This window comes from Takifugu rubripes, chromosome 17 (genome assembly GCF_901000725.2).
Source record: "Takifugu rubripes chromosome 17, fTakRub1.2, whole genome shotgun sequence".
Lineage (NCBI taxonomy): Eukaryota > Metazoa > Chordata > Actinopteri > Tetraodontiformes > Tetraodontidae > Takifugu > Takifugu rubripes.
The window spans coordinates 10962454-11094475 of NC_042301.1; the positions used below are offsets into that span (position 1 = coordinate 10962454).

Sequence of the window (132022 nt, forward strand, 5' to 3'; positions counted from 1 at the left end):
CTCTCTGTCTACCTCAGCCTCTCCTCCGCTGCCATTGAACCACCAAACCCTCCGACGCCTGGTTAGCATCGCTCCGTCCGAGCATTTATCGTGACTCGCCGTCCTATCTAATAACACATTTTCTTGCCATTTTCTTTCTTGTTCTCGGCCCTTTCATCGTAGTCTTTTGGCTCTTAATATAGGCCTCTCTTTGCCATCAAAGGCAGCACATCAATTGCCTTGACTCCCAAGTGTATGTGTGAGAGTGAATGAGAGAAAGAGAGAGAGCAGGAAAAAAAAAACAAGAACACCGTGTATCAAAGATCAAGGCACGCTTTCATGTCTGATTTTGGCCTCGCTTGGGTTTCGCTCTCCATCCTCCTTCCATCCTCCCTTTCCTGCCTGTTATGCGGATGCAGGCGCTCCTCGAGCGCCGTCGGCGCCTTCGCCCCAAACCCTCGGCGGTTCCGCGGAAAAAATGAAAAATCTTTTGTGGCCAAATGGAAGCAAAGATATATTTTTTCCCCCCTTCTAATTTAAGAAGGGTCTGCCGTGGCCGCAGGGCCGCAGCTCTGCCCCGATGATGACAATACGTGAAACAATATTTGAATAAGCAGCAGGAGGGCAGCCTGCTAATCCACTGTGGCTAATCCAGCATTGGTGCAGGCCATATTGGTAGCTGGAGTATTCAATCCCATCACAATGCACATCAGCGGGACGCCATGGCAAATATACTGACACTCGTACAGATACGGCTGGGAAAGGCCAGCAGATGGGTGGATGGATGATGGACAGATGACACCTGTATTGATAACTTGATATTTCATTTTGAGTATCTTAATTACCTCTGCAGTAACTGTGTGACAGAGCTGAGATTTATTTACACGTCAGCCCTGAAGAATGCCCGTCGCCGCACGTGCGCCAGAAAAAGCAGCGGAATCTTCCGTATCCTTAGTTTTATGGCGGCTAAATAAATAACTTGTCACCAATTATTTTAGTTAAAGAGCAGAGGACTGTTTTTGCTCTTTAGAAGGTATATAATGAAGATTTCACTCTTTTGGAGCATCTAAATGGGCCTTTGTGCTGGGAGGCCCCTAAGAGATAAGCCTGTTTCTGACAGGCCTCCGTACAGACGCCCAAATCTGCTGTGGCAGCCGGAACAAAAGGCACCCCTGAGCTGGACTAGCACGTGGACAAAAGACCCGTCACAGCGGCCCAGAAACCCGGCCTCCATTTAAGAATTAATAACTCACTGATACCTGAAAATTGTTCCTATCGTACCCGACAGCGCTCAGAGATTTAAAAGTTAAGACTTTGCGTCCTTTCCTGAGACGTTCGGCGTGGCTTAAAGTGTTTGGGAAGGATCTGCAGCTCATTGGTGGATTGTTCGAGTGTGGTTGACGTCATAATCAGTGATGACATCTGCCCTCCTGTACGTACAGCTTTCACATCTCATTACATCAGGTTGGCGGAGAATCCAGATGCTAAAATAAGCTAACGTTTACACCTTTTGTGGGAGCTGGATAGTTAATTTACTCATTTACTGCAAACCAGCAAAAAACAATCATCTGTCTTCTGCCTGCTGCCCCCTCCTCCCCCCTTCCCGACACACACACACACACACACCTCCTCCCTGAGGCAGACTGGGAGGCGGAAGTGGGCGGGGCTTCAGTTATAGATTTATAATTGCATCCTCACCATGTTTTATTTCTAATGAATATTTTTCAGTTAGTTATTGGAGCCCGACTTTTAGGTTTTTGTCTACATTGAGGGACGCATCATCAGTATGACCCAGCGACGTATTCAATGTTCAGCAGGTTTTTGCACGCATTTGAAATCTAATGTTGAATTTGCGGTGCTTGCACGCGCTGGAAGGCAGATTTTATTTGTCTCATTTGTGCCATTGTGCCAGCTTATGTGTTGTGGCCACCAGCAGCATAAATAAGCAGGTCCATGTATATTTCAACGTGTTGCTCTAATAGGCAGAAAGAGTGTGTTCAGGTGTGGTAGCCCAGCACCCCCATGTGATGACCTTTCTTAACTAAGAGCACGGACACACACACACACACACACACAGACAGACTCAGCCTAGAGACATTACAGATTCATAAGTACCAACATGCCCCCTACCCCTCCTCGCCAAGACATCATAAAGGTCAAGTTCATCTTCCTCAGTATGCCGTCTTTGTCTCTCTCTCCTCACTGTCTCTGGGGCCACTGCAGCAACCATAACAACATCAGCCTGTTGCAGCAGGAACCTGTGCGTGTGTGTGGGTGTGTGTGTATGTGTGTGTTTAGTGTTGAGGACATAAAGCAAAAGGAGAGGAATACATCTGCTTAATGAGGCACCTTTAGCCTGGCTTTAAGGTCTCCGAGCCAGGTTGAGGGCATCCTCCTGATCTGACACACACCCAGAGACCAAAACAGTTTCTTCAATTACTCATTTCTCTACTGTTTCTGTAGATTACCATGGAAGAACAGTTCATCCAGGACTGGACCGGGTCAAGAACGCCTGAACCGCCAGATCTCACATTGGTCAGCTAGCCTGAATAGCATGAGGCATGGTAAAGGAGACAATTATTATTATTGTGATATTATAATATTATTAGTAGTATTGTTATGATCTCTGTTGAGGAGGACACGTGACAGCCGACGATTGTTTTTGTCTTGCTTTTAGCAAAATAATTTAAAATATTCTGAATGGAATTAAATAGTGTTTTCAGGAAATGTTGATAATGGGCCAAGCTCATTAAATGTTGGCGATGTTCTGGATTCTGGACTTTGACCTTTGAGCTTCCATAAAACAACCTTCTATGTTGCATAACATCGTTTTAATACTGCCTTCATATTGTAGCATATAATGGTGTATGTGAGGAAATGAGCTGAAAAATTCTTCTTTTTCTTATTATCATTAGTAGCAGTAGTTATATTAGTAATATTGTTGCATTGTTTTAATTCCATTTCTCTCTCCCTCTCTCTCTCTTCTACGCACACACACGCGCAACCCCCCCCGCGCGCGCACGCACGCACGCACGCACGTACACACACACACACACACACACACACACACACACACACACACACACGCACACGCTCTCACACACGCGCTGACAGCCACTGGCTGCAGAGTGACAGGAGGCAGGATGTTCGGGTTGCGGCGCGGTGATTTCTCTCCATCCTGTCAGTCATTCCGCCGGCTGAGGTCTCCGTTGAACTCCTCACCTGTCCGCAGGTAAGTAATTCCTTCAAGTCTTCGCGACAGTTGCTCAGTGACATTGTGGTTTTGATTAACAATGATCTAACAGGCACAGAGGCTGAAGAGCAGCAAAGTAAAATCAGCCTGATGTGTATTCTGTAATGCTGATTCTGTGTCGGACTAGTTGCATTATTTAATTGTATTATATTCTGGATCCTAATCAAAATTCGGCAAGCTCTTACAAACCACTCTGTTTATTCATTCATTGTTGTAATGTATTTTATTGTTTATGACATTTTTTTCCCCTGTAGCACAAGCCTGTAATTACCGCATATTGCCGCTAGTGGCGCTGTTGGGCGTTTCGTTATCGTGACATAGAACTGGTACAAATAGAATCAGAAAATGACTTTGGTTTACGTTCTAAAATAAACAAAAAACAACGCAAACAAACCTCAAACAAAAAAAAATCCCCAAACTCAAACATTTGGGCAATATTCCATTCACAATACGTTTATTTACTGCAACCATGCGTTCAATGTGCTTCCGACTGTACATATAAATAAACATGCATTTTATTTTTCTATTAGCGTGCAAGTGTTTAAATATTCAAACGTATCTTTAAAGTTGGCAATGAATCTAAAAAAACCATTGCAACAGAAATGTGTGTAACTAATTATATAGCAGAGTTACTTGGCATTAAAAATAATGTATCTGAATGTTACGTTTGGATGTACAGTTGGGACACTTATTGCTCGTTAGTTATATAAGAATGCTAAAACTTAACGTGTTTTCATTGGGCAAACTTTAAAAAGTTGACTTGTTGCTTTATAAAACGAACGCGTTTGATTTATTGGCAAGGATTGAACACGTCGGACCGATTCTCTTTGTTTTGGTTCTACGCATCATACAGACGTCGGCGTGCGCGCACGTACTCTGTCTCTGTATTATTGCCCAGAAACCAGCCACCATGGGGAGTTAGGGGGCAGGCGACGGGTTATTTTCGCTCATTTTTCATATCAGAAAGATATCCATATGCTGCGTTTCGGATTGTATCGTTCTCGCCAGTATCCCCGATGCAGTGGATCACGGGGATCGGGCTTTCAGAGACGGTAGGACATTAACTTTGGTGCAAAACACGGGACGTTCTCGTACCTAGCTAGGCTAGCCAGCTAGCAGGCTAACTAAATCTAGCTAAGGCTAGCTGGCGCTGCGTCCACTAGAGTGGAAAACGTGCCCTCGCTTTCTTGTTGTGTTTGATCTTTAATCGCCTGATTCTTCGGGGTGAATAAGTGGCAAAGTTGGCAGCAGTTTGGCACGAGTTTTCTTTGCAAAGTGAAGCAGCCAAAGCGCGTTTGTGCTGAACTGTTTCTGCATACGGGCCCGTCTTGTGCGGTTGTGGAGTTTGTTTCTGTACCCATCCCCCCACCGTCTTTGCAGGCCAAGATGAATGAGATTCTCACTTCAAAGCATTGGCACCGGTGGTGGCATTGCTACAGGGCTTGCTAGCTGCCACAGCTTGTTATCATATGTTGCATTATATGGAATAATACGACTGTTGACGCGATGCGTAAGCTTTGTTTTGGCAACTGTTAGCTGTAGCATTTCAGCTAGTCGGTGATCTAACGATATAAAGTTAGTGATGAGGTTTAGCTTGGTTTAGCATTGAGCTGGTTGTTTTTGTTTTGACTACAGCACCAGAATTAATTTCATTTCAGAAACTGATGGGCTAAATGACAGAGATTCCTATGGTGTCTGTTAACAACTATAAGCAAAGTTCACTCTATTTTGCTTTGTCTCTTTTCTTCATTTTCAACATCTGGTTTATTTTATCCGTCTTCACACCATGCTTGTTTGCATCTGTAATAAAGCTAATAATCTGAACCAAGTGTCACTGCTGCGGCTAATACTTGTCTGTTTCTATTCTAGGGTGAATCGTTTGCCAGCAAAATCTTTGCTGGAGGCCAGAATCTGACCTCCGCATTGTACAATCAGAGACATGAGTGTTGTCAGAGAATTACATGGGATCGGGTACAGGGGTGGAGGTGGGGTTGTGGCCTCTTTAAACGGCCCTACCCACTTTACCGAGGATGCTCCACGGCCTCCAGTCCCCGGTGAGGAGGGATCTGATGTGGACCCACCGGTCCAATCATCCGGCACCCGTCCAGCCGCCCTTTCCCAGTCCCTCGGCTATCTTTCTTCATCCTCATCAAAAATGGGGGATGCATCAAGCCACACGCTTTCCTCATCGTCTGCGACTCCGCGTCGCCCCGACCTGGACTTGGGTTATGAACCCGAGGGCTCTGCCTCGCCGACTCCACCGTACCTGAAGTGGGCAGAGTCGCTCCACTCTCTGTTAGATGACCAGGAAGGCATCCATCTGTTTAAAAATTTCCTGCATCAGGAAGGGTGTGCGGACCTTCTCGACTTCTGGTTTGCTTGCTCGGGATTTAGGAAGACCAGTCAGGAGAAGAGGGCGAAGCTGGCCAAGGCCATCTACAGGAAGTACATTGTGGACGGAAGCGGGATTGTCTCCAGGCAGATCAAAGCGGCCACCAAGAGTTTCATCAGAGACTGCGTGGGAAGGCCGCATCCTGACCCTGCCATGTTCGAACAGGTAAAGAAGCCATGGCGTGTTCATAGATTTAGATTTGGGATCAATTTGAGCTCACAGGATACTGTCAGATGGACGAGGATGCTGCAACACAGGCTAATTTGTGCCCTGTGGGAGGACCGTTAATCAATATTGCTGCCAATCGAATGTGATCGGAGTTGGTTTGGGGCTGTACTTGACCATAATAACTATGCTCAATTCTCTGCCAGGTGTTTTGTGTCACTTTATATCGGCTTCAGATTTCCCTGCTCTCGTGGCTAAGTGAGAGTTGTTTGATTAAGAACCTGACAAATAGTTTTGTTGCTTAAAAAAAAATCCAACCAGAGCACTGCCTCCAAAATTTGCATTTGGACAAACCAAATTGTATCAATATGAAATAACCCGATAAAACCGTTGCTTGTATTTGTTCAAAACTGAACTCTTTGTCAAAGAGTGGACGTCTTAGCCGTGAGCGGGGTTGGAACCTTGTAGACCAGCCGCGTTTGCTTCAGCCTCGGATGAGTGTGTGTCATCAGTGTTGGTGGACTTGAGCTGAAAAAGAAGGAGAGAAATATAAATATAAGCTCCTCGAGGCCACAGTTTAGCACCAGTTTGCTGCTTCTTTGTTCCAGGCACAAATAGAGATCCAGAGCGTGATGGAGGAGAACACCTACCCGCTGTTCCTGAAGTCAGATCTGTACCTGGAGTACACTCGGACAGGCGGAGAGAGTCCCAAACCAAACCCCAGCGACCAGAGCCCGTCGTCGGGTCCGGTCAAGCCCGTACCCGGGTACCTGCCCACCCTGGCTGAGGACGAGGAGTGGAGGTAAGAAGAGGCTTCGCCGCTGCCACGTTTCACCATTTCAGGCCGTTTCTTGTGCACCTCAGAGATGTAACGTGCCTGATTTGCTTTCAGGTGTGGAGGGGGCGGAGAGAGGGATGTAGAGGACGAGAAAGAGGAGGACGAGTGCAGCGACACGCCAGCCGGAAGGCTGACTCACAACCTGCTGATGCAGACGGCGCCCCAGAGGGCCTCGACCTCCCGGAGGAGACTACCAGACAGCAGAGAGTACAGGTGTGCGCGTGTCTGTGTGTGAAGCGATGCTTCCGGTGATTGTTTATACCTTAATTCTCTAAAACACTTCCACTGGTCTGAGCTTTCCACTAACTTGAGTCTGCGCGTTAATGACCTCCCGATAATCTCTGCTGGTTCACAGGCCGTGGCGAGAGCCAGTAAACCCGTACTACGCTAACCTGGGCTATGCTCGCGCTCCAGCTACCAGTGCCAATGACAGCGAGCAGCAGAGCATGTCGAGTGACGCAGACACAATGTCATTGACCGACAGCAGTGTGTAAGCACACACCCATTTATCAAAGGCTTCTTTCATTCCATCCCTGGATTGATGGTGTCCTCGGAGAGACGGCCGAGCCGTTGACATCGGCGTCGGGTCATTGTTTGTTTGTTTTGTGTTTTCTGCAGAGATGGTATTCCTCCGTACAGATATCGGAAGCAGCATCGCAAGGAGATGCATGAAAGTGCCAAAGCCAACGGACGTGTGCCCCTACCTCATATACCCGTGAGTGTGAAGCAGTTATGGAGCCTTCTGGGGGCGCTAATGACAGCATTGATATATCGCCATGTGGCCACAGCTCATTAATGAGCGTTAGCGTAGCCGCCTCTGCCGCTGACCGCAGTAGCATATCGCATGTTTCTGTACACAGCGCACGTACCGCATGCCAAAGGACATCCATGTAGAGCCTCAGAGGTTTGCTGCAGAGCTCATCAGCAGGCTGGAGACGGTTCTCAGAGAGAGGGAGGCTCAGGAACGACTGGAAGAGCGACTCAAGAGAGTCCGACTGGTGAGTCGGCTAAGAGTGGCTGTCAGCCATCAAAGTGGGCAGAATATGACCAAGCCTGTTCCAATCTTTTCATACAACATCTCTCACCTTCTGCCCATAGGAAGAAGAGGGGGACGATGCTGACATCTCCATGACAACCTCCATGTCTTCTCATAGCATACCACTCCCCCTCCCCACCTCATTTCCACCTCTCTACGGAGCCCGTTATTCAGAGACCACTGCAAACTCGGCAACTGTCACCACTTACGGCGGCCTGGTCGCCATGGAAGATAGTCACGACGACGACCCGGAATCCATCTTGGACGAACATGTGCAGCGAGTGATGAAGACTCCCGGCTGCCAGTCGCCGGGGGCAACCAACAGCACCTTAGGGGGAGGGGGTCGGCACTCTCCTCCCAAATCGTCGCGGTCACCCGACGGAGGGACTGGACCACCTCACTACCCCCCACACCGAGGGGGAGGTCACAGTTTGCCTGCTGCTGGGGTCAAAGGTAAGACGCTGAGGAGGGGATGGAGAGGTGGAGCGGTGTGAATCCAGGGTGGGTGTGTCCCTAACGCGCCTCTTCTGCGTCAGGCACGCATCACCACAAGCAAATATACCACCACAGAGGACGAGAGGGGCAAGACGAGGCAGGGTCCAGGTCTCAGGCTAACTTCATGTGGAACGGAGACCCTGGAAGAAGTCGGAATTATGCCGACTGTGCTGGAGCCGGCGCAGTGGAGGGCGTGGGGTACAGGTAGGTCGAGCTGCCCGAATGCACGGCGTTCTCTCATTAAGAGCGCCTCTAACAACGCGTGCGTGCGTCACCCGTTTCACCCCGCAGCAGTAAAGGCAGCACGTTGTCACGGAGAGGCTGTAAGAAGGCGCCGGAGATATCGGGCAAAGGTGAGGAGAGTGCGCGTGGCCTGGATACCCAGGTACCGCTGGAGGATCTGGAGAGAAATCAGAAGATCCTGCAGTGGATGATGGATGGAGACAGACAGAGGAAGAGTTCACACGGGTGAGCAGCTTTAACCAGACCCCCTTTAATCGTGAGCATCTTGTAAATCTAAGAGATTCATCCGCTCATTCACTCTTGTCTTCCAGTGGCAGCACCAGCAGTTCCAGAAGGACGACGACCAGCAACGAATCGATGCGTCCCACCTCGGTGGAGCGGCCCGGGGCCGTGCACCCCTGGGTCTCCGCACAGCTGCGCAACAACCCCTCCTCGGTGTCGCCCGCCCTTCCCGGCTCATCGTCAGCCCAAGTCCAGCCCTCGCACCCTTTCATCCAGGATCCAGCGATGCCCCCCAATCCGGCTCCCAACCCCCTCACCCAGCTGGAGGAGGCTAGGAGGAGGCTGGAGGAGGAGAAGAGGAGGAACGCGCCGCAGCAGGCGAAGCAGAGGTGGGTCTCGGCGGGGAGGTCTGCGGCATCTCGGCACGCTTTCTCCGTTTTTCTTTGACCTTTGACCTTCGGATTTCTCCCAACAAGGCACAAGTCCGGGAAACGTCAGGCGTGTGAGAACATGACAGTCGCTTACTACTTCTGCGGAGAACCGATCCCCTACCGAACGTCGGTCAAGGGCCGAGTCGTGACTTTGGGCCAGTTCAAGGAGCTGCTTACCAAAAAGGGCCATTACAGGTGAGAAGAGCGCTCGTCGTCATGTCTGATTTGATTTTGCTTTCAGGAGACGTTGGCGGTCTCTTAAAATCTACTGACTGAGGCCGGCGGCGTTCGTGAAGCTCTGGGTTAATGGGGCCGATCCGTTTGTAATCCTCAGGTTCTACTTTAAGAAAGTGAGCGACGAGTTTGACTGCGGGGTCGTGTTCGAGGAGGTGCGCGACGACGACGCCACCTTGCCCATCTTTGAAGAGAAGATCATCGGGAAAGTGGAGAAGGTTGACTGAAATGTGGCGACGGGAGGATAACGGAAATGCAAATCGATCGTTTTGAGAGGGGAAGGACGAAGGCTGGGCTCGGAAGACAAGCGAAAAGTAGAAAAACAAACGGAGCAAGGTGAAGCTGAAGGGAAGAAGCTAGACTTATCTAGGGGGAAATATGATTCACGGAACATCGGGGCATCAGACCAGGCGACGCCGGAGCGGAGGAGATTTCACTCGTCCCCTCTGGATATTAAAAGAGCGCTCTCTAATGGAAACCTGATGTCTCGCAGTCTTCCACCGGTGCGTCTGGGAAAGGGTGAGACTGCTGGAGGGGGGAAATTTAGTCTTCCACGTCTTCTGGAGGAGACTGTCCTCTGACCATTACGATGCTGCTACATTACCATGAAAACTCTTCAACTGGTGCTCGGGACAGTAAGAAAGTTGTTTGTTTTTGTTGTTGTCGTTCAGGAGAGTTGCTGCCTTTTCCTTCCTCCCCTCGTCGGCGAGCGATGAGGGGAGACGACAGCGGATTTGTGGGCGACGTGAAAGCCGGACCTGCTTTTCCCATTGTTGACTACTTCACACCCTCAAACGTTCTCACCCTTGATTCCTAGATGTCACGTAGTGATCTCTCATGTGAACACGTTTAACAGTTCTCCACAAACCTTGTTTACCAAAGCTACGTATTTTTTTTTTTGACAAGACAAGCGTCCTCGCTACATGTTTCATTTTATTTGAACTGTGTATGTACAAGGCAGGTACTATTACTTATTAATGCAGCCTAATTTTCATTATATCTCAATGTCGTATTATTGCGTATGTTTTTAACGAACTATAGTTCATTAGTCATTTCAGAGCAGCCATCTTGTTTATTTCCTTCCCTTTAATGCGTCTCTGCACCCTCAGATCTGTACTGTTCCCCATCAGACGTGCAGTTCTGGTTTCCTGCATGAATATTGCTATATTGCCCCCTCCTCCTGAAGCATACACACTAGTTCTGTTCCATCCTGTCCACACGGTCTGTTTTGTTTTATTTCCTATCACACGCTAACCTCATCTGTCATATTTTCCTGCTGTGCCGAGGGTCCGTGTCGGGGTGTATCTGTCCTCCAGACCGTCACCATTACCATCGGGAACACTCGGAGTGTGTCTGAACTCGGCCAAAGAGCGGTTTCATATTACAGGAGCTTCTGCGATTTTCCCGAGTTTATCTTTTTGTCCCCCTAACAAATGACCTCTGCAGCCTGGAGTTTAATCTCTGCGCCTTTTAGAAAATTTGAAAAAATGTGCTGACTTTGCTGCGCGTGCATATAAAGCTGCATCTAAATGTTGTCGAGCGTAAATCATAAAAACTGGAAGAAACTGGCCGGGAATGCCTGTAGGGACAGATCTGGGGCTGCTGCTCCTGCAGTTTTATTATTGCATATCTGTCTCCCGTTAATTAGGCTGTAATCACATACTTTTCATAAACCCTCCAACAAATAATCAAGAACAACTTCAAATTAACATTATTAAGAAACTGGAATCATGATGTCCTCACTCACTGCAGCAGTTTCTGCTGCATGCATCCTCACACTGGCCCAGCAGTCATTTAGGGTGCGGAGTCAGCATCCGCTCCGATGTTTGACCTGATTTGTAAGTGATAAAATAAGCTGAGGATGAGAGAGGTGCAGTGGAGGAGGACGTGTCCGTGTTGGGCTGGCAGCATCGGCTGTTCTCCGCTGCCTTTTTCGCTCTCCGAGTTCACCGGTGCTCCCAGCTCTCCGGTCACGGCTCACGGAACTCGGAATATTCTTATTTTCCTCCATGTTTTCAGACCTCATGCATCAGTTCAGGACTGCAGTAGGGTGTTGAACGCCAAGTCCTTGCGCACGCCGGCCATGTAAGCAGAATGTAATTTGACCTTTGATCCGGAACCCCCCCCCCTCCGTCCTCCACGGAGGTCTGATGTCAGACTTTGGGCCTGATTGTAAAGCGATATCTATGAATGTGACCTATCAAAGAGGGGCTTCTGCACACCGCAGGAATGTCGAGTATAAATTTCTTTTTGTTTTAAGGGAAACATTTTCTTACTTCAACCTGCTATGCCTTCAATATGAAAATAAAATTTTAGATATGTAATTGTTTATAAAAAAAATATATATATAATTTAATAATCACCAAGCATGTTCTTTATATGGAATATTTTCTTTTTTTTATGGCCCTCTGATTATTTTATTAGATCACCCTAAGACAGTCGAATGCAATTAATTCAAGGAACTAAAACAGCTATCTTTTGTCAGTTTGTGTGAAACACAGTGCCTTTTATCGTGTTTATCTTTTGAAATATTTTCATTGAACCAATCTGTGCTTTTATTGTTTAAAGTTCTTTTCTATTTTTATTTTTCTCAGTAAATCGGTCCTGTTGTGTTTTTAGTTTTCACTCATGCTCACACACATCGTTCTGATGGATCTTCTGCTGTAAATATGTACATTATCATTTCATACACGTCAGACCTGCACCACATGTCTGGTGTTTCTGTTTTTCTAAGGTAAACGCCAAGATGTCACTGTGCTGGTTCCACTTGTACATTTCTTTTCAAAAGGTACTTCATAATAAAGATGTTGAATAAATCTTTTTCTCTCTTTTATTCTTGTATTCCTCGACACAGACACATGGATGGATGTAGCTGTTGTGAAGCAACTATTCTCAACATTTTGAAATGTTTCTTTCTTCTGTTATGTAATTAATTCCCTATTTCCCCATAAAAACAGATTTATTTTTATTTCTTCGTCATTATTTTGTAACTCGTCTCTCCAACTGTTGAAAGGCGACTCTGAGAACAACGACCCACAGGCCTACGTCCCTCAATCTTAAAGTGATCAAAGCCAAGGCGCATTTGATTTCCAAGCTCCCTACTTGCGATATATCAGACTATGTCTATAACTCGCCATGTACACGCCATAATATAAGCGACTACCAGCTGAGTTAATCTCTGTAACCCGTAACGCTGAAGTTTCTAACCAAGCTCAACCTGGAATAAAATATATAAAACCCAGCCATGTCCATCTGTACCTTCCTTCAGAAGCACCCTTGATTCTCTGACCTCTGGAATCGTAGTCCATAACCTGATTCCTCATCCAGCAACTCTCTGAAATTTGTGTCAGAAACAAAAACACATTTAGCAAATAAAAGCAAATATATTTTATTCCTTTAACTCTTTGTGAAGGAAGCTTCTATTCTATTCTATTAAAACTATAGAAGCGTAGCAGATTACAGATATGTCTTCGTTACTCTATAATCCAGGTCATTCAATACACACCAACTGCCGCTAGATGGCACCAATACGACTAAAGCTGAAAACAGCAACAAGATAAAATACACAAGTAAAAAAAGACAGGAAGTGCAGAGTAAACGGATTCCCTGTTTTACTCGGGGCTTTCGCGTGCGTAACTTTTTCGTTGAAAATATTCAGTAGGTAAATGTTCTGTTTCCATTAAAGTTTTGAGCACACGTAGATACAGCGACAGCTGCTAGCAGTTAGCTTTTGTGAAGCTAGCATGATCGTCGAGTGACCCTCGGCTCGTCATGGATGGTCTTAGTATAACTGCAAATGAAGTGGCTTTGGAGGGGCTGGATGGAATTACTCTCCCCTCATTGTGGTTAAGACTAGAAAACAGACAACCAAAGTTCCCCCTCAAGCTTGACGAACCAACCAAGGAGCTCCTATGGAGGTCACTTACCAGCGACCCCGACCTGAAATTTTATCAAAACCCAGAGGAGAGAGACGACATTGTATTGTTTGACAGGTGAGCGCTCTTTTGACTCGGTTCCCTCTGATTTAATCGATTTAATACTTGAATTGAGTTTTATTATTTTCCAAACAATTGCCCCAGTTACATTAGGGCTACTGTGATCTCATATGCCAACAAAATTTAGTGATTTTGCTGTTGTTTTTGGCAAAGGGGGAGAAATCCCTGTACTGACGTTTGTCTCATACTACTCAGATTCGGTGACATCGATCCAGAGACGGGCATTGAAATCAAGCAAAGCTTTAACGAACGGGTTAAAGACGTCTACCCTATCCATATCGTGGAAAACCGTGATGGAATACAGGGCTCATGTGCATTCTTCACACAGAGGACTGATGTCACAAAGCACGTCCGCTCCAAGTCCTTCACCCCTTTACTGAGCCTGCAGGAGGTCATGGAAAGGTTGGTACAGTTGGACTGTTTAGGTTTTTCTAACTAATACCTCACCTATAGAGACCAGAACCACTGCATGTGTTTAAAGATACCACTATCAAATTGCAGCATTTTATAAACTTGGGTTTGTGGACTGATGAAAAAATTCTTCCCTTTATTCTCACCGTTTTACCCGGTCAGATATGGCCGAAAGCTTGTTGTTGTGGCGTCCCCGAAGATGCGATTCAGGGCACTGATCGGGAGTGAAAGCGATCCCGATTTGAAGCTCACGGATGACTCTTACTGCGTGCTGGAACGAGTGGGCCGAGCGCGTTGGCAAGGGGAGCTGCAGAAGGATCTGCACGGGCACTCGTTCAAGTGAGACGCTCGATCACACGGATCCACCGCAGCTGTCAGGAAACCAATCTAATGGCTGTGTTTTTGTCAGAATTGATGCACGAAAGTTGCACTATTTGAGGATATCTCTGGTCAAACATGGACTCGTGACCATGCAGTCCCACTGTACCCGAGTGAAGACGGGACAACAGCAGCACTCCATTCTTCTTCTGCTCAAGCGCTTTCACATCAACAGGTCTGTTTAAGCTCAGGAATGTAGTCACATGTCCAAGAGGCGTGTTGTTTTATTTGATTGTGAAGGCAGCATATGGTGATGCACCAACTGGAATTCTCCCAAGTGCAAATCAGTTTCCTTTAAATTCTTTCCTTCTGTGTCTGCATGCGTCGCCCCCTGATTGACTTCTTTCCCAACTCTTCTTGGCTTTCAGGAGGTCCAAGTATGACATACTGATGGAGTATGTGTCCAACTTTCTCCAGCGGTCTCCTGGTCAGGTTGCCTCCATTATCACACTTAAGGCACAACTGGTGAGTCTGTCTGTAGATGTGTGATGCCTTGTGCGTTTCACTGCAAAGTTTCCGTAACGTTGTCCTCCTCTCTTTGCAGAATGTAACTGATAGTTCTTTAAAGCGGGTTATTCAATACATGAGATCTGCCAAGTTAATTGAGATTCAGCAGTATCCTCTGGAAGATTTGGATCCCAGCGCTGGACCCTGTGTCTACAAAAAAGGTGACTTGAGCAGTAACTTAAAGCTTTCACAGTCCAAAGCAGATTTCAAAGTTCATTTCAAATTGTCCAACTTTTTTTTATATGCATCATTTTCCAGGGCATAAAGTCCTTGTGCGCTGTTTAAAACTGTTGAAGCCATATTCGAAGAAGGGCGTCACCGAAGTTTACATTGAGGAGGACGAGGACGACGATGAAGATTACACTGAGATGGGCAGGGCTCTTCCTCCAGAGGGGCGAATCATGGAACAGGACCTGTTGTCACAAGCCTATCAAATTGGTAAGCAAAACAATCACAGCAAGCTCATGTATGGAGTCTGAGCAGAGTATCTGGATGCTTTTTATTATCTTTTTTTAATATCCAGAGAAAAAAAATTGTTTTAAGTGCTCATAACTTGTTTTCTTTGTCTTGTCTTCAGTTTTATCCTGTGGTTCAAAGGGAATCCCCCAGTCTAGCATTGGGTTCAGGATGAATATCGGTAAACTGGAGTCTCGTATGATCTGCCGAAGGCTGGAGAGGGATGGCATGATCAAGGTAAGGTCAACACAAGGTCAGGTTTATGTCCCTTGTGCACTACTCAAATTCAGTTTTAACACTTTGTTCTTGGAGGGTGAGCATTTCTAATTTGAATTATATAAACAGCTTTTGCATGGATTTTAATGAGAGAGACATTTGTTAGTATTGTATTATTTAACTTGTAGCTGTATCTGTTGTAAATCGGATCGGACTGACTTATTTTCTGTCCCTGCAGGGATTCATGGAAGATGAGGGCCGTCAGAGGACCACAAAGTTTATTAGCCACAAGTGTGTCTTCATGAACCTTTCTAAAGTCTTCATGAAGAGCTGCAGCTGTTAAATGAACCCTGTTGTCTCTCAGGTGTGCTGGTGTGAGTAATCAACTGCAGCTCTTCGTTAAGGAGCAGGAACGGAACAAGCTCCTCTGCTCGGCCGACCCCCAGGTATCCAGCACTCCGCCATCAACCCCTGCCGCTTCATCAACCTCAGAATCTGCCAACGCCAAAACCCCGGCATCACGGAGGAAACAAAAGGCGGGAAAAAGAGGACAAACCAAAGATCTGGAGGAGGAGCCCTTGATGGGGATGGTGGAAGCAGCGGATGAACATTTGGACGAGGGAGAAAAATCTGGAAGGAAATCTAGAGCCAAACAAAACACCACAGGAAGAGGAAATATTGAAGAGTCTCCAGCGGAGAACTCAGACGCACAACCTGCAGCAGGTGAACATCGGTACCATTTTCATATGCAAACTCTTATTTTCAACAATCTTCACCTTGTTTTTTTTCTCTCCACTCGGATGAAATCCCAGACTGCAGCAAATACGCCCCTCCTGCACCTCATCCAGCTGGTAATTATGTTATAAACACTTGTTGAACAGCTTTAGCTACATTTTAGCGACAGGCATACTTTATATTTCCAACGCTGGATAAATGCATGTCTTTGCTTTTTCTTTTATCAGAGCAACATCCTGTTAAAGAGGAGAAAGAGCGGTCCTCGTGTCCCACTGGGACGGCACCTCAGAGTGATCCCGGCAATAACAACATTGTTGAAGTGACATCTAAGGTGAGACTAAAGTAGTTTTATTTTATTTTATTCTTCTTTCTGGGTGCTTAAGATGAGCAGATCAGTGCTGATAAACTGGAATTTCGTCCCACCTCCTTCAGGCCACCAAAGCAGAAAAATCCTCTGAGAGGTCCCACGAGACGTATCGCTTGTTAAGGAGGAAGAACCTGATCGTTGAGGCTGTCCGCAACTTCAAAATCATAGAGGGCCTCTTCCAGTCAGTTGATGATGTTGCCCTGAAGCATTTTAATAAAGAGTTGACAGATTTGTCAACATGTACTCTCTTCCTGCAGGTTGCAGAAGATGATCAATGATGAGGAGAAGCAGGGAGGATTCAACTCAAAGTGCTGCAAGAAGACCATTTTACGCCTGGTTCACAGCCTGTCCAGAGAAGGCCTGCTGAAGTTCTACTGCACCACTGTCATACAGGATGGAATCACAAAGAAGGTAGATGCAAAACACCTCATGAGTGCTGTAACTGTACACAGAATCACATGATCATTTGTTGTTTGCTGCTGTGCAGGTTGAGTTGGTCGTTCATCCTTCAATCCAGCCCAACGATGAAATAGTGACCCGAGCCATTGAACAGATCCGATTCAAGATCTCCAGTTCCCACACAGCCGCACGGTGAGCACAAAGAAGTAGTCTTGTACTCTGTGAGTCTTCTGTTTGCTTCATCTACCATTCTCTTCTTTCATCCAGTCTGCAGATTGCTGAGGAGAATACCAGAGAACAGCTGTCTGGGAAAACATCTGCCTCGAAATTTAAGAGCAAAGTTGACAAAAGGAGACTGAGCGGCCAACAAGAGGAGGAATTCAAGCCTGTGCATGGTACCATTTAGCAGTACAGTAAAACAATCAGTGTGTAAGTAGAATCAAAATTAAGACAAGCTCATTCTTGTATTCCATGTCTGTGGTTCTAGTTCGAGGATTGGGAAAGAAAATGGGCTTTCTGCCCAAGATGCCTCGACTACGGGTCATCCATACCTTCATCTGGTACCTGCTGTATGGACATACACAAAAAGACAACACAGCTGCTCCACCAGTGGGCAACCAGAGCAGCCCAGGACCCACCGAAGAGCCCGTGGACAAGAATATAGAGTCTGCGTCCCCAGACCAGGACATGACCTCAGCACCCATGTATGACAACGCAGAGTCTGCGTCCCCAGGCCAGGACCTGCCCTCAACACCAGTGGACAACAACGCAGAGTCTGCGTCCCCAGGCCAGGACCTGCCCTCAACACCAGTGGACAACAACGCAGAGTCTGCGTCCCCAGGCCAGGACCTGCCCTCAACACCAGTGGACAACAACGCAGAGTCTGCGTCCCCAGGCCAGGACCTGCCCTCAACACCAGTGGACAACAGCGCAGAGTCTGCGTCCCCGGACCAGGACGTGTCCTCCTCTCCCGGTGCGGACGTAAAAGCGCTGAAGGAAGAATCCAAATCCAGTTCAGCTGAATCTGACTTAAAAGGTGAGAGTTTGGATCAAACATCTGATTTTAGAGTGTTTTATTATTGGCACCTTTAAAACTTTTCGCCTCCACCTGACAGTGTATGTGGACGAGGACTCGTGGAAGAGGTTCGTGCCCTTCGTCCGTGTGCTTAAAGATTATGGTAGCGGCTGGGCGATGGTTGGCGACCTGCTCCTCTGCTTGCCCCTCTCTATCTTTGTTCAGTTCACCCAGATCAATTATAAAGTGAGCACATATTTGTTTTCATTTAGATTTGATGCCTCAACAGATTTTAATGCTGTATTACAAGAGGCGATACAAAAATGTTTGACTGCCCACAGGTGGACGATCTGGAGGAATACCTCAACGACCCTGTGAAACAGCACTACCTGATCCGATCGCTGCCTGCCCGGATGAAAAGACAGCTGCTTTACAAAAGGTGACCCTTCTTCCCTCCATCTGCCTGTTATCACTGCTTTACCCTCTAACCTGGCAGTTGTGTCTTCTTTATTTAAGGAAATACATCTTTGCCTTTCACGAGAACCTCCAGAAATTGGTCTATATGGGTTTGCTGCACTTTGCTCCAACAGAGAAGTTCAAAGAGAAAGACCAGGTTTGCTGCACTGTAATGATTCATCATCACGACTGGAAATTGGAACTGGAAAGTCACGGGAAACGTCACCTAAACGGAGCCGTTTTTATTTCCGGATCTGCACAGGCAATCATTTATCTGAAGCGCAAAACCAGCATTGTTGACACCACCAGCTCTGAGCCGCACTACTGGCTGGTCACAGAATGTCCTGACAAACCGTTTGAGCACCGCCAGTACACGTTCAACAGCGCCGAAGATGTGGAGAACTACTGGTTCGATCTGATGTGCGTCTGCCTCAATACACCACTGGGTACGTGTGTGCACACTGTGACAGAGGATAACGCGCAGCATCGAACATCACGTCTGCGTCTCTTTAGGTGTCGTGCGCAATAGGAGGAACGTCACTGAAGAGGAAGTGGACCCTTCCTTCGTCCATGACCGCACTGTTTTTGTGGGACTAGCACACTTGCTAAAGTAGGTGCATCCGATTTCTAAAACAAATTATTCAGGGTGTTCCTTTAACAATGTGTTACACAAAAATAATGTATATGTGCACATGCCTTTGCACACCCAGGGGAAGTCGCGAAGTGTGTGATGACGGGTCGCTACCAGGAGACGGGAGAGGAGCAGGAGGCCTGGACTCTGAGTTCTTTGGCCACCTTAAACGCAACTGGTTTTGGACCAACCACCTTCTCGCCTCAAAAACAGTATGTGCATGAAACAGAAGAGAACCGGTGCGTTTAGCCAACAGACTGCTGACTGGATGTTTGCGGACATTTTCAGCGCCAAAGTGCTTTAGAGGCCAGGGAGAATAAGATCAGACTGAACAGCCTGCTGAGTAAAAATGCTCTCCGCTTCGCCCTAAGAGCTGGTGAGTCACAGTTGGACCAGAAACGTTGTATTTATTTAGTATTTGAGAGTTCTTAATCTTGATTGATTTCTCATGTTTACATGACTATCAGGAGGGAGTGCTGGTCCACGTTATGTGACGGCAAAGCGACCACTGTTAACAGAAAGAATAGAGGTGAGAGGTCTTGTTGATCAATGTTGTTGTCATTGGCATTGGTATGCTTAGATGCACCCTAATCTAGTACGCTATTCTATGTTTTGGGTGTGTTTAGTTTTACATCATGCGTTATAAACTTCCTGTGTCCTGCTGACAGCTGGACATTGAACCTGCATCCAGGAACCAGCAGGTGGTTGGAGGAAAGGGGCAGAAGAGGAAGAGGACCAAAAAGGAGGCTGTCAAGGCTCCTCGCAAGAAAAGGAAAGGTACACCATGGCAACAAACAAATAATGGCGGGGTGAAATCTGACAACTTACGCTTTGGTCTGTTTTTGGACTTCTGTGCCATCAAGAACCAAAGAAGCGAATGCCTGCACACGACGAGGCCGACCACAGAGCTCTGAAGATGATGACCAGACAGAGGGTGAACTGGTCCGTTCAGGAGGACTCGCTCATGATGCTCTGCAGGGTGGCCTCCCATCTGCTCAACAGCAAGGTGAACACACACAGATGCATGAAGCATCTTCGTCTGATGCTGAGCTCAATTCTCTGTCACCAATGTCCATCAATGTTACCACGGTGGGTGATTCTCTTTTATTCATGTGCTGCAGTTAAAGAGACCATTCATTCCCTACTGTGTGGTCAGAGACCTGCTCCATTCAGAGTTTGAAATGTCATTGGATAAAACATCTGTTGCGGCTGGACGCCGCACACGTTACATCCTCAAAAACCCGCAGACACTCCTCAACTACAGGTAAATACATTTTTTCCCCTCCCCTATTTGAGCCCTGTAGTTTTGAACATAAGCCGTGTGTTGCAGAATCAGTCTGGCTGAAGTATACCAGGACAAACCTCTGATGAAACTGCTGGAGGAGAAGAAACCTGCCAATCCAGAGAACGGCGAGGTGGGTTTTGAGCATCCCGCTGCTGTGGCTGCTATTTTCATCCCCTGAAGTGCTTGGTGGGCGAAATTCTCCACTCTTGTTTATAGGATTGTGCCGAAGTGTTCGCGGAGTACGTCAGACTGCTGCGACAGAAGTTCAGCACGGCTCCGAGCCTCAGCGACACGATCGTGCCCGACACCAAGCATCAACTGTGTGAATGGTAAGAAGTCAACTGAGTTTGACAGGAAACTGAATAAAACAATAATGCCGCGTGTCTGCCTTGCAGCTATACGGTTTTAGCCATTCAGAGTGGAGGTCAGATACCTTCCAGAGACATCATCACCTGGTGAGAACGTTTGATCTTCTCTCTTTAATTTTAATTGGGCAGCTAATTAACGGTGTCTCTGTGTGAACTCTGCAGCAGAGAAGACATCCACACTATAGTTTTAAATAACCTGATCCAGAGCACTCTGGCAATGAACAACAACCAGATGAAGTCCTCCAGATCTTTTCAGGTGAGCTGATTGTTATTTTTACTGTCGGCTCTGACAATCAGAACACTGTCAAATATCTGCCTGTGATCTTCAATTCTAGACCTTCCAGTTGTACAGCAAATATAACCAGGAATTGCTGTGCAAAGTGTTCCTGGAGTGCAGAAGGAGGGGTTTGGTCAACCGACGCCGCGTCAATCAGTCATTTGGACCGAAGAAGAACCGAGCCCTGCCGATCCTTCCAATGTCGTACCAGCTGTCCCAGTTCTACTACAGGTACTCCCAGAGAGGGTCGATGTGTGTTTGAAGTGGTTGCAGCAGTTGCTGAACATTGAGGCACTTGTAATGTGTTGACAGGTCTTTTTCGACCCGCTTTCCTCATTCCCTCTTCACCGATTCCTTCCGCTTCCTGAAGACTCTGAGAAACAGCAAGACGGACGACAGAAAGCTGACCATTGAGTTCTACAATGAAACTCTGAACAGGCTGGAGAATGTTGAGGAAACTACAGGAATGACTAAAGAATCTGGAAAAAGCAAAAAACAAAATGTCAGTAGTGAGGATGATGGAGCAAGAGATGGGCCGGAGATGAAGGAGTCCACTGTGGAAGAAGAGAAAGAAAAAGGAGAAGAGAAGAATCCAGAGGGACGTCTAACTTCAGACTCTGCTGAGGTTCTTCTCGCCACAGAGTCTGGAGATGATCGTCTGCCCAAAGCTGCCTCAGAAGAGGCTCCAGACGTGTCGGACATGATGGTTTTTTCTCTGGATTCTCCAGGGGGTGTGTGCATGACCTCTCTCACTCTGATTTCCCTGGGAATGCTGAATGTCCACATATCCATACCGAAACACATCGTGGTGGTGGACAGCAACCTGGTGGACAACGACACTGTGAAGAGGTGAGAAGAAATCATGTTCCATATAAACCAAATGCCTCTAGCTGTTTGACATGGTTCTAACACTGCCTTGTGCTTTATTACATTCAAGGAGATATTTACGCTTTGCAGCCCTTTCAAAACGTACAGACAGTAGTTAAATTACCTCTTAAGTCACCGCTTCTTCAAAGCGTCCGTATTTGGTTTTACCACAAGAGGGCGTAGTTTCGCGCAAAGCATTTATGAACGTGGAGACAAATACTCAGTAAAATGACAACTAGTTTAATTTATTTTAAAGTCTAAAGTTTTCTTATTTTTCAGTATGGCAGCACTGGATGATGACGAAGATGATGATGATGATGAAAATGAAGAGGGTGAAAGAAAACAAATGGTGGTGAAGGCACACCAAGCATCACACACCAAGTACCTGATGATACGTGGATACTGTAACCCTGGCATCGGTAGAGTGGCTTTTATTTAATAATACAACTGTGTAAAAAGTTGTTTTAAATCATGGATTTATTATTTATTAGGTGTATCTTATTATTCTCAGTGAAACGACGTGACCTCCACACCGTGGACAGCATCGTGGTCGAGTCTTGCATCATAAGGCTGCAACTGCGCAACACGCCTGCTCATCATCTGTTACCAAGAGAGGGTAAATATTAATCGGGTCATACTCCGATGCGGTGAATGCTGCAGAAACTCGTAGACTTTCTCCCCTTTTGTCTCCCCAGATGCTCTGCTGGATTTGAACAAATGCGGTCCTGACATGCTGCCGCCTAGCCTCACCTTCACTTACCCCTCCCCTCCGTCCAGCGCCTTGGAATGCGAGAGTCGCTTGATTCAAAGAGGATACACGCCGCAGGATGTAGAAGCATGTGCTCGGCTCCAGAGGAACTTGGACGCAGCTGGTGAGGCTGGCTTGGACCTGCGCGACCTCTGCAAGACCCACGCCCCGCTAGAGGACCCGCGGTCTGGGCGCACCAGAAACCTGCTGCAGTATATGAAGGTGTCACGTTTACTGCCTGCTAGAAATGGATCATTTCAGCATGAATTCAGTGCGGTGCCATAGCAGCACAACTTTAAACTAGTTAGTTGTTGATGTTTGGGGATTAATCAATCAATACCTCGTTTGTACTCCGTGTGTTTTGTAATTCCTGATCCAGGATTTGCGAGAAGAAGGACAGGTGGTTCAAGTTGGGTGTCTGGCCATGCGTTGGGTGCTCACGCATCACGCCGACCCGTGGTTACTCACTTTACAAACCAAATGGGCCACTGCCCTTCCCACCCGTGACGAACCGAAGACCCAGTCCAACGTGCGCAAGAGGAGCAGACGAGACGCCCTGCGGGAGACGGAATGTCCCGCAAAAAGATCAACGGTGGACGCAGGAGAGGCTGAGCATGCAACGAAGCCACCTGGAGAAGCCGCCGAAAAGAGGACGCATGAGGAAGAGCTGGGGGATGAAGAGGGCAAAGATGGAGGCAAACTGATGAACGTGGAGGCAGGACAGCAGGTGCAGCCTGAAGACATTGCAGGTGAAAAGAAGATAGAAGCTGAGGAAGAACAAGAAAAGAGTGAGCCTGCAGTCAGAGATGAAGAGGAACACTTGCTGACAGCAGCGTCGTCTGACGTCGATGATGAGTGAGCACACTGAGTCATCGTTTTCCAACTGTAATTTACTGTTGATCAACTCTTCACGCCTTCTCTTTCCTCCATCAACAGGAAGATCTGGAGCTTCGTCAGCCGTCCGTGGCGGATGGTGGACAGCAACTTGAACCGACCAGTGTGCAAGGGCATGCTGGAGGGCGTCCTCTGCCACATCATGTCCCGCCCCGGAATCACACACCACACGTTGGTGGAACATTACAAAACTGCGCTGCAGCCGATGGCACTGCTGGACCTGGTGGAGGTAAGTGCAGGCTCTCCCTCGGGCGAAGTCGAAGCCAGATTATTAGTTCGGCTCGTTTGAATGCCCTCGTCTCCCCCGCAGGCTCTCATAGACATGGACTGCGTGGTGAAGAAAACTCTGGTCAAATCAGCCAAACCTTCCCTGTTCTCCTGCCCCGCCAGCTCCGCTGAGGCGAGGCCGGGTATGGAGGAATTGGACGCCGTCTACTACGAACCCACGCTCACCTGCAGCCTGCGACTCGCCCAGGTGTTACCATACGAACGCCACTGGAACTACTGCCTCGGTTAAACTTTAGAGACCAGCTCAGCACTGTCAGACTGTTGTGGCAAACCCTTTTTGATTTATTTATTATTTTTCTTAAATGTATTTTTGTATGTAAAAATTCAAGATTGCAGATTAAAGTGCAACATAATAAATTCTCGTCCTGTTGTGTCGTGAGTGTAATGATTGTTGGTTTTATTAAGAGAACAATGGGCCAGATTCACCAATATGTTCTTAAGAATCTTCTTAGATTCTTTCTTAAGTTGTTATTAAGAAGTTTTTTAAGAAAACCCTACGTCGGATTCATCAACGCGTTCGTAAGCCTCAGAATTGTTCGCAGCTGTGTTCTTAGATTGATGAATGCCATCTGTTCGTAAGTTGAAGGGCGTGCCAGGTGAGTCTAATTAACAGACGATTAGCATAAGTCACCGCCCACTAATGCCCATAAAAGGAACTGCAGCAGGACCCTGTAGACAGAGCAAAAAGCAGCCAAATGCCCAAAGCGAAATGCCCAAAGCTTGCCTCTCCACGCCTGATTTCTGACGCCGTGTTGAACAATCAAGAAAGGATGGCTAACACGCTTGATAAAATTGCCTCAACCCTGATGACTATAGCCAACACGCTTAAAGAAATCAACGAGAATGTAAAAAAAATAAGAATGTAAAAAAAAAATAAACGTGTAAAAGCTGTGCTCGGATTGTGACAATAATGCATTTTATTCACAAACGGGCAATTAATCGCGCTCGAACGTGAACCGCGTGCCTGCAGTCTGGCCCCATCATTGCGTCAGGACGCACATCCTCACGGGGTTGTGGCTCTGTGTCCAAACACATCCAGCGCCCCTTTAACATGCCGATGGTGCGTTCAATGGTGGAGCGACTGCGCGCAGGCATCTGATTGAATAAAACTCCTGTGGAGTCTGAGGGTTGGTCAGTGGTGTCAACAACCAGGGAGCCAGGGCATATCCTCGATCCCCTAATAAAATAAATCAAGATAAAATCAAATAAAAAGACAGTTTTGGCATGGTTTCCAATTTGGTTGATTAATGTTAAGTCATTGGCACATTTACGTAATTTTAAAATTCTCCGTAAATAGGAAATAAACAAATAAATAAATAAATATGACAGAATTATCATTGTAATATTGAATTTTATTGAACTGCACAAGAGAAGAAAACACAACCATGCCAACATGTCGGCACTGAAATGTGCGCCATATACATCTAACACAGAGATCATATTTTTTTTTAAAAAGCTTCCAGGAAACAGATAAAGGAAGGCAGCTTCCGGACTCCTTTCACCAAGATTCAAAAAGGGCAACCGCTTAGCTCACTATAAAAGGAACACAAACCCGAGTGTGGGCTATTTTCTATAGATTGCGAATTTTCTATTGTACGTGCGCCGATTTAGCGTCACTCCAGGTCAAATACAAGTCAACCCAGTCGTGATAGCACCGGTATTTCTTGCCTCTTCCGTTACTTTCAGTGTCTTCAAGCTCACGTCCTGCCCGCATCTGAGAACATTTACACCCTCTATTCTGCTTTCGGACTTCAATTTTCGACCTTAAGTCGCTCGCTGAGCCTTTTACATTGGAAGTCATGTTTTTGTCCACTTTGCTGCTCGTTGCTTTGATGGACTTTTTGATCCACTTCTCGGGTAAGATCTACGACCTTTAATAATGTCAGGTTCAGTCATTCGTGTTACTGTCGCACGTGTTCAGATAGAGTCTCCTTGGCCTACGCATTCTATTTATTGTTTCTTTGTTTGAATCGTTGGTTTTAGAAAACTTTCCGATATTTTATATTTGAGTTGAGAACGGAGACCACGCGAATCGCGGTGCGTTCAAGGCTCTTTCGATTTTCATTTTAAACACGGGCAAAAATAGACCAATGAAGAGAAGCTTCCTTTCAGCATATTTGCTGTGGAAGAGTTGTAGAGTTTAATTTTACATTAATGTACCTGCATGACCTCTGCCTATTCTCTCTTCTACCTGTCCTCCACTTCTCCTGTCTCTCTAGTCGCCATCAGCAGGAGGGTCCCATGATCCTGGTCCTGCTCAAGGGTTCTTCCTGTTAAAGGGGAGTTTTTCCTTGCCACTGTTGCTTGTTGGGGGTCAGGCCCTGGGAGACAATTTTGATTGTAACAGAGGCTATATAAATAAAGATCGAGTGATTTGTTGATAGGACAGAGGCTCACCGATACAAAAATCATGAAAACTTAAATGATCATATTAGAAATATTATTAGAAACGTAAAGAACACAAATACACACAGGTACACACTTGATAACTTGGGGTGAAGTTCAGATAAGCAGCTTACAGTCTGTTTTCTGATGTTTTCCTGACGGGTACAGAACAGTGTGTGGATGCCCCTGTGTTCACGCCACCCTCGCTGGTAGTGAAGTTTGGCGCTTCAGCCACGGCCAACTGCTCCGTGTGTGAGAAGGATTGCCTTGGCACCGACTTTGGTTTGGAACATGCCACCGGCACCAAAGAAATAAATGGAACCAGTATCGTTTGGAAGGTCAACAGCCTGACTGAATGGGTCACGTCACTTTTATGTTACTATAACCGTAAGGATGGCCGTCAATGTTCTAAGACTTTAGGCATAACTCTCTACAGTAAGTCACCTTTCTGCAGAACAAATACTGCCACCGGCACATCTTCCAGCATTTGCAGTCAGCATGGTCGTTTTATTTCCGCAGAGCCTCCAGATAGAGTGTTGGTCCGCTTTGGCCATGGCAGTGAGCTGTTGTTGGAGGGTGAAAGTTATCTTCTGGAGTGTCTCGTCGAGAACATTGCTCCCCTCAAACACCTGATCGTGACCTTCTACAAAGGACCGGAGGCACTGGCTCAGATGTACTTTAACAGCAGCCTAGAGCCGAAACCAGTGACTACAACCTCCATCCTCCACATCACCGCCAGCAAAGAAGATGATGGAGCCCAATACTGGTGCGACGCCCGGCTGAATCTTGATGTGCAACAGGTTCCTCTAACGGTGTCTTCACAAAAACTCTACGCTACCGTATACTGTGAGTATTGCTGTTTTGGCTACTTTCCACCATTTCTATTTACAGTATTGATCACTAGACGTGTTATTTCCCCACCTCCTGATCCAGATGAGCCCCGGCTCTTATTGCCATTGGATCCAGTTGTGATTACCGTCACAGAGGGAGAACAATTGGAGCTGAACTGCTCGGCTGTGGGAAAGCCCACTCCTTCATACGTGTGGATGCATTCAGCCAGTGCAAATATCTTCTCTAACACCAGTGTTTACAGCATAAAATCTGTGACCTTTGGGAATGAGGGGCAGTACAAGTGCACTGCCAGCAACATCATGGGGACGGTCACCGTCAACTTTAGCGTGCACGTCAAAGGTGAGCTCTACCGAGTCTGCCATCTAGTGTTGAGTAGACGTTTGCTAATGAGGAGCAAACGCAGAAGCTGATTTGTCTAAAGTGATTTCTTCTTCTTTTTCCCACCCTGACCCTGTATAGGAAACAACATCGGATATATCATAGGCCTGGTGATAGCAGCCATTGTTCTCATCATCATTGTTGGCCTGGTCATCTACATCTACTGCAAACGCAAATGAAGAGGGAGTTTCAGCCCAGAGCAGTCTAACCATCTTCGCACAGAACACCCTCCTGTGCCCAAGTCTGCACAGCCTGCAAACACGCGCACACCTCACGTGCCTTCTTCTACGTGATGGTACAAATGCTAGAAAAGGACAATTCACTGAAAATTTTACCAACTATCCAATAATCTCTCAATACTGAAGAGAAATGGGAGAAGAAGGATGGATAGATGGATTACTGTATCTAGTGTCACTGCTGTCTTGTAACAACATGTATGTTTATATAAATGCTTTTGTGTAGTGGCTGAAAGGTTAAGCCGGAATTACATCGGCCGGTTAATTGTTATCATGTGTATTTGTTGGTCTGTTTTACAATTTTGTATTCCAGTGAAGAGTGTTGGATCGCAATACCTCCCGTATGTAACTGCTAATCTGCGTGTTCTTTGAATGAAGACTTCGAGAAGATCAAGAGTCCACTTCCACTGTTCTTCCACAGACCGAGGATAGGGAGAACATTCTCCCTGATCCCAACACACTTTGCCACATCCCAGTTCCATCTTTAACTATGCTCCCAAGTGAGATTGAATGTGAATGACTCCAACGGTCAACTCAATGCCTCAGTGAAACAAGCTTCTAGATGAAACGTCTTTGATCCGGTTCCACTCTGGGGGTTAATTCCCAAGGACAAAGAGCCTTTTAATTCACGTTCACTCTGGCACTTTTCCAACCCACACAAAAACACAAATCTCGGGGGTCGGGAGTGTCCGTCCCGTCAACTGCGCTCCGAGTCCCAACCCAAATCTTTTTCATATACAGTGCTGTGTATATGCAATACAGCACTGTACTAGTTCCGGTTTACTCTAACCGTACTTGCGGACTCTAACCGTTCTTATTTACGGACTCTAACCGTATTTACTAACGGACTCTAACCATTCTTATTTACGGACTCTAACCGTACTTACTAACGGACTCTAACCGTTCTTATTTACGGACTCTAACCGTAATTCCTGCAGTCGTTTCAATATTTTCTATATTTGTATCTGGAATTTATAACTAGGACACTTCAATTGACAGTGACGACAAACCTTTGGAAATTGCCAATATGCAGAGCTTTGATTAAACAGGCGTCTGCTTACCTTTTTATTAGGGATCCCTTTGTCGTCAGTTGTCCTCCGAAGTGACCGTTGTTTAATTCTTTGCCTCAGATGACTTCTCTGTCTTCATCACGTCGGGGTCACCAAATTGTTGGATCGCGATACCTCCCGTATGTAACTGCTAATCCGCGTGTTCTTTGAATGAAGACTTCGAGAAGAAAAGTACCAGTAGTAAGTTTGTTTTTGGTGCGTTCGGTTTGTTTCATTTACCCTCATCATGTATGTAAGACTCATGGAGTTTGCACTGGTGGCTCTACTCATTTTTTCCACTTTTCGCTTGTTTACAGCAGGGATCAGTTGTTCGCCCTGCGGAGCTCTGCGGCGCTGCCCAGGGAGCGACCCGATGTGCCCCCCGAGCTGAGGAGAAGGAAACGGGGATGCCGCGCCGGGGTCGAGCGCCGTGCCAGGAGGAGACGCTATCGGCCCGTCCTGTCCTCCATCATCATGGGGAACGTCAGATCTCTCCCCAACAAGATGGACGAGCTGGCGGCACTGACCCGGCATCAGCGGGAGTACCGGGAGAGCAGCCTGCTGCTGTTTACGGAGACCTGGCTAACCGCGCTAACTCCGGACACGGCCGCACAACTTGAAGGATTTACTCTTTTACGGGCAGACAGAAGCAGGGAGAGTGGTAAGAGGAAGGGAGGAGGACTGGCAGTGTTTGTGAACGATAGATGGTGTAACTCTGGGCACATCACTATCAAGGAGCAGCACTGCTGTAAGGACATCGAACTGTTAGCCGTTAGCATGAGGCCTCACTACCTGCCGAGGGAGTTCACACATGCCCTCGCGGTGGTTGTGTACATCCCCCCCTCTGCTAACGCTGATGCAGCCTGTGATGTCCTGCTCTCAGCAGTGAGCAGGCTGCACACACAGCACCCTGACGCCCTCCTCATCTCTGGAGACTTCAATCATGCCTCTCCATCATCTTCTCTGCCCAAATTCACCCAGTACGTCACATGCCACACCAGGGACTCCCAGAGAGGGTCGATGTGTGTTTGAAGTGGTTGCAGCAGTTGCTGAACATTGAGGCACTTGTCATGTGTTGACAGGTCTTTTTCGACCCGCTTTCCTCATTCCCTCTTCACCGATTCCTTCCGCTTCCTGAAGACTCTGAGAAACAGCAAGACGGACGACAGAAAGCTGACCATTGAGTTCTACAATGAAACTCTGAACAGGCTGGAGAATGTTGAGGAAACTACTGGAATGACTAAAGAATCTGGAAAAAGCAAAAAAACAAAATGTCAGTAGTGAGGATGATGGAGCAAGAGATGGGCCGGAGATGAAGGAGTCCACTGTGGAAGAAGAGAAAGAAAAAGGAGAAGAGAAGAATCCAGAGGGACGTCTAACTTCAGACTCTGCTGAGGTTCTTCTCGCCACAGAGTCTGGAGATGATCGTCTGCCCAAAGCTGCCTCAGAAGAGGCTCCAGACGTGTCGGACATGATGGTTTTTTCTCTGGATTCTCCAGGGGGTGTGTGCATGACCTCTCTCACTCTGATTTCCCTGGGAATGCTGAATGTCCACATATCCATACCGAAACACATCGTGGTGGTGGACAGCAACCTGGTGGACAACGACACTGTGAAGAGGTGAGAAGAAATCATGTTCCATATAAACCAAATGCCTCTAGCTGTTTGACATGGTTCTAACACTTATTACATTCAAGGAGATATTTACGCTTTGCAGCCCTTTTAAAACGTACAGACAGTAGTTAAATTACCTCTTAAGTCACCGCTTCTTCAAAGCGTCCGTATTTGGTTTTACCACAAGAGGGCGTAGTTTCGCGCAAAGCATTTGTGAACGTGGAGACAAATACTCAGTAAAATGACAACTAGTTTAATTTATTTTAAAGTCTAAAGTTTTCTTATTTTTCAGTATGGCAGCACTGGATGATGACGAAGATGATGATGATGATGATGAAAATGAAGAGGGTGAAAGAAAACAAATGGTGGTGAAGGCACACCAAGCATCACACACCAAGTACCTGATGATACGTGGATACTGTAACCCTGGCATCGGTAGAGTGGCTTTTATTTAATAATACAACTGTGTAAAAAGTTGTTTTAAATCATGGATTTATTATTTATTAGGTGTATCTTATTATTCTCAGTGAAACGACGTGACCTCCACACCGTGGACAGCATCGTGGTCGAGTCTTGCATCATAAGGCTGCAACTGCGCAACACGCCTGCTCATCATCTGTTACCAAGAGAGGGTAAATATTAATCGGGTCATACTCCGATGCGGTGAATGCTGCAGAAACTCGTAGACTTTCTCCCCTTTTGTCCCCCCAGATGCTCTGCTGGATTTGAACAAATGCGGTCCTGACATGCTGCCGCCTAGCCTCACCTTCACTTACCCCTCCCCTCCGTCCAGCGCCTTGGAATGCGAGAGTCGCTTGATTCAAAGAGGATACACGCCGCAGGATGTAGAAGCATGTGCTCGGCTCCAGAGGAACTTGGACGCAGCTGGTGAGGCTGGCTTGGACCTGCGCGACCTCTGCAAGACCCACGCCCCGCTAGAGGACCCGCGGTCTGGGCGCACCAGAAACCTGCTGCAGTATATGAAGGTGTCACGTTTACTGCCTGCTAGAAATGGATCATTTCAGCATGAATTCAGTGCAGTGCCATAGCAGCACAACTTTAAACTAGTTAGTTGTTGATGTTTGGGGATTAATCAATCAATACCTCGTTTGTACTCCGTGTGTTTTGTAATTCCTGATCCAGGATTTGCGAGAAGAAGGACAGGTGGTTCAAGTCGGGTGTCTGGCCATGCGTTGGGTGCTCACGCAGCACGCCGACCCGTGGTTACTCACTTTACAAACCAAATGGGCCACTGCCCTTCCCACCCGTGACGAACCGAAGACCCAGTCCAACGTGCGCAAGAGGGGCAGACGAGACGCCGTGCGGGAGACGGAATGTCCCGCAAAAAGATCAACGGTGGACGCAGGAGAGGCTGAGCATGCAACGGAGCCGCCTGGGGAAGCCGCCGAAAAGAGGACGCATGAGGAAGAGCTGGGGGATGAAGAGGGCAAAGATGGAGGCAAACTGATGAACGTGGAGGCAGGACAGCAGGTGCAGCCTGAAGACATTGCAGGTGAAAAGAAGATGGAAGCTGAGGAAGAACAAGAAAAGAGTGAGCCTGCAGTCAGAGATGAAGAGGAACACTTGCTGACAGCAGCGTCGTCTGACGTCGATGATGAGTGAGCACACTGAGTCATCGTTTTCCAACTGTAATTTACTGTTGATCAACTCTTCACGCCTTCTCTTTCCTCCATCAACAGGAAGATCTGGAGCTTCGTCAGCCGTCCGTGGCGGATGGTGGACAGCAACTTGAACCGACCAGTGTGCAAGGGCATGCTGGAGGGCGTCCTCTGCCACATCATGTCCCGCCCCGGAATCACACACCACACGTTGGTGGAACATTACAAAACTGCGCTGCAGCCGATGGCACTGCTGGACCTGGTGGAGGTAAGTGCAGGCTCTCCCTCGGGCGAAGTCGAAGCCAGATTATTAGTTCGGCTCGTTTGAATGCCCTCGTCTCCCCCGCAGGCTCTCATAGACATGGACTGCGTGGTGAAGAAAACTCTGGTCAAATCAGCCAAACCTTCCCTGTTCTCCTGCCCCGCCAGCTCCGCTGAGGCGAGGCCGGGTATGGAGGAATTGGACGCCGTCTACTACGAACCCACGCTCACCTGCAGCCTGCGACTCGCCCAGGTGTTACCATACGAACGCCACTGGAACTACTGCCTCGGTTAAACTTTAGAGACCAGCTCAGCACTGTCAGACTGTTGTGGCAAACCCTTTTTGATTTATTTATTATTTTTCTTAAATGTATTTTTGTATGTACATATTCAAGACTGCAGATTAAAGTGCAACATAATAAATTCTCGTCCTGTTGTGTCGTGAGTGTAATGATTGTTGGTTTTATTAAGAGAACAATGTTTTTGCCATTGAACCCTCCCGGGATTTTGGCCCTTGTTCCGGATCTTGATTGTGAAGCTTGACAAATGGATGTGGGGGTGTTGAATGGGGTGTGTGGCCTTCGCAGATGACATGGTTCCCTGGGCTCCGCCACCATATACATCTAACACAGAGATACTTAAAACTTGAGGAAATTCAAGCTGGAGGGGACACGGGGTCAACTTCCTCTTTGTGAACGTCATCATACAGAAACTTCGGTTTTACTTCTGTTATTTGGCAGGTTTGGAAAGTCTGTGTCAGACTGTTTCCTCATCAGTTTTTCCAGACTGAATTAAAACAGCTCTGAAAGTTGTTCGCAATAAATGAATGGTTAATGGGCCTAATACAGTATCTTGGATCTCCTCACAGCAATAAAAAGGCGTATCACCGGAAGCGGAACATGAAAAAGGGGACGACGCTTTTTAAAATCTGTTGGCATGAGAGGCACGGATGGAAAAATCAAACCACAGCCGATATATTTTTAAAAAAAAAGCTTTCAGGAAACAGATAAAGGAAGACAGCTTCCGGACTCCTTTCAAAGGGCAACCGCTTAGCTCACTATAAAAGGAACACAAACCCGAGTGTGGGCTATTTTCTATAGATTGCGAATTTTCCATTGTACGTGCGCCGATTTAGCGTCACTCCAGGTTAAATACAAGTCAACCCAGTCGTGATAGCACCGGTATTTCCAAAAGAAAAATCTGTCTTGCCCCTTCCGTTACTTTCAGTTTCTCACGTCCTGCCCCCATCTGAGAACATTTACACCCTCTATTCTGCTTTCGGACTTCAATTTTCGACCTTAAGTCGCTCGCTGAGCCTTTTACATTGGAAGTCATGTTTTTGTCCACTTTGCTGCTCGTTGCTTCGATGGACTTTTTGATCCACTTCTCGGGTAAGATCTACGACCTTTAAAAATGTCAGGTTCAGTCATTCGTCTTACTGTCGCACGTGTTCAGATAGAGTCTCCTTGGCCTACGCATTCTATTTATTGTTTCTTTGTTTGAATCGTTGGTTTTAGAAAACTTTCCGATATTTTATATTTGAGTTGAGAACGGAGACCACGCGAATCGCGGTGCGTTCAAGGCTCTTTCGATTTTCATTTTAAACACGGGCAAAAATAGACCAATGAAGAGAAGCTTCCTTTCAGCATATTTGCTGTGGAAGAGTTGTAGAGTTTAATTTTACATTAATGTACCTGCATGACCTCTGCCTATTCTCTCTTCTACCTGTCCTCCACTTCTCCCGTCTCTCTACCCAGTCGCCATCAGCAGGAGGGTCCCATGATCCTGGTCCTGCTCAAGGGTTCTTCCTGTTAAAGGGGAGGTTTTCCATGCCACTGTTGCTAGTTGGGGGTTAGGCCCTGGGAGACAATTTTGATTGTAACAGAGGCTATATAAATAAAGATCGAGTGATTTGTTGATAGGACAGAGGCTCACCGATACAAAAATCATGAAAACTTAAAACTGTTTTCTGATGTTTTCCTGACGGGTACAGAACAGTGTGTGGATTCCCCTGTGTTCACGCCACCCTCGCTGGTAGTGAAGTTCGGCGATTCAGCCACGGCCAACTGCTCCGTGTGTGAGAAGGATTGCCTTGGCACCGTCTTTGGTTTGGAACATGCCATCGGCACCAAAAAAATAAATGGAACCAGTATCGTTTGGAAGGTCAACAGCCTGACTGAATGGGTCACGTCACTTTTATGTTACTATAACCATAAGGATGGCCGTCAATGTTCTAAGACTTTAGGCATAACTCTCTACAGTAAGTCACCTTTCTGCAGAACAAATACTGCCCCCGGCACATCTTCCAGCATTTGCAGTCAGCATGGTCGTGTTATTTCCGCAGAGCCTCCAGATAGAGTGTTGGTCCGCTTTGGCCATGGCAGTGAGCTGTTGTTGGAGGGTGAAAGTTATCTTCTGGAGTGTCTCGTCGAGAACATTGCTCCCCTCAAACACCTGATCGTGACCTTCTACAAAGGACCGGAGGCACTGGCTCAGATGTACTTTAACAGCAGCCTAGAGCCGAAACCAGTGACTATAACCTCCATCCTCAACATCACCGCCAGCAAAGAAGATGATGGAGCCCAATACTGGTGCGACGCCCGGCTGAATCTTGATGTGCAAGAGGTTCCTCTAACGGTGTCTTCACAAAAACTCTACGCTACCGTATACTGTGAGTATTGCTGTTTTGGCTACTTTCCACCATTTCTATTTACAGTATTGATCACTAGACGTGTTATTTCCCCACCTCCTGATCCAGATGAGCCCCGGCTCTTATCGCCATTGGATCCAGTTGTGTTTACCGTCACAGAGGGAGAACAATTGGAGCTGAACTGCTCGGCTGTGGGAAAGCCCACTCCTTCATACGTGTGGACGCATCCAGCCAGTGCAAATATCTTCTCTAACACCAGTGTTTACAGCATAAAATCTGTGACCTTTGGGAATGAGGGGCAGTACAACTGCACTGCCAGCAACATCATGGGGACGGTCACCGTCAGCTTTAGCGTGCACGTCAAAGGTGAGCTCTACCGAGTCTGCCATCTAGTGTTGAGTAGACGTTTGCTAATGAGGAGCAAACGCAGAAGCTGATTTGTCTAAAGTGATTTCTTCTTCTTTTTCCCACCCTGACCCTGTATAGGAAACTACATCGGATATATCATAGGCGCGCTGATAGCAGCCATTGTTCTCCTCATCATTTTTGGCCTGGTCATCTACAACATCTACTACAAACACAATCGAACAGGGAGTTTCAGCCTAGTGAAGTTTAACCATCTTCGCACAGGACACCCTCCTGTGCCCAAGTCTGCATAGCCTGCAAACACGCGCACACCTCACGTGCCTTCTTCTACGTGATGGTACAAATGCTAGAAAAGGACAATTCACTGAAAATTTTACCAACTATCCAATAATCTCTCAATACTGAAGAGAAATGGGAGAAGAAGGATGGATGGATGGATTACTGTATCTAGTGTCACTGCTGTCTTGTAACAACATGTATGTTTATATAAATGCTTTTGTGTAGTGGCTGAAAGGTTAAGCCTGAATTACATCGGCTGGTTAATTGTCATCATGTGTATTTGTTGGTCTGTTTTACAATTTTGTATTCCAGCGAAGAGAGTTGGATCGCAATACCTCCCGTATGTAACTGCTAATCCGCGTGTTCTTTGAATGAAGACTTCGAGAAGAAAAGTACCAATTTCAAAATTTATTTAACAATAGAACCAATTCGAGATACAAATATTACAGAGCTCCGGGCCAGTTCATAACCCTAGCAACAACAGAGTCAATTGTCAGGGCATGAAGTCTGACAACCTAACTATCCCTTGGCCCAGTCTTTTATAGTAACACACATGTAAATTCACAATGTTCATGCAATCCAATCCAGATCCCCTGCTGGGATGACCTCGTCCTCTTCTTCCCGTCCCATTTGGTGTTGGTACAGTCCTTCTTTTCCATTATTTTCCCAGGTGGCCAGATCAAAGTTCCCATTCTTCATGCAAATAAGATCATCAACCCCAGCCTGATGTCCCATTTACAATGATGGTTTAACACCCCCTGCCTGACTGGTCCTGAGATTACAGTGGAACAAACAACAATCCTGTGAATGAAAAGTCTCTGTTCTTTATTACATTTGCTAATGAGTCTACCTTGCCTAACTTCTAAGAGAAGACAGGAACATATGGTGAAACACATAACAACAAGATAAAGACAATTCTCATCAAGAGTTAGGTCACAGAGTGATGAAACACAAGCATTTACCAAAGTATACTTTATGCTGTGAATGAGAAGAAGGACAGGTGGTTCAAGTTGGGTGTCTGGCCATGCGTTGGGTGCTCACGCAGCACGCCGACCCGTGGTTACTCACTTTACAAACCAAATGGGCCACTGCCCTTCCCACCCGTGACGAACCGAAGACCCAGTCCAACGTGCGCAAGAGGAGCAGACGAGACGCCGTGCGGGAGACGGAATGTCCCGCAAAAAGATCAACGGTCGACGCAGGAGAGGCTGAGCATGCAACGAAGCCGCCTGGGGAAGCCGCCGAAAAGAGGACGCATGAGGAAGAGCTGGGGGATGAAGAAGGCAAAGATGGAGGCAAACTGATGAATGTGGAGGCAGGACAGCAGGTGCAGCCTGAAGACATTGCAGGATGTACCTGGCGCCGCGCGAGTGGCAGCCTGTAACAACAGCTCCCGCTCACCCTCGAGCTTTTCTTTACTTTTTTCTTCTTTCTCCGCACCTACTACCTTTGTTTTTGGTGCGTTCGGTTTGTTTCATTTACCCTCATCATGTATGTAAGACTCATGGAGTTTGCACTGGTGGCTCTACTCATTTTTTCACTTTTCGCTTGGCCCAGTCTTTTATAGTAACACACATGTAAATTCACAATGTTCATGGAATCCAATCCAGATCCCCTGCTGGGATGACCTCGTCCTCTTCTTCCCGTCCCATTTGGCGGCGCTGACCCGGCATCAGCGGGAGTACCGGGAGAGCAGCCTGCTGCTGTTTACGGAGACCTGGCTAACCGCGCTAACTCCGGACACGGCCGCACAACTTTAAGGATTTACTCTTTTACGGGCAGACAGAAGCAGGGAGAGTGGTAAGAGGAAGGGAGGAGGACTGGCAGTGTTTGTGAATGATAGATGGTGTAACTCTGGGCACATCACTATCAAGGAGCAGCACTGCTGTAAGGACATCGAACTGTTAGCCGTTAGCATGAGGCCTCACTACCTGCCGAGGGAGTTCACACGTGCCCTCGCGGTGGTTGTGTACATCCCCCCCTCTGCTAACGCTGATGCAGGCTGCAGACACAGCACCCTGACGCCCTCCTCCTCATCTCTGGAGACTTCAATCATGCCTCTCCATCATCTTCTCTGCCCAAATTCACCCAGTACGTCACATGCCACACCAGGGACAATAAAACACTGGACCTCTTCTATGCCAACACCAAGGAGGCATACCACTCTCTCCCACTCCCTCCCCTGGGCCGTGCCGACCACAACCTTGTACACCTCCAGCCTGTGTACAAACCTCTTGTGCAGAGGCAGCCTGCTGTCACCCGCACAGTGAAGAAATGGTCCGAAGAAGCCGAGGAGGCCCTGAAAGACTGTTTCAACACGACCCTGTGGGATGTATTCAGCGACGCCCATGGGGAGGACATTGACAACCTCACCAACTGCATCACTGACTATATTAACTTTTGTGTGGAGAACACCGTACCCACCAGGACTGTACGGAGCTTCTCCAACAGCAAGCCCTGGATCACCCCACACATAAAGGCCCTCCTGAAGGAGAAGAAGAGGGCTTTTGTGTCTGGAGACAAGGAGGAGCTGAAGTCTGTGCAGAGGGAACTGAGGAGGAAGATCAGACAGGAGGACAACTACAGGAGGAAGATGGAAAACCAGCTGCAACAGAACAACATCTGTGGCGTATGGAAGGGACTGAAGACCATCTCGGGCTTCAAGGAGCAGAAGTCCCAACCTGTGGGTGACCGGGGATGGGCTAACGACCTGAACTTGTTTTTCAATAGATTTGATCAGGTACCCACCCCTCCCCCAGCCCAGTCTCCTCTGCTGCTACCCCCGCCACTGTCTGTGCCTGCAACCCATTGTTCCTCCTGTCCCCCCTCCCCCTCTCTCATGACCTTCAGCTCACACATACCTGACACTTCACACTCTGGCCTATACCCATCCCCCCCACCAACACCTCCCTGCTCCAGCCTTTCCCTCACACCACACCAGGTGAGGAAGGCCCTGAAGAAGAACAGGGCCAGGAAAGCAACGGGGCCGGATGGCATCAGCTCCAGGCTCCTGAAGTCCTGCGCAGACCAGCTGTGTGGGATCTTCAGTCACATGTTCAACCTGAGCCTGAAGCTGCAGAGAGTGCCACAGCTGTGGAAGACGTCCTGTATCGTCCCAGTGCCGAAGACACCGCACCCCAAGGAGCTCAACAGCTACAGGCCGGTAGCTCTGACGTCTCATCTGATGAAGACGCTGGAGAGACTCGTCCTCGATCACCTGCGCCCACTGGTGAGCTCCTTCATGGACCTGTTGCAGTTCGCCTACCAGCCGAGCATCAGGGTGGACGATGCCGTCATCTACCTCCTCCACACCTCCCACAGTGGAAGCACTGTGAGGATCATGTTTTTTGATTTCTCCAGTGCATTCAACACCATCCAGCCCAGGCTGCTGGGGGACAAGCTGCAGGTAGCTGGGATGGACCATCACCTCACAACATGGATTCTGGACTACCTCACACAAAGACCACAGTTTGTGAGGGTGAAGGGCTCCGAGTCAGATCGTCTTCTCTGCAGCACTGGTGTCCCGCAGGGAACAGTTCTGGCTCCTTTCCTGTTCACCCTCTACACCGCGGACTTCTCATACAGCACATCTTCATGTCACCTCCAGAAGTTCTCTGATGACTCTGCTGCTGTTGGCCTCATCACTGATGGGGACGATACGGAGTACAGGGAACTTCCTGACGGATCGGAGGCAGTATGTGCGGCTGGGGAAGACTGTCTCGGACTCCGTCACCATCAGCACTGGATCACCCCAGGGCTGTGTACTTTCCCCCCTCCTCTTCTCCCTGTATACAAACTGCTGCACCTCAAGCCACCAGTCTGTCAAACTGATCAAGTTTGCGGATGACACCACCCTCATCGGGCTCATCTCCAATGGCAATGAGACTGCCTACAGGAGGGAGGTGGCTCGTCTGGTGTCCTGGTGCGGACACAACAACCTGCAGCTGAACGCTCAGAAGACAGTGGAGATGATTGTGGACTTCAGGAAAGTCACAGCCCCTTTGTCCCCCCTTGCCCTCATGGACTCCCCCATCACCATCGCGGACTCCTTCCGCTTCCTGGGCACCACCATCACCCGGGACCTTAAGTGGGAGGCAACCATCAGCTCCCTCATCAAGAAGGCCCAGCAAAGGATGTTCTTCCTACGGAAGCTGAGGAAACTCAAACTGCCTCCCAGGATGTTGGCGCAGTTTTATACGGCCATCATCGAGTCCATCCTCACCTCCTCCATCACCGTGTGGTACGCTGGTGCCACCGCCAGGGACAGACTGAGGCTGCAGCACGTCCATTCGGACCAAAACCTCCCGCTACATGAACAGCTTCTTCCCCTCTGCCATCAGGCTGCTGAACACAAAGTGACTTATCACTTAAGCACCATGTACAGCAGCCAGTCGGACCCATGAACATCACATTACTCCTGCATTGACCTGCACTATTTCTTACCATTTATGTATATACTGTATATATGTCTTATTTTATTTTATTTATCTTATTCTAGTGTTTTGTTCTTTATGTTGAATGTCGCAGCGTCACACCAAGACAAATTCCTAGCTTGTGTAATACTGTGTATTACATGAACAATGGCAATAAACCTGATTCAATTCAATTCAACTTATTCAGGGCTTTGTGGACTGGAGCCTGCAGAACAACCTCCAGATCAATGCTGGCAAAACCAAGGAGCTGGTGGTGGATTTCCGCAGGCGTAACAACCTCCCGCCTGCACCGGTGAACATCCTGGGAACGGACGTTGACGTGGTGGAGTCGTACAAATACCTGGGTGTTCACCTAAACAATAACCTGGACTGGACACACAACACAGACGCCCTTGTCAAGAAGGGCAATAGCAGACTGTTCCTGCTCAGGAGGCTGAGGTCTTTTGGAGTGCAGGGACCCCTCCTGGGGACTTTCTATGACTCTGTGGTGGGATCAGCCATCTTCTACGGGATTGTCTGCTGGTCCAGCAGCATCACGGACAGGGACAGGAAGAGGATGGACAGACTGGTGAGGAGGGCCAGCTCTGTCCTGGGATGTCCCCTGGACTCGGTGGAGGTGGTGGGAAACGGGAGGATGATGGCTAAGCTGTCATCCATGTTGAACAACACCCCCTACAGGACACCCTGACTGCACTGGGCAGCTCCTTCAGTGAGCGGCTGCTCCACCCTCGCTGTGTGAAGGAGAGGTATCGCAGATCTTTCCTGCCAGCTGCTGTCAGACTGCACAATAAACATAACGCCCGCTAACACAATCTGAATATTATATATTCTGATATGTATATTGTATTCAGCCTCTGTACTATGTACAGGTATACAGAGGCCGAGTATCCATTTATCTGGATTATTGTAAATATACATCCTCTTTGTATATTCCAAATCCTATTCTATTCGATTGTATCTTATCTTTCACTGCGTGCTCTTGCTGTTGTTGCACTGTAAATTTCCCCGTGCGGGACAATAAAGGATCTGAATCTGAATCTGAAAAGAAGATGGAAGCTGAGGAAGAACAAGAAAAGAGTGAGCCTGCAGTCGGAGATGAAGAGGAACACTTGCCGACAGCAGCGTCGTCTGACGTCGATGATGAGTGAGCAGACTGAGTCATCGTTTTCCAACTGTAATTTACTGTTGATCAACTCTTCACGCCTTCTCTTTCCTCCATCAACAGGAAGATCTGGAGCTTCGTCAGCCGTCCGTGGCGGATGGTGGACAGCAACTTGAGCCGACCAGTGTGCAAGGGCATGCTGGAGGGCGTCCTCTGCCACATCATGTCCCGCCCCGGAATCACACACCACACGTTGGTGGAACATTACAAAACTGCGCTGCAGCCGATGGCACTGCTGGACCTGGTGGAGGTAAGTGCAGGCTCTCCCTCGGGCGAAGTCGAAGCCAGATTATTAGTTCGGCTCGTTTGAATGCCCTCGTCTCCCCCGCAGGCTCTCATAGACATGGACTGCGTGGTGAAGAAAACTCTGGTCAAATCAGCCAAACCTTCCCTGTTCTCCTGCCCCGCCAGCTCCGCTGAGGCGAGGCCGGGTATGGAGGAATTGGACGCCGTCTACTACGAACCCACGCTCACCTGCAGCCTGCGACTCGCCCAGGTGTTACCATACATTACCTCGGTTAAACTTTAGAGACCAGCTCAGCACTGTCAGACTGTTGTGGCAAACCCTTTTTGCTTTATTTATTATTTTTCTTAAAATAAATGTATTTTTGTATGTACATATTCAAGACTGCAGATTAAAGTGCAACATAATAAATTCTCGTCCTGTTGTGTCGTGAGTGTAATGATTGTTGGTTTTATTAAGAGAACAATGGGCCAGATTCACGAAGCGTTCTTACGAACAAATTTGTTCTTAAGTCCCACTTACGAAGAGTTGACGAAGATTGTGGCATTCACCAATTTCTTCTTATCCTGGATTTATTCGTAGGTAAGAACAAATCCTACGAACACTCAGGAGTACTCTTGCGCACATTTCAGTGCCGACATGTTGGCATGGTTGTGTTTTCTTCTCTTGTGCAGTTCAATAAAATTCAATATTGCAATGATAATTCTGTCATATTTATTTATTTATTTGTTTATTTCCTATTTTTGGTGATTTACGGAGAATTTTAAAATTACGTAAATGTGCCAATGACTTAACATTAATCAACCAAATTGGAAACCATGCCAAAACTGTCTTTTTATTTGATTTTATCTTGATTTATTTTATTAGGGGATCGAGGATATGCCCTGATTGTTGACACCACTGACCAACCCTCAGACTCCACAGGAGTTTTATTCAATCAGATGCATGCGCGCAGTCGCTCCACCATTGAACGCACCATCGGCATGTTAAAGGGGCGCTGGATGTGTTTGGACACAGAGCCACAACCTCGTGAGGATGTGCGTCCTGACGCAATGCTGGGGCCAGACTGCAGGCACGCGGTTCACGTTCGAGCGCGATTAATTGCCCGTTTGTGAATAAAATGCATTATTGTCACAATCCGAGCACAGCTTTTACACGTTTATTTTTTTTTTACATTCTTCTTTTTTTTACATTCTCGTTGATTTCTTTAAGCGTGTTGGCTATAGTCATCCGGGTTGAGGCAATTTTATCAAGCGTGTTAGCCATCCTTTCTTGATTGTTCAACACGGCGTCAGAAATCAGGCGTGGAGAGGCAAGCTTTGGGCATTTGGCTGCTTTTGGCTCTGTCTACAGGGGCCTGCTGCAGTTCCTTTTATGGGCATTGGTGGGCGGTGATTTATGCTAATCATATGTTAATTAGACTCACCTGGCACGCGCTTTCAATTTACGAACAGATGGCATTCATCAATCTAAGAACACAGCTGCGAACAATTCTGGGGCTTACGAACGCGTTGATGAATCCGACGTAGGGTTTTCTTAAAAAACTTCTTAAGGACAACTTAAGAAAGAATCTAAGAAGATTCGTAAGAACATATTGGTGAATCGGGCCCAATGTTTTTGCCGTTGAACTCTCCCGGGATTTTGGCCCTTGTTCCGGATCTTGATTGTGAAGCTTGACAAATGGATGTGGGGGTGTTTAATGGGGGTGTTTTAAGGTGGTGAGGGACAGGATGGTGTTGAAACTGCGGACAATCATGGACAGTCCCTCCCACCCCCTCCATAACACAGTGGACAAACTGAGGAGCAGCTTCAGCAACAGACTCCTGCAGCCTCGCTGCTCTAAGGAACGGTACAGGAAGTCATTCCTGCCGTCCGCTATCAGACTCTATAACTCATCCAAACCCAGCCAATAACAATAACTGTGTAATGTTCATGTTGTAATTTTATTTCTAATTTATTCTATATTTATGTATATATGCTTATAATGCTTATAATATGTATATATTATATTATGTATATATTTTTTATATATATATATATATGTGCTTATAATATATGCTTATAATATATATATATATGCTTATAATATATGCTGTATATATGCTTATAACATTCTAATCTTATCTGTATTTATTTTTTCTGTCTCTTTACTCTGCATACACTGCTACTATAATTCAATTTCCCCACGGGGATGAATAAAGTTCATCTTAATCTTAATCTTAATGGGGGTGTGGCCTTCGCAGATGACGTGGTTCCCTGGGCTCCGCCACCATATACATCTAACACAGAGATACTTAAAACTTGAGGAAATTCAAAATTTTCGACCTTAAGTCGCTCGCTGAGCCTTTTACATTGGAAGTCATGTTTTTGTCCACTTTGCTGCTCGTTGCTTTGATGGACTTTTTGATCCACTTCTCGGGTAAGATCTACGACCTTTAATAATGTCAGGTTCAGTCATTCGTGTTACTGTCGCACGTGTTCAGATAGTCTCCTTGGCCTACGCATTCTGTTGGTTTTAGAAAACTTTCCGATATTTTATATTTGAGTTGAGAACGGAGACCACACGAATCGCGGTGCGTTCAAGGACAACAACATTATGTTATCTGACTAAGAAGTTAAAGTATGACTAATACGCTTTCGATTTTCATTTTGAACACGGGCAAAAATAGACCAATGAAGAGAAGCTTCCTTTCAGCATATTTGCTGTGGAAGAGTTGTAGAGTTTGTTATAATTAATGTACCTGCAATTTTGATTGTAACAGAGGCTATATAAATAAAGATCGAGTGATTTGTTGATAGGACAGAGGCTCACCGATACAAAAATCATGAAAACTTAAATGATCATATTAGAAATATTATAAGAAACGTAAAGAACACAAATACACACAGGTACACACTTGATAACTTGGGGTGAAGTTCAGATAAGCAGCTTACAGTCTGTTTTCTGATGTTTTCCTGACGGGTACAGAACAGTGTGTGGATTCCCCTGTGTTCACGCCACCCTCGCTGGTAGTGAAGTTTGGTGATTCAGCCACGGCCAACTGCTTCGTGTGTGAGGATTGCCTTGGCACCGACTTTGGTTTGGAACATGCCATCGGCAACTCAGAAAAAAATGGAACCAGTATCGTTTGGAAGGTCAACAGCCTGACTGAATGGGTCACGTCACTTTTATGTTACTATATCCATAAGGATGGCCGTGAATGTTCTAAGACTTTAGGCATAACTCTCTACAGTAAGTCACCTTTCTGCGGAACAAATACTGCCACCGGCACATCTTCCAGCATTTGCAGTCAGCATGGTCGTTTTATTTCCGCAGAGCCTCCAGATAGAGTGTTGGTCAGCTTTGGCCATGGCAGTGAGCTGTTGTTGGAGGGGGAAAGTTATCTTCTGGAGTGTCTCGTCGAGAACATTGCTCCCCTCAAACACCTGATCGTGACCTTCTACAAAGGACCGGAGGCACTGGCTCAGATGTACTTTAACAGCAGCCGAGAGCCGAAACCAGTGACTAAAACCTCCATCCTCAACATCACCGCCAGCAAAGAAGATGATGGAGCCCAATACTGGTGCGACGCCCGGCTGAATCTTGATGTGCAACAGGTTCCTCTAACGGTGTCTTCACAAAAACTCTACGCTACCGTATACTGTGAGTATTGCTGTTTTGGCTACTTTCCACCATTTCTATTTACAGTATTGATCACTAGACGTGTTATTTCCCCACCTCCTGATCCAGATGAGCCCCGGCTCTTATCGCCATTGGATCCAGTTGTGATTACCGTCACAGAGGGAGAACAATTGGAGCTGAACTGTTTGGCTGTGGGAAAGCCCACTCCTTCATACGTGTGGACGCACCCAACCAGTGCAAATATCTTCTCTAGCACCAGTGTTTACAGCATAAAATCTGTGACCTTTGGGAATGAGGGGCAGTACAACTGCACTGCCAGCAACATCATGGGGACGGTCACCGTCAACTTTAGCGTGCACGTCAAAGGTGAGCTCTACCGAGTCTGCCATCTAGTGTTGAGTAGACGTTTGCTAATGAGGAGCAAACGCAGAAGCTGATTTGTCTAAAGTGATTTCTTCTTCTTTTTCCCACCCTGACCCTGTATAGGAAACTACATCGGATATATCATAGGCGTGCTGATAGCAGCCATTGTTCTCCTCATCATTTTTGGCCTGGTCATCTACAACATCTACTACAAACACAATCAAACAGGGAGTTTCAGCCTAGTGAAGTTTAACCATCTTCGCACAGGACACCCTCCTGTGCCCAAGTCTGCACAGCCTGCAAACACGCGCACACCTCACGTGCCTTCTTCTACGTGATGGTACAAATGCTAGAAAAGGACAATTCACTGAAAATTTTACCAACTATCCAATAATCTCTCAATACTGAAGAGAAATGGGAGAAGAAGGATTGTTATCATGTGTATTTGTTGGTCTGTTTTACAATTTTGTATTCCAGTGAAGAGTTAGGTCACAGAGCGATGAAACACAAGCATTTACCAAAGTATACTTTGTGCTGTGAATGAATTAAAACTATTTGTCAATACACTATGATGGAGCTATGTGTGTAATAGTTATGGGGCCAGTTTCCAACACAGAGTTTTAGGGATTAAGTGCAAATGAAAATGTAACCACGAAAACAGTATGGCGACCTCAGGTGAGATGTCTACATTACTGTCTGCATTCCACATTTATCATATTCATATTGCTGTGACATCACTCATGTTGAATGTTTTCTGTCTTTAGGCTCGGTGGAAGAACTTTAAACCGGCTTTAAACAAGAAAAATAATTCAATAATCCCAGACAGCAAGGCACTCAATTTATTAGTCTTGAGTTTTATTTGTGGTTTGCTGTCTGGAATTATTGAACACCAGCAACCTCAGGATGATGACCATTTTGATTGTTCAGATGAGGACCTGAGCGTAAATAGAAAATGTACCAAAGAAAGTAAACAGATTACTTCCTTTAGTAAAGACAGTACACTGACTGTGTCAATCTTTGACACATATCCTCCATAGGATGAAAATGACTTTATTTGTTGTTTTTTCCAGGGGAAATTAATCTGAACAGGGCAAAAGAGCCTGCAGTTCACAGTGAGCGTGGACTTCTGCTTTAACATCCCTGAGAGAAGATAGTATAGATAAGTGTTTTTCTCATTTTTGCCATATTTGAATGCATCTCGTCTAGCTGAAGTGTTCCAATGTGAAAAGCGGCTACACATCCTCTAGGGTCATTCCCTGCTTCGGCCACATCTGCTTGACCCCGAGCTTCCAGCAGTGCTGCTTCAGGTAGTTGTGGAGCACAGCTCTTGTTACCTTGCAGCACCTTCTTGGCTCCCATGCTAAGTGTATTACGTAAATACTGGAATCAATCTTTCACACAACACAATGCGGAGATACTGTATTTATCATTTGATTACGCAGAGAACTACAAATCGCGCTTGATGATGACGTGTTTACTTCCGGGTGCGTCTGATGACAGCTGGGGGATTTCTCTAAACGGCTTCATCCACTAAGGGGATTTTGAAAACTCTTAACTGTCTTGATTATTGGAACTGTGTTGTTTCAGCTCTTCTCAACAGAAGACGAGAAGATGAGCGGCGCAGCGGGCATCGATTACAGCGTCTGGGATCACATATACGTGTCGGACGATGAAGACGTGACCAGCCCGTTCGTCGACACGTCGAGTTTGTTCAGAATGAGACACCGGGTCAGCACTGAAACTTGTATCCGTGAAGTCTGGAGTCCTGTACCCGGTTAGTTTAACCTTCTAGAGGCGACCCTATAGAAGTTCCAATCCCAGAGTCGCTACAGGAAGGTAGCCTGTTGGTGTTAAACTTGTCGCCCTAAACCACCAGGAATCTCCTTCATTTGTTCTTAACAGATTATATGGATGATTTTTATGACAGTATTACGAAAAGTAAAGGAAAGGTGGATTCGAAATCAAAGAAAATGAGAGAAGCCATTTCAACTGTAAAAATGTACCAAAACAAGCAAACACTGGCCTTTGGGAATAAGAATATGGTAATAAAGGGAACCCCTTTTGTGATAAGATTTGTGTAGAACGCGTGAGCAGGTGTTTAACCAAATTAAACAAAAGGTTTCATCCATTATCCTGTAGCATGAACTGAAACATTTAATCGATTGGCTGCTTTGGTTTACCTCAGTTTGTGCGGCTCTGGTTCTGTGTAATGAGCTTAGTTGCTGATGTTTAGCTGTTACGTGACCAGTAAAGTGAAGGTCCCATCCTGACCTGTAGTGTCCTGGGCTTTCCTGCTATATTTTCATCAATATTTCATCATATATATAGACATGTAGATGAGTGTGCTAACGTACAGCTGTCTAAGTGGGTGTACTTTTGTCAAATGACATAATGTCAGCCTACTGCTAAGTGATCTTTCTTTGCTTTAACAGTTTTTCCTCTACATTGTCGTAGTTTTCTTCACCATATGCGGTGTCTGGCATTTAATTTTATGTTTAAACTATTGCGCTTGTCCTCGTTGACCCAAAATAACAGGCCCGGTTGGAGAGAATGGCTGAGTTTCAGCAGAGAGGAGACGACTTGGAGAACAACTTTGCAGAGTGCAAAAGGAGGCTGGAGGAGGCTGAGAGACACCTGAAGCAGCTGGAAGCAAGACGGAGTGATGGAAAGGAGGATGAGGAGCGAGATACTGAGCTGAAGAAGGTCCAGGCTGTGGTGGAGAAGCTGAAGGAAGATCAAAAGTCTTTTGGGAGATTGGTCAGAGAATACAGGCAAGAAGAGAAGACACTGCCCTGGAATGTTGATACGCTCAGCAAAGAAGGATTCAGCAAGGCAAGGCCGCGGTGGTGACCTGCATGTGAGGGTGGGGCAGGACTTCATACTGGTTATCTTTCATTCCAGAGTGTGCTCAACATCACGACTGTTGCAGATGAGGAAACCGAGGAGCAAAAGGTGGAGAAGCACAAGACCTTTGTGGAGAAACACACAAAAGAAATCAAACACTTTGGTAGGCTTTTACACTGTTGTGCCAGTTTATTCTAAAAATCACCAGTTAAATCAGACTGAAGACTGAAGATGCATCTCAGTTGCTAGTCTTTGAGTTACCAGAACTGGCTGATGTGCTTGTGCGTGCACCAGGTATGCTGCACCGCTGGGACGACAGTCAGAAGTATCTCTCAGACAACCCGCATCTGGTGTGTGAGGAGACGGCCAACTGTCTCGTTGTCGTTTGCATCGACTTTGAGATAGATGAGGTGAATGTCTAGGTGAACAAATCACGCGCCTTTCGTGATATACAGCTTTGAAAAAAGCACCATGCATTTGCAGAAACACGCGCTGATGGAGCAGGTTGCCCACCAGGCCATCGTCATGAAATTCATCCTGGATCTGGCTGAGACGCTGAAGGTGGACCCGAGAGGCTGCTTCAGACAGTTCTTCTCAAAGATCAAGGTCGGCGACAGCGTGATCCTCCCATTCTGATAAGCCTTTGGGTAGAGATCACAAGGTAACGCGGTTTTACTGTCCACCTCAGACTGCAGACCAGCCCTACCAGGACGCCTTCAACCGAGAGTTGGAGTCGCTGAAGGATCGGGTGCGTGGCTGTGCACGGATCCGAATGGAGAGCGCCATGAAAGAGCTAGAGGAAGAAGAGAGGCAGGAGAGACTGGGTCCAGGGGGTTTAGACCCTGTGGAGGTCTACCAATCTCTTCCAAAGGTGTGTGCACACGTGGGCTGGTTTTGGAGGTTTTAGAGAGAGCTTCAGTCCGCAGTTGCAGGTCTGTGACGACGTGAGGGGGTTGCGGCATGTTGTCAAGCGTTGTTTAGCAGCTTAATCAGGAAATTGTGGACTGTACAATCACAATCAAGTTACTGTACAAGCAGAGTCTGAGATCATCCACGTGAAAGAAACGGGAAAGGAAAGGAAGTGGTTTATATTTCCACCGTGTGGCGTGTGGGAGGCCACAGATGACTGTGACACTGTGGTGTTTATAGTCATGTCTGGTCACAATAGTGAGGATCAAGTCTAAGATATTGTGCAAAGACCTCAGTGTAACGAGGTAATGCAGCCTTCCACCGTGTCCTGTGATTAGAGACGGGCGTAGGAGCATCTCCTCTCTTCAAACATTAAATCAATAAACATTTTGTTATCATCAGTACTCCTCCTGTTCACGTGGGTTCAGCTTGGCTGCTTTAGTTGACCACTTATGTAAATTGTTTCACAGGAAATGCAGAAAAGCTTTGACGATAAGAACATTGAGATGCTGCAGGAGGTCATGAACAGACTGTCTCCTGAGGTGAGCTTGTATAGCTGTTGACAATGATCCTGGCACAAAGTGACATCTATTTATGTGTTCACAGGAAGCAAAGTACCACCTGAGGAGGTGCATCGACTCCGGACTATGGGTGCCTGAATCAGATGAAGAAACAAATGGAGAAGAAGATTATTAATGTGGGGAAGACCTTAACTAATATCAAAATAAGCATATGAATTTTTGTTAGTTTTACTTCAATTCTTGCAACAAATTAAATCATGTGTGACCTTTAAGTGTGTCTGTATCAGTTCGGCCAGTAGCAAACAACAAAAATGTTTCATTAAACCAACTGATCTTCCTCGTTTGGCTCGATTCGACAGCGAAACCCAGTGGTTGGAAATCTGAACTACACCGGCGAAACCTGCATCGGTCATCTGGTGAATCATTCTCAACTAGTCTCTCAATAATTAACATAAACCTTTTTATATTTGAACTTTCAGGCATTTTGAATATGGGGTGACAGGTATTAGAGGTACAAAAATAGGAACCGAGCTGACAGAATGTGCTCAATATAACCACAACACCACGGTTACCTACTATACATTTGACCTGAAATGCACGTATTCGAATTTTTCCATAAAAAAACCCCCCAAATAAACACAACCTTTCTTAAGAGTTGCTGGGACAGATCCAGAAATTATCTTTTTTTTTTTTTTTTAAGTTGACACATTTAAACTGTGACGGTCAATTTCAGACCCTTTGGGATTCCCGCTGATCCCTGACATGAATCATTAAGGTAAAATGTGGGTATATTAACGATTTCTGTTAAAAAAAAAAAAAGAAAAAAAAATCATTTCCAATTCATCTCAATGTGCTGAAATTTGACTCGCACATAATTAATCGGTCAGACTCTCATAATCAATCGGTGGGTTTGATTTAGTGGCCTGTTGAGGGTTTTTGAGGCGAAGCTCTTTTATTCAGTCAATTTTGTAAACAGGAAACAATCAGCGCGGCCCCAGGCAGGAATCAAACATTCCAACAGCTCTCCTCTTGATGTTGATGGAAATCCTGCGTCTAGTTTTTATAAATTATTTTTTAAACTGCTTATTCTAGTAGCAATAAAAAAGTCATTTTCCCCCGACACGTGTAGACATTTATCTTTCAAATGCAACATGAAGAGAATTTGGTTGGATGTAATAAATGTCCTTGAATGCCATGAAAAAGGGCAACAGAGGAAAGTGAGTAAAGGCTACCGTGAATCCATTGCCCCCTCTATTTATGAGTGTTGCAACAAAGCTGCTGCGTGTGTAGGTATGCACAAAAGAGAGAAACGACCCCTGACTTTGGAAGCAGGGAATCGGCGTGTGTCTGATGAGGGGTTGAGAGCTGGGATGCAGAGCTGGAGCCTATGCAGAGAGGAGGTGCGGAGGCTGCTGTAAGGGATTAATGGGCACGGCGTGTCTGCTCGGGAGGAGGGAGGGATAGGTGGGGAGATGGGTTTCTCCGTGGAGGATGTGGCGGTGCTGCTGGTGGGGGGTTGGCTGGGGGAGACCACTGTGGCGGGGGAGATGAGAGACCGGGAGGGAGAGAAGCTGCTGAAGCCGCGGATGTTCACGGAGATGCCAAGTGTGGTCGTTTCTTCCCCTCCTTTTCCTCAGGCTGCGGCGACACGCTGATCGTCTGCAGAGAGACAGAAGGAGAAAGGAAAGGAGCCGAGCGGAGGCAGGACCAGGCCCAGCCCATCTTCCCCCTGATCTTGAAGCGATCAAGGTGAGTGTTTTTATTCCTACCCGCAGCGGGCTGACAATGAGCGTCTGCGTAAGTGTCTGTCACTCACCTCCTGCTGGGAAGCATGATGGCAGGGCTGTCCCCATGCATGCTTTGCCCCACACTGTCTGTGCTTGCGCGCGCGTGTTTTTACGCATTTGGATGTTTTGTAACATAAGAGCAGGCTGGTGTTTGAGCTGCATGTTGATGCCTTGCTGCTGGGATTTTATACATGTGCGAGGCAGTGGCCATGATGTGCACGTGCCGAAACGCTCATACGTGTGGGTGCGTGTATATATGTCACTGTGTCACTGTGCATTTGTTTACCCCCCCCCCCCCTCGCCCCCCAGATGCTTTTGGACTCCCGTGCCTATGCAGAGTGTGTGCGTTCTGATGACTGGTGTGTTTATCGGTCCGGTCCCAAACACACTGATATGCAGAATCTGTCCTGTCCGATGGAATTAGGTCATCTCGGACCGCTCTGAGTAATTATATAACGCCGGAGAGCTTCGCTGCAGCTGGATCCACGCTGAAGGTTCTGCTCCTCCAATCCCGAATTATGTAGTTTGAGCAGAAGGAGGGACTATGTGTGTTTTCTTCGGCATGCATGAGGTTTTGCACTTTATAAACAGCAAATATCTCCCAGAATGGTCGTATTAGAGACACAGGTCACCTTTTCTGAGACTTATTGAATAAACGCAACGTTCTGGAACAGGGCGGAGGACATGGTTTTGTCCGCTCTAACTGTTTGCTCTGTTCTTTCACAGGGCTCCGTAGAGACCCCCACTGGGATGGATTTGAACATGGATTCTGTCAAGTCAGACGTGGAATTTTGATGTCTGGATTTATTGCCTCTCCCTATGCAGAATCCAGACAGGAAGAAGCTGAGAAGACATTTCTGGATTCCTGATTAATGGAACAATTCATTCATGTGGGACCAGGTTTCCAAGTTGGAAATGTCATGCGAACAATACTCCAAGCTGGATAAATACTTAAGACAGCTTGGGAAGAGGTTTTTCTCAAAGCTGACAACATGAACACCGGCCGATCTATCCCACTGGCTCTTTCAGGCCAAACAGGACGACATGTAGCCGCGTTCCTTTCTTTCCCCGCAATTTGTCGTTTACAGGAAAATGGAGTAATCGTTTAAAGGATTTCTATCACATTTCAGTTTGAGAACAACCAGCGATCAACGCAAAGGTGATCCGCGTCAGGCTGGACCTGGAGCCGTGGAAGGTCGCGCGGACGCACCTTCGGCGCTCGCTCGGGTTGGACACACACCTTCAGCCACCTGAAGACTGAGCTGGAGCGAGCTGGTTGGCTGGCTGAGTCAGCTCCGATGGGGGCCGGTTGTGACCCGGTCTGACCCCGGTTTGACCTTGTGGTGACCTTTGACCTCTCCTGTCCTGGCTCTCCACCTGCTCTGCTGCCTGGGTTCGGGAGCGCTCCGCCCTGGGGCCCAGAACGAGCCGATCAGAATGAAGAAGAGCCGCAGCGTGTTGTCTGTGACCGGAGAAGAGGTGAGAATGGGAGCGTCGACAAACGGGGCTACGTGCCCGGTTTGAGAAGAGGTTTACGCCTCAAAGTAAGAAACCAGAGCTGACCTTCACTGTCTGTGTTTGAGTTATGATGTCATACAAAGCCCGCCACTTCTATCCAAAGTTCCTTTTGTTCTTCTCAAACCCCCGGAGGTCAGACTGGACGTTCTGTCTCCTGCAGCCTCCACTCACAGTCACCATCCTCGATGCAAACGAGCCGCCGTTCATGTGAACGGGCTAATTTCACGTAACGGTAACATCGTGGTTGAAGGACACGACGGCGTGCATTATTCATGAACCCGTTCAGCAGGTGTCCACGCGCTCATGCAGGGACGCCGACAACCTTCCACATCTGGGTCTGGACAGCATCAAACACAGCATGGAAACAACATAGCACTGTTGCCTAGCAACTGCTACCATTCCCCTAGTGTTTTGTTGCTACGGTACTGCAGTGCAGATCAGCCTCTCAGAGCTGTCTACGGAGGCCTTCTCCCAGACACACACATGCACGTAACTGAGCAAATGCGCACTCACGTAAATTCTAACGTATATTTGCACAGTTTGATTCTTTTAGAAATCATATTAGATATGTGGCTAAATATTGCCTATTGTGGCTTTATATAACATGTGACATGTCTCCCTGTCCTCACTTGCTCCCCCCCGGATCTCACAGGGCAACGACACAGATCTAACAGGTGCCGGAGAGAAGGCGGAGTCATCTCGCTACAGCCGATCTTACACGTCTGGAGCCACGCTGGGGGCCGACCTTCGTCGAGGGAGGAGCCGCAGACTCTCGTCAAGTCTCCAGGTGATTAAAGAACTGGCTCGTTAAACGATTCCGCTCTCTAGGGTGGATCATAATCTTCCTAATGTGAATACAGTTTAGAGATGCACAAAGTGACTGGTCTGATTATGGGAGATTTGTAAGTTATAACTGGTAACCATTTGGAATGCACCTGTTTTTATTTGGTAGCTGTAGAAAAGAATTTCAAGTCTCTTTTTGAACATCTTTTTTTTGCCCTTTATCAGGATGTTTGTGACAGTGATAAAGGTCATTCAGCATCTTTTTCTGTGACCAACAAGGAAATAAAGGTCTCAAGGCACCCTGTCCTTAACTCCTCACAGAGGCTCCAGACACATGTGAATCAACATTAAATGCTGGGTGCAGCTAGCTGATTAGCATCCTAAATGCAAGTCTATTGTGTTCTCTATGTTGTAAATATCACCATATACCTTTGCCAATAACTAAATTGATTTCTTCCCTGACTGAACAGTATTTATACATGCTGAATTAGATACTAAAATGTTCCCTATTACATAAATATATTGAAAATGATGCAATTTAGTTCACCTAATGATAAAGAGGAATCTACCCTCCCTTTCTTATTATTCTACAGGTCCCCTGTTGGCTCCGCCCCCGTGACCGTACCCGTTCACCTGAGATTCTGAACAATGTGTCACGACCGACAACGCTTCCCCTCCGCATCCCGCCACGCATTTCCATCACACAAGCAGACACTGACAGGTTCACACAGTTTAACCTCACCAGTTGTCCCCCCTCAGCGTCCTCTCAGACCTTCTGTCCCTTCTGTCACGCTGCAGTTACGAAGCAGAAAATGGCGTCTCACCGGGTCACACCCCACTGGGGTCGCAGAGTCCCGGCCTCACCCTGCACACCTCCCTCCAGGGCCAGAGAAGAGAGTCCTTCCTGTACCGCTCCGACTCGGACTACGACATGTCCCCCAAGACTGTCTCGCGTAACTCCCTCGCCAGTGAAGGGTGAGGAAAAAAGGGAAAAAAATCAATGTCAAATGTCAGTGAATGGAAGGATTTTTTTTGAATGATTTCTCCTCCCGCCTGTCTCTCAGACACACAGCAGAGGACTTCATTGTCACACCTTTTGCTCAAGTAAGTTCAGTTTATTAATAAACTCTGTCCCTCATGTAGATTTTTCACTTTACTGACCTGTCGAGCAGGATTATTGGTTACTCCTCCTAAGGAGCAGGTTGTCCCTGCACCACAGCAGCTCCTTGAGTGGTCAGAGATTACTATAAAGCTGTGACAATGTCTTGATTTTAGGTGCTGGCCAGTCTGCGATCAGTGAGGAGCAACTTCACCATCCTGGCCAACGTGTCCACGCCAACTGTCAAGTTAGTGTCTCTCAAATGTCCTCAAGTATGTGCAAATCCTGACAGTGTTGTGACTTCTGTGAAAGAACCCCTGCACCATCTGCCACAGGATACCCGTTATCTGTTAGCAGGCTGCTAACAGATGGTATCTGACTGATTTCAGGAGGTCCCCCATGACCGGCGTGTGCGTCAGTCCCAGGGCGACGCTGTCAGACCAGCAATACCAGCAGCTCGCACTGGACACGCTGGAGGAGCTGGACTGGTGTTTAGACCAGCTGGAAACCATCCAGACGCACCGCTCCGTCAGCGAAATGGCCTCCAACAAGGTGCCTGTTTGCCTGTTTATTTTGGTTTTGGAGCATTTCTGCTTGAATTTTTGCTGTTTTTTGCTCCCAGTTTAAGAGAATGCTGAACAGAGAGCTGTCCCACCTGTCAGAGATGAGTCGCTCTGGCAACCAGGTGTCCGAATACATCTCCAGCACTTTCTTGGGTGAGGCAGACCAGAACGTAGAGTGTTTCCATATGTGACATTTGTCAACTTTGCTGCGAGAATAAATGTGTTTCTTCCATCTTGCAGACAAGCAGAACGAGGTAGAGATCCCGTCCCCCACCCTGAAAGATAAATCCATGAGCCACATCAGTGGGGTAAGGAAACTGTCCCACAGCTCCAGCCTCTCCAGCACCTCCATGCCACGCTTCGGTGTCAACACGGACCATGAGGACGAGCTCGCCAAGGTCTGCCCGCTCCTCTTTTTTTTCTCTAATGTAAGTTTCCTTATTGGTGCAGGAATATATATGTTTGTTATCTCTGACAAGGAATTGGAAGATCTGGACAAGTGGAGCTTTAATATCTTTAAAGTAGCAGAATTCTCCAACAACAGACCTCTCAGCTGCATCATGTACGCCATCTTCCAGGTAAAAAATATCAAAAAACGTCCATATTTTTTATCTCAAGTTCTCGTCTGAAGGGCTTTCCTGGGGGACTGTCTTTAAATTGTGGCTACTGCGCTGCGTTCTCAGGAGCGGGAGTTACTGAAGACGTTTCGCATCCCAGTCGACACCTTTGTCACTTATGTGATGACCCTGGAGGACCATTACCATAGCAACGTAGCGTACCACAACAGCCTCCATGCTGCAGATGTCACCCAGTCCACACACGTCCTCCTCTCCACACCTGCTCTTGATGTATGTCCTGTCTCTCTCTCTCTCTCTCTCTCTCTCTCTCTCTCTCTCTCTCTCACACACACACACACATACACACACCCCCCCACATTATAGGATGAATAAAACATAACTGCCGTTTTGAGCCCATTAAGGTTTATGTTCCTTGTTCTCCTTTCAGGCAGTTTTTACTGATCTGGAGGTCCTGGCTGCTCTGTTCGCTGCAGCCATCCATGATGTAGATCATCCCGGAGTTTCTAATCAGTTCCTCATCAATACCAGTAAGAGGAAACCCACCTACACATTCGTACTATTTTCGTGGACTCTCATTGGTCTAGCGCCTCCCCTGCTGCCTCTCTCTTCCGTCCACTCTCAGACTCAGAGCTGGCCCTCATGTACAACGATGAGTCCGTTCTGGAGAACCACCACCTCGCGGTTGGCTTCAAGCTCTTGCACCAGGAAAACTGTGACATCTTCCAGAACCTCACCAAGCGTCAGCGCCAAAGCCTTCGCAAGCTCGTCATCGACATAGTGAGCTAAACCTCCCCACGGCGAAAGCAGAATTTGTATTATTTTAGGAAGTAAAACTTGGTTTGAAACTACCTCAGTGATGCAGTAAGGCACATAAAAGGAGCTTTTGTGTGGTTTCTCAGGTTTTGGCCACAGATATGTCCAAACACATGACCCTGCTGGCGGATTTGAAGACCATGGTGGAGACCAAGAAGGTGACCAGCTCTGGCGTGCTGCTCTTGGATCACTACACAGAACGGATACAGGTGTCTCACTGCACTCATCCTGGGTTCACAGAAAGATTTGAGGACATTTACGTGTTTATTTTTACGCATTTCTACATTCCATGGACTTACGTTTGGTGTTTTAGGTGCTGAGGAACATGGTGCACTGTGCAGACCTGAGCAACCCCACCAAGACGCTACAGTTATACAGGCAGTGGACAGAGAGGATCATGGAGGAATTCTTTCGACAAGGGGACAAAGAGCGAGAGCGAGGGATGGAGATTAGCGCCATGTGTGACAAACACACTGCATCAGTGGAGAAGAGCCAGGTCACTATTTCCTCCACTTTTAAACCGACAGTTTTCATACTGATTCAATGACATCTGACCTCTTTTATGTTCTTTTTCCCAGGTGGGTTTCATCGACTACATTGTCCATCCACTGTGGGAAACATGGGCCGATTTGGTTCACCCAGATGCCCAAGAGCTACTGGACACACTAGAGGAGAACCGGAACTGGTATCTGAACATCATACCCCAGTCTCCTTCGCCTCCTCCAGACAGACACCTGCAGCATGACCGCTTCCAGTTTGAACTCACACTGGAGGACCTGGAACACAACAACCACAACCACATCCACATGAGCAGTGGTCGGAGGGCCATCTGCGCCAGCCAGGTGGAGCCCACAGCTGAGGAACAGAACCATGTTGAATCTGGGGAAGAGGATGAGGAGAACCACAACAGTGAGCAAAATGGGCTCCAAGAAGAACAGGAAGAAGAGAGAGAGGTGGAAGAGGAAGGGAAAGAGGAAGGGGAGGACCACGAAGAAGAACCGGGAGCAGAGGGGAATGAGGATGCCAAAGATGAGGAGGATGATGAAAAAACTGAGGAAGAGCAACAAGAGGAAGAGGGTGATCCCCATGAAGAGGATTTGGAAAAAGATGAAGAAAGTGAGGAACATTTGGAAAAGGTTGCTGGTGAAGAAGAAATGCAAAATGGGGAGTCAGAAGTCGAGGAAAATGTAGAACAAGGTGAAGAAGAGGAAGATTGTGAGAAAGAAGAGGGAGCAGAGATGGAGGAGAAAGAAGAAGGGGAAGAAGTGGAGGAGAAAGAGGAGGAGAACGATCATGATGAGGTGGAAGGTGATGAAGTAGAGGAGAACATTCAGGATGAGGAGCCTGAAACAGCAGATACTGTTGATGAAGGAGAACCAGAGGGTGCGGATGAGGAAAACAAACAGGAGGAAGAAGTGGAAGAGGCGCAACCTGAGGATGAAACAGAACAGGAAGAAGAGAAAGGGGAGGAAGAAGAGGAGGAGGAAGAGGAAAGCTAGTTGTGTTTGACGATTTGAGGAATCATTAAATAGACACAAAGACGAGGAGCCAGAAAAGCTCCAGCAGGTGGCAGCAGAAGGCAAAGAGCAGAAGCTCCACGATGTCTTAAATCCAACCTGCTCTGAGGACACGCAGGCCAGACCATCACCTGACCGCCGGCTGTCACTGTCTGTACGTCATCACTGCCGTAGGAAAACAAAACTGAGGCGTAAAAAACTTTTGCCGACCTTTTGTAGCTCCTCAACGTACCTACGAATAAATGCAACCCATCATCTTGTCTGTGTGGCGTTTATGGAGAAGGCGCCGCCGCATCGAACAGTAACTGTTAGAAGAATGTCAGATTCCTGTTTGTCAGTGATGAGAAAAAAAGCAAAAAAAAGTCTGGAAAGTGTATTCTGTTGTCTTATATTTCCTAAGGACAAAAACGTCCACTTGTGGTCAGGATGCAAGTGTAGCCTCCCTTACTAACCTTCCACATGCTGGAGCAAAAATCCGGAACGTTTCCATGGAAACATTTGCAGTCAGATCACTGACCTGGTGTTACGTGTCAATGTCAGTCTGTGTTGAAATGAAATAGACGAAAAAACGTAAAATGAAAAAAAACACCCAGTTTTTGTCCACCACCGCTCCCAGACTGTGATTCCCGGGTGAATTGTGCCAAAACTGTCCCACAAACCACTGAGCAATTCAGCCGTCCTGCAAAACCAGGAGGCCCCTCTTCTGTGAAGCAATGCTGTGGGACCAGTGTAACAGGTGTGATGGTCTTCCACAAACCCTTTTTTCTTTTTGTAAAAATGGTATTTGGCACTTTATCTAACACCCCTGTTACACAAATGTACATAGTTAACATGTATTTTAATCTGCTGATGTCATATAATAAATATGATCGACAAAGGTGCTGCTTTGTTCTGATAAATGTCACTTGATACCTGCAGGTTTGAAACCAAGACTTCTTTTAATTCCGTTGTGAGGTTTACCGACAGCTTTATTGATGGCAGTGGGGAGACCAACACAGACCAGACAGGAGCAGGTTGGGAGGATTTGTTCTACACAGAAACTCATTTTTGGCTTACAATACAAAACAAGAAATATCATATCTGAGTTTACCGGGCAAAGTTTAGGTTTATCGTGTAAAAAACAGGTAATGCGATGAAGCTAACACACAATTCTGCAGTTTTCTTTACAGTGTTCTGAGAAGGTATTCCTACAAAGAAAAACACATTAATAAATACATGGTAGATATTACAGGCACTTGGGGACAGAGGCAGCAACATCACATACCGGAACTACAGCAGAATACTGAGAACTATGAGGCGAGTACCAAACCAGATAGAAATATAAAAGCCTGTAAATGTTAATGTCTGTTCATGTATTGTTTTTGGTTGCACTTTGTGAGGAGCGAGCCGGAGGAAACCTTTCTTTCTCACTAGGGTGGAAATTTTAGATCAGTTCGTTCAGTGGCCAACCAGAGCCATCCAGTCTGGGAGGCTTTCGATCTCTCCGGTTTCGTTCAGCTGCTGGTCTCCGTGCGTCAGAGTCAACCTGTAGCGGAGGCGCACGCTTCGCTGCAGAGAGAGAAGGCAGATTTCAAAAGAGGCTCTCAAATGAGCCAAGCGCTCAGGTAGCTCCAGTGATGTTGGGGAGGCTGAAACGAGCACCGGTTCTTCACGAATCGGTTAGTCCCTCCCAAGTGGTCGAGGACTAAAAGTGATAAAGATCAGGGAAGACTCACCTCTTGTGGGTTAGCCAGCAGGAGAACCTGAGAGATGGCCGGAGGAGGCAGCAGAGGGTTGTAAGCGGTTAACTGTGTCCCTGAAGCAGGCTGGAGTTTGACAGACATGGTCTGCAGGCGAGGGAACAACATCACACATCAGCTCACGCCAACAAGCAGAGGTTCAGGGGTCAGGAGGTTAAACTGAAGAGGCGCCACCTTTGGAACAGCAGCTTGGAACAGGTAGTCTTTAACAGGGAGGGCGGATGTGTTCACCGTGGACACGACCAGCACGGCAACATCTGGATGACTCCGCGGACAGACTGTGAAGTGGAGCGAGACGCGAATCCCGCCGCGATCGAGCAGAGTGACGGGCTCGAGGTGACCTGAGGAGGAGGGCAGCCTCACATGAACACAAAGAGCCCGACTGGTTCACAAACCGGACCTTCAGTTGTGTCACATACTGGATTTGATGGACTCCAAAGGGACAAAGATGTTCTTCAGTTCACCTGAAGGACACGGTTTGTGCTCTGACCTCCGCGGGGATCCTGAGACCTGCCCAAGATCTTTCTGCAGCATAGACGGAGCTTCAAAGCCTGTAAACTGGTGATTCTGAGGGAGAGACCTGACAAAGGAAGCAACGATACGGATAAAAAAACAAATAAAGCTTATCATTTTAAAGAAATAGCAGGAACAGTGATATAGTAATTCAAACTGCTGCCTCCAAGTTAATTATTACTTTTTAACTTTTGCTACATTTGCGTGCTGTCAGCTGTACATTCTTCCTGGAAGCCTGATAAAATCTGATCTGGATCGTTATTCTTTTTAAATGTTAAAGACGTGAAACTCCTTTCATCAAATGCGCCACGCGGGCGGGTTCAGCGAACGCGGATGAGTCAAATTGAATTAAATCACCAGATTGCAATCACCACCCGTCGCACATTTGCCCCATCACGCGTCTCAGGCGTCCACTTCGATAAGCTATCTGTTCGCACATCTTCGTGCATCTTCCTCTGAAAGCGTCCCTGCACGTCCTTCCAGGTATTTGGCTAGATTTTCAGTCTAAAAGCACTACAGATTAGATCAAGACCTGATTGATTCCCCACCGATCGCTAGTGCCGTTTGAGGTTGTACAGTGCTCTCCACATCCACGGGACCTCAGCACCAACCCTCCATTCTGTTCAGAACTCTTCACCTGGAAGTCGGCGTTGAGCTGACAGAAAAACGATAAATTGTGTTAAACACACTCGGTTAAACTTTAACCGTCTGTCTCCACGCTTCAGCTCCACCTGTATTAATTCCTCGTAATATGATTTCGGCGTTCCTTCGGACGGCCTCGTGAGCCCGTTTTCAAAGTCTGTGTTTCAGAGCACAAAAATACTAGTTTAGGACAGACGAGCGGGGCTGTGAAGAGGAAAGAACAACAGTGCGTAAAGGTTGAACAACCTAATTCGTTAAAATCCAGGTCATTTTCCATTAGAGGAGGAAAGACGGGTGTTGGCGAGTCAGCTTTTCTGAGCGTCTCCGGCGAGTCCAGTCCTGAGAAGTCGATGAGGCGGTAGCTTTTAATCTCTCTGGTGCTCGTTGGAGCTGCAGAAAAAAGAGAAAAGAGGATCAGCTTAAGCAGAACAGGCTGGAATTCACCACGAGGTCAAGGTGTTCTGTCAGGGAAAACCATACCATTGGTTTTAGCCTCCGTTTCTTCCTCACTCCCACTTCTTTCTCTTCCAGCGTTTCTCCCCACCTGTTCTTTGAAGGCATTTACGACAAGCGTCAGCTCGTCGTTGGCCTCCAGGATCTGGTTGAGAGCCAAGTCGTCGTCCATGGTGTCGCTGGCGAGGCGGAACAGGGTGGGCCTCATCCGATCACAGCGCTCATACACAGTCTAGAGCAAAAGAGACTGTTAGGATCCAAAGTATGTAGCAATTTTAAGGTATTTGGGCATTTTATTCTACTTTTTCCCACTGTGTTTTATCTAAATTTTCCTTCTTCGTTGGAGTTTCATATATTCTGGCCATTTTACTCTGAAAATTGTGGCAGTATTTTAACTTAAAAATTGGAGAAACTGCTTAACACGACAGAGGGGGGCAACAGAGACAGCGTGTTCTTTTCCTCAGTGTTTTTTTTTTCCCTCGATGAAGCACAAACCTTCACATCGTCACTCAAATCTAACAAGGTTCCACTGATTTTCTGCTGGTCCAATAACCCTCTGAGTGCTTTGGTGTTGCTCTCCACCTCCTTCAAGGTAGACTCACGCTTTGAAGCTTTCTCAGCTTTCTCCTGCTCCTAAAACGTACAATCGCACAGAAATAAATAAATAAATAGCTTCGGGTGCAGGTTGGGCACGGGTGACGTGTCACCGCCGCAGCTTCTTACCTCCTTAAGGGTGCTCTTTATGAGTCTGTTGGCTGTTTCCAGGTCTTCAGGGCGGTTACTTTTTAATAACCTGGCTAAAAGCTAAAATACACAAACACATTTTAGGAGGGGTAAGCACACACACACACACACACACACACGTACGCACACACACGCGCGCACACACACACACACACCGTGGCCTTGTCTTCCTGGTCAAAGACAGACTGTGTGGTTCGTTGTGGCGGAGGTGCCATGATTATTGTGTCAGGCAGTTTGGGGTCTTTCTCCACAATGCCTGAAGGACAAAATCAGACATGAGTTGCTGCAGGATGTTGTCCCAGGCAGGCTTTAAACACCATTTTTTAATCTCTACTTCAAAAACAAAAATCACAAGAGATCCACACCTTGTCTCTTGAGCATGCCGTAGGCCTCCTTTATCTTGGGTTCATCTTTAAGCCACAGAGTCCAGCCGTAGAGGACCTCCGTCACCCTGTCTTTAACTGTCTGTGATGTCCACGCGCCAAAGTACTGTTGAGAAAGACCAACCGCGTGAGTGCTAACACTTAGATAACCACGTTTCAGAGTTAGAACCGCTCAGTATATCTCAATGCCCAACAATAAATGGCTGTCCTTTATAATGCCTGTTAAAAATCATCTTAAATTTGTCTTCTGATCATTAAAGAAGCCTCTGGGCTGTCCCCTACCTTGGGTGATAATACTTTAATAAGCTCGTTGAGAAATCGAAACTTGGCCACCTCTCCGTGGAACCTCTTCCCGCAGTTGTTCATACATGCTTCCAGAAGCTGGAAAGCACCAAAATCACAATCCATCAATGCTGATTCAAGTTTCGAGAAGTGAAAGTGAAAGCATCAGTTTGGGTTTCCTTGCAAAGTCAGAGGCAGACTTTCTTACTGCACGTTTCTGGTTAACCGTAGATGTCACACGATGGGGAACTCTGTACATCAGTTAACCGAGAAGGTACGGTGGCTTTAACAGACGGATGAATGTCAAATGTGTGGCGTCACAGCACATTTAAATGCTGACTCACTCAGGCCATGTGAGGAAAGTTAGTCACAGCTTTTCAAACAATGTCCCAACTCGGCCTTCAGACAATGCTGTCTCACTGCATCAATGAAGAAATAAACGATTATCGCGGCCATCAAAAGGAACCCTGATGACATGAGACCAGTTCAAGTGAATCACGCTGAGGCTGCACCTTAGGAAGTCATTTGTGCCCTTTGCGGCCGACATGACAAGCAAAACCCTGTTTTCTGCATAAAGAGGCAATATAAGCCGACATGGGGGGGAAATTGCATGTAATCATAACAAATGTGGCTCGTTAGAAGGTAGTGGGCAGTTATTTCCTCAAACCAGCACAGATTAACTTAATTAAAACAAATTTAAAAATGAGTAAATGAGGATCCCCATTACATACAGTAAGCGCCTGCAGAGCCTCCTTCTCCTGTGGTGATTGGATTTTATGGGAAAGCAGATGTATAGCAGCCTGAGGACTGGAAGCAGAAATAAGGGTTAAAACTGACAGACAGCAAGCGCAAAGAGAACCGATGCCAAAGCGGAACTGGTTTCACACTGCACTTACACACAGCTTCCTTTTAACTCTTGTGGGATGGTCTAAGAGCAGCTGTAACTATAATGTGGTTGTGCAGGTACTCTTTCTTAAATGTCAGAGTTGCATTAAAGTTAGTGTCACAGAAGGCGGCAGTCTTCAGCTCAGCTTCTAACCAGGCAAATAAGCCACAAACTGAAATTTACCCATCAGTCTCTTGGTTCACAAGCTGGTAGAAGCTCTGGATGCAGTCCCATCTGTCCTCTTGATTGGCTGGGTCCGTAATTTGGCCTGGAGCAGCAGCAACATCATAGAAACATTAAAAAAATTTTTTTTTAAAAAAAACAAAAAAAAAAACTAACTAAAATTACCCTAATTTGCCAAAGTGTGTCAAACATGTTATACAGAACACCTTAATGAGGAAGTGAAAATTAACACTCCATCATCAAAAACTATTTCCCTATAGTAAGTAAAGTACATCTTTAAGTTTTGAACCCTAAATAATAAAAAAAAACTTGTCTGTGAATCCGAAAAAGAAGAATTAATCAAGTTCTAAAACTGTTTCAAGCTGCTTCTGTCTTTGATGGAACACAAGTATTGTGTATAAGATTTGGAAGTTCTTGTATTATCAGTATCTCCATTTCCTTCTGCATTAAACGTGTACATCATGATTTAGGTGCTGAATACTACACTTTAACGTCATAACATTGTTAGAAAACCTCATCATAAGGCTTTAATGGTTATATAACTACGTATAATTCTGAAAATTTCTTCAGTTTGAAATGAATTACAAATGAGCTGCCGGCGCGCGCGCACATCCAGAACGCTAGAGCGCCTGATCGGGGGCGCGCGTGGTGCAACCAACTTCCTGTTGATAACTTTCTGCACCAAGGCAAAAACTTTTTTCTTGTAACTATATTAAATAAATCCAAAATATCTCTAAAATATTACATGAAGAAGGAAGATTAACGGAAAACGGCGTGATGGCGGGATAATGCGAAATAAACAAAGTTCGCGAACGTTATATCAGAGGAAAAACGCGAAAACGGGGAGAAAATGGGAGAAAGGCGCGTTTGACTTACAGAGCAACGACTCCAGAGTCTGCTGGCCGTCCGCAGCCGCCATGGAGCTCCTGATCTGGCCGCCGGTTCGGAGTTTATCTTCGGCCGAGGGCGCGCGTGCCTCCTCGGGAACGCGAAGGTGTCAAACTGCCGTCGGCGCGTGTCGACATGTGACACTCACGCCCCGCCAGTCACACTCCTGACCCACAAAGCCCCCCCCCCCCCCTTCCAGCGAATAAACGCGTCGGTTTAATGACAGTTGGAAAATTCTAACGTGAGTAACTTGTGTCAGTAGCGGAGCATAAATACAGGCAACCTAGTAATTTATGTAAGTTGCTTTATGATCAAAGCCCCTTGGCATCGAACCTGGGAAGAATATCCCGTTACTTTTTGAAAAATTCATTTTAAAAATCAGTTAATAACTTTTGGAGTCGTTTTGTTAAACAAACAAACAAACACCAGCTTGGGGGAGACGATAAGTGAGGTTCACAACTAGCATGTTGATGGTGGCGTTAAATTAGAAATGACCCATTATTAACTAAAAATTACATCAAAGTTAGGAATCTAATGATAAACTGATTGCAAAACAACCCCAAATCACACAAATAAGTCATCCCTTGCAGAAAATATGCAGGAAAAACAAATGTTCTATCAAAGTTTTGACTTTTTAATTCTTTAATCGGCTTCGCGCTCCTTTTGGCCCGATGCAAATCAATTTGTCACAGAGGTGAATTTCACTTTTAACCATCTTCATGCATCATGTGACTCTGCAGCCCAACTGTTGTGGTTTATTTAAAAAAAAAAAAAAAGGGTTCATGAAAAAAACTAAACATATTTGCATAAAACAGACTAAAGAGCTTTTCTGTGCTGATCCAGTGTCAGAGTCCAGAACCAGTTTTAGTCTCTTTAATAAAATAATTATGGGGTTCTTCACATGAAGCTTTTCCAGCTTGTGTCGGGTCTCCGTTGGCCTGCAATTCTCCAACTAACTGGACTCGCACACCCGCAGAAGATTCTGGAAGCGATGGTAGATCTCCGCAGGGCCCAAACACACCATCATCTCAGCTACACTCGGTCCTTGCTGCTGGTCAGAGAACCACTGATCAGTAGAGGAAGGGTGAAGTGATACTATCACACCATAGAAGGAAAAAACAATCATCAGTCACTTCCAGGAGGAAGTCATTTGGAGAATGACTAAGGAAGGTTCTGGTCATGCTTTTTCTGTTTTTAGCTTCGTCATTAAAGTTGCAGAAATGAAAATAAAAAACAGAGGAAGAACGTGATTAGTCCCCCAGAGAGTCAGAGTGGTTTTAAAATACTTTAAAAGTGCCATCACTTCAGGTCAGCATCAGTCCGTCTCATGGACATTTATGAGGGACTAAACTGGTTTGTGTCAACTGAAGGTGAAATTCCAGGTTAAACGGCAACATCACATTACTGCGACTGCGTCAACAGAAAGAGTACCTGCAGACCGCTGAGAGCCAGGCGTAACAGCTTCATCAGTTCCCTGTGCTTGGTGATTTTAGTCTGCTTCGCCAAAGTCTTCAAATCTTTACTGAGCTGATCCAAGGCCAGCTCCTCCCCCCTCTCAGATACTAATCTGTAATACAGAGGTGATCGTCATCCTGTTTAACATGTACTCTACAGAGGTACCAAAAAATTACACAATCCTTTTAAATAACATACTTTAACACTAATGAACCAATGTGTTGGGCCTCTGATGTGAGTGCTGCCACCTGCTGGCTGGAAAAGGAAGGACGCACCCACAGGTACGAGTAAACTGGAGTTAGAAGCTCCTTGAGGGAGGATATGTGACCCTGTGGGAAGAGGATTGTTGTGTTACTGGAGAGACGTGGAATATATGTCTGAAGTAGAGGGTAGTGGGCTAAAATTAAATAAAATATAAACAGACAAGCTTGAACTGTTGGATTAAAGGTGGTATGGGGGGAAAATTAAGTCACACTTTTATGTTTTATGATCTGGGTATTACTGGATGCAAAAAAGGTATCCAATTTTGTTAATTGAGAGTTACTCCTCATCACCAAGATTCAAAATATTGATGCTGTGATAACACATTTGATCGAAAGTGTTGTTATGGTTACCTTACGCAGCTGTAGCACCCGTTTGATGTAATGCTCCTGTATTACTCTGTCGTCCTGGATGTCTGTTGTAAAAGTCTGCTGGATCTGTCCCTGCAAATCTCTGATCAGCGACCGGCACTGCTCCTCATTTTCAATACGGTGCTGCAGGTGAATTCTGCCCCAGAAAGTATTCATTGTGACGCAACTCACATGCTGATGTTGACTCAAAGCTTGTCGCAGTCACATGTCATTCAGTATGTTTCACATGACAACACAGCACTGGGTCAGTAATTGTCACGCATATCTTCACAGTGACACTGAGCTTGCAGCTAAAATTGCTATTTCTAACAATGTCTACATGTGGGAGCAGAGACGTCCCCCTCCCTTTGTTGATCCAAAGGAATTTTGACCCACCTGTTAAATTCAGGCAGCTTCTCCAGATCTAACAGAGCAGAATGTGTTGTGATCTTTGACGGACTAAACTCAGAGATAAGTTCATTTATCCTCCGCCCCATTCGGTGGGCTGGAAAAGAGATGAAACAGAAAAATGAGCTGGTTTTAAAATATAGTCCAAATGAAACAACAGGCACATGCATTTTTTTGTGGTTTCTCTCTCTCCTTTAAGGTTCTCTTCACTCACTGCTGAATCCAGAGCCACAGTTGGTTGTAATGTCCAGCAGGGCCTCTGGAAGGACTCCGTCTCGCTGGAAGCTTTGGATGAAAATGTCCCCCTGTCGTTTGGAAAGTTTGCTGCCATCTTTGTTCATCAGAAGCGGGAGATGTCCAAAGGTGGGAGGCTCCCATCCAAGAGCACGGTACATCAGGAGGTGTTTGGAGGTGGAGATGAGCCACTCTGACCCCCGTAGCACATGACTAATCTTCATATAATGATCATCTACTATGTTAGCCAAGTGATAGGTGGGATATCCATCAGCTTTTATCACCACTGGGTCACCTTCCACCTAAGAAAATGGGATAAAGATGATTTAAAGTTACTAAACCCATATCATAACGTATGTATGACAGCGGTTCAGCTCTGACCTGAGCCACATCGTGATGATTCCAACCAAAGATCATGTCCTGGAATGGTTCAACACCCGTTTCCAGACGAAACCTGATCACGTGTGGGAGTCCCTGATCCAGTTTGTTTCGGACCTGTATGAGCTGGAGGTGACGGCACCTATTATCATACCTGAGAAACAAAAGTTGATGCTTTCAATCCAAATAATCTTTTCACAATATCTCTCTATGCACCATTAAAGTCTGAGTTTAGGGAGAAGTCTAAAATGTAAATGATGTGGAGTCACCTCGGTGTCTGGCCACTCCTCAAGGCCTCTTTTTTAAGCAGCTCGAGTCTCTGAGAGCTGCAGAAACAGTAGTATGCATTTCCACTTTCAACAAGCTGCTGGGCTGCCTGCGTGTAGATGTCTAACCTCCGAGACTGCAGATAAGGACCAAATAAACCGCCTCGACGAGGACTTTCGTCTGGAGGCACACCTGCAGATGAAGGAAAAGATATTCTGGGCTTTCTAAACACATATATCATCTTAAGATTTTTTACAGCCATTTTGCTTCTAGATAATATTTATACTCGTGAACTTAACAACATTTCTAAAGTGTAGTGTTTCTCACCTGCCCACTCCAGCATGTCCTCAATAGACTCTGCAGCACCAGGCACCAGCCTGCTCTGATCGGTGTCCTCCAGTCGCAGCACGAATGAGCCTCCATACTTCTTAGCAAAGATGTAGTTGTAGAGAGCAGTTCGGAGGCCTCCAAGATGTAAGAAACCTGCAACACAGAACAGAACCTGTCAGAGACCCAAAGAGTTAATGTCATGCAACAGTGAGGCAAAAACGCAAATATCTCACAACTAAATAACTTTGTGGGCTTAATTCTGAGGTGAGGAAATAAAACTGAGCTGTAAACGTGCATGGTAATTTCCAAATAGCGGCAATCTGAGGTAAATAAAGGACAATCATGACAGCAACATGAGATCCCTTTAAATAACCGTACAGGACAGGCTGTGTAGTGTTGAACTAACCTGTCGGACTGGGTGCAAACCTGACCCTCACCTCCCCCTGAATCGTGGAGCAGGATCTTTGAACAACAGCGTGTCTGTTTGTGACAGAGATCAGACACTGAGAACATCTCCGAGGAAACAGCATCTTCGGTAGTTTCCGGTGGTTAGCTTAACAGCAGTCACCCAATATACGCCGGTCATATAACTTCCATTTTCACACACAACAGCACAATATGATTATTAATCCCGATGTTTCGATGTCTCCTGCGCACCAGGTGAGAGTACGAACTTGGGAGACATTTGTTTCAAACTATTTTGTCACACAGTTCTTCGGCAAAATGTTCCCGGAAGTGGAGTTAAATGTCGGAACGCACACTGCCCCCATGTGGAGGAACTTGGCACCTTCACCAATATTTCAGCTCCGCTGAGTCCCCTTCTGAAAAGCAATCTAGTTTGAGGGCAAAAATATTGAAAGGTTACAATCAATCATCTTAGTATAATGCGAATTGTATAAGTTACTAAGTGTCTCTCGCACTGGTGATATTTTGGAATAATATGGGTTCTGTTTGCACTTGGAAAAATATGAGCAAACAGGAAAAAAATAACTAAGCTCCTATTAATACTCCACAAACCGGTTTCACATGATTCTGCATGTGGGTTTGAAGGGTTTGCGCATGCATTCCTTGTGTATGCGTGTGAGACATATAAACAGAAACACCGGTGCTTGAGTTCTCAGGAATGTTTACATGCATACACTCCATATTCCCTTTTGACATTTTCTTGAGTTAGTGCCCATTATTTGGTTGTTATTGATCTGTTCAGGAAACTAATTAAAGTGGCAGAGGTCAGCTACGCGACCTATCAGCTTTAAACTGTTCACACCTTTCTGTGGCGTTTAACAAATAAAAGTAATTAAATTCAAACGTTACAAATGTTCTGTAGGGTCTTTAACTGTACCTGTGGTCTTTCTTCTGCTGTGTCATTCACATGGAGATTTACACACTTAAAAGACAGAACTAAGTCCCACCCTCAGCAGGAGTCAGTCATCACCTGTATTTTTCCTGACACGGTGACACACCCTCTCTGATGCACCTGTGCCTCAGGTGTCAGGAAGCCGTGAGACAAACTGGGACTCTAACACAACTTACGGACCAAGAAACAATATTTGGTGAGTTCTGTAACTTTATTTTAGCATTTGTTTTTTAATCTGCCACAGTTGTTTTAAGTTTCAACAGCTTTCACGTCCTCTTGAAATTGACTGTGTAGCCTGAAATGAAGGTGATCAGTAGCAAAAAATTAGAAAATATCAGGGAGAGGATGACGTTGTTTCTGTTTTGCCACTGAGCACCTCAGGTAACAGCGTGCTGCTTAGAGATGAGACTTCTGGGAATTGTAACCGTGCCTTGTTAAACAGTGTTAGAGCTGGTTCAACCTTGAATTAGACTTTTCAAGGTACAAAGAATAAACTATTTTTCAAAAAAAAAGTGAACAGTCACATACAATGTGGGAATGTAAAAATCTGTGAAAATGAATAAACACATGAAAATGTATTTTTAGTAGTGAAGACAGTAGTGAAAAGACACCGATTTAACAGTCACGGGGTTAAGGGTTAATTCATTCATGTTAACTTACACTTTGAGGGGAAGTTTTTTTTTTTTTTAAACAAAGCAAAATGTATTTCTATATGAATTTCCCACACTAAAGCATCCTTGAATTGGGGAAGCTAGCTGCAAGAATTCCTAGACGATACTGTGCTCTTAAACTAACGAGATCACCAGTTATTTTCTTTTTAGCTCTAGTAGAGAAGCTGAGATTAAACTGGCCTTCAGGGCCGAGTGATCAATAAGAACACAATATTAGCCATAGGCTGGCACATAAAGGGCTGAAGAGCACAGCTGATCTATAAAATTCACTTTTCGTGCAGACTAGTAATAATGACTAGGCATCAGTTTAGGTAGTTTCCCCACTTTTCCTGGATCATTTTGAAGATAGGAGCTCTAGACTCTGGTCGCTTGGTTTGGTTCAAGCTTGATTGGTTTAGAATTAGTGTTGGAAAAAGAACTTGTCTTGTTCTTCCTGTTGTATTTTAGTTCCTGTAAAAGCATTTAAATCAGTTCTGAGAATGAACGAGGATCCCATTATGTGGTGGTGACTTAAAGGTTCTGGCATTAAATTACAATTATAAACATAAGGAGAAGCAGTCCAGAACAGACCAGCCGACCTTGGACGACTTTGAAATGACGTGATCGACGTGATCGAATGGGAGGGATTTATGAGCTATACCACCACTGACCATCGAGGGCGCCAGATGTGTTGTTTGCAATTAAACCAGAAAAAGATTAAAATGCCATCATTAAACATCTAATTGACCAGGGAAACCTCACGAGCTCATCACGCGGTACGGCTGAGCTTATTAACTGTTTGTTACCAAAAACCTCCCAAAATCTTCGAACACAGTTTAAAGATGTAGTTTAAAGGTAGGTGATCTTCTGACAAATAAAAGTGTTTTTAGCTGAAGCCTTCTAAGCAGAGACTCAGTTATTTATATCTTACATCATACAAAGCAGTGACGTCTGTCATTACCGCTGTAAATCAGGTGCATCGTCCTGCCAAGATTTTATTCTAAACAGTATTCTTCAGCTGGGTCATGTTGTTTGCATGATCTCTGTGTTCATTGTGAGCAGTTGAATAGTGTTGAATTTCAGCATTCTTTCCACGATGCAGCCATTGTTTCATTTTTGTATCAGTAAAGGTCACTTCATGTCAGACTTGAACCCCACCCTGATTTCTATCTGTGAGTCCACACCAGCCGCAATAATGGCATCAAAAGCTGGTATTAAAATGTGACTTTAACTAATGTCTTTGAAAAGCACTGATTTCAGACTGAATTCATGTTACATGCAAAGAAACACGCGAATCACGCCTGCTCTTACTGGTGCTGTGGTTTGTCTTCTTCCTCTCGTTTCCTCACCAGTGAATTTGACCACAGAGCTTCATCCCCTCGTCCCATGAGACCCGTCTCATCATGAGATCACGGAACCTGTTTCTGCTGGTTTACTTTGCATGGGGCTGCTTTGGTAAGTTACATTCACCCCAGTTACGAGGGAAACTCCGCACTCATGTCGAGAGGACCTGAAGTTCAACCACAGAAACAACTGTTAATGTGGAAATGAGAACAGCTATGTTGCAACTCTGGTCTCCAAACAAGAATCTAAAGGGCCGAAAAATGCAAATATTAGCCAAATCAAACAGGCTAATGTGAAGGTAAACAGCAGTGATGGACGATAATCGGACGCACAAACCTTAAACAAATTAACATCTAAAGCACTGCACTTCTTGTCAGCACTTCTTGTCGTGAATCACATCACTCTCACTTTTCTTTTAAGCTTGGACAGCTTGAACCTGCTGCACACTCAACACTGTTTGTGTTCAGTTCAATTCGGGACCATAGAGGGGGAAAGGAAAACACGAAACCATTTACAAATCACACATTTACATGCGGGCAGCGTTGCCACCTTGAGTCTCGGCATAGCACTCCTCCCTTAGTGTCACCATGAACGTCTGAGCCTTATAGAGATCAGCTCCTCAGAAGCTGCAGGAGGACCAGGTCGTGGGCGACCATCAGGTGGTTGACAACTATACCCCCTACCGTTTTTGTCAGCATCCCTGGATTACTCATATAGACTTGAGACCGAAGGGGTGACAGAATGCTTCCCTGGGTTGGATGAGCAGACCAGAGAAACAAAATTCTAATTCTGTGCCTGTTACATGAGCTTTGGTCTTTATCTCTGCTGTTAATTTTACCAGTTTGATCATTGATATTAGGGACCTACACCATAGAGAGAGTAGCTTCCTGTGAAATACCATGAACTAAAAACCGCATGAGCCACAAACCAGAAGCAAGTTTGAGATGCTCGGCAGATAAGGGATGTACTCCATGTGCCTTATTGGCTTTTAGCATCATTACTGCACATTGTTGCTGTCATCAGCAAGTTTAAAGTCCAAAAACCTAATAATGCCGAGAAAAATGCTATTAGAATTATTATTTGTGGTCCTAAAGTTTGGAAATGGGAGTTGAATTAATCAAATGAGAATTATCATTCACTCTGTTGTTTCCAGACTTTAAATCAACCTGTTTTTATGTCAAATAATGCTTTTATATGTACAAGGTGAACTACAACACAGCTAAAAACATTTAAAATCATCAAATGTTTCACTTTTTAAAAACAATTATTTATTATGTATTGTATTTGACTGATCTATCTTGTCCTTTTTCAGGTTCATCGGGGCCACAAATGTAAGTTTAATCAACAACAAGTCAGATTTATTGCAGATCCTGTTTTTCCCCTGATGCAGTGATTAACTATGTTCTCTATGCTGTCCTTTGTCCTTCAAACATTTACTGATGGAATGCATCAGATCTGCAACTTGCGCTCCTGCAGGCATGTGCGAGGTGAGGGACAAATGTGCCCGAATAAAACTCAAACTGGACCGCATCAGTATGCAGTCACAGTTCCAAAATGATATGATATTTGCTTATCTATCCTATCAAATAATCACAGAATTACCAAATTCTTTTATCTCCTCTCATTTTTGTTGTTGTTGTTCCAAGGTGCCGAACCCGACGTGGAGCTTCCTGCAATGTGTCGGCCTGCCGCCAACAGACGCGGGCAGAGATCACATTCACAGGCTGAAACAAATACTTGAAGCAGCAATGGATGTCTACACCTTCATGGTACTGGAATAGGGGTGTGAATGATAGACAATGCGAGGAATGCTGTGAAAATCTGCAGTTAAACCAGTCGGAGCAGTTCTATTGTTCTATTCTCAGCACCCTAAGATCCCATCAAATGAGCAGATCAGCAGACCGTCGTCTCTTCTGCTGCACCTTCATTCTTGCCTGATTTTATCACATTGCAGAAGTCCAGCATGAAGGGAGTTCCGGTTCTCAGCCTGCAGGGGGCGCTGCATCTCAACCCCAAAGTGGATCCTCATCAGAATGAAGCTGTGATCCAAATGTGGATGGAGGTGAAGCTTAAGCCACTGCTGCACTCCATCACCAAGCACTTCCTGTCCTGCCTCAGCACCAAGAACTTCAGCTGCTCCACCTACCAGAACGTGTACGTCCGAGCCCCAACACCCAAAGCCCCGTTAACGTCTCCAGTCGCCGCTCACCCTCATGTCTCCTCTCGCAGGGTGAAGGAGCTGAGCCACCATTTTTCTGAGATGAATCCCGTCAGACAGAAGTGGATCTACACGTTCTTCATGTACCCTTTTCTGTCTGGAGACAGAGTCGATGGTAAACCTCCAGCAAGGCTTCCCTCCCCACTGGAGGCAGCTGCTGCTGTTTTAAATGATTTCACATATTTCAACTATCATGTAGAAGGTGAAGGTTTCTGCACCGATGAAGAGATTTGATTCTTTTCTGAAAACATCAATGTCTGTTTGACGCAATGAAACACATAGCAAGACAAACACTGATCCATCAGCTTTTCAGATTATTAATATATTATATTATATTAGCTTGAGATTCTTCGGGTTTTATAAGAAAATCTAATTGTGTCCATATTTTTGTGATTTAAAGACAATCATTCTGACACTATCCTCGACCTACCATATTTATTTCAGGTTATTCTGGTAATTGAATCAAAGTAACTTGGCTGTTTGAGATTCATGATTCCACTACCAGAATTACCATGTTATATATTCTTACAGGTTGTGTGAGGCAGAATGAGACCGGCGAGGACTGGCTGGTGAAGAACTTTGGTGCTTTCAAGGCCATGGCCCGACTGCAAGACTTTTCAACGCTCAACATGGCTTTCAGCGGCGTGAGTTACTAAAGTTGTTTTTAGTTAATTTATTTGCTTTTTTCTCAGTTCTAAACTTTGTGTCTCTTTGCTTCTCCTGCTCACAGCTGGAGGTTCTACATCTGCTGTCTCCGGTTCAAAAGGCTGAGTTGCTGATGCGGCCTGAGGTGGCCAGTTTGGACAACGCCACCCTAACCCTCATTTTCCATAATCTGCTAACAGGGGGCTCCAACCCGAAACCCACCGCCTTTCCCGGAGGGGGCTACAACTGGACATCTCCAATGTACCCCCCAACGACACACAACCCGCAACTACCACTGTCGACACGCAATGGCCTCAGAGAGGTATTATTACTGATTTAAATTGAAATTTTACCAGGTAGTGAAGAGAAAAGTCTCAAGAAAGAACATAGGAGAGGGAATTGTGTCAACAAAAAGTCAGTTCTGACTTAAAAAAAAATGGAATAAGCACCAGAAATTCTTTCAAGCAGAAATACAGAACCATCTAATTTGATTTTTCTTCTTTTTGTCATTTATTTGTTCCTTCAACAGGTTGTGAATGGATTTATGACAGCTTTTAAACCCATCGGAAGCTTTGTTCATGAGTTTGTGACCTTCACACGTGTGGTACGACCCTCTCACACGTCTCATCCCGGCCTTTACCCAGAACTCTCGATTCAAAATTCCTCTCAACGTGTTGTCCTTTTTTTCCCAGAGGAATGTGTCTGAAATCAAGAGCACCACTTTCACCCAGTTTCTTCTCAACTGGACTCTGTCTGAACTGGCAGACATGTACCGGTCCAGGAACGCGTCTGTAGCCCCGCAGGGGCCCAAGTTCGATGTGACGGACGTGGAGGACTGGTACCGGCAGGTGGTCCTGCCTCTGCTGAGGAGGTTCTTACCAAACGCAGAAGCTTTGATGCATGAAAACATCAAACTGGCTTTCCATCAAGTGTTGTACGTACATCCATTTTAATAGAGCCAAATATCATTTCTGTTAGCTGTTATAAGCGATGCTAAGCTACCATTAGCTTTATCTAGCAGGTCAAACTGCTTTTTAAATGGAGGAATCTAGCCTAATGCATGTTTCATGATGACATATAAAACACGATGAGAACATGTTCTTGTTTGCACAGCTATCTTGAACATGGTCTGGGCCCTGATGAGGAAAACGAAACCTCTGAAATCCAGGACGTCTGCAGCATCACACTTGATAAGGCTCCTTGTGGAGTAAGCCTTTATTTATTTATTCATATCGATCAAGGTTGTTTTTTTGTTTTGTTTTTAGTATAACAGGGCGTTTTCTTTGCTGTCTCCAGCTGACTGACGCAGTGGTTAATGTGGCAAAAGTTCTGCACTGTGCTGCTCGCACCAACCTGACCATGACTGAGGCAAACCTCATGCAGCTGGTGTATGAGCTCACCGGACGTCTGAATTCCCTGGTCAGAGAGTTGGCCGCAGCGGTGAGCACTCTGAAGCTTCCATTTTATGATGTACTGGTATCCGGGAATCTTGAGTGTTTGTCCACCTGCTCGGTTTAAAGGTCAGAATCATTTTTCTCCTCCTGTAGAACTTCAGTGAGGTGGCGTCAGACTTTCGGAACATTTTTACAGAGGAGGAGCCTCCCACTCTGCCTCAGGAACACCTAAACGACCCCAGTTTTATCGCACTCTGGTTTAAAGTCAAACTGTTGCCTCTCCTGCCTGCCGTTCCCGTCCACATCCTGTCCTGCCTCAGCACCAAGAATTTTACCTGCCCGGTTTTTCACACCATGTGAGTCCACGTGCATGGGCAACATGGGCAAGTGCGCTCTGTAATTGTTGTTAAAAGATCTCTGCTTCATGCTTCTTGGTTTGTGCAGCGTGGGAGCCCTCGGCCATCACATGTCTGCTATGAAGGACGATCCGAAGTACAGCCACAACATCTACAAATACTTAATCTATCAGCATTTATGGCACCGCAACGGGTCCGGTGGGCAAACGGCAGAATTGAGCTGCAAGCTTGGATTTTTATTGTCTTGTACGTTGTCGATAAGTAATAGTAATCTTGCGTTCCAGACCCCCAGTGTGTGTCGTCGGCCAATCACAGCGCAGAATGGCTGTTGGACAACTTCGGTTTCTTCTCGAGCTTTGCTTCAATGGCTGACTTTTACAGGCTCAACCCAAACTTCTCAGGGGTAAATGTGGAACTTTTCAGAATGAGTCCACCATTTAAATCACAAATTCAGCCTCCTATGCACTGTAAATTCTTGTCTTTACTTGTGTGTCGTAGCTGGAGGTTCTGCCCCACCTGTCTCCAAATCAGACGGCAGAGTTACTGCTGCTGCCTCTTCCTGCTCCACCTGAGAAGGATGTCATCATCGACCGCGTGTTCGAATTCTTGTTGGAGTCCCCTGAAGACAGGAGGCTTTCAGAGGTCCTGTCCTCGCTGGTTCGGCTTGCCAGAGAGGTACCTGCATTAGAAACTTAGACTCCAGATGTTTTAAGGGTCTGACGTCAGTGGTTTCATATAAAATGTTCCACATTTTCAGGTGGAGCCACCCTGCAGCACCTACAGACACATGTAAGCCGAAACCAATTTGACGTTGTGTCTCTTTAGTTGGGCTGTAAATCAACATAGGAACTATATTTTTTCCTTTGCATATCTTTGACAGTTTTGAGAGGCTGTACAAAGCCATACCCTCTCTGCCACCACGCCTGGAACCTCTCGTCTGGGCTGGCATTGATGAGCTCATAACCATCACACCTGATGGTCAGTCTCTTTTTTATTTTGTTACATATTTCAAGTGTGTATTGAATATTTGACTCTTTGATTCTTCTTTTTCATGACAGAGTGTCTGCCAGCCAACATCACGGTGAGCTTTTTAGTCATGAACACCTTAGCTGACAATCATTAGCGATACAAAGTGTTTCATAAAATCCTGTTTTTTTTTTTCTCCTTGCAGTGCTTAATGACCCAGTACAATGGTGAGGTCTCTCTCAGATATGAGATTCTTCCTCAGAGTTATTTCTACTAAAGCAATTTCTTCATGTTCTCCACAGCTTCTAAAATCTGTAGGGGAATCCACAGGTGTCTATATGTTCCTCCCAGTTTGTATCAGTGAAAATCAAGAGGTTGAGCCCAGCTGATGTTTTTGAAATGTGCCCACAGCTCTGACCTGCAGGCTCACTTGAATACATCCGTGGATGTTCCCTGTAACTTCACCTTGGAGACGTATGCTTGTGCACAGGTGACTTTCAATGTTGTTTTCAGCACAGATCGGTGTCAGGACCGTTACAACCAAAGTTACGATCCAAAAGCCTCAAATGGTGTGATTCTCCCACCGACAGGAGAACTTCACAGCCCAACAGTTGGCGTCACTCCTGAAGTGTAATCTGCCTGGAAACAGCAGCCATTCCAGGATGATTTGGAAAATGTTACTGACCAAGTCCATCATGGTTTTGGACCCAGCCTTGGACATCTTAGCCAACATGGTCAGTCTCATTTCAGCCCTCTGAAAGGCCCAGATGAACTCCCTCCATAATGATACTTCCACCTGATTTCACCAACAGTCAATGAGCATCGTTGTTCCATCAGCGACAGAAGTTCTGGATGTGATCAGAGAGATTAGACTCAACCTGCTGACGGAGGAGCAGCTCAGGAACCAGAGTGTCATCACCAGGTGGTTCTCCAGGCGCCTGAGTAGACTCCTACCTTACGCGTCGGCTCAGTTCCTCACCTGCCTGAGCCTCAGAAACCTCAGCTGTCACTCATACCAGCAGATGTAAGTCAGCAGAGCGTCACTCAGGTTGGAGATTCAGTCACGTGTGGTGACGGGTTTTGTGTTTTCTTCACTTTCAGAATGCAGGTGTTTTCCCATCACTTTGACAAAATGACCACAAAACAACAGGAAGTTGTAATGAAGGACTTCATCGAGCCTTTCCTTTCACAATCAGGTGATTATTTTCAAATATATGAACATTTTTAGGATTAGACAGAGATTATAAATGTCTTCTTGCGGATGTCTCCTCTTCCAGGTCAGAGATGCTTATCCATATCCATCAACAGTTCAGACTGGCTGATGAAGAATCTGGGCCCATTTTCACGGTTTCTACCAGTTAAAACCATGTTGGAGCTCAACTCAGGTTTCAATCCAGTAAGACAGAACTTCCTCTCATGGTTTACCAACGCTGATTTCACCAGGTTCCCCTTCGCACCTGTAATGTGGATCTCCTGCCCTTTCTTCCATTCAGCTTGAGGTCCTCCAGCTACTGACCCCGACGCAGAACGCTGAGTTGCTGGTGCTGAGTCACCCCACGCTTGACGACAAAGACGCCATCATCAACATGATTTTTGATTACCTGCCTCAATCTGCCCCCAAATTCACACACTTCCTGTCCGAGCTGCTGAAGTTCCTCCCGATGGTAAAAACAGACACAGTCCACATAATCTCACACACTCTGCTTGAAGCTAAAGGTGCTGGTTGTGTGTTTGCAGGGAAACCTCTCCTGTTCTTCATACAAAACACTGTGAGTTCCAACATATTTCTGCTTCTTTAAATATGCTGCAAAGATGATCACTACTGAAAGAGTAAATCTCCCCGATCTGCTGCTATTTTAGGTTTAAGAGACTGGACCTGGCCCTGGATACAGTTGCTCTGGATGTAGGAAGAGAGATCATGAACACCAAGATGGCCCTGTCCACACACATCCCTCCAGGTGAGAATCTCAGTCTGTCAAATGCTGTAAACACTGGCTGCATATTTAGTGTTTCGCTATCTGTGTGTAGTTCAGCGTGAGCTGGACTATCAGAGGGTTTTCTGAGCTCTAACACAAATCTTTTCTAACTTAGGTTGTGTCATATACAGCGGACAGGTAATTACATATGATTTTGCTCTTGTTGGATGCTACAGTTCTCATTGTTGTGTTATTATATGATAACATTCTGTTAATCTTTGAACTGTTTCTTCCCCCAAGTGCAATGTTACCATCACAAATGGTAAGTGGTTTCACACTTTAGCACATTGGCTAAAAATCATTCAATTATTAAATATTAATTTGTGCTTATTTCACCCTTTTCCACAGAAACGGTCATTTGTGCTGGAGTGAACAGGTGGGATGGTTCAATCACAATCAGAACTTTGGCATCTGCCAACCTTTTTGTATTCTAGTGTGGTAAGCATGAGCGTTCTTTTTGAACTCCGACAGCACAACCGTGCAGCTGCTCCTGGACAGTGGCCTGATGAGTAGAGGTGTTTGTGGCTACCCTGTTGAGGAGCTGGCCTGTGCCTCGGTGAGACACCAGAACATCCTCACAAGTGTCCTGATAAAACTCCAGTGGCATCTTCCCCCAGTCACTCACCTGTTGTCCTTCTGCTTTTCCACCGTGAAGCTGTCAGCTCTAAAAGCCGAGGACCTGGCAGCATTGTTGGCCTGTAATCGCACCTGGAACTCCAGCAGCACAATGTCTGTGTGGAAGCTTCTGCTCTCCAAAGCCTCTATGGTTCTGGACCAAGCTCTGGATCTGTTGGCCAACAAGGTATGAAGCAGCGTTGCCCATCAGGTGTTTCCTGGTCAGATGTAGACGCTGACTCTTTTCCCTGACAGAATCTGGACCCCAGAAATCCTGCGCTGACGATGATTTTGGACTCGATAAGTCAAGTCCGACTGGACCGGCTCAACCCGTCCAGCTTCAATAATCTCTCCGTCATCAACTTGTGGTTCAATCAGCGGCTGCGTCCTTTCCTTCCTGGTGTTTCCCCCAACTTCCTGTCCTGTCTGACCAGGAAGGGTTTGGACTGCAGCACCTACCAGCACATGTGAGCTGGCTCAGTCCGCAGAGGTGATTTTGAATGTTCCCCTGTCATTAATCCCCTGACGCTGGCTTTCTTTTCTGAACCTAGTGTGCAGATTTTCAGTAGTCTGATGGAGAAGATGAGTGATGCCAGGCAGATGTCTGTCTACAACCACTTCATCAAGGTTTACCTGACCAGGATCAACACCACAGGTGAGTTTTAACCTTTACCAACTTTGTTTATTGTACATTATTGGCTTGCTGTTTTAAAATCTAATGAGATGATCTGAATTTAAATTTTAGCCTTCTGATGATAAAGATAGAGGGGTTGTAATGTTGTCCACCAGCAGGGGTCAATTGATCTTTAACTTTCCTGTTATGGAAGCCTATAAAGTATAAATATATACCGGCATATTCTGACTACACACAGAGGGATATAGATGTTGGTGCTCGGGGTGGAATGTTGCACATGTAATTCTTCCTCATATCCAGAGATTATTCAGTGTTTTTATATTTTTGATCCGACAGACCCTGGATGCACAACACACTCCAGCAACAGTTCAGACTGGCTGATGAAAAATCTGGGCCCATTTTCACGGTTTCTACCAGTTAAAACCATGTTGGAGCTCAACTCAGGTTTCAATCCAGTAAGACAGAACTTCCTCTCATGGTTTACCAACGCTGATTTCACCAGGTTCCCCTTCGCACCTGTAATGTGGATCTCCTGCCCTTTCTTCCATTCAGCTTGAGGTCCTCCAGCTACTGACCCCGACGCAGAACGCTGAGTTGCTGGTGCTGAGTCACCCCACGCTTGACGACAAAGACGCCATCATCAACATGATTTTTGATTACCTGCCTCAATCTGCCCCCAAATTCACACACTTCCTGTCCGAGCTGCTGAAGTTCCTCCCGATGGTAAAAACAGACACAGTCCACATAATCTCACACACTCTGCTTGAAGCTAAAGGTGCTGGTTGTGTGTTTGCAGGGAAACCTCTCCTGTTCTTCATACAAAACACTGTGAGTTCCAACATAATTCTGCTTCTTTAAATATGCTGCAAAGATGATCACTACTGAAAGAGTAAATCTCCCCGATCTGCTGCTATTTTAGGCTTAAGAGACTGGACCTGGCCCTGGATACAGTTGCTCTGGATGTAGGAAGAGAGATCATGAACACCAAGATGGCCCTGTCCACACACATCCCTCCAGGTGAGAATCTCAGTCTGTCAAATGCTGTAAACACTGGCTGCATATTTAGTGTTTCGCTATCTGTGTGTAGTTCAGCGTGAGCTGGACTATCAGAGGGTTTTCTGAGCTCTAACACAAATCTTTTCTAACTTAGGTTGTGTCATATACAGCGGACAGGTAATTACATATGATTTTGCTCTTGTTGGATGCTACAGTTCTCATTGTTGTGTTATTATATGATAACATTCTGTTAATCTTTGAACTGTTTCTTCCCCCAAGTGCAATGTTACCATCACAAATGGTAAGTGGTTTCACACTTTAGCACATTGGCTAAAAATCATTCAATTATTAAATATTAATTTGTGCTTATTTCACCCTTTTCCACAGAAACGGTCATTTGTGCTGGAGTGAACAGGTGGGATGGTTCAATCACAATCAGAACTTTGGCATCTGCCAACCTTTTTGTATTCTAGTGTGGTAAGCATGAGCGTTCTTTTTGAACTCCGACAGCACAACCGTGCAGCTGCTCCTGGACAGTGGCCTGATGAGTAGAGGTGTTTGTGGCTACCCTGTTGAGGAGCTGGCCTGTGCCTCGGTGAGACACCAGAACATCCTCACAAGTGTCCTGATAAAACTCCAGTGGCATCTTCCCCCAGTCACTCACCTGTTGTCCTTCTGCTTTTCCACCGTGAAGCTGTCAGCTCTAAAAGCCGAGGACCTGGCAGCATTGTTGGCCTGTAATCGCACCTGGAACTCCAGCAGCACAATGTCTGTGTGGAAGCTTCTGCTCTCCAAAGCCTCTATGGTTCTGGACCAAGCTCTGGATCTGTTGGCCAACAAGGTATGAAGCAGCGTTGCCCATCAGGTGTTTCCTGGTCAGATGTAGACGCTGACTCTTTTCCCTGACAGAATCTGGACCCCAGAAATCCTGCGCTGACGATGATTTTGGACTCGATAAGTCAAGTCCGACTGGACCGGCTCAACCCGTCCAGCTTCAATAATCTCTCCGTCATCAACTTGTGGTTCAATCAGCGGCTGCGTCCTTTCCTTCCTGGTGTTTCCCCCAACTTCCTGTCCTGTCTGACCAGGAAGGGTTTGAACTGCAGCACCTACCAGCACATGTGAGCTGGCTCAGTCCTCAGAGGTGATTTTTGAATGTTCCCCTGTCATTAATCCCCTGACGCTGGCTTTCTTTTCTGAACCTAGTGTGCAGATTTTCAGTAGTCTGATGGAGAAGATGAGTGATGCCAGGCAGATGTCTGTCTACAACCACTTCATCAAGGTTTACCTGACCAGGATCAACACCACAGGTGAGTTTTAACCTTTACCAACTTTGTTTATTGTACATTATTGGCTTGCTGTTTTAAAATCTAATGAGATGATCTGAATTTAAATTTTAGCCTTCTGATGATAAAGATAGAGGGGTTGTAATGTTGTCCACCAGCAGGGGTCAATTGATCTTTAACTTTCCTGTTATGGAAGCCTATAAAGTATAAATATATACCGGCATATTCTGACTACACACAGAGGGATATAGATGTTGGTGCTCGGGGTGGAATGTTGCACATGTAATTCTTCCTCATATCCAGAGATTATTCAGTGTTTTTATATTTTTGATCCGACAGACCCTGGATGCACAACACACTCCAGCAACAGTTCAGACTGGCTGATGAAAAATCTGGGCCCATTTTCACGGTTTCTACCAGTTAAAACCATGTTGGAGCTCAACTCAGGTTTCAATCCAGTAAGACAGAACTTCCTCTCATGGTTTACCAACGCTGATTTCACCAGGTTCCCCTTCGCACCTGTAATGTGGATCTCCTGCCCTTTCTTCCATTCAGCTTGAGGTCCTCCAGCTACTGACCCCGACGCAGAACGCTGAGTTGCTGGTGCTGAGTCACCCCACGCTTGACGACAAAGACGCCATCATCAACATGATTTTTGATTACCTGCCTCAATCTGCCCCCAAATTCACACACTTCCTGTCCGAGCTGCTGAAGTTCCTCCCGATGGTAAAAACAGACACAGTCCACATAATCTCACACACTCTGCTTGAAGCTAAAGGTGCTGGTTGTGTGTTTGCAGGGAAACCTCTCCTGTTCTTCATACAAAACACTGTGAGTTCCAACATAATTCTGCTTCTTTAAATATGCTGCAAAGATGATCACTACTGAAAGAGTAAATCTCCCCGATCTGCTGCTATTTTAGGCTTAAGAGACTGGACCTGGCCCTGGATACAGTTGCTCTGGATGTAGGAAGAGAGATCATGAACACCAAGATGGCCCTGTCCACACACATCCCTCCAGGTGAGAATCTCAGTCTGTCAAATGCTGTAAACACTGGCTGCATATTTAGTGTTTCGCTATCTGTGTGTAGTTCAGCGTGAGCTGGACTATCAGAGGGTTTTCTGAGCTCTAACACAAATCTTTTCTAACTTAGGTTGTGTCATATACAGCGGACAGGTAATTACATATGATTTTGCTCTTGTTGGATGCTACAGTTCTCATTGTTGTGTTATTATATGATAACATTCTGTTAATCTTTGAACTGTTTCTTCCCCCAAGTGCAATGTTACCATCACAAATGGTAAGTGGTTTCACACTTTAGCACATTGGCTAAAAATCATTCAATTATTAAATATTAATTTGTGCTTATTTCACCCTTTTCCACAGAAACGGTCATTTGTGCTGGAGTGAACAGGTGGGATGGTTCAATCACAATCAGAACTTTGGCATCTGCCAACCTTTTTGTATTCTAGTGTGGTAAGCATGAGCGTTCTTTTTGAACTCCGACAGCACAACCGTGCAGCTGCTCCTGGACAGTGGCCTGATGAGTAGAGGTGTTTGTGGCTACCCTGTTGAGGAGCTGGCCTGTGCCTCGGTGAGACACCAGAACATCCTCACAAGTGTCCTGATAAAACTCCAGTGGCATCTTCCCCCAGTCACTCACCTGTTGTCCTTCTGCTTTTCCACCGTGAAGCTGTCAGCTCTAAAAGCCGAGGACCTGGCAGCATTGTTGGCCTGTAATCGCACCTGGAACTCCAGCAGCACAATGTCTGTGTGGAAGCTTCTGCTCTCCAAAGCCTCTATGGTTCTGGACCAAGCTCTGGATCTGTTGGCCAACAAGGTATGAAGCAGCGTTGCCCATCAGGTGTTTCCTGGTCAGATGTAGACGCTGACTCTTTTCCCTGACAGAATCTGGACCCCAGAAATCCTGCGCTGACGATGATTTTGGACTCGATAAGTCAAGTCCGACTGGACCGGCTCAACCCGTCCAGCTTCAATAATCTCTCCGTCATCAACTTGTGGTTCAATCAGCGGCTGCGTCCTTTCCTTCCTGGTGTTTCCCCCAACTTCCTGTCCTGTCTGACCAGGAAGGGTTTGAACTGCAGCACCTACCAGCACATGTGAGCTGGCTCAGTCCTCAGAGGTGATTTTTGAATGTTCCCCTGTCATTAATCCCCTGACGCTGGCTTTCTTTTCTGAACCTAGTGTGCAGATTTTCAGTAGTCTGATGGAGAAGATGAGTGATGCCAGGCAGATGTCTGTCTACAACCACTTCATCAAGGTTTACCTGACCAGGATCAACACCACAGGTGAGTTTTAACCTTTACCAACTTTGTTTATTGTACATTATTGGCTTGCTGTTTTAAAATCTAATGAGATGATCTGAATTTAAATTTTAGCCTTCTGATGATAAAGATAGAGGGGTTGTAATGTTGTCCACCAGCAGGGGTCAATTGATCTTTAACTTTCCTGTTATGGAAGCCTATAAAGTATAAATATATACCGGCATATTCTGACTACACACAGAGGGATATAGATGTTGGTGCTCGGGGTGGAATGTTGCACATGTAATTCTTCCTCATATCCAGAGATTATTCAGTGTTTTTATATTTTTGATCCGACAGACCCTGGATGCACAACACACTCCAGCAACAGTTCAGACTGGCTGATGAAAAATCTGGGCCCATTTTCACGGTTTCTACCAGTTAAAACCATGTTGGAGCTCAACTCAGGTTTCAATCCAGTAAGACAGAACTTCCTCTCATGGTTTACCAACGCTGATTTCACCAGGTTCCCCTTCGCACCTGTAATGTGGATCTCCTGCCCTTTCTTCCATTCAGCTTGAGGTCCTCCAGCTACTGACCCCGACGCAGAACGCTGAGTTGCTGGTGCTGAGTCACCCCACGCTTGACGACAAAGACGCCATCATCAACATGATTTTTGATTACCTGCCTCAATCTGCCCCCAAATTCACACACTTCCTGTCCGAGCTGCTGAAGTTCCTCCCGATGGTAAAAACAGACACAGTCCACATAATCTCACACACTCTGCTTGAAGCTAAAGGTGCTGGTTGTGTGTTTGCAGGGAAACCTCTCCTGTTCTTCATACAAAACACTGTGAGTTCCAACATAATTCTGCTTCTTTAAATATGCTGCAAAGATGATCACTACTGAAAGAGTAAATCTCCCCGATCTGCTGCTATTTTAGGCTTAAGAGACTGGACCTGGCCCTGGATACAGTTGCTCTGGATGTAGGAAGAGAGATCATGAACACCAAGATGGCCCTGTCCACACACATCCCTCCAGGTGAGAATCTCAGTCTGTCAAATGCTGTAAACACTGGCTGCATATTTAGTGTTTCGCTATCTGTGTGTAGTTCAGCGTGAGCTGGACTATCAGAGGGTTTTCTGAGCTCTAACACAAATCTTTTCTAACTTAGGTTGTGTCATATACAGCGGACAGGTAATTACATATGATTTTGCTCTTGTTGGATGCTACAGTTCTCATTGTTGTGTTATTATATGATAACATTCTGTTAATCTTTGAACTGTTTCTTCCCCCAAGTGCAATGTTACCATCACAAATGGTAAGTGGTTTCACACTTTAGCACATTGGCTAAAAATCATTCAATTATTAAATATTAATTTGTGCTTATTTCACCCTTTTCCACAGAAACGGTCATTTGTGCTGGAGTGAACAGGTGGGATGGTTCAATCACAATCAGAACTTTGGCAGCTGCCAACCTTTTTGTATTCTAGTGTGGTAAGCATGAGCGTTCTTTTTGAACTCCGACAGCACAACCGTGCAGCTGCTCCTGGACAGTGGCCTGATGAGTAGAGGTGTTTGTGGCTACCCTGTTGAGGAGCTGGCCTGTGCCTCGGTGAGACACCAGAACATCCTCACAAGTGTCCTGATAAAACTCCAGTGGCATCTTCCCCCAGTCACTCACCTGTTGTCCTTCTGCTTTTCCACCGTGAAGCTGTCAGCTCTAAAAGCCGAGGACCTGGCAGCATTGTTGGCCTGTAATCGCACCTGGAACTCCAGCAGCACAATGTCTGTGTGGAAGCTTCTGCTCTCCAAAGCCTCTATGGTTCTGGACCAAGCTCTGGATCTGTTGGCCAACAAGGTATGAAGCAGCGTTGCCCATCAGGTGTTTCCTGGTCAGATGTAGACACTGACTCTTTTCCCTGACAGACTCTGGACCCCAGAAATCCTGCGCTGACGATGATTTTGGACTCGATAAGTCAAGTCCGACTGGACCGGCTCAACCCGTCCAGCTTCAATAATCTCTCCGTCATCAACTTGTGGTTCAATCAGCGGCTGCGTCCTTTCCTTCCTGGTGTTTCCCCCAACTTCCTGTCCTGTCTGACCAGGAAGGGTTTGAACTGCAGCACCTACCAGCACATGTGAGCTGGCTCAGTCCGCAGAGGTGATTTTGAATGTTCCCCTGTCATTAATCCCCTGACGCTGGCTTTCTTTTCTGAACCTAGTGTGCAGATTTTCAGTAGTCTGATGGAGAAGATGAGTGATGCCAGGCAGATGTCTGTCTACAACCACTTCATCAAGGTTTACCTGACCAGGATCAACACCACAGGTGAGTTTTAACCTTTACCTAACTTTGTTTATTGTACATTATTGGCTTGATTATGTGAAGCCAGTAGAGTTGACTCAGACAGACAACTGAGTCATTTTCCAAACCTGCAGACCATGGCTGTAGATCAAACGACAGTGGAGAATGGTTGCAGAAGAATCTGGGAGCCTTCTCTGCCCTCGTGCCCTTCAATGATATACAGATGCTCTTCGTCAACTTTTCAGTGGTATTTCCTGTTGCCTTTTCATCTTGTGGCTCCCTCTGCAATGATTTGCTTGATTCTGAGATGCGTCGTCGTTTGTATATTTTCAGATGGATGCTTTGCCACATCTGACAGTCAGACAGCTGGCAGAGGTGTCTTCCACTCCTGGCCAGCTCAGATCTGCCGCCGAGGTCAACATGGTGATGAGTCACGTCCAAAACCAACAACTGCCCACCTTTTTTGATTACTTCTCTCCTGCCATCATGGTGAGTTAAAACAATCTATAAGGTCAAATAAGTAACAACATTTTAATTCATTCTCTGATATTTTTCGTCCTCCAGCTTCATCAAAACAGTCTCCAACCTGCTGTGATTCCAGCTATGCTGCAAGTTGTTTTTGACAAAGCCAATCTCTCCGATCCCTCTGTGAGTGATTCCGTGGTGTGGCAGTGGCTCCACGTCCGGCTCCAGCCCCTGCTGTTCAACCTGTCTCCTGACCACGTTGCACCGTTCTTCAGCATAATAATGGGGAGGAACTGTAGTATTCAACTGCAGGGGTAAGTGTATGACAAAGGGGACAGGGATCCTGGAAAAGACCGTTTGATTTCAGACAGTCCTTCATGCCCTCTCTGATTCAATTACAGGGTTCAAGACTTGAACTCAACTATCTCCTCCCTCAGTGAAAATGCCCAGACAGAAATTCACAATCACATCATTCAGATGCTGAAAGGTAACCAGCTCAAACGAGGTCTATCATGTCTCTGCATTCATGTAAAATAACCCTTAAACGTAATCAAATGGTCTTAATGTGACAGCCATGATGACATATATACAGCATGTTAGACTGATGAGATAAGCGTATTTGGATCCATCTCCTTCAGGACCGAAACCTCTTCAGTGCTACGGTGACAACTACAATAACAGCTTCTACACATTCGTGGAAAACTCATTCATGGGATTCAAGTTTCCTAATGTGACCGCCTTCCTGTCGCTCATGCCCAACAACAGGCGGCATCAGGTATGTGTCAGGCGGACGAGTGGAGAGTCTGTCGAGCCATCGATTGTTGACATATTTGATGTCCGTTTCCCTTCCAGCTTATAAACTCGATGCCTCCGTCGCATCTGGGCGATTTCCTCCGTCGGCCCGATGTCGTCGACGACAACGCGGAGCTCTGCCTGATTTACGGCAGCTACACGAAGACGCCGCTCTTCCTGGAGACAGTACGTCTCAAACGCGTGGTGATATGCTGAAGGGAGCTCCCTTCACGTTTGCCGTCCTCACTCCTGTGCCTCCTCTCCACAGGAAGCCCTCCCAGCAGTGGTCAGGCGCCCCACACTGCCTTGCGTCTGGCCCATGGCCCTCAGTAGTTCCAAGAGGTCAGAGGTCAACAGGTGGTTTGACCAAAGCCTTAAGAACTACTTGGTCTTCCTGAGAAAGAGCCTGATCAGCCCTAGTGTAACATACAACTCCTCCTGTCTGGCATTCCAAAAGCTGTACGTAGTACAACAATGGTGCTGAAGGATATACTTGTTTATTTACGGTTCATGTGAGGTTTCCCTCAATTTTTCAGCGTTTCTGTTCTTGGTCAATTCAACTACACCACTGTAGACTTTATGAAGCCAGACATGTACAGCTCCATCAGGACTTACCTGACCTCAGGTAGCACGACCCTCACTTTTATTTGTATTTCTCCTTGAGAAGAGATAGGAATGGGTTTTTTTTTGTGGTTCCAGCAAACCTGCCCAGATGTTATGACGCCAGTGACCCGGAGCTCAACTCCACAGCCTGGTTTGCTGAATACATCGGCCCCTTTCTGCAGTTCCTGTCTCTGGAGGATTTCCAAGCATTTGGTTCAGCTCAGGTAAAACTGGGCTACTTGTTTTGTCCACGTACTCAACCTGCCCACAACCTTCAGCCTTTGTTCCTGCTGTTCTCTGCAGTTCATCCAGGTGTTTACAGTCAACCTGGTGAACATCGCTCTGCTCAACCAGACCACCTTACCGCTCAACCTTAGCAACTACTACACTCAGCTGGTCTACCAGCAGGACAGCAACTTCAACCCCATTTAGTGAGCTTTAACTTTCACATCCTTACAAATATGTATTTTAAACATGTGAAGGAAGGAAAAGCAATGACTTCTGTGGTTTTTCTCCGTCTGTTTCCCTACAGTCTGCCTCTGCAGTATCGATGTGTGGCTCCAGGTCCAGCATTCACTCAGCTGAATCCGCAGCAAACCGTGATGGTTCTTGACAACCTGACCACGGTCTGCATAGACTTGGACCCACAGGTACACACACTGCCTGGACTTGTTCCTTTTACCCATGCAGGGATTTGGGTACATTTTCATTCTCCTCTCTGTAGGTCTCAGCAGCTTTGGCGGGCAACCTCGGCCAGAACATCAATGCCAATGCCATTGTCACCCTTGGCAACCAGAGCAGCAGTCTGTCTACAGGGCAGATCATGACCATGAAGCCCGAGGATCTGGTGAAAGCCCTCAGCACACTTGGATCTGTGAGCACCTGGAATCAGGGTCAAGCCAACAGCATCATCCAGAAGCTGCTGTCGTCAGGGATGATGGAGGTAGCGATTCTCAGCCCTACTTCACCTTAGCTGTATTTAAACTACAAGGTGTGCTGAGCTTCTTTCCTGTCCTCCAGCTCAACAGCTCAAAGTCATTGGTGATGCTGGGCTCGCTTGTCATAGGAATACCATCAACAACGTTCAGCAGTATCAGTGGGATGGAGCTGCTCACCGCGTCCAAAAACCCGTCTGTTGTCAGTCACATAGTGTCCGCGCCACAAATTGTTCAACAGACTTTTGTTGCTCAGGTATGACAATTTCATTTCCAGTTTTATTGTGGACAAGTGGGGTTTAAACTGTAAAAAGCCAAACACAGGGACACAATGAGAGCCACCAGTAATAAATACTGATTTTGTCTGATTGTATCATAAATAACCCCACATCCAACGGAACCTTCAGATCACAGCAGTAAACAGCAACAGTGACGCCATCGCGGAAAACGTTCCCGACGAGCTGGCTTCGGAGATTTCTCGGGTTCTGCTGCTGGACTTCTCAAATAACGTCAACATCTTTAAAAAACTCAACAGGAAAAAGTGGAAAAGGCAGCAGGTACGGTGGACGCAAAAAGAAAAATATAAAAAGACCCACGAGCTTCGAACATGAGCACGCCTGACTCGGACATGTTGTTTTTTTTAGGTTGAGTTGTTCTTTAGTCTAATAGCAGCAGAAAGTTCAACCACAACACTGGGAGGTGCGAACAAGTGAGTGTTGAAGAAGCTAACCTTGCACATCCTCTGATTTTGCCTTTGCACAGAAGATAGAGTTTGTTGTATGTTTGCTCGCAGCCTGTCATCGTCCATGCTGCAAGGGTTCTCGTGCCTCAGCGTGAGCACGTTGAAAAGGGCGCAGGTCAAAAGGCTGATCGGAGCCTGCCGGAGGAAAGGCAGGGACAAGGTCCCACTGGTGGAAACGCAGGTGTGTGGAAAGGAATTCACCTGAGATAGAATATCGGATTAGACGGTTGAGTTGACTTTGGGTTTGTCCTTCACAGTTGACCTGCATGTACAACTACATCAGAGATGATTCAGACGTCACCAGCTTTGACCTTTATCCTCCAGACATGCTGCTCTATTATGAGTGAGTTGAGTAACGAGGTTTCTAGGACATATATGCTCTTTGTTACGTCCATGTCACCTGTCTATATTGTTTTTTTTGCATCTCTGTCTGTCTACAGTTACTCTCTGGTGCCACAGAACAGCTGCAGAGATTATTTCACACAGCTGGCCGAAGCAGATTTCTCCATCTTCTCCACCTCCCTCAGCTACAAAAAAAGTGCTCTGCTCACTAATGCCAGGAGCTGCCTGGTGAGTCCCACAGAGCCGTCGCAGGGATGTTTATCTTGTCCAGAAACTGACAGGATATCTGCTTCCTTCAGGGGATAACAAACACCATTCTGAACCGGGATACCGTGGCGGTGTTAGGAAACATGTGCTGCATCCTGGATGGATCCTACATCGAGAACTCTGACCCGTCCATCTTGGAAAATCTCAACAACTGTGCAAATCTCACCAGCGGTCAGGTGACTGCTGTGGAAGCTCTTCTGCAGAGCGGAAGGACGCAGCACGGGTACGTCTGTCCTGTCATCAGTGTATTAACCTCCTATCTAGACAGGACTGAATTTCAGCTTGACCCTCTGTGTGTTTTTCCCTCATTAGAGCTCCATCCACATGGAATGAGCAGACTCTGAAGGATCTTGGGATGTTGCCGCTCTATCTGACCTCAACCTTCTATGAAAACTTTGACAGAGTGGGTGAAACATAAGAAAGGCGACACCTTTCGCTGCAGGTTTCCTCTGATTTTACCTCTTTCTTAATGTATTTGTGATTCTAGAAAACCAAGCGGAATTTCAGGGCCTACTTCATGAAGGTTCTGAAGAATAACAAAGTGAGCAAACAGAAAAGAAAACAGTTCAAGAAAGAAATTAGAAGGTCCATAAAAAAGAAGACAAAGAGATCCACAAGTGAGTTTTTATAGTTGCTGCTTTGGTTTTTTCTGACCGAGTTCACAAATTACCGTTACTGTGTTTTTAGCAATCGAGTGCACAGCAGGAAATATCACCCAGGTGACCATCAGCGACAACGCGTTCCCGTTCGACTACGAAGACATAAACCAGTTTAACGCCTGCCTTAGTGCCCAAACCGTCAAAGACAACTTGGCCGCCATCATGGAGAAGGTGGATTTGGACGAGTACCTCAGCATCGTCCTGAGCAAGCTGAGGGAGGTACGAGACGTTGAGACATGAGAATAGTGTGACGCTGAATTGGTCAGAATCAAAGAAAAACATTACTTTTGTCCTGGTGACAACCTCTCCTCCTCTGGATTTCTTCTAGGCATACAGTTCCCACTCTACCATCGCTGAGAGCCAGGTTCAACTCTTAGGGGCTGCCTCACGTATGGCCTCTAGCATTGACATCAACATGTGGAACATCAGCGAGGTCGACACCCTCTCAGCTTTGATGGACTCTTCGGACGGGGAGTGGGAGCCCAGCCTGGCTAAAGCAATCATCTCAAAGTATTTGAGCGTGGGGGGCAACAAACTGGGCACAGCTGAGCTCAACAGCATCGGTGGACCCAACCTGTGCTCCCTGGACACCAACGTTCTCAGCACTATTTCCGCTCAGAGCATCAAGTAAGACTGCAGGGCTGCTCTCAGTGACGCAGATCCACCTTTTGTTTCTTGTTGCATTTGCTGAGAGGCCAGTTACGTTGCCTGATCCAGCAAGAACATCTAGATTTGACAGATGTACTGTTACATTTTATATTGCCATAAAGGCCCTGCTAATGTTGGAACTTTTTCCACAACGTCTCAGCATTATGCAGGAGAGACAGGCTCGTATAATGTGTTGCTGATGTTAGCAACGACGCGTCATCGTTTTCTATTTCTGAAACAATTTATCATCCAGCCATTTCGGTGAATGTTAGTGTACTATGAACAAACATGCATCAGGTTATTTAGTGAATCTGATGACACGAGAATATTCCGGGCTGAATAACAGGACAAAGAGATTACTGTCAGTGATATAAGTATTTGAAATTAACATGATTCCTTAATTAGTTAATAGTGTACTGCTATTCCTCCCCCTCCTGTAGAGATGCCAATGCCCTGGATATATCAAACTGCACCTCAGAGAAAAAGAGAGTACTTTTCACCATTGCGGAACAGGCATTTACCACGACGACACGCTCTACCACAATCTCTCCCACCAACTACCTACTCCTGAAGTCTTATCTACGTAGGCAAACACACCCCATAATTGCAACTACCAATGCTACCTTTGATCACAAAGTCTCATTGTGAGACCAATTTTGCTGTTCTTTTTCCGGTGTGCAGCTGGTGCAAACTTGAACTTCATCCGGAGTTTGTCCACATCCAACATCAACATGGACATGTCCACCTTCACCAGCCTGCAAGAGAACGTTGTTCTGGTCAGTGTTTGTGGGTCATACAGGAGGTTTTCTTTTATTTTAAGCCCATCCTGCCTGATGCTCATCTTTACTGTTCTCCCAGAACCTGACAGTCAGTGAAGTTCAAAATCTCCTGGGGTCCAACCTCAACGACCTGAAGTTGTATGAAAACGAGACACTGGTGCGGTCGTGGACCAGTTTGCAGCTCCAGTCAGAGCTCGACGGACTGGGATTAGGTCTTACGGGGGGCAGGTCCTCACCCACCACCCCCTCAGGAACAACTGCCACTGTTGACCCCAACGCGGTCACAAGTACAGCTGCCCCCACTGTCACCAACACAGCTTCATCGACGCCTACAACGACGACTACGGCTGCAACAACCACAGGTGAGAACTGCAAAAGTTGTAAGTACTTGTTTGTTCATACGATCTGTGGATCTCTGCAGTGAGCTTGTCTTTTCCTCTGTTTTAGGTAGCAATGGTAGCCGCATCCACTCTGACGTCGGCCTCTTCTCCCTTCTTCTCCTCTCTGTCTTCATCATTTCTCAGCACCTGCTTGTATAAGTACAAGATTCTAAACTGCTTGCTCTGACCAACAGTATGTCTTTTGAACTCTCACCTAAATAAATGTATGCTCTGAAATGTTTTCATTTACAACTTTTATACTACTTTACTTTAAATTTGGATCCTTCCTCAAGCAATGGAGCTGCTGAAATGAGGTTGTACAATCATAATGTTTCTAGCCTGAACCTTTGAGATTAATAATAAATGTACATTTTATGTCGATGCTGAGTTACAAGCAATAAATGACTTATTTACTCACAGTTTGTGATTGTAGCATTTAATATTATTACAGGGTCACAGTAATCCAGCTGCAAAGGAAACAACTGCGACAAATTGATTTATTTGATGCCGTGCAAAGACAAAGGGTCAAATCGGATTTACAGGCGTTTGTAGACGCCCAGCTTAGTCTTGCAGGTAGGGCAGGTGTGTTGTGCATTTCTGAGCCGGTCCACACAGAATGGGATGAGACAGCATCCTAAAACAAATCTGGAGAAGATGGGAGCAAACATCATGAGCCTCTATAATGCACTTATGTGGAAGAGCTGAGTTAGAGGCTCGCTTACCCACAGAAGAAGAGGCCGGTACACAAGAGGTACGTGAGTAAACCGGCAGAGTACTCCACCTTAGACAGAACTGTCTGGTGGCAGGTAGGACAGACTACCTGCACCGGCTGGTCCCCCAGACGGTCGACTGCGACGAGAAACGAGATTTTGAAAATGCGGTCGAAATTTTGGTTCTTTAAAGTGAGACACAGACTCACCGACAGGCACTTGGACATTTGACATGGTTCCTGTAATCAATCCACACTAAAGGATGTTGTACGAGAAGGACAAAACAACGATACCTTTGGGAAAATGTGAGCATCATTTCACTGGTTTAAACACTATTCAGCACCATTTTATAAGTTAACAGGTAGATTTATGAATTTATATGCTCAGTTATTAAATAAATTTAGGGCCAGAAGGCACTTATTTTACTTGAAACTACAGCCCTGAACAATTTTAGATATAAAAAAAGTGAGTACTTACATGCAGGAGAGTGTTGGACTGCAGGCAGGACAGTTTTGCCACAGTCCTCCACCTTCTCCGCCCACCTTGTTTATTTCTCCAGGAGTCATAAGATATCCGGAGTCACAACCTAATTACAACCAAACACTAAACAGGAAATATGTGATATCAATTACAAAAAGAAACCTTTTCAGGCCCAAGAGCCGACAAGCTGAAATGTATCCCAAAGCTGTTATTATCAATATAATTACTATAAATTCATTTATTATACCGGTAAATATGCTCATTTCTTCTGACAAATTTCATACTGAAGAAACACATTATTGCAGCTGTTGGTCTATTTAAAATGTAAATGTTTAAAAGCCTAATAGTTATTGTCTGTATTTTCTTTACTCATTGGGTTTTCTGTCATTAATTTTTGAAAAAAAACAAGCCTTGATGAATCTGTATAAAACATATTCCTGGTTGATATTTTCCGTGGTGGGGGAAAAAAAAAGATGAGATTAAGAGCACATGATTGTGCTGCTGCTCCAGATTAGATCTGGTATGTCGCTCTGAATACGGCTCTCAGTAAACATGCAGATCTTTTCTGAGCCCAAAAATGCATATTTGTATTGACACATTTTACTATAGACACTATGTTCCTGCTGATTCCTCCAAACTCTGACGTGTCTAACAAATGAAACTTTCAGACTAAATAGTAGGTACATGCAGATATTTTTTCTTCTTTATCTGTTGGTCACCATTATCCACCAGGCGTATAAATGAATCCATTGTTCGCGTCTGTAAAGCAGGTGTGGTTGGAACAATTAGTTTATTTATTACAAGTTTTAGATTCCTCAGCATTCCTGAATTGTCTTCACTGCAGACATGGATTCTGATTGGTGGGTAGTTTTTAAACACAGCCGACCAATCAGAGGAGAGCAACAATAAAATAAAGTTCCATTGGTTCTGACATGATCCACCAGGTCAATTTAGGGTCACATCTGAAGGAAAGCGTGAAAATTGCTTAATATGCACCAACCAAAATGAGACACGTAAAAAAATCTGATGAAAATGATTTAATTGTTAAAAAGAAGTGTAAGATTTCACATATAAACAACTGCAGCATCTTATTAATACCTGAATAATTAATAACAAATATCTTAGTGATTGAGTATTCCTGTGAAAGCAGATCAGTGTTAACAGAAAAGAACGTATTTCCTTTCAAAAAGCCAAAAGAACTGTCCCCCCTCCCCCCCAAAAAAAACAAAACCAAAAAGATTCAAGTGCTGTCAGGCCCGCCTGTGGATTGGTGAGCAGATTCTTCAGAACTGAACGGGTCTCCTCTTCATCAGGAGCCCTCTCTCTTGCAACCACTGATTCAAATCATCCTTTCACCTTCCTTTCATGCCTGACCTTTTTTGAGACTTGGTCAGGAAAGGAAAAGGTGAGAGGTGCTGATGCCACAGGCCCTCGGTATGGTCGAAAGCTTTTCCACAAACAGCATCGCATCCGAGGAGTTTGATTTGGACATTTGGCACTTTGGCACATCTCTGGACCAGTCTCTTCCTAAAAGTGGATAAATCCATTATTCCTCAATGCATCCTCATTTAGCAGCATCCTGACAGATCACCACTGCCAGTTTTATAATAAATGTATTCCTGGTGGGTTCAAGTGACCTTATCACAGCTTCTTCAGGTCCTGTTCCTAACCCTGATGTCAGGAAGCCATGTGACTTATTTGTTGTTCTTTCTCTTTCCTTTCCTCCTCCACCTGCTCTTTGGCCTCTGACCTGTCCTTCAGTGCCGCCAGCAGGACTCGGAGCAGGGCGTTCTCATTTAGCAGGCTTTCGGACGTGTCCGACAGCTCCTGCAGCCTCCTCACCGCCTCCACCAGCTGCCGGCTCTTCTCGCGGTGCTGTTCCTCCAGGCTCTCCCTTTCTTGTTTTAGCTTAGCATTCTGGGCCTCTAAGCTACGAGTATCAAATTTTAGGCGCCTGTTGTCGCGCCACAGCTGCGCCAGCTGTTGGGAGAGGCGTTCACGGGCGTGGCGAAGAGCCTGGACCTCACGATGGAGGGTGAGGAACTCCGCACGGAAGAGGGCGTCAGGTCCAGAAGCCCATGCTTCAACAGAAGCTGCCATCGGTTTGTCTGCGTACTGCACAGAGCCGGAGTGCTGCAGGATGAAGCGAAGGAGGTTGGGTAAAGTGATGAGAAGGTCGTCAGGATACTTCACGCTGAAATGTTTTCTGAAATAGGAGCCCGAACAAGGAGACGGTGAGAACAGAGCACTTATGAACAGGGCATTTCCTCTCAAAGGGGTGTGATGGCAGGTAATTGACACTAGAGGGTTTACTAGAACTTCCGATAAGTTGTGTTAGAATTCTATAGACTGACTCGGCCAGCTTCACTGATGCTGGTGTCATTACACTAATGTCGCACTCTGGGTGTTTCTCACCTGTATTTGGGAAACAGAAGAATAGAAGGAACGTGATCCACCATGAACTCCCAAGGAAGATCGTTCCGTGCAACATTCACCCTGTATTCAAAACACGTCCCACCATGTTTAGAACAGGGTCGGGGTTAAAAGACTTTAAAGCTTTATTTAAAACAAAAGAATTCTCAAAGGCAGCACCTGGCCACAGTGATGGTGCTGTTTCCCTGCAGTAGTCTGGCCAGTTGGATCACAATGTGGTTGAGGGCCGAGCAGAATCCACACCACTGGGTGTAGTAGAAGAGCAGAACATCCTAGAGAAGAACACGTTCAGATCGTTTTGCGCAACTCTGGCGACCTCTGCTGGCGGAATTCAATTTCACCTTTTTTACATCCATAACATGTGGCAGGAAGGAGGAGGTGGTGAGTTCAGTGATAAGAGGGCGTGACAGAGGTGGTGCGCGCTGAGGTTCTTCTGGAGGTCTACTGTCCCCAGCCCCACCTCTCCTGACTTCTTCCCCCACCAGATGCCTCTGCAGAAGCCTGTATGGAGCACTGAAGTTCCTGATGAAGGCCTCTAAGAGAGGAGGAGACAAACAGAATTCTAATTTTGGATCCAGCAAATGAGAGTTCAGAGGTTGTTATTCTTACCCAGAGACTCTGTGAGATTGGATGCTGGACTGCGGTGGAGGACATAATGGACCTCGTCCTTCAGGTCGACTATAGCTGCAAACGGGCTGTCTTCAGTCTCGCTGTTCTGCTGGCTTAGGGACACATTCCTTCTGCCCGTTGCTCCGAGCCTCACTGCCAGAGGCCAGTTCAGAGCAACATCCAGCACGTAAAACCTGAGCGTCCTGTTGGTTTGACATCGAAGGCCTGTGATGTCATCTCCAGTGGAAGTGCTGGGCGTACGGGCAGTTCTGTGCACGTCTGGCACTTCTTTGGCTTCAGATTCATTATGACGAGGATTTATTCTTCTGCAGCAGGCACTGTACTGGCCAAACGGACTGTAGCTGCTCCTGAAGTCGCTACATCCCAGCACGGGGGAGGACTCTCGCTGGAGACAGCAGTGTCTGAGATGAGACAGCACCACGTCTCCTCCCTGAGCCATGAAGGGGAGTGTGGGACATATGGAGGAACTGGTTGGGAGTGGTCGGGATGAGCTCAGGCACACCTCACACACGCTTCTAGCGGATTCTGCGAGCAGAACTGACTGGCAGCACGACGAGCTGGGGGTTACACTTCCATCTAGGTTGGAGCTATTGTTCTCACAAGAATGATAACGAACAGCAATGTCCCCAACCTGAAAGATAAAAACAAAACAAAAAAGATAGATAATCAAGAGTGATGTATCACAAGAACTTTCTTGGACGAGCAAATATCAGTATGTCCCACAGAAAATAAATGGAAAATATCAGAGGACCTCAGACTGAACCCTGGGGTGCACCAGAGCAGAGGATCACTATCAACCTGGGTGTGGATCCCTCCAGCCCTGCTCACCTGCTGCAGAACTGGATTGGAGCTGGACCCAAGAGGATTGTGTTCCAGGAAGAGCAACAATGCTGGGCCTTTATTCAGCTCCCGCTCCAGGAGGCGGGACTTTGTTCCAGGAGGCTGCAGCCACCGAAGGATGTCTTCGTGATGCTCAAACACCCAGTTGCAGATGGATTCTGAGGTAAAGTTGCGTTCGCTTCGAGGGAAAATCTGCAAGTACAAAACATCTGAGCTCTTTTGAATCATACAACATCGTACATACATGCAGAGACTTTAGTAAACTCAATAAAAAAGTTTCTCTTGAATTTGTAGGCCTTCTTTCATGAAGTGCTGACTCACCAAAGAGGAGTTTAATCTTCTGGAAAGGTAAACTGATTCATCGTCTCTCAGAGAAAGGACCTCGGCGACCTGTTTATTCGTGACAACGCCAAAGAGAGCGACACCACGGAAATCTGCTCCAGAGGACAAAAATAAAATAAATTAAAAGGTGAGAAGTTTTTGCCTTTTTAATCACCTCTTCACACCCTTCAACCTTCCCGAAATAAAAGCTATCTCATGATTAAAATCAGCAAACATCCCTAGGCACCTTCTTCCCACATTTTTATGTAAGTAATATTAAAACTGAAGACTGAACCCATCTGTCTGCTGTAGTGTCATCATCTTACCCCTTTTGAGGGCCTGAAGGGCAGACAGCAGATATGTGATGTACCCCGGTGGTTGAGGAGAGGAGTTAAACTGGAAGAAACCCACCACTCGAGGCTACAAGCACAGTAGAGACAGCGGGGAGACAATATCAAACACACACCAATTCCAAAGGCACGCCCTTTCAATACATAGAAATGTTGGGTGTACTTTTCAGAAATTATTAGCAACTTGCAGAGTCAGGACGTCATACCTCATGATTGGAGAGGAACTCTTTAAGCCTGGCTGTGGATGGGAGGTAAGTCAAAGGTGTGATGACCCTGAGGATGAAACTTTCCATGTACGGAGCCACAAATGGACCCCTGTACTCTATAGGCCCAAACCTGCAGAACACAGAACAACAATGTTATAAAATGTTGCCAGTCGTTTTCAAACCGCGGCTGAAGTTGCGTCATGATTGTGTTCAATAGAAAAACTCGATGAGAGTGAGGGTTCTCTGTATCACCTCCGGTAAAACAGATGGATGCTCGGGTACTGAAAAAAGTGATTCTGCTTCCTGCATTTCCCCTGACTCCACCAGCAGTTCACAGCCACAAACTGCACCTGTTTCAGAGGAGACGAACATGTCAGTGGTGGTCTGACAGGGCGCCGGCAACCGTTGCTAGGCTTGTTGTGGCTTCAGTTGCGTGTTACCTGTCTGGCCAGCTTCTTAGCAACCTGCTGCAACTCCTGCCGGGCTGCCATCGAGTGAGCGCACCACGGTGCATAGAAGAATATGAGCGACACCTCCGCCATGCTCCTAAGACGCTCCACCTGGTCTATCTGACCCAAGTAGAGGTCGACCACAGGGGCATCGTGAGCGAAGAACCGCACCGGTGGTCGAGGTGGTGCCACCACATTCTTAGCCCGGCTGCAAAGAGACGTGATCTCAGTGTGATTTGCAGTAAAATGGCACTCAAAGTCAAGAGGCAGGGAGTGCCTCACATCATTTGTTTGTAATTTGCTTCAAGTTTCAATCTTGCTGGCATCACTAAAATAAGAAATCCGTTTTCCTCCTTAGTGCAAGCTAGTTGTGGATGACATAAGATGTCATACTGGCTGTCAAAAAAAGTATCTTAAAGTGTCAGAACTTTGACTCAGCAAAGACAAAAAGAGTCTCCTGGTTACAGTCCAAACTTTTATTTGCTTTAATATTAAAGTTGCCAGTTCTACTGGCCACTCACGTAATCGTTAAACAACAGAGGAGAAGCAGGATGTGTCTAAGATATTGCTTCAGGATTCAGTCGTCACAGCTGGAGACTAGTTTGAAGTTGATCTAAAATTCTGACGTAAACATCCAGCAGCGTGGTTAATCCTCTTATCATACAGTCCACGTCAGTTTGTAATCAGGTGCACGACCTGAACAGAAGCTACAACTACACTGTAACAAGGAGCGGCTGATTTACCTTCAGCAATGTTACATCGTTGCCATTCAGAAAGTGACACATGTACTGTACTGTCATGATATCCAAAAGGTAAAGCTGTTTACGCTTCAGACTGTTACCTGCAAGTAAACTTGATGGCCAGGACGAGCAGGATGCCGAGCACGATGGTGCCGCAAAGCAGACCCGGTCTCCGGGCCATCAGAATCAGCAACTGCCGGAGAGACTGTCGCACCCGGCGCAGCATTACAGGCAGTCTTCGGCTCTCCGTCCCATTTATAGGCCCCGGCTCCTGCCCAACACGTCCATATGACAAACAGAGGCGGGAAGGAAGAGCCGTTTGACTGAGATCAAAGCGAACCTGGATTGGACATCGACGCTGTTAGTCTTCAAAGCATTCATACACAGTTAGACCAACCTATCTTCCCCACGTAGTCTTTTCACTTCCGCAACAATGACCCAAGAGACAGGGGCTAAAGTACCGCCAAATGGTTAAGAAGTAGAATCACCTCCAACATCAGCTTTAACCGTGCAAATAAAACACACTGCAGCTGCTTGTGTAGTTATTCTCTCTCTCTTAAATTACCCAAGCCAACTACTGATTTAAGTTGGGGTTCTTTTCGCGCCCTTTTCAATTTTTCGTTATTAAGTTGTACATGCTTTTTTGAGACAATCTCTAAATCGTTTAAACCGTGAACGCTTACCGTAACTCTCCACTGGAGGGCGCAAAATAGTTGCACTGTGTAAACGTAGTTATCGCACATTTATCTGGGCAATTAATATTTTAACAAATACGCCAACACATTTTTATGATCAAATAATTTTATTTTCAAACACACGATTGATTTGTTTTATTCATATTTTTTGTTAAACTTTGGATGGTTTATGGCTAGATGGTTAACATGAAATAATAAAGTTTCAAGCTCAGACAAGGCGTATCACTTTCTGATCTGCTGGCACCGACTGCCCACTGCACCACTTACCCACCCGCAGATGAATAAAGGGAATACCGGCTAATTTTTTTTTTTTACAAAGTTGTGTAAAAGCACAACACAGGCATCTAAAACATGGAGGAGTGCTAGTCTGCAGTAGCATAAAATGAAAATAGTGAAGACAAGAAGCCACAATATACATGCAAAAATATATATTTACAATTCATCACTTTACATCATATACAGTACATGATTCTGAAACATTAAAAGATTATCTAATTAGTTGAACAATGATGACATAATTATGATTAATAGATTTTAAGTGTTTACACAACAATCAAAGTTAATTGAATGTCTAGATAAATAATTGAAAGCTCATTGTTCAGCAAACAGCTTTGCTGAATATTATTTTTCTATTTTTCATTCATCAAATTTTCTGGTAACTATTAATTATTCTTTAAATGCTTATTTTGTTGGTACCGAAAGCTCAACAGCTCTTTCTGTTCGACCTCTGTCTTGGATGGCTGAGAGAAGAGTTGACCTGACAGAGTGATGCAGATGACCCAGCAGCAGCAGAGGGCAATGAGTTACTCCTCATCACAGCTGATTCCCACTTAAAGAACTCACATCCCTTCTGGACCCTTCCTACTCCTCCCGAACGCCGAACCGGACAACAGAAGAAGCCCCGCCCGTGGTTTGGTCCACCGTTGGATACAAGCTGCCGCTTTGCTCGACGTCCACAGGAACAGAGCGGAGATGTGACCCTCTGGCCCCCAGTTAATGAACAGTTGCTCCGTGCGCAGAGAATGTTGGCTGACACAGACGTAAGGACGCCTTTTGTGGTGCAAAAGGAGTCTCTGGAGGGTTTGACGGGGTCAGCATAGATGCTAAACGAAGACTTTGGCGTTTGATTGAAGTGAGAAACTGTCACTTTGGGCGTAGCAAACAAGGGATTAGGGCTGGAGGTCTTTTCAGACAAGAGGGTGTTTGTTTTTGAGTTCCTATGGGGTAATTGAGACTTTTCTTGTACCTTCGTGAAGATTTTTAGTCCTGTTTTCAGTTGGTTCAGGTTGGAGGCTTGAGTAACACTTTTAGGAGCAACTGGTTGTTTGAACTTTGATTGCTGCCTGATCTTATTCACATTATTACACCTGTTAACCTGGGATGTAAATGACTTTGTAGCCAGAGACATAAGTGCAGATTTACTGGTCATCCTTTGATGTTTAAGCTTATTTTTACTCACTGTTTCTCTCATAATATCCAATAACGAAGCCGAAGAAGCTGTATTATCAGATTCTTCCCATAAATATCCTTTAGCATCAAAATCAGATTCTCCGCTGTTGATGTCATCACTGTTTTCCAACAACACATCATCGTATGAACCACACCTTTCCTCTGTTTCCAAAGCAAACACGTCGGCATTCTCCTCTTCACCCACCACCCTCGGTGCTTCTCTTTTTTCTGAAGGTTGGTTTAAATGATCCGGACTGGAAAGGCAGCTCACGGTGGTGGAACACAGAACCGGGCTGTTGTTTTTGTGTGGCGCGGGACCATTTCTCACCATCACCGAGCTTCCCCCGGGCATCACAGAGGTGCCGCAGAGAAGCGTCTTTGGCGAGACCAAAGTCTGACAGGTGGAATTCAGTCCATGAGCGCAGTTGGTCTTTAAGTCCAAATCCCTGGAAAATGACAGCTTGTCAGTGTTAAGGGCTTCTTCCCTTTTACGTGGTTTTGGGTTTTCTTCCTTGTCGTCTCCAGCTGTGTTTCCACAAATGTGTTTGACCACTGATGGAGCCTACGGGAGGACAAAAGGAGATCTAGTTAAGATGCACAATTGCTTTTGGTTGAAATTTATTGGTGAAACAAATTGTCAACAGTTTGATGTCCACGTTAATGAATAAAAGTCAGTGCTCACAATGTTGTGTCAAATGAAGAGAAATATTTATTAACATCAGAAAGATTCACATATTTAAACCCATTATAGATTTCCAGGATATTTAATCCTAACTGCCACACAGGTCAGAGGTCAGGAGCAGGGCAGCACCATTGGATGACGGCCACTCACCCTCGTTAGGCTCCTGGTGACCTTCATCACACATCCGTCTCTCATCATCCTCGCTGCCAACTGAGCTGTGTTTCGGGCATCGTCCAAACCTGAGGAGATGAAAAACAAGATGAGTTTACAGTTCCACAAGCAAAGTAATTTGTAATGAGTCAGAACAACATTTACTAAACACCAGAGTGTTCTCTTCCTGCAAACTGGATTCCCAGATCCTGTAATGCGCCTTTCAGTCCTTTGGGTTTCCTGTCATAAAACACCTGAAAAATGCAAACAATTCAGTCCCAAAGTGTAAACACAAACAACCCAAAGGCAGCTACATACCCTGTAAGTGCCTCTCAGGTCTATCCAGCTGTTGAGCACATCGGGCTTATGGATCTGTTTGCGTCTGCACTCGTACTGCAGACAAACCCCCAGATCCCAGTCTGATATGAAACACAGACGGTTAATTTTTCCAGTCTTATAGTTTCATTCCTTAAAAAGTCAGCTGTAGAGCAGTTTGATCAAAATTCACCTGACCACGTGAGAAAGGTACACAGATTCCGAGAGGCTGCGGCTGCTGAAGCCATCTGGGGATTATTAGGGAAGACCAAACCCATATTCATTTGCAGGTTTTGCAGCCAACGGCTGAACCGCGACATACAGATCTGAAGGGGAATCCCTGCCTCGACTTGCATCTGTGAGGGAAAGTGTAGCACTGTCATTCCACAATGTGTTGCAAGAGGAAGTACATGGACTTGGGGACTACCTGCGTAATCCCAGTCAATTCTGTGCAGAACTCAGAGAGAGTTGGATGCTCTTGAGGTTGAACATAAGTATGAAATTCAGATTCGACCTCCCCTGTACAGGCGTTTAGCAGAACAGCAGGGAATTCAACTAGATAGAACCAAGAAAGAAATAAGACGTTATGGTATGGACACAAAAGTGCAACTAGCATTCTGAGAAAAGGACTACTTACTAATTTCCTGACTGTAGTTGTTTTTCTCTCTCCAGCAAGTAGATTCAAAATCAATCACAATTAGATGGGAAAAAATCTGATCTGTAAAGTGGGGTAAAAAACAGTCGTGGCTAAGCGATTTACGAACATTATTATTATACATTATGCAGATAATAAGCAATTTACGAACATTATTATTACATATTATGCAGATAATTTAGTTAACATACTTGAAACCATTATTTTCTTTAATCCGCTTGAGGAATGACTGCGCTTCCTCAACAGTCCCAGTTCCCTGCAGATATTAGTTTATAGAACAGAAGTAGAACACATTTACGAAAAAATGTTGGACATCAAAGCTAATTTAAATACGCGCATAAGATTACCAACATTACCTGAAAGAAAAACAACAAACCAAAAAGCGTTTTTAGATTGTTAGTGATAGCAGTTTTGTACAGCAGTCTATGCTTTATCAGAGGACACTTACTTGGCCAGTTTCTTCGTAGACATGGCGTTTTACTGCATGTTAATTATTGTTAAGAAATCATTAAAGCAGGCTGTGGTAATTTTTAAAACTACGGCGCGAATTTAAAAATTCGGCGATTAATTCATCCGACTGCGCTCCCAGCCCTTGTAATCAATCCCAGAGTTGAGAGAGTAAAGCGGAAATGAACGAAAAGCATTTCCTGTTTCCTAATGTTAGCAAAACAAATGTTTTAAAACTCTTTATATAAATAAAATTGTAAACGTTTGCACACAGACATGATCTGAGTCTGATTTGTAACGCAGGACAAAATAGTGGAAGTCATTTATGAAAGTGAAAGATGGCGTCAATTTTACAAACAGGAAATGCCAATCGGCCAGTTTTATTTTAAACTTTACTACAATGACGTGCACTGCGTTCCGGGTTCAACCATGTGTTTTTAGCATGTAGCCTCTGCGGCTGTAGAGAATCTTCAGTGTGGATTCTGCATGATCACTAACACCAGGTAGAATAAGGTTTTTAGGACACTTGAACCGTACAGTCTAATATCGCATAATATTTGTACACCCATTCATAAAGTTTGATTTAGCCGGCTGTGCATGTCATTCCATTGTATAAAACACTCCACTGGCCGCACATTGCTGACTAGTTTACAAGTTTACAAAGTTACTTGTGTCTACTTTTTTCTTATATAACATACCTTTAATATAAATAATTAGTACCAGTAATGTACCCATTCCCGAGAGTTCCCGAAGAATTTCAGCATGGAAATAAATCACTGACACTGTGACATGTTGCTATGATGAACCTGTGTATGTAGCATTGTATTTTAGATAGTAGATAAACGTTCACATGCATTGTATTGTATTGTAAAAAAAAAAAAAATCTATACATATGATTGATCATTGAATTGAATATTGATAAGTATTTTCGTTTTTAATCTTAAAGCAGAAACTGCGCATTGACTATGGATCCTGCAGCATCACAATCAATGACATACAGCGGCAATAAAAGAAAGAACATCACCCCCTCAGAACATGAGCAGGCCAAGAGAAGGAAAACTCTGCAGGAAAGTGAGGAGAAACTGGAGACTGGACGAGAGTCCCGCTCAGCAAGGATCTGTGCGATGCCTGATCTCTTTCCACAACCAATTACACTGAATGAGCTGGTGGAGCTGCTTCATTATGCTGCTCTGGGGAAAACAGGTGGCAATAAAAAGCCCAGGTAATGACTGTGATGGTAGGATCTTATTTCTCCCCATCACATGAGTCTCTTTAATGCACTTACAGTGCTCTAATAATAATAATAATCTAAAAGTGTGCTGCACATTACACCCCTGTGTCTCCTGTAGCTGGTGCCGACTCTTCCATCAGAGGAAGATTAAAGCTTTGAACGTGGTGATCGTGGAGGGTTTGAGCCAGAGTGACTTTTACAGACACTACCTCAGTCTGCGACACCTAAGGAGCAGATACACCACTGTACGTAACCCCCGGTGATGGAAAGTTACACATTCACATTGTTTGTGCTTGAAGATTCCAATCAGTGGCTTTCTCTTATTTGGCTGGATTAGAGGGTCACCTTTACGCCATCACCTACAGACATAGCATCGGCCATCTTCAGCAGTGAGCTCCCTAAGTCAGACTCCCTGTTCCGCCCACAGAGACATGGTGAAAACAGTCAGCTGGACAAAGGTGAGCATGTCAGTGTTTATCTCTACATTACAATAATTAATAGTTGCAGACTGTGTCAAGCATGTTCTTTTTTGTTCTTTTTTACCATTTTTTTAATAAACAGAATGTCAAGATGATGGTGACAGAATGTTTTATCTGTATTCTTGATCTTAAATTAAGATTGGATGCTTAATTTTTTAACGGTCTTTTGAAATGGAGTGCTCAGGAATTAGAGTGAAATCAACCAAAAGTTAGAACAAAACTGCTGAGGTTAATAATATTTACCCTTGTTCTCCTGTGTGTGTCTGTGTTTGTGTGTGTCTGTTATTCACTGCTGCAGCTCTGAGGATTCACCCTGTCATCACTGCGTACGGGACCCAGAGGAGAGGACTAACAGCATATGTTCTCACTCAGGAGGAGATGATCAAGAAACATTTCCCTGTTAAAGGTGAGTTACTGACACCCTCAGCACAATGCATGATGTGGTGCCCAGGTGTCTGTGATTATCGAACAGGTGTGTGTTTTCAGACTGATTTCCATAAACGTACTGAAACACTCTCTGCTTTGTCATCATGTGCCCTGACAGGAGTTCCTGGCTTCGAAGAGTTTGCGTGCACAGACAGTGTTGCCTGTGTGACAGACAGCAGCCCACTGTTTGGACTTGACTGTGAGATGGTAATTAACTATTAATAAAGTCAGGCAGTTACAGACTTCCTATATATCCACTGATTCAAACAACCAACACACTGATACAGAAATTCACGTGCACTGTTCTCACAATATGTTTTCACTGTTGTTGTTGCTGTTAGGAGTTAGCATATTACTATTGCACTCAGTCAGTCAGTCAGTCAGTCAGTCAGTCAGTCAGTCAGTCAGTCAGTCAGTCAGTCAGTCTGCTGATGTTTTCTTTAGTGTTTAACAGGACAGGGATATGAGTTGGCTCGTGTTTCCCTGGTGGACAGCGATGGGAAGTGTTTACTGGATCAGCTGGTGAAACCTCAGAACCATATTCTCAACTACCTCACCTGGTACACACACACACACACACGCACACACACACACACACAGGTATGGCGTTTAAAAATGCAGCAACAGCCATAAAATATTCTTTCCGGTAGCTTCTCTGGTATAACTGCGGCCATGCTGCGGCCTGTCAGGACCACCCTGAGGGACGTTCAGGCGCAGCTCCGGACACTGTTGCCGAGTGATGCGGTGTTGGTCGGCCATTCCATTAACAATGACCTGATGGCTTTGAAAGTGAGTCGCCATCACTCTGTTTTAATACTGGAAAATTGAGAGATTAGAGCTGATGAGGGATAATAACTAAAGTTATTGAAGTGTTTTTGAATATGTTGTTGAGATGCATTTAAATTACTTCTAATCAGTTTTCACTCCTTCGGAAGAGAAAAGTGCCCAGCAGTCCCACTTGGACCGGAAGTTGATATTTGAGATTGGAGGAATTTAAACAAAACTTAGATTTTGCGGTTTTATGTCCCTGCAGATGATCCACCAGCATGTGATCGACACCTCACTGCTGTACAGGAGACAGTGTGGACAGAAGTTTAAACTCAAGGTTCTGACTGAGGTGGTGCTGAAGTAGGTTGTATTCCTGTAACCCCCCCCCACACACACACACACACACACACACTCCTGTACTTAATAACTAACATTTCTAATTGTTCCTTAGCAAGAAAATACAAACAGAAGATAGGAAGGGTCATAATCCAACTGAGGACGCTGTGGCTGCCTTGGAGCTGGCTCACTACTTTATTAGAATGGGACCTTGCAGGGTAACACACACACACACACACACACATACACACACACACACACACGCATCCTTGTACTTCTATCTTTGTGAGGACTTTCACAAGCATAAATCATCCCCCAGCTCCTTACCCCTAACCATTCCAACTAACCCCCAACCCTGACCCTAAACTAAACCCTAACATATAATCTCAACCTGAAAACCAAGTCTTAACCCTCAAACAGTCCTTTAAAATTTTGAGGACCAGTCAGATGTCCTCACTTCCCAAAGTTTTCCTGTATTTACTCTCCAAGGTTGTGGAGCTTCACATGGAGGAACTTTGGGGTTATAAAGTAGAGGAAGCGTCCCCTGACTGTGCTTCATCTCCCCCACTCACTCACAGGTCTGGTCCCCCCACATCTGCACCCCCCCAGGTCTTTTTCCCCCACCAGTTCCAAGTTAATGACGGTGTCGCCTGTTTCTGCAGGTTTGCTGACGTACTGCAAACACACGGCCGCTCTGTAGCCTTTATAGGGAAGCGGGCTGACGTCGCCTTGAGTCTGTCCAATCAGGTGTGGCAGAACTCTGACAAACAGGTGAGTTTACAAGTGCAGAGGGTCAGATTTCACTCCTTTAATCGCTGTACTGTATTGTTGAAGGACTTGTCTTCAGTGATTCTTCACTCTTCCTCTTGTCCTGCAGGTGCTGGCCTCATTCAGGAGTCAAACCAAGTGTCCCTTCCTCTCTGTGATCCAGCTTTCATCCTTTTCTGACCAAATGAAGAGGCGTCCCTCTCACCAGGAGGTCCAGGACCAGAGGGTGATGCCTTTTTCCCCTTTCTTCAGCATCTGACTCTCCCTTTTGTCCGCCCCTCATTGTGTTCCATTTGCAGTCGTGCACAATCCTTCGCAACATGTGTGTGGTGTTCGCGGGGCCGTTTCCTGCTGGTTTCTCCCAGAGAGAAGTGAAGCGGCTGTTCTGTTGCTGTGGACCGGTTCACAAGATCAGAATGCTGCACACGGCCGTGAGGGTACGTCTCACCTTCATTATGACTCACCTGACATTAATGAATCAGCATTTTTCTTCAGTCACCGCCTCGCGTCCTCTTGTTTTAAATCAGATTTCGTTATGGTTGTTTTTCTAATTACCTTCGGTCTTCAGCTTCATGCAGAGATCCAGTTTGAGCTGCTGGAGGGAGCTGCGCTGGCCCTGGCAACTCTGAATGGCCTAAACGTGCAGGGACAGAACATCAAGGTGACCCCTCCCGTGGTTTTCTGCACCTTTCAGTCACGTTCAAGTCGTTTGTGTGTTTCATGCGCGTGTTTTCCAGGTACAGAGGCCTGTTGATGAGTCACTGCTGGACCTGGAGCTGACTCTGGATGCTCTGGCATGTGATCATCTCAACAGCAGTCATCTCTATGCTGTTAAACTGACCTCCACCATGGCCGGCCGGCTCACCGCTTCTGCCGAGGTCAGCGCCGTAGACGCCTCAGCAAACACGCCCCCCCCCGCTCGAGTTAATGGTGCACAGCTCCAACACGACAACGCCTCAAAGACAGAACTGTCCGAGGAGACGGTCAGAGAAACCTTTTCTCACTTCGGCCCGGTGGAAAGAGTTCTCCTGCCCACCAACCCTGGATGCCGCGGCAGGCGGCACGCACACATCCGTGAGTAAAAGGCATTATCGGTCATGGTTGGCAGTCGTGCTCAACATTTGTCGGGTAAATTCATATCTGGTTGTCAGAGTTCAATAGTCCCGCGGACAAACGCAGAGCTCTCAGCTCCTCTGAGGAACTCCGCAAGCAAAACTACCTCGTCAGTTCAACCCTGACTCCAACACACTTAACTTCGTGGGTTGCCATGACAATGCTCAGAGCCAACACTGTGGATTCTCATCAGATAGCGGCAGAAGGCGAGGAGAGCCACACGTGCATTGGATCTCAGGTCAGTTTGGCATCATGAAGTTCCAAAATATGAAAAGCTGAGAGAAAGATCAGTGTTTAGTTTCCCTCTCATTTTTCTTCACAAACCATAATGGGACTTTTCACAGGACCAGGACAGCATCACGATGCTGAAGCTGGACCGTCGCCTTCGGCGGCTCTTCCGATCCCTGCCAGACGGGACCCTGTCTGTGGTCATCCTGGGTGGACACCACAGGTACCCACCCGCCTGTGGACAAACGCTGCTACCAACTCAAACTTTTCTAAACGTGCCTCTTCTTTCAGTGCTCACAGTCCTGGTTTGTGCCTGCTGGAGGTAAAACAAGACCCCCAAGGAGAGACAGGAAGCAGCTGAAACAGGCACACATCAGGATACAGGTCCGATTCCATTAAAGGTTTCACTATTCAGGACACTCTGGTTTCTATGAGGTCATTTATGGCCCTTTGTACTGGCATCACCAACTGGGGAAACTAATTCTAACAAGCTGTTTTAGGCTCAACAGTATTTTTATTGGACATCTTATGTACAATTGTGTATTGACTGAATTTTCCAAGGCAACCTTTAAATAATAAATGTAAATCCTGGATTTGCTTCAGTTTAACTCAGGAAACCACAAAATGGAGGCAAAGTACTAAAAAAAAAACCAACAAACATTCTTTAATTTTTTCCTATCCAAGGAAATATTTTTAAACAGTTGTCTTATACAAAAATCTACATGCCGCTCAACATTTACACCTTTTGTATGTGGACATAATTGAACAGCGATACGATACAAAAACATTGAACACAAAAAGTCGCGAAATACTTTGTACGAAAAAAAAAAAAAAAAAAAAATCAGCTGTCATGAAGGACTCAAAATGCCAACAAACATCACATCGATATAAGCTTAGGTGTCTGATAAAAGTGGATTAATTTTTTTTTTAAAAACTGGAAAAATGGCTGCATTAAAATACTGAATGACTAATATGGTAAATTACAAGTTCCGACATTGATTGATGGGGATAACGCACCGTCAGACTGGAGGTAATTCAAAGAGCGTTGTGAGGCGAGTGCTCGTCCGCGGTGGCACATTCCAGACAGCACAGTAAAACATTTGTTTGTTTTTTGGGGTTGAGAGACAAGCGAGTGGTATCTTTGTAACCTTTGTCGAAGAGTTTCCTGCTCTGTGACAAAAATCTAAATATGGCAGCTGCTGTTATGGCTTAATTGACCAGTCAAGGAGTTTGGCGGATTGCCCCAAACAAGGAGTCCACATGTGTTGAGTGACAAATGAATTTCAGGGCGTGCGCCACTCCCAGTGATGTGCGACCTTGGAGTAGATCGCCCCCATGTGCTTCCGATGAAACCGAGTGGGAGTTTCTCTGTGGGACAGTGGCATCTCCACTCATCTTGCGCTACCAAACTTCTGGAACCTCGAAAAGTGTTGTTGATTCGCCACCTGTATAAAGACAATCCAACAAAAAGAATTAATTTTCTAATCAATACAATGTGTGCGTAGGAGGATTCCACAAGGCAACTTTCCATGGATTTTTAGTATTTGTAGTCAGTCTGTGGGGAAACATCCTTCAGCTGCTAAATGCCCTGAATTCATGAATAACACTCCCTGCTAATAGAACTGCAATGAAAGGAAGCCGTGTTTTTAATTGCAACCATTTTTTAAACGTTTATTTGGATGAACGATGTTTTGATGGTGCTGGTTCTCCATCATCCATAAAGTCATGCTACATTAGCTGCAAACAGATGCTTGCTGTGCTGGAGGAATGATAATACAAAGCAGTGGACCACTTTTAATGATGCAACATGGGGACATCTGAAGCCATGAATGGCGTCATAATGAAGTGACCTGTCAGGCAGCGTGCACCCATACTAAAACGCACCTTCAGACTTCTTTTTCTTCTTCTTTGGTCCTTTCTTTGTTGTGCTGGCTTTTTCCCAGGCTAGTGTCCCTTCAGCATTATCTCTTAATTCGGTGCTCTCATGAGTTGCCTCTTCATCCTCATCATCATCATCGTCGTTCTCCTTCTCGTCTAGGACTATAGTTGTCACTGATGAATCTCTGCAGCGCACAAATGCATTAAAACCCACCCTCATCGTCACAAACAGGCTGAATAGGTGGTTTCACTTACGCCATCTTTAACCATCCTTCTGAGGTCTTGCTCTCTACAGCCTGTGAACGTGCCTGTTCAGTCATTTCTTAAGAGGAAAAAAAAGAATGAACAATTCTTTTTGATTTACATGAAAAATGTGAAAGCAGGCCATAAATGTGATGAAATAACTCGAACCAAGAAAGTTCGATCACCATCAATCTTAATTTTCTTGCTGCCTGTGTTATCTGGGTACAAGTCGTGACTCCATCCGTCTGTAGCTGGAGAATTCCCCATCCCTTGTTCTCCTTGAGCAGGACTGATGCTTCGTTTTCTCAAACTCCTGAAACCGTACATAAATTGTTGTTTACCAACAGGTTGTTCCTAAAAAAAATAAAAAAAGTGTACACTGGCACAGGCGTACCTGAGATATCCAAAGCTGCTGGAGGTAGTGTAGTGAGACTTGACCCATCCGTCCTCTCCCCAGGCTTTGGTCGTCTGAGCACCCTTCTCCTTGTCCTGTTTACTCTGGACGTACTCTGCATACGTCTGGATCCTGTAGCTCTCTGCATAGCGGCTGGTGTTCATCGCTGAGGAAGGTAAGCGTGTTGAGTCAGCAGTTCAACTCAGCCTTTCCACTCAGCTGTGCGACACTCACCAATCTGAACCTGGTCTGTCTGACTGAGGGACACGAACGCAGACGTGTCGTCGATCCATGAAACCTGGATGTTTCCTGGGGAGATTTTTTTCTTAAGTTGACAGAGAAACTCAAAAATGCAGGTGTTAAAAAACAAAACAAACGGATCAACAGTGGCTTGAGATGTTTTACCAAAGGCACTAAACAGCTGGTAGAGGTCACTGGTCTTCCATTCTTTTGGGAAGGTGACGTATAAAACGTTGTCCCGTTTCGGTTGCACTGCGGGAAGAGCACAATGATCAGCTGTGACTGGAAGAACGAGCTGCGAGTCACTGTGCAGAAGTGTCCCACTCACGATCAGGTCCTGTGATGTTGAGGTAGGGAATATCAATGATCCTCATCAGGAAAAGCCTCGAGAAAAACGGAAGGGTTTAAAATGTTGCAGCTGTTGTTGAGGGACAGGCAGGAAGAGGAAATCAGAGGGAATCTTACTTGTTGAAAAAAGGCTCGATCAGCTTCGATCTCGCCGAGATGTACGCTTTGGGCGGGGTCAAGAAGGAGCCTGTAGACAAGGAACCCAATTAAAGATCATGTTAAAGTCTCATAAAAGGTGGCGGTGGTTAGAGGAGTTACCGAGATAGTTGGTCATTGAGATGAAACAGAGGCCGGTGATGTAAGCGTCATACCCGGCCTCGTGGAGCTGTTCCTTGGCCGCGTCATAACTGGGGAATCCCTCGGCGGTTTCTTAACAGTAAAAATAACCATCGTTGACATTTGCAGGCTGACAAAGACACCATCAGGTCTGCATTTACTCACCAACTTGCGGAGGCTTGAAGGGGCTTTCCTTCAGCTGCTTCTCCAACTCTGCCAGAGAGGTGTTGGAGATCATCTCCTGGAAAAGGAATTGGCACACGTGAAAAGATGGAACTGACATCCATCTGTTAGCTGCAACCCCCCTGAAATCATTTACCTTGAAAGGTTGCGTGGAAGCCATCAACTTTGTGTCCAGAAGTCTGGACACAGAGATTAAAGAATGAAATAAAAAAAACAAACACATAAAATAAAAAAATAAAAATTGAAACAAGATAGTTTTACCTTGGAAAAACACACATCGTCACCTCTTTAAAATCTTGTAGGTCCTACAGAAAAAGGAAGTGTTTCTATGTTATTCGTGCTTGTTTTCCATGTGGTAGCAGCATATTTCCAATAATCCTGCTAAACGTGCACCTCTGGCAGAGGACAGTAGAACTGGTAGATGGTGTGCATCACATCCAGCAGCATGTTGTGGCCCACAACAAGTTTCCCCTGCATGTCAGAATAAAAATAAGAGGTCAAATAAAGACAGAACTGAAAAGACAGGAAGACTGTGGCAGAGGAGCGGCGAGGGTGCGGCCAGCTGAACGTACAGACTGGGAAATGGCGTTGATGACCCTGGAGAAGCCCACCGCATCATTCAGCTCCTCCTGTTGAGGGCAGACACACTGTCAAACCAACGGCTACAAACTCTTCAACAAAAAGACATTTGGAGAGTTTTCACCTGCTCTCGCTCCAGCTTCTGCTGTTTCCGTCTCTTCCTCTCTTCCTCGTCGACTCTGCTGACCTGGATAAATCGTTCTTTCTGCATGCACACAACACTTGCATAAATGCCACGCTCTCCAGCACAACAGCAGTATTTGCAGAAATGCGGAGTTTTACTTTTTGTGTTTCGATGGTTTCCACGTGTAGGCCCTTTGGAAACCTGGTCCAGGTGAGACAAATCAAGAACTTTAGCTACAAATCCAACACCCTCACCACCAGTATAACTTGTGGACACTCACTTCCAGTTCAGGGTCTGATAGATCAGCTTTCTTTGAAACCTGGTGGCCAACATAATGTGTTTATAGGCACATGACTTACAAATTAACTGTATTAATGGGTTTAAAGAGGAGAGCAGATTACCCAGTACACGGTTCCAAGACCAGAGTCTTCTCAGTGCCGCTGAAAAGAGCCTCCACCTTTTCTCTGAAGAAACCAGGAGATACAACTTACAAACGTACATTGCCACGGTAACCTGCTGTTCTGCATGCTGCTATCCTGCAGGAGAAGAGTCCAGTAATACCTACATGACTTTGTTGATGAACTCCTTATGTTCCTCTGGGACATGGGCAGGGCCTTTGGATGATGATGGCGAGATATAGGATGGAGTCCCCACACCATTAGCTTGTTGATTTCTCCTCTCCTCAGTCTGCTCCCTTAACTGGGCTTCCTCCTCTTGATTGAGATACGGAATTCCTGTTAAGACAAGAAAAAGGTTTTGGTACTGGAAACATAATGAAATCAAGAGGGAATCAGATTTGAGGTACCGGGTTTGGGATAAAACACACAAATGATCTTGGACAATTTTTCAGCCCTAGACATTTTCATCAAATTAACTCACCATTACAGAACACCTTGTTGAAATCAAATCCCTGACTAGCCAGGAAATCAATGCTGGAACTCTACAGCAAAAGGAAAACGATAAGATGTCGTCGTGAATGAGCTTTTCAAACTAAATATCTACCCAAAATTCACAGAAGAAAGCAAATGCAGAATTAAAAGCGTCTCTGAACAAGATACTGACTTGACAGATGAACTTTTTGTCAGGTGAGGTCCTGTTGAACGGCTTGGGGAATACGTAAAAATTAAAAGGCTTTATAATATACCTGCAGTGGCGAGAAAGCAGAAAAAAAACCATCTGGAATTAATGGGTTGAATCAGCAAATATACATCCATCTTACTTATCCCTCATTTTAAATTTGAGAGTTTATTTGTCCGAGAGACAAAGCAGCAACATCAGTGTTTCATCTTCTGTAGATAATAACTATGCACATTAGAATGAAAGGGTTCATGCATAAAAGACAATGTTAATGATGAAGTGACAACACTGAGCTGTATTGCAATTGTCCAGAATAATATCAGCATCAGTTCTGACTCACTTTGACTTTGTCTGATCGTACTTGAACGTGCATAATCCAAACTGGAAGAGCAGGAAGTCCATAGAGTGCTAGTGGGAAAAATTAAACCATTAAAATCAACAAGAAAGCATCCAATGACCACAGTGAGAAACTAGATGAACAAACCTTTTTAAGCTTTGTGTATCGCTCCTCTGGCGTGTCCAGTCCATTGGTGAGAGCGCTGACATTGGGACCATCACTTATCCCTAGACACACAAACACACAACACACACACGTTTGTGATAAACTGGAAGTGATGCATTGTTCAGGCAAAAGCCCCAACAATTTGATATTAACAATTCACGCTATAGTACATTAAAAGAATAGATTTGCTTGACCTGGTACATATAATAAATAATATTTGACTGCAGTAGTTAGGGAGGTGCAATGTTCTTTAAAATATTAAACTCCATTTCAATAAATAAAATTCTTGCACAGTTACCTGAAAATTCTCCATCGATGGCAAGAAAATCTGCTTCTTCAATTGCACTGTATACAGTGTTTAAACACTCTTTAAAATCTGAAAAACACCAAGCAAAAAAAGAACATTCATTAAAGACTATGCTCACCACAAGACGATCCAATAGCTTAGCAACATGCTAGCTAGCATGGCAAACCTCGAGGAAAAGCGTTCTTCACATATGAAACCATTTTATCCCAGCAAGAATCTGTTTCTTACGTCCACGCTGCACAGAATGGAGCAACAATACCCAATGAGCAAAACCTGGCAGGGTACTTACTTCGGCGTGTCAGCTCCATCCCTGCACAAAAGACTGCACCCGGTTGACAGCTAACACTAGTTAGCCACAGCCAAGTGGCTTTTAACCGTTTTACAAACACTTCCGGGGTCGCTGCGCACGAGAACCGATTTAAGGGTTTATTGTTTTTATTTTTTTTATTTTTTTTAAAACCCTTTCGGATTGTATATTTGTATATTCACCGCAGGAATAATCAAAGATTATTGGATTTTACATTTGTCTGATGTCATTTGTTAAACGTATCTATCTATCTATCTATCTATCTATCTATCTATCTATCTATCTATCTATCTATCTATCTATCTATCTATCTATCTATCTATCTATCTATCTATCTATCTAACTTGAGAATGGAGGGCACAGGATGAAAACACCTGAAAGTAGTCACATAAATGGGAATTCATGCTGGCAATATAACTGCCAAAGAGAGACAATTTAATTACCCACAGATGAAAAATAAAAAGTCTTCTTGAAAAAATGACAAGTACCGTACATCATGGATAAAGTACTGACAAAGATGACATTTCAGAAGGCCGGCAGCTACGCCCCCCCCCCCCCCCCCCCCCCCCCCCCCCACACACACACACACACACACACACAAGACGAGTCTTTTAATGTTCCTCGATTTACAAAATCACGGTTGGTTATATGTCAAGAATAAAATAAATATATACTGGAAATATAATAGTATGTAGTTAAATCCAAAAAATAGATGTGATTTGATTATTGCATCGCCTAATATGACAGAAAGAGGGTTAGTCAGAAATAATCCACGATGGCATTTTACAGTGACCACACGGGGGCGCTACACTCCACAAATTGAGGCCAGTCCCTCCCCTCTTCCTCCTCACACACTAACCTGCACATCGATGCTTGAACCCTCTCTAAAAGCCATCTCTTTCATTTTATAACAATAAAGAAAATCTTTTCCAGGGAGTGGGAACACAGCGGGAGAGGGGCAGGCCTGAAAGACCAGAAAGTGAGCTTAAAAATGAAGCACAGCCATGGAAGAAGTGAATGGGAGGGGGAAGCAGGGGCACAGGGAATGAGGATTGGTGCTGAAGCTGAGGGAAGAAGCAGGGTGAGTAGAGGCTGTTGGCATCAGATTCACATGAGACATGAGACATTTCCAGATTCAACCCTTCCACTGGAAAGTGAGGAGAGATTGAGGAACAAATGATTGTTGTGGTGAGATGCAGGTCAAGCAGGGATGAGACGCGGGAGATTTGTATTTCAGCAGGAAATAATGGTACTGCATCACATCAAGGCTGTTGCATGAATACCGGTATCAATGCTATTCCAGCTCCTCAGACTGGCTTTTTGGACCTGGATCGCAACACGAAGACCATGCAAAAAACAGATCCTGAGAGAGAGAGACAGACAGAGACAGAGACTTTTGCAGCCACATGAATTGGGAGCCTGTCAAAATTTGGCTTTTAAATCTGTCTAAATTTCCTACTTACTGTGAAGAGCTTTAAACTAGCTGAAACACTTGACAAGCAATGTTGAGCTTTAGCTGTTTGTCAAACATTTTTCTTGATTTGTCACATTCTATTGGGTACACACACGCGCGCGCGCACGCAAGCACGCACACGCGCACACACACACACACACACACACACACACACACACACACACACACAGATGGAGGGGAGCTTGCATTTTTGTACCGGCTCAGGCAATCGTGTTATTGCTGTTCTAATCATGCATGAGATTAGGCGCAAGCAAAAACCTGCTGTTGTCGCGTCCTGTTGCATTTCAATTCACACACTTGTACGTACAATAAGCCGCCCACCCTGTTTTAATTGGTCCTCTGCAGAACAGAATCAGATTTGCATTCTGGATGGAGCCGTCTATCGGCCCTTAATTGTAGGTTGGAGAAGGGGAGAGGAACAGAGTCAGCTGTGAAAGGGATAAAAGTTTCCCAGAGTTGTGGAAGTGTAACAGATAAGTGGGAACAAAGAATAAATTGATGGCAATTTAGAGAGAGGAGCTTTGCTGGCTGCCTCTCAGTGGTCTGGCTCTTTGTTTGGAAAGGAATTTTGAGGGTGGATGAGGGGTTTGACTGAGATGAAAGGGAGAGCTGCGGCTAATCTCTGCGGTGGAGACGGAGGTGGAAGGCTGACTGTCCAAAGACTCAGAGGTTCAACCAACTCTTTCACAGAAATGTACAGAACAGGACTAATTTCTCGCATCGGACACCCCAAACGTGGTTGAGAGGAGGTGCACTGTCAGGATCCAGCCAGGGAAAGTCTTCAAAGCACATTAAGTCCTTCATCAGCATGAACGACCGTGCCGAATCTATAATATTGAGATCGAAACACAAAGACATCAAATACACAAGGAAAGGGGGCGGAGCCAATTAGACAGGTGGAGGACACAGAGGTAATCAGGTTTGGCTGAGACGGGATGAGTGCAAAAGGACAAACACGGCGATGGAAACAAGGCAAAACTAATAACAGGAGCAGAAGTAAAAATAAACAACACAACAAAGAATCATTCTAACATGCTAAACAGTCTAACAGCTCCCATGTTGCCATATCAGAGCAATTTGCTTTAGTGATGTTGTGATTAACCCTGAAAGTGAACATTAAAAATTCTGATTCTATTCCAGGTCCACAAGAGCTGATGGAAATTATCGTTTTATGTCACCTTTAACCCTTATTATCAAAAGCCAAAGTGGAAGGTCGTGGTGTCACAAGGTCGGGGGTCAAATTTAGAGCAGGCTGGAAAATGAACAAAATCTCCACGCTGCTTGGCGGCATCTGTCAGGCAGTGGGGTTTTTGATGCCCCAGCACACTTATGGAATATCTATCCAGGTTTTTCCTGCGGAGCTCAAATGTTACTGCAGCTTTCTGGCTCATTTCCTGGATCTCCACCTGTTGTTGAAGTTAAAGAGAAGCGTTACGCGGTCGCATACATATTCATACGTTATACTGTACTGTATATTCGGACTGGACCCAAAGGGGAAGCTGACACACTTTATATGCAGGAAATATTGTCTGAATTCAGGCAGTGAAGCCATTTGTCTGCATTGTCGGCTAAATGGAGCAGCGAGCTGAGGCTGGTGTTCCAGCGATGTTGATGCCTGCAGCTGCTGTGAGAAACAGTAATCAAAACAGATGCTTATTAATTTACATTTAACCGTTTACAGTTGCCCCTAACCCACGGCTGCAGGAAAATATAAGTCAAGATCAAAAATGCAAAGAAACTTCAAACAACTAACCCAAGATTTATCGAATTGGGGATTTTATAGTTAGTAGCGGCCAGCAAGATCAGTAGTTGCGAGTGTAGACAAATGTTTCCAGGAAAGGTTGAGAGTTGGTCTGGTGCAGACGAGCTGCAGAGGTGATCCCAGATGATCTGACGTGGTTTCCTGCTTCAGGATTATCGCTGGCCTTTTATCTCCCGATACCTTTTCCTTTTCTTTAACCATATGCACTAAATTCAGGGACACGATGATAATCTCACTTTGTGATGGCATTCACACCCACAGCAATTTTCAGAATTGCTTCCAATTTCCAAGGCCCACGACTCTACTAGTAGAGATACATTAACATGAAGTGATGTAAAAATGGTGTTACAGCCATTTATTTCACATTCTCCTATTCTTATCCTTTCCTCATCTCCGTTTGACAGCTGCAGGTAACAACCGGAGTGTCCGACAGGCAGAGAGATGGATGGATAAGTGGATTTACTTTGCTCTGTTAAGATTGAACACTTTTGGGTGCAGAACATTAAACCTGGTCTATTAAAAACACAGTAATTTTTCATCATTTCAAAACTTGAAATGTGCTTTGTTTGACAAGAAAATAGTCGCAATTAAATCCACCTGCAGATTCATTTTTTTTCCAATTACAGTTTTCTTCAGGAAAAAAAACAAAGTCAAAATTTAATCAAGGGACAAAACTGGCTCAGTCACTGTTGGATCTTGAGATTTGGATGAGATGTCAAATAAAATCCGGGCACATAAATATGGTGTTGTTGATACACAGCTTCACTGGAAAAGACATGCATTAATGACATTTTTAATGCTAAAGTTATTAAAATTTGATATAAGCAAGTGAGGTGGACCTTGCAGCAGGAAGCAGACTCTCAAAAACAGGCTTTCTTTATCATTTCCATATCAGATTTATTGCTTTTATAGCTTTACTCATTTTGCATTCAGATGCAGCCGGAACAGGAAAAGAAAAGTGCTTCAAATATGGCATTTTGCAGTTTGAAGCAGGTAATCTGAAGACTAGAAATACGATATTTAACAGACTGGCTGGAAGCTCTGATATTAACTGTATAATCAATGTTTCACAGGCGAAGAAGGAAGCTCCAGGAGTCACAACTGGAATTCCTTTGTTCACCTGCAATATGTCAGTTTATTAGAAGCTCAAGGAGAAAGCGGCTGAATGAGAAGACTAAGCTCACAGGCTTTTATTCTAGCCCTGCTTCTATCTGGCACCTAAATGCTGTTTGGCCGGTCAGAAATTAGTGACTGCTAATGAACCACCAGTAAGCTTGGAAGAATCTCACCATCTGGGATCTCAGACAGACCGGGGAAAACTGGCCGCCTTCGCCGCCTTCACCACCGGCCGCTCCGACAGTCTGCTCGTCTTCCCTGTAACTTTGATGTGTCCTTTCTTAGTTTCTGTATCAGATCTGATTCATGCGCTGTAAATGGCTCGTGCGTTGCCCGGCAGCCACTGCGTGTGATGTAAAATGCCAATAAAAGTTCATGAGTCACTGTTTGACAAAGGCATCCACATGTCTGCGGCGCCCTTCAATAATGAGGCGTCGCTGCATAAAATGTGACCTTTTTGGATTAAGTTAATTGGAAGCAGCTGCTAATGTGCCGCTACTTAACTGGGAATATCGTAATTGGTTATTGGCATTTGAGTGTTGCCGCTTTGTCCATTATATGTTTTGCGGAGGAGGGATGGGAGCCACTTACAGTAATCAAAGTGGGTGGGTTTGTGTGTCACAGAGCAGATTTACCTGGATGGAGACAGCAGGGAACTTGTTTGGTGGAGTTGGTGCGAAGGTGTGTTTATGCCATGTAGCTCATCTTCAGCCGGTGTGTGGGCTCAACACCAGTGACGCAGATGTGAAAACACTGCATTATTTATGCAGCGGCCGTTGTTGCAGCAGCGGTGAGTATAGGTGTGCATGTGTGTGTGTCTGCAAGGGGACAGGTGCCTTTTGGTGCCATTGTACATGTAATCGTCGGCATAACTGAAATACATATTGAGACATGAAATTGGATGATTCTCTGGATGAATTTCAGGCTTAGCTCTAATCTTTTTCCATTAACTGTAGCCAGAGTGGGTCCAGACTGTAGAATGGCCGCTCTAGCCGATAGGTTTGAAGGGAAATGCAAGGAAATAACGCGCTGGGGTCTGAAACGAAAAAGGAACCGTCGAAAAGCTTGTTGCAGCTACGGTGCTGCAAATATCCACTGTAGCGGTGGAGAAAAAGCCCAAAGCAACGAGTGTCTGTCATCGCAGAGGTGATAAAAGGCTCTGAATTTAGGATTAAATAATTATGAGTACCAGATCACAGTGTCCCCATCAATTTGTCCAACACTGTGAAATGCATTGAATTAATACATTTCTCAGGTCTTATTTCATCCACTGTAGACAGTTCTTGACTTCTTTTCTTCTCCCCTGTTTCTCATATCTTTCTCACTCTCTCTCTGTTATAACTTGGTTGTCTTTTTCACTTTTCTTTTAACTCTTTGATATACTGGGGGCCCTAAAGCAAACACTTTCTCAGTCAGTAGATCTCTGTTGTTCGGATCAGAGTGAAGACCTCTGTAGGCTTTAGCCTTGTGGGTGTATATGAAGATGACACCTCCGTGTGCAGTCTCCCAGGCTCTAATTGGTGTATTCCTACTGCTTCTGGGGAAATGAAAAGGTCAAGAGAACAACAGGCGCCGTCACGAATCTCTCCTGTCATTTGTTTTTCGGGTGTATTTTCGGAGTGATCAGTCTGATATCATCTCCAGGAGGAACATCAAGGTCACGGTGACAGCCGCACAGATTAACCAGAGTCACAGGAGACCGCCCGCAGGACTGGAGACATCGCAGAGCATCTGCATCATGTCGTTGACATAGAGAAGAGAGAGATATCAGGGCAGACGAAAGATGCCACATATGAAACCAGAGAATCTACAGAAACGTCTGAAAACTTCCAAATGGTTTGGTGTGAAATCATGATGGCAGGAAAAGTGCTGATCACCATGAAATTTGCTGATGATGAACCACAGAATGTGGTCGTTGCTTAAAGGGCTGACGCAGTAACTCTGTAGGAGTCCTGCAGGAGTCCTCCCAACGCTGTTCTCCTCACAACACAGAGTCGACACAGCACAACGGTCACTGAGTTGGAGTCATCTTTTCCCTGTTGGGCTGCGGTTAATTCCCATTTATGAAACACCTTCTTTCGTAATGATGCCTTCATCTAACAGGACCTTGAAGAACGACTGCAGCTAAGCTGCAGAGACAAAACCAACAGTTCCCATACATGAAGCAACACGACAGCGATGTCATCAATAGATTTACTGTGGTCTTGTGACATTTGGCTCCACCTACAGGTCGATTACTCTTTGGGTGCTGCAGCTGCTCCACAACCCTCTGCAGAACATTCAGGGCCTCCAGCTGTTACTCGTCATCATCCAGGATCTTTTTCAGGACTTCTTTCCCCTGATCAAGCACTCTCTATCTACCAAGTAAACACCATCTGAAAGCACCAACATGCTACTTAACACCACTGGAAAGGAGTAATTTTACTCAAGTGTCTGTGTAGATTCTCAATCATCCAGCTCATCATTATCCCAGGTAGTTTATCTCTGTCAACTGGACTGTGTTTCTTCTCTTTGAAGATGTTTCACCTTCTATCCAGAAGGCTTCTTCAGTTCTGAACTCGCTGGGGCCCGAGCTTGAAAATATAACCCCTGTGGACCATTGGCATGCTAATGATGTGAGTGGTCACCTGAGAGTCGTTGGCAGGGTCGTTCACCTAGTTTCGGTTGAGGTGTCTCCCCTTTGTCTGCTGGCTGAGTCACCAGGTCTCCTGGAATGGTGTGGTGTGAAATGGTTTACTCAAGTGCATTTACAATTAATTAGATGGTTTTCAGTCATTTACCCTAATCAGTTTGGCCCAATGTTGTTCTCAGAGCACTGGCCAACTCTGTCAATCTCGTCCAGTTCTCACTGGTGTGTCCCTCCTGCTGGAGTCTCCTCGTTTCCTCTGTCACTTCCCCCAACTCTCTGCTGAGACACCAGTAGTCACTGTCGAGCTGGGTTTGGCATTTCCGGCCACTTGTGGCCCGCCAGTACTCCGCTTCAGGCCTGTTGTATTGTAGTATGTTATCATGACTGGTTAGTATCGGGCCAGTTGTCCCAGTCAAATCTACCGCCACGCCTGGGGGAAACACTCCTGTAGCTCCTGTAGTTGTGAGGATTGGGGCGCCCCCTCCTGGTGGGCTTCCTGGGGTATTTTTTAATGTGGTCAAACTGCTCCATGTGGTGTATGACACTTTTGCACCAGGCCTGAAATTTGGAAGCAAGGTCGGAAACGTAAGACCAAACCCCGCTGGGACCAGCACGAGTTGCGAGTTGTTGAGGTCGCCAGTTATTCTGTGGATGAGAAAACACCTGTGTATAATTACATTCTGAGCCGATCCATATTGACGTTATTCTGCCATCGGAAATAACATTCACCCTTCTCAGATCCAACACATCTTGTAACATCAAGCATGTCCTGGTTGATGCCTTTCTCTCCTGGACAATATGGCTGATGTGGTCAAAATATCAATCCATCTGAGGCTACAGTGGAAAGAACAAAACCTCAAATTTTTATGAATCAAGGTATTTTCCATTGAGCAACCCCCACCCCACCCCCTCTGTGTGACCTTGGTATCCCCTGTGTCCAGATCTTTGCCAAACGTTTGCAGCAACTTGCACAGGCGGTCTAAACTCTCTTTGTGTTGGTCTTTTGTGTTGGTGCCACAACAACAGCCTGCAGCTCAACACCTCCAAAACTAAAGAACTGGTCATTGACTTTGAGAGGGACCGACCGAGACCTAGACCAGTTCAGATAGGAACGGAGGAGGTGGAGGGCGTGCAGACCTACAAATATCTTGGGCTGTGGCTGGACAATAGACTGGACTGGACAAGCAACATGAGGCAGCTGTACAAGAAGACCCAGAGCAGGATGTACTTCCTGAGGAGACTCAGATCCTTCAACATCTGCAGGAAACTCTGGATGTTCTACCAGTCTGTGGCCAGCCAGCATCCTGTCCTACGCTGTGGTGTGCTCGGGGGGGGGGGGGGGGGGGGGGGGTGTGACAAAAGCGGACCTCTCCAGGCTGGAGAAGCTGATCAGGCGGGCAGCTCGGTGGTGGGGAAGCTGAAACCTCTGGCGACAGTGGCAGAGAGGAGAACTATTGACAAGCTGCGGAGCATCATGGACAATGTCCGCCACCCTCTGCACACTGTCATCCACAGCCAGAGAAGCCTGATCAGCCAGAGGCTGCGCCTCCCCAAGTTCAGGACAAACAGACTGGGGAACTCATTCATCCCCCGAGCCATCAGACTGTTCAACTCCTCACAGGGGGGGAGGAGGGCCAACAGAAGGAATGGAATAACACTGCAATAACATAATACTGTGATATCCATTCATTCAGTTCATTCATCCATCTATTCATTTATTTATATTTTTATATTTTATATTCTATTTTTAATTTATTCTATTTTATTTCTTATTTTATTCTATTTTTATTATCTTTAATAGGTTTAATGGTGTGTAATGGTGGTGGGTAATTTTGTACAGTGCTGTACGTTTCTTTGGAGATGCTAATTTCCCTGATGGACACCCCCTAAAGGGATCAATAAAGTACTCAATCAATCAATCAATCAATCAATCAATCAATCAATCAATCAATCAATCAATCAATCAATCAATCAATCTTTTTGGAGGCTGACCACACGGTTGGCCTCCTCCACCATCTGCAGGTTAAAGAGCTCGCCGATCAACGTCACGTTTCTCAGTGATGGACGGCGAGCCTGGAAATGTGTTTCCTCCTGTAAGGATGGGGGAATAGTCAGGTTATGTGCTACGGGGTTATTTGTTCTCAGCTAGTCTGAAATATAGTTCTGGAATAAGTGACACACATTTTGCACAGCTTCTTTGTTCTGGATGTTGTCAAACTCTTTTTGGCAGTGACGGAGAAGAAGTTTGCGGAAGTTCATCTTCTCAGAGACCACATTCAACTGGAGAAGAAGACTTGGACAAACAAAAGAATGATTGAGCCTCAGGGCAGGCCTGATCCCTAATGTGATGATCAGATCATAAAAACTGGCCGATGAGCTGCTTACAGTCATTAGGTAGTGGCACATGTCGGCAGAGGCAGGACAGTAGCTCCGCGGTAACACAAGCTCGATGATGCTCCTGAGTCTCAGTTCTGTGTTGATCTCAAGCTCCGACAAGTATTTCATCAGGTCGCTGAAGTTTTGGGGGGTCAGTTTGTCGAGGATGCCTTGGACTTGCTTCAAAACATCCTGAGTCTTCACCTTCTCCTCTGCTGCCTTACCTCTGCACTCAGACACTGTCGAGCTCCACAGTTGGGCTCAGTGAAAGGCCCTGCTGAGGTTCCAAACGGCCAAGGCTTAGATGCTGTCATTTACCTTTAAAATGAACTTTATCTAATAGAATTAATACTCCCAAATGGGGAGAGCGGTCAGCTTTTCCTGGTGGTAAAACTACTGTAAACAAAGAAAAAAATGCAAAATTGTCTATTGCAGAAAATAACAGTTATATAAGAACTGAACGAGCGCATCGTCAGTGCTTACCAAACAAGATGGTAAGATGCCGTTCAGCATCACATCTGAATTCAACCATGTTGTTCTCCGTTGTTATACAACGGAACAGATGTAAAGTGCATGTATTTCAAGCGAAGGCGTACGGTTTAACGTACATTCAGTTGAATTAGAATGAGCGCTGGTGTGGGGGCACAAACCCGCTTTCATTCCTCGATGTGTGTGTGTGTGTGTGTGGGGGGGGGGCTTTCATCCTTTCATAAGAATGTATAAGAATGCGTATATAGCAGTTAAAACATTTATGAGCCTATACAAATGGTCATTTTTGGCTTTCCCACCTATTAACTACCCAATAGTATAAATGTTTCCTCTTCTAAAAATGTGTGTTAATAAAATATTCATAAAGGAGCAAGTAGAAAAATTTACTTTTAGGATAATAAGACTGTTGCTAATCTACCTATATTCTCAGACATAATTTGTGCCGGATCATCTGGAAGAATTCCCCTGTAGAAGCCATTATTTTTAATTCAGATGTTATTAAAGAATGATCCGACGGGAGCAGGTTCCGAGGGAACACCGACATATGTTCAGCCTCAGTTCTGGATGTCAGAACAAGATGGAAGCTGTGATTAAAGCAGGGAGCTGGCTTGAAAAATCAATTAAGCCTGGATTTGTCAGCCTCCATATTTACATCAATGCAATTATTTTAGCTGCACTGAGCACCGAATCAGAAAATGACATTTTTTTCCCCTTAACCTAAAGCTTATAATGATCGCTACCTGATGATATCGCTACCTGATGATGACCTCACTAGATGATGACTATGTCGCTACATGATGATGGCATCATTACATAATAAATATGTCGCTACCTGATGATGATGTCACTACATATTGATTACATCGCTACCTGATTATTACATCACTACATGATGAATACATTGCAACCTGATGATGTCACTACATGACGATTACATTGCTGCCTGATAACGTCACTACATAATGATTACATCACTACCTGATGATTACATCACTACCTGATGATGCCATCGCTACCTGATGATTACATCACTACCTGATGATGCCATCGCTACCTGATGATGACACCACTACACAATGATGACATTGCTACATGGTGATGACACTGCATAATGGATGCAGACGCCACTGGATGATGATGGAGGATGACGCCACTATATTATGACAACACTAGGACTTCACTACATGGTTACCATGCACTTCTGTATTGTATGTGTACATGATACTACTTCTTACTCCATTTGAGACTGATCCAGGGGCCCAGGGTCACAGGGGAATGGGGGCATGAGAAGGTGAGGGCATAGAAGCACAGGGACCTATTTAATGCTTCTTGCACCTTTATATTATGTTTGAATTTTTCATGTATTTCATTTTTGAGTAGGATTTAAAGTACCCCCACCCCCCAATTGGCAACCTTTGACTGTATTTTGCTTATGCACAATAGAGCTGGCCCTGATCTCACGACAGACCTCACAAACAGCTGTAAGGACTTATGTGTTGCCGCAGCAACGTTGATATTATTTCTTAAAACATGTCAGTACGTACCCCGTTACAAGCAAAAGTTATATCATTATAAAAAAAACATGTTGGTGAAAAATGACATTCAGACAAAATCCCCTGTCATATGTCTCATTCAGGTGGAGCTCACAGCTACAGATAAATAAATAAACAGGAAAAACAGACAGGAGGACAAATGAATCAATCCAGAATGTTCCCACTTTAGTTTCTATCATTTTTTTTACAGCTGAGATAATAAAAGTCTCTTTTCCTCCCTCCATGAAAATAGGATCCTCTCTCCATCTGCCTGAGTGTGGCTGATGACAACCGAGAACAAGATGAGAGAGGAGAGAATATAATAAATCTGTCATGGAAAAACACGCACAATACGCTGGCATTGCTAACTTTGTGAGGACACTTGTAATTTCTCAGCCCCAAGCCTCAGTGTCAGAACTCAATAGCACAGATGTAAATGTGGGCCCAAGTCTAAGCATTCCAATTGCTTACACACACACACACACACACACACACACACACACACCACCACACACACACACACACACACACACACACACACACACACACACACACACACAGAGTTAATCTTACATGGCCTTGTGTTGTGCCAAGCTTCTGAGGTTGCTCCAGTTTAGCCTTGGAGGCAAAGAAAAGCAAGTGGAGAGAAAATAAATGAAAAGTCTGTTGTTTTATGTCATCCTGTCACAATAGAACACTGGTTCATACGCGTGAAAGTGTCCGTTTTAATTATCAGTGTGCAAATGTGACGATCACTAGTGTGAAGGGTCTGTTGCACGTCATTAAAGAGACGGAGCGACTGCTTCAAAATGACACCCAGCAGCCTTGACACGCAGGTCCTGAGAGTGAACAGGAAATGAGATTGTGTTTTACCAGCATGTCACTCAGTGGAAACATATATTACACACACACGCACGCACACACACACACTTGTGCTCATTAAGGGTTCTGTCAGAAAGTTAATGTGATTTACGTTGCTGAATTTGCGATCTCATTCTGGTAAAGGCAAAATTACCTTGGACACCAATGTGTTTGTGTGTGTGTGTGTGTGTGCGTGTGTGTGTGTGTGGGATTGTATCTCTAACTGCACTTACTGTAAACGTCGGCAGGGCAACGCAGCTCTGGAACATATGCTCTATGCTTCTCTGTCCCCTCACACAGATTTATGAAGGAATGCTGGCAGCTCATTAGTTAAAACACTGTCAGAGCGAGCCAGTGGGCGAGTCAAAGCCCACCAGATGTTTTGTGTGCAAGGAAGTTAATTCATTTAGAAATGACTCAAACTCAAAGACCAGATGAAGAAGAACCAAATGATGATGAAAGTGATGAAGAAATGGGAGAGCAGTAAAGCCAGTTGGTTTATGGCACACAAATTCCCATCTATGATGCCTCCCCCCATGTCACATGACCATTAGCACAGCAACCGCTAAACACCAGGGTGACAAAAAGAGTCTCCAACAGCTGGACAGAGTTCAGGTTCAGTATTGCTTGGATTGAGGGGTGTGACGCCTAAATCACAAGTCTGTTAGATGAGAGATCATCAACAACACGTATGGCTCTGACAATTAGTTTCTATCTTTCAAGGGTTTAACTTTGTAATCAGATTAATAATTTCAATTAAAGGAGAAACATTTATGATGATGACTAATGTAAAATGACAAAAATACAAGTTATAGTCCAACATAAAGCAATGGTTCCTTTTTATTGCCAAGATCTATGCTCTAATAAAGCTCACACTCTAAATTTTGCCTCTGAATTTTCCGATTGACATAATTTACAACAGGATTATTTTCTGCCTGGTGCTGAGTTTCTGCACATTATATGGTGATGTATATCGGAAAATCACACAAATGTCTCATATTTTACATTAAAAACGTTTTTCTTTTCTCTGAATAGACTAAACTGCTGCAGGACATATGCTTTAGGTAAAAGCTTGGCGGATGAGGGCAGACGTACAGCTGCGCAATTAATCAATGCAAAAATGCAAATCTTGGATACCATATGCAGACGGCACTGCGGTGTTGGTGGAAAAATATCGGGGGGGGGGGGGGTTTCTGTCTGAATCAGTCTACGATACAACACGACTCTTCCCTCTTGGAGTGTTTTTCTGCTCCTTGCTGATGCTGTGTTCTGCATTTCTGAGAGGCATCTGTATCTATATGCTTGGCTGTATTGGCTTTTGCGATTTAATAATTCCTGCTTTTCGGTGCTCGGATGGTATCTTTCATATCACAGTGCAATAACGCTGCGAACAATCTGGAATATACCGACTGCAGCATTCACACAAGGAAAAGGGCTGTTTCTCAGTTGCTGTGAATAACTAGAGGCTATATCATGTAATATGTGGATATCCAGTAAGGATGATTCCAGGCAGCATTCTTTACCCTCCTGATTACCGACAGGCCCTACCAGAAACAGACACACGGGTGGGTTCAATCCAAACGGGAGACCGAGTGCACCATAAAGCTTGCATCAGGGCCTCGAGTTGAGGATGAAGCACTGGTTCATGGAGTTCCTCGTCAAATTCTAATTTTGTAAACATCCGAGTGAATTAGTGAATCACAGAATAGAGTGAACGGAGTCTCTCTGCAGATTAAATCAGGGCTTGTTGTCTGCACAGACTCTGAGCTGCAACCAATAATAGACCCACTGACCAGGGCTCCAGGGCCAGGCCTCTTTTAATTATTACACCACTCATGCCTGTGTACAACTGAACTGTAGTCTGTGAGGAAACACACACACACAGACACAGACACACACACACACACACACACACACTCACATGCACGCGCGCGTCCATACACCAGACTGCAGTTTGTAATTCCCTTGCTAGTAAGAGTGGAAGTGGAGCTGCACTGTAGGTTCACAAGTCCCAGAGCGAATTGTTCCTCATCTCAGATGAGGTTCTGCGTCCAGGCCATCTCTCCTTCCACCCCCCCTCCCCAGTTGCCCAGTCCATATATCCTCTCTTGGACGTTTACAACATTACCAGTTGCACCATTTTCTGCACCTTTGTGCTTATTTTTTCCCTCTGTTCTTCCACATGTTCCCCCACACAGACTACAAACACCATCACATTTAAATAACAAAGAGCTGCAGAATTACAATTAAATCCTGCCTGCTTTTTCAAAGGGATTATAGATTAATATATTCCGGCTGATATTATCTGTTATTTTGCAGCTTTTGCAGTTAATCATTTCATGAATCAGATGAGGAAATTCATTACAACAGGAAATTCATCAACA

General features: G+C 45.5%; 17 protein-coding genes across 28 annotated transcripts; 11 read left to right on the forward strand and 6 right to left on the reverse strand.

Moving 5' to 3' along the window:
* Nucleotides 1-3963: 3963 nt before the first annotated feature.
* LOC101075840 (axin-1-like) lies at nucleotides 3964-12104 on the forward strand. 2 transcript variants are annotated; one of them, XM_011612846.2, is made up of 13 exons: nucleotides 3964-4284; nucleotides 5102-5789; nucleotides 6398-6591; nucleotides 6682-6840; nucleotides 6983-7117; nucleotides 7246-7342; nucleotides 7488-7625; nucleotides 7726-8116; nucleotides 8200-8362; nucleotides 8453-8626; nucleotides 8713-9012; nucleotides 9100-9249; nucleotides 9389-12104. In XM_011612846.2, the coding sequence occupies exons 2-13, from the start codon at nucleotides 5172-5174 to the stop codon at nucleotides 9513-9515; spliced, it is 2646 nt and encodes an 881-aa protein (XP_011611148.1). In that variant the 5' UTR covers nucleotides 3964-4284; nucleotides 5102-5171; the 3' UTR covers nucleotides 9516-12104. The 2 variants fall into 2 exon arrangements, with proteins under 2 accessions (XP_011611148.1, XP_011611147.1); XM_011612845.2 differs by having other exon boundaries at nucleotides 3970-4284; nucleotides 8450-8626.
* A 751-nt stretch (nucleotides 12105-12855) lies between these two features.
* On the forward strand, nucleotides 12856-23952 carry gtf3c1 (general transcription factor IIIC subunit 1). 2 transcript variants are annotated; one of them, XM_029850524.1, is made up of 41 exons: nucleotides 12856-13280; nucleotides 13479-13685; nucleotides 13857-14033; nucleotides 14104-14247; nucleotides 14441-14537; nucleotides 14617-14740; nucleotides 14838-15017; nucleotides 15157-15272; nucleotides 15490-15542; nucleotides 15616-15974; nucleotides 16064-16102; nucleotides 16214-16317; nucleotides 16419-16534; nucleotides 16611-16764; nucleotides 16841-16944; nucleotides 17020-17147; nucleotides 17240-17490; nucleotides 17545-17788; nucleotides 17868-18013; nucleotides 18109-18206; nucleotides 18284-18380; nucleotides 18486-18669; nucleotides 18737-18833; nucleotides 18934-19066; nucleotides 19143-19230; nucleotides 19322-19383; nucleotides 19523-19631; nucleotides 19718-19860; nucleotides 19976-20118; nucleotides 20185-20269; nucleotides 20356-20468; nucleotides 20535-20594; nucleotides 20670-20763; nucleotides 20843-21015; nucleotides 21097-21633; nucleotides 21931-22070; nucleotides 22163-22267; nucleotides 22347-22621; nucleotides 22779-23254; nucleotides 23336-23522; nucleotides 23604-23952. In XM_029850524.1, the coding sequence occupies exons 1-41, from the start codon at nucleotides 13060-13062 to the stop codon at nucleotides 23808-23810; spliced, it is 6570 nt and encodes a 2189-aa protein (XP_029706384.1). In that variant the 5' UTR covers nucleotides 12856-13059; the 3' UTR covers nucleotides 23811-23952. The 2 variants fall into 2 exon arrangements, with proteins under 2 accessions (XP_029706384.1, XP_011611146.2); XM_011612844.2 differs by having other exon boundaries at nucleotides 17240-17788.
* Nucleotides 23953-25049: 1097 nt separating this feature from the next.
* LOC115253227 (cell adhesion molecule 3-like) lies at nucleotides 25050-45518 on the forward strand. Its single transcript, XM_029850558.1, has 6 exons — nucleotides 25050-25335; nucleotides 43426-43528; nucleotides 44078-44341; nucleotides 44426-44752; nucleotides 44840-45097; nucleotides 45218-45518. Exons 2-6 carry the CDS (start codon nucleotides 43471-43473, stop codon nucleotides 45430-45432), a joined length of 1122 nt encoding a protein of 373 aa, XP_029706418.1. The 5' UTR covers nucleotides 25050-25335; nucleotides 43426-43470; the 3' UTR covers nucleotides 45433-45518.
* Nucleotides 25305-27702, forward strand: LOC105418481 (cell adhesion molecule 3-like). The gene is made up of 5 exons (XM_029850560.1): nucleotides 25305-25438; nucleotides 26135-26401; nucleotides 26486-26812; nucleotides 26900-27157; nucleotides 27278-27702. The coding sequence occupies exons 1-5, from the start codon at nucleotides 25381-25383 to the stop codon at nucleotides 27373-27375; spliced, it is 1008 nt and encodes a 335-aa protein (XP_029706420.1). The 5' UTR covers nucleotides 25305-25380; the 3' UTR covers nucleotides 27376-27702.
* On the forward strand, nucleotides 29342-32415 carry LOC105419073 (general transcription factor 3C polypeptide 1-like). The gene is made up of 7 exons (XM_029850553.1): nucleotides 29342-30101; nucleotides 30388-30530; nucleotides 30623-30727; nucleotides 30807-31081; nucleotides 31239-31714; nucleotides 31796-31982; nucleotides 32064-32415. Exons 1-7 carry the CDS (start codon nucleotides 29794-29796, stop codon nucleotides 32268-32270), a joined length of 1701 nt encoding a protein of 566 aa, XP_029706413.1. The 5' UTR covers nucleotides 29342-29793; the 3' UTR covers nucleotides 32271-32415.
* Nucleotides 32862-35538, forward strand: LOC105417682 (cell adhesion molecule 3-like). Its single transcript, XM_011612843.2, has 5 exons — nucleotides 32862-33366; nucleotides 33969-34235; nucleotides 34320-34646; nucleotides 34734-34991; nucleotides 35112-35538. Exons 1-5 carry the CDS (start codon nucleotides 33309-33311, stop codon nucleotides 35282-35284), a joined length of 1083 nt encoding a protein of 360 aa, XP_011611145.2. The 5' UTR covers nucleotides 32862-33308; the 3' UTR covers nucleotides 35285-35538.
* Nucleotides 40753-41549, forward strand: LOC115253228 (general transcription factor 3C polypeptide 1-like). The gene is made up of 3 exons (XM_029850563.1): nucleotides 40753-40847; nucleotides 40929-41115; nucleotides 41197-41549. The coding sequence occupies exons 1-3, from the start codon at nucleotides 40753-40755 to the stop codon at nucleotides 41392-41394; spliced, it is 480 nt and encodes a 159-aa protein (XP_029706423.1). The 3' UTR covers nucleotides 41395-41549.
* A 502-nt stretch (nucleotides 45519-46020) lies between the features above and the next one.
* cdc37 (cell division cycle 37 homolog (S. cerevisiae)) lies at nucleotides 46021-49640 on the forward strand. Of its 2 annotated transcripts, none has more exons than XM_011612840.2 (8): nucleotides 46021-46822; nucleotides 47630-47926; nucleotides 47996-48101; nucleotides 48233-48348; nucleotides 48422-48544; nucleotides 48627-48809; nucleotides 49318-49389; nucleotides 49454-49640. In XM_011612840.2, the coding sequence occupies exons 1-8, from the start codon at nucleotides 46706-46708 to the stop codon at nucleotides 49541-49543; spliced, it is 1104 nt and encodes a 367-aa protein (XP_011611142.2). In that variant the 5' UTR covers nucleotides 46021-46705; the 3' UTR covers nucleotides 49544-49640. The 2 variants fall into 2 exon arrangements, with proteins under 2 accessions (XP_011611142.2, XP_011611144.2); XM_011612842.2 differs by having other exon boundaries at nucleotides 46680-46868.
* Nucleotides 49641-50855: 1215 nt separating this feature from the next.
* On the forward strand, nucleotides 50856-58370 carry LOC101075176 (cAMP-specific 3',5'-cyclic phosphodiesterase 4C-like). The gene is made up of 17 exons (XM_029850541.1): nucleotides 50856-51117; nucleotides 51882-52634; nucleotides 53326-53460; nucleotides 54050-54177; nucleotides 54255-54431; nucleotides 54521-54560; nucleotides 54732-54802; nucleotides 54945-55107; nucleotides 55178-55271; nucleotides 55359-55516; nucleotides 55598-55696; nucleotides 55802-55966; nucleotides 56124-56223; nucleotides 56319-56473; nucleotides 56596-56718; nucleotides 56823-57005; nucleotides 57088-58370. The coding sequence occupies exons 2-17, from the start codon at nucleotides 52593-52595 to the stop codon at nucleotides 58006-58008; spliced, it is 2754 nt and encodes a 917-aa protein (XP_029706401.1). The 5' UTR covers nucleotides 50856-51117; nucleotides 51882-52592; the 3' UTR covers nucleotides 58009-58370.
* A 575-nt stretch (nucleotides 58371-58945) lies between these two features.
* On the reverse strand, nucleotides 58946-64883 carry LOC101074958 (ADP-ribosylation factor-binding protein GGA3-like). 3 transcript variants are annotated; one of them, XM_011612838.2, is made up of 16 exons: nucleotides 64728-64883; nucleotides 63852-63936; nucleotides 63514-63589; nucleotides 62783-62881; nucleotides 62483-62606; nucleotides 62273-62373; nucleotides 62097-62177; nucleotides 61869-62006; nucleotides 61401-61605; nucleotides 61167-61310; nucleotides 61010-61077; nucleotides 60827-60933; nucleotides 60185-60345; nucleotides 59940-60106; nucleotides 59742-59852; nucleotides 58946-59574 (listed from the first exon to the last, which is right to left on the reverse strand). In XM_011612838.2, the coding sequence occupies exons 1-16, from the start codon at nucleotides 64768-64770 to the stop codon at nucleotides 59464-59466; spliced, it is 1821 nt and encodes a 606-aa protein (XP_011611140.2). In that variant the 5' UTR covers nucleotides 64771-64883; the 3' UTR covers nucleotides 58946-59463. The 3 variants fall into 3 exon arrangements, with proteins under 3 accessions (XP_011611140.2, XP_029706409.1, XP_029706410.1); XM_029850549.1 differs by having other exon boundaries at nucleotides 63679-63936; nucleotides 64728-64791; XM_029850550.1 differs by lacking the exon at nucleotides 63514-63589 and having other exon boundaries at nucleotides 64728-64784.
* Nucleotides 64884-65352: 469 nt separating this feature from the next.
* On the reverse strand, nucleotides 65353-69199 carry ears2 (glutamyl-tRNA synthetase 2, mitochondrial). Of its 3 annotated transcripts, none has more exons than XM_011612837.2 (10): nucleotides 68829-69199; nucleotides 68420-68575; nucleotides 68095-68284; nucleotides 67829-67979; nucleotides 67428-67749; nucleotides 67202-67310; nucleotides 66809-66962; nucleotides 66393-66523; nucleotides 66171-66306; nucleotides 65353-65790 (listed from the first exon to the last, which is right to left on the reverse strand). In XM_011612837.2, the coding sequence occupies exons 1-10, from the start codon at nucleotides 68950-68952 to the stop codon at nucleotides 65692-65694; spliced, it is 1572 nt and encodes a 523-aa protein (XP_011611139.1). In that variant the 5' UTR covers nucleotides 68953-69199; the 3' UTR covers nucleotides 65353-65691. The 3 variants fall into 3 exon arrangements, with proteins under 3 accessions (XP_011611139.1, XP_003972413.1, XP_029706415.1); XM_003972364.3 differs by having other exon boundaries at nucleotides 65353-65787; nucleotides 68829-69197; XM_029850555.1 differs by having other exon boundaries at nucleotides 68420-68594; nucleotides 68829-68958.
* A 645-nt stretch (nucleotides 69200-69844) lies between these two features.
* On the forward strand, nucleotides 69845-94459 carry mslnb (mesothelin b). The gene is made up of 97 exons (XM_029850523.1): nucleotides 69845-69975; nucleotides 71782-71884; nucleotides 73086-73104; nucleotides 73227-73260; nucleotides 73420-73542; nucleotides 73728-73927; nucleotides 74003-74106; nucleotides 74523-74635; nucleotides 74722-74958; nucleotides 75166-75240; nucleotides 75329-75570; nucleotides 75750-75843; nucleotides 75933-76076; nucleotides 76184-76386; nucleotides 76475-76584; nucleotides 76671-76789; nucleotides 76885-77061; nucleotides 77144-77175; nucleotides 77267-77364; nucleotides 77445-77467; nucleotides 77558-77579; nucleotides 77655-77682; nucleotides 77764-77842; nucleotides 77943-78086; nucleotides 78165-78376; nucleotides 78454-78548; nucleotides 78630-78748; nucleotides 78846-79016; nucleotides 79090-79121; nucleotides 79213-79310; nucleotides 79444-79466; nucleotides 79569-79590; nucleotides 79677-79704; nucleotides 79800-79884; nucleotides 79984-80130; nucleotides 80199-80410; nucleotides 80495-80598; nucleotides 80914-81032; nucleotides 81130-81300; nucleotides 81374-81405; nucleotides 81497-81594; nucleotides 81728-81750; nucleotides 81853-81874; nucleotides 81961-81988; nucleotides 82084-82168; nucleotides 82268-82414; nucleotides 82483-82694; nucleotides 82780-82883; nucleotides 83199-83317; nucleotides 83415-83585; nucleotides 83659-83690; nucleotides 83782-83879; nucleotides 84013-84035; nucleotides 84138-84159; nucleotides 84246-84273; nucleotides 84369-84453; nucleotides 84553-84699; nucleotides 84768-84979; nucleotides 85065-85168; nucleotides 85484-85602; nucleotides 85700-85870; nucleotides 85944-85975; nucleotides 86067-86164; nucleotides 86298-86320; nucleotides 86423-86444; nucleotides 86531-86558; nucleotides 86654-86738; nucleotides 86838-86984; nucleotides 87053-87264; nucleotides 87349-87452; nucleotides 87563-87675; nucleotides 87762-87917; nucleotides 87993-88207; nucleotides 88295-88380; nucleotides 88532-88668; nucleotides 88746-88871; nucleotides 88954-89144; nucleotides 89222-89310; nucleotides 89385-89512; nucleotides 89592-89719; nucleotides 89821-89938; nucleotides 90013-90231; nucleotides 90309-90479; nucleotides 90631-90780; nucleotides 90868-90932; nucleotides 91017-91146; nucleotides 91223-91308; nucleotides 91406-91535; nucleotides 91607-91797; nucleotides 91887-91977; nucleotides 92062-92191; nucleotides 92262-92452; nucleotides 92562-92860; nucleotides 93322-93464; nucleotides 93563-93657; nucleotides 93740-94022; nucleotides 94108-94459. Exons 2-97 carry the CDS (start codon nucleotides 71833-71835, stop codon nucleotides 94197-94199), a joined length of 10896 nt encoding a protein of 3631 aa, XP_029706383.1. The 5' UTR covers nucleotides 69845-69975; nucleotides 71782-71832; the 3' UTR covers nucleotides 94200-94459.
* A 4-nt stretch (nucleotides 94460-94463) lies between these two features.
* On the reverse strand, nucleotides 94464-95334 carry LOC105417681 (lipopolysaccharide-induced tumor necrosis factor-alpha factor homolog). The gene is made up of 4 exons (XM_011612834.2): nucleotides 95228-95334; nucleotides 94960-95043; nucleotides 94763-94889; nucleotides 94464-94685 (listed from the first exon to the last, which is right to left on the reverse strand). Exons 2-4 carry the CDS (start codon nucleotides 94982-94984, stop codon nucleotides 94577-94579), a joined length of 261 nt encoding a protein of 86 aa, XP_011611136.1. The 5' UTR covers nucleotides 94985-95043; nucleotides 95228-95334; the 3' UTR covers nucleotides 94464-94576.
* A 917-nt stretch (nucleotides 95335-96251) lies between these two features.
* On the reverse strand, nucleotides 96252-101605 carry txndc11 (thioredoxin domain containing 11). Of its 3 annotated transcripts, XM_011612833.2 has the most exons (13): nucleotides 101301-101605; nucleotides 100451-100667; nucleotides 100263-100360; nucleotides 100011-100140; nucleotides 99781-99874; nucleotides 99455-99567; nucleotides 99122-99325; nucleotides 98273-98924; nucleotides 98005-98198; nucleotides 97823-97935; nucleotides 97646-97726; nucleotides 96868-97436; nucleotides 96252-96757 (listed from the first exon to the last, which is right to left on the reverse strand). In XM_011612833.2, the coding sequence occupies exons 1-12, from the start codon at nucleotides 101423-101425 to the stop codon at nucleotides 96908-96910; spliced, it is 2550 nt and encodes an 849-aa protein (XP_011611135.2). In that variant the 5' UTR covers nucleotides 101426-101605; the 3' UTR covers nucleotides 96252-96757; nucleotides 96868-96907. The 3 variants fall into 3 exon arrangements, with proteins under 3 accessions (XP_011611135.2, XP_011611134.2, XP_029706402.1); XM_011612832.2 differs by having other exon boundaries at nucleotides 96252-97436; XM_029850542.1 differs by lacking the exon at nucleotides 96252-96757 and having other exon boundaries at nucleotides 97030-97363.
* A 388-nt stretch (nucleotides 101606-101993) lies between these two features.
* eri2 (ERI1 exoribonuclease family member 2) lies at nucleotides 101994-105857 on the reverse strand. The gene is made up of 9 exons (XM_029850548.1): nucleotides 105594-105857; nucleotides 105337-105401; nucleotides 105128-105208; nucleotides 104918-105045; nucleotides 104684-104846; nucleotides 104494-104594; nucleotides 104348-104429; nucleotides 104176-104264; nucleotides 101994-103905 (listed from the first exon to the last, which is right to left on the reverse strand). Exons 1-9 carry the CDS (start codon nucleotides 105614-105616, stop codon nucleotides 102598-102600), a joined length of 2040 nt encoding a protein of 679 aa, XP_029706408.1. The 5' UTR covers nucleotides 105617-105857; the 3' UTR covers nucleotides 101994-102597.
* Nucleotides 105858-105969: 112 nt separating this feature from the next.
* On the forward strand, nucleotides 105970-111782 carry rexo5 (RNA exonuclease 5). 3 transcript variants are annotated; one of them, XM_011612829.2, is made up of 19 exons: nucleotides 105970-106095; nucleotides 106539-106814; nucleotides 106942-107068; nucleotides 107161-107281; nucleotides 107601-107708; nucleotides 107847-107935; nucleotides 108173-108288; nucleotides 108379-108517; nucleotides 108762-108856; nucleotides 108948-109050; nucleotides 109322-109410; nucleotides 109495-109603; nucleotides 109710-109826; nucleotides 109900-110037; nucleotides 110169-110261; nucleotides 110338-110674; nucleotides 110907-110951; nucleotides 111058-111164; nucleotides 111233-111782. In XM_011612829.2, the coding sequence occupies exons 1-19, from the start codon at nucleotides 106079-106081 to the stop codon at nucleotides 111338-111340; spliced, it is 2334 nt and encodes a 777-aa protein (XP_011611131.2). In that variant the 5' UTR covers nucleotides 105970-106078; the 3' UTR covers nucleotides 111341-111782. The 3 variants fall into 3 exon arrangements, with proteins under 3 accessions (XP_011611131.2, XP_011611129.2, XP_011611130.2); XM_011612827.2 differs by having other exon boundaries at nucleotides 105971-106095; nucleotides 110752-110951; XM_011612828.2 differs by having other exon boundaries at nucleotides 105971-106095; nucleotides 106542-106814; nucleotides 110752-110951.
* parn (poly(A)-specific ribonuclease (deadenylation nuclease)) lies at nucleotides 111782-117502 on the reverse strand. The gene is made up of 26 exons (XM_011612830.2): nucleotides 117382-117502; nucleotides 117084-117161; nucleotides 116768-116847; nucleotides 116624-116691; nucleotides 116269-116350; nucleotides 116086-116146; nucleotides 115772-115940; nucleotides 115608-115670; nucleotides 115487-115525; nucleotides 115365-115407; nucleotides 115207-115287; nucleotides 115076-115132; nucleotides 114897-114974; nucleotides 114765-114808; nucleotides 114640-114682; nucleotides 114486-114561; nucleotides 114303-114413; nucleotides 114162-114231; nucleotides 114025-114080; nucleotides 113862-113948; nucleotides 113691-113765; nucleotides 113457-113622; nucleotides 113248-113375; nucleotides 113075-113141; nucleotides 112826-113004; nucleotides 111782-112386 (listed from the first exon to the last, which is right to left on the reverse strand). The coding sequence occupies exons 1-26, from the start codon at nucleotides 117398-117400 to the stop codon at nucleotides 112343-112345; spliced, it is 2064 nt and encodes a 687-aa protein (XP_011611132.2). The 5' UTR covers nucleotides 117401-117502; the 3' UTR covers nucleotides 111782-112342.
* Between the last annotated feature and the right edge of the window lie 14520 nt (nucleotides 117503-132022).

What these genes read in the sequence shown, in the direction of transcription:
- LOC101075176 (XM_029850541.1), top strand. Translation starts at nt 52,593, where the DNA reads ATGAAGAAGAGCCGCAGCGTGTTGTCTGTGACCGGAGAAGAG. An exon ending in ACACAAGCAGACACTGACAG is followed by an intron (nt 54,178 to 54,254) that starts GTTCACACAGTT and finishes GTCACGCTGCAG; the next exon opens with TTACGAAGCAGAAAATGGCG. An exon ending in CATCTCCAGCACTTTCTTGG is followed by an intron (nt 55,272 to 55,358) that starts GTGAGGCAGACC and finishes TCCATCTTGCAG; the next exon opens with ACAAGCAGAACGAGGTAGAG.
- LOC115253227 (XM_029850558.1), top strand. Translation starts at nt 43,471, where the DNA reads ATGTTTTTGTCCACTTTGCTGCTCGTTGCTTTGATGGACTTTTTGATC. An exon ending in CTTTTTGATCCACTTCTCGG is followed by an intron (nt 43,529 to 44,077) that starts GTAAGATCTACG and finishes TGACGGGTACAG; the next exon opens with AACAGTGTGTGGATTCCCCT. An exon ending in CTTTAGCGTGCACGTCAAAG is followed by an intron (nt 45,098 to 45,217) that starts GTGAGCTCTACC and finishes GACCCTGTATAG; the next exon opens with GAAACTACATCGGATATATC.
- LOC105417681 (XM_011612834.2), bottom strand. Translation starts at nt 94,984, where the DNA reads ATGTCAAATGTCCAAGTGCCTGTCG. An exon ending in AAATGTCCAAGTGCCTGTCG is followed by an intron (nt 94,890 to 94,959) that starts GTGAGTCTGTGT and finishes TTCTCGTCGCAG; the next exon opens with TCGACCGTCTGGGGGACCAG. An exon ending in ACCGGCCTCTTCTTCTGTGG is followed by an intron (nt 94,686 to 94,762) that starts GTAAGCGAGCCT and finishes CATCTTCTCCAG; the next exon opens with ATTTGTTTTAGGATGCTGTC.
- LOC101074958 (XM_011612838.2), bottom strand. Translation starts at nt 64,770, where the DNA reads ATGGCGGCTGCGGACGGCCAGCAGACTCTGGAGTCGTTGCTCT. An exon ending in GACTCTGGAGTCGTTGCTCT is followed by an intron (nt 63,937 to 64,727) that starts GTAAGTCAAACG and finishes CTGCTGCTCCAG; the next exon opens with GCCAAATTACGGACCCAGCC. An exon ending in TCAAACGGCACTAGCGATCG is followed by an intron (nt 60,346 to 60,826) that starts GTGGGGAATCAA and finishes TTCCTTTGTCAG; the next exon opens with GTCTCTCCCTCAGAATCACC.
- parn (XM_011612830.2), bottom strand. An exon ending in ACGATGTGTGTTTTTCCAAG is followed by an intron (nt 114,683 to 114,764) that starts GTAAAACTATCT and finishes CTCTGTGTCCAG; the next exon opens with ACTTCTGGACACAAAGTTGA. An exon ending in CCAGCTGTTTAGTGCCTTTG is followed by an intron (nt 113,766 to 113,861) that starts GTAAAACATCTC and finishes AAATCTCCCCAG; the next exon opens with GAAACATCCAGGTTTCATGG.
- eri2 (XM_029850548.1), bottom strand. Translation starts at nt 105,616, where the DNA reads ATGTCTACGAAGAAACTGGCCAA. An exon ending in AATTGACTGGGATTACGCAG is followed by an intron (nt 104,847 to 104,917) that starts GTAGTCCCCAAG and finishes TTTCCCTCACAG; the next exon opens with ATGCAAGTCGAGGCAGGGAT. An exon ending in TGCAGGAAGAGAACACTCTG is followed by an intron (nt 104,265 to 104,347) that starts GTGTTTAGTAAA and finishes TCATCTCCTCAG; the next exon opens with GTTTGGACGATGCCCGAAAC.
- LOC105419073 (XM_029850553.1), top strand. Translation starts at nt 29,794, where the DNA reads ATGAAGGAGTCCACTGTGGAAGAAGAGAAAGAAAAAGGAGAAGAGAAG. An exon ending in ATACTGTAACCCTGGCATCG is followed by an intron (nt 30,531 to 30,622) that starts GTAGAGTGGCTT and finishes TATTATTCTCAG; the next exon opens with TGAAACGACGTGACCTCCAC. An exon ending in ACCTGCTGCAGTATATGAAG is followed by an intron (nt 31,082 to 31,238) that starts GTGTCACGTTTA and finishes TTCCTGATCCAG; the next exon opens with GATTTGCGAGAAGAAGGACA.
- mslnb (XM_029850523.1), top strand. Translation starts at nt 71,833, where the DNA reads ATGAGATCACGGAACCTGTTTCTGCTGGTTTACTTTGCATGGGGCTGC. An exon ending in TTGATAAGGCTCCTTGTGGA is followed by an intron (nt 75,844 to 75,932) that starts GTAAGCCTTTAT and finishes TGCTGTCTCCAG; the next exon opens with CTGACTGACGCAGTGGTTAA. An exon ending in TGTAGTATTCAACTGCAGGG is followed by an intron (nt 88,208 to 88,294) that starts GTAAGTGTATGA and finishes ATTCAATTACAG; the next exon opens with GGTTCAAGACTTGAACTCAA.
- cdc37 (XM_011612840.2), top strand. Translation starts at nt 46,706, where the DNA reads ATGAGCGGCGCAGCGGGCATCGATTACAGCGTCTGGGATCACATATAC. An exon ending in GCAAAGAAGGATTCAGCAAG is followed by an intron (nt 47,927 to 47,995) that starts GCAAGGCCGCGG and finishes CTTTCATTCCAG; the next exon opens with AGTGTGCTCAACATCACGAC. An exon ending in TGAACAGACTGTCTCCTGAG is followed by an intron (nt 49,390 to 49,453) that starts GTGAGCTTGTAT and finishes ATGTGTTCACAG; the next exon opens with GAAGCAAAGTACCACCTGAG.
- LOC105418481 (XM_029850560.1), top strand. Translation starts at nt 25,381, where the DNA reads ATGTTTTTGTCCACTTTGCTGCTCGTTGCTTTGATGGACTTTTTGATC. An exon ending in CTTTTTGATCCACTTCTCGG is followed by an intron (nt 25,439 to 26,134) that starts GTAAGATCTACG and finishes TGACGGGTACAG; the next exon opens with AACAGTGTGTGGATGCCCCT. An exon ending in ACTCTACGCTACCGTATACT is followed by an intron (nt 26,813 to 26,899) that starts GTGAGTATTGCT and finishes CTCCTGATCCAG; the next exon opens with ATGAGCCCCGGCTCTTATTG.
- rexo5 (XM_011612827.2), top strand. An exon ending in GAAACATTTCCCTGTTAAAG is followed by an intron (nt 107,709 to 107,846) that starts GTGAGTTACTGA and finishes GTGCCCTGACAG; the next exon opens with GAGTTCCTGGCTTCGAAGAG. An exon ending in AGGAGGTCCAGGACCAGAGG is followed by an intron (nt 109,827 to 109,899) that starts GTGATGCCTTTT and finishes TTCCATTTGCAG; the next exon opens with TCGTGCACAATCCTTCGCAA.
- LOC101075840 (XM_011612845.2), top strand. Translation starts at nt 5,172, where the DNA reads ATGAGTGTTGTCAGAGAATTACATGGGATCGGGTACAGGGGTGGAGGT. An exon ending in CAGAGGAAGAGTTCACACGG is followed by an intron (nt 8,627 to 8,712) that starts GTGAGCAGCTTT and finishes CTTGTCTTCCAG; the next exon opens with TGGCAGCACCAGCAGTTCCA. An exon ending in CCGCAGCAGGCGAAGCAGAG is followed by an intron (nt 9,013 to 9,099) that starts GTGGGTCTCGGC and finishes TCTCCCAACAAG; the next exon opens with GCACAAGTCCGGGAAACGTC.
- LOC105417682 (XM_011612843.2), top strand. Translation starts at nt 33,309, where the DNA reads ATGTTTTTGTCCACTTTGCTGCTCGTTGCTTCGATGGACTTTTTGATC. An exon ending in TTTAGGCATAACTCTCTACA is followed by an intron (nt 34,236 to 34,319) that starts GTAAGTCACCTT and finishes TTATTTCCGCAG; the next exon opens with AGCCTCCAGATAGAGTGTTG. An exon ending in CTTTAGCGTGCACGTCAAAG is followed by an intron (nt 34,992 to 35,111) that starts GTGAGCTCTACC and finishes GACCCTGTATAG; the next exon opens with GAAACTACATCGGATATATC.
- ears2 (XM_011612837.2), bottom strand. Translation starts at nt 68,952, where the DNA reads ATGCTGTTTCCTCGGAGATGTTCTCAGTGTCTGATCTCTGTCACAAAC. An exon ending in GGACATGCTGGAGTGGGCAG is followed by an intron (nt 68,285 to 68,419) that starts GTGAGAAACACT and finishes CTTCATCTGCAG; the next exon opens with GTGTGCCTCCAGACGAAAGT. An exon ending in AGGAGTGGCCAGACACCGAG is followed by an intron (nt 67,980 to 68,094) that starts GTGACTCCACAT and finishes TTTGTTTCTCAG; the next exon opens with GTATGATAATAGGTGCCGTC.
- txndc11 (XM_011612833.2), bottom strand. Translation starts at nt 101,425, where the DNA reads ATGCTGCGCCGGGTGCGACAGTCTCTCCGGCAGTTGCTGATTCTGATG. An exon ending in CAATCTCACAGAGTCTCTGG is followed by an intron (nt 98,199 to 98,272) that starts GTAAGAATAACA and finishes CTCCTCTCTTAG; the next exon opens with AGGCCTTCATCAGGAACTTC. An exon ending in CTTCTGTTTCCCAAATACAG is followed by an intron (nt 97,437 to 97,645) that starts GTGAGAAACACC and finishes CTCCTATTTCAG; the next exon opens with AAAACATTTCAGCGTGAAGT.
- gtf3c1 (XM_011612844.2), top strand. Translation starts at nt 13,060, where the DNA reads ATGGATGGTCTTAGTATAACTGCAAATGAAGTGGCTTTGGAGGGGCTG. An exon ending in AAGCGCTTTCACATCAACAG is followed by an intron (nt 14,248 to 14,440) that starts GTCTGTTTAAGC and finishes CTTGGCTTTCAG; the next exon opens with GAGGTCCAAGTATGACATAC. An exon ending in CCCATCTGCTCAACAGCAAG is followed by an intron (nt 19,861 to 19,975) that starts GTGAACACACAC and finishes CATGTGCTGCAG; the next exon opens with TTAAAGAGACCATTCATTCC.
- LOC115253228 (XM_029850563.1), top strand. Translation starts at nt 40,753, where the DNA reads ATGGAAGCTGAGGAAGAACAAGAAAAGAGTGAGCCTGCAGTCGGAGAT. An exon ending in TCGTCTGACGTCGATGATGA is followed by an intron (nt 40,848 to 40,928) that starts GTGAGCAGACTG and finishes CTCCATCAACAG; the next exon opens with GAAGATCTGGAGCTTCGTCA. An exon ending in CACTGCTGGACCTGGTGGAG is followed by an intron (nt 41,116 to 41,196) that starts GTAAGTGCAGGC and finishes TCTCCCCCGCAG; the next exon opens with GCTCTCATAGACATGGACTG.